Here is a 144,179-nt window from a genome sequence, read left to right on the forward strand (position 1 = left end):
CACAATCATGGTGGAAGGCAAACGGCACATCTTACACGGCAGCAGACAAGAAAGAATGAGAGCCAAGTGAAAGGGGAAATCCCTTATAGAATCATCAGATCTCACAAGACTTACTACCATGAGAACATATGGGGGAAAATGCCCCCATGATTCAGTTACATCCCACCGGTTCCCTCCCACAACAGGTGAGAATTATGGGAGCTACAATTCAAGAGGAGATTTGGGTGGGGACACAGCCCATCCACATCAGATGGAGACCATCAAGGACACCTTGGTTAGTGTGTGTCTGCTCCCTCCTCCTAAAAATAACAGTAATGCCTGCCCTTCCTACCTCCTACTGACGTGTGGCCAGGAATCACTGTGAGACTGAGAAAGTGCAGCCCTTGAAGGTGAGCGCAAAGGGTTAAGCAGGTCCCCTTTGGGCTGGGGCAGCCAGGAAGATGCTTCCTGGTGACCTGAGAACATCATGACATCCCCACAAGGTTGCTATTGCCTAGTAGGGAAATCTGTTTTCAGCTCAGATGTAATCCAACCACAAAGACATTGAAAACAGCCCTCCCTGCTGCAAGTAGACAGCCACAGGGTGCTCACCCTACTGTTGTTTATAATACCAAACATTCAGAAACAACCTATGCTGTCCAACAGCCCTCAGATATATACAGAATGTCCATACAGTGCGATACTCATGTATTTTAAAAATAAGAGAACGGCCTGAAAATATGCTCAAGAAGCCATGTTATGTGGAAAAAGCAGACGGCAGGTTCCTCAGGGTCTCCTGTGATGTGGACCAAAATGTTGATGCTTCTATTTCTGCTGCAAGATTCTCTCTCCTTTCAGCTCATCTGTGTTTTCTAAATTTTCAACTGTGCTTGAATGAGTAAAGAAACTTTGGCTTGTTCTCTTTGTCTTGCTTTGTGTTTAGCCTCTCGTCACCACAGTGCAGCCGAGAATTCCAGGGGCCAAAATGCTGACCAAGCAGCCGGCATGGGTCAGAACACAGAGCTGCAGCACTGGGCAGGTTATTAATAAGTAATTAGTGGCTAGCATTTCTCAGAGCACTTTGGAAGGAAGTAATGCCTCCTAGGCCGCCCCACAAAAAAGACTTCAGATGTGGAACTTTGAGCAAGTTCAAGCACAGACTTAAAAAAGAAACAGCCCAGCCCGTGAGAGCCTGCTGCAACCAGAACAGCATGAAAACAGTGGTAAAGAATCCGCAGAACCAGGGTAAGGGGAAAGACAGGGACCAGCACAAACCCTGCTTCTTTGAAGGGATGTCAGCAGTAATCGGGGAGCAAAAAGCCTTCATTAGGACTCAGTTGTATAGCACATGTGATCTATGGTAGGTGAGCACCAAATGCATTGGAGCATTGCAGATGGGGAGACAGACCTGCCTCATTAGGGCAGACGTGGCTTTCTAACCCAGAGTACATAAAACAGGCAAGAAGGACCTTCACAGACTGTTGCTTCAGCAAGAATTTTTTCTCTCTGGATATACTACAGTTTACAAAAACAATTCTTGTTAAATAAAGTACAGGTTCTACATAAATGCAGTGTTCATCTTACCTTTATTTTCTGTTTGTGGAAAGGCTTGGATTTGGCCATTGATTCTGTGTTCATTGGAACAGCAGTGTGGGAAGTGTAGGGTCAGGGACCAGTCCAGCCTGGGACTTGGACTCTCACTGCCAGGGGTCACTCTTACAGGCTGCCATGACATGGCTGCCAGGGGCCACTCTTACAGGCTGCCGTGACATGGCTGCCAGGGGCCAGTCTTACAGGCTGCCGTGACATGGCAGCAACTGCTGGCTGCTTTGGAAAGGGGACAACACCTCAACTCGGCAGGCAGCCCACCCAAGGCGTTTCCTTTCAGCTCTCTCCCCACTCTCCCAGAGAACGTCATTGGCCCTGCAAAGTGACTGCAATAAAATAAAACCAAGTCGGCCCAGCACGGTGGTTCATGCCTGTAATCCCAGCACTTTGGGAGGCTGAGGCAGGAGGATTGCTTGAGCTCAGGAGTTGGAGACCAGCCTGGGCAACATGGTGAAACCCCTTCTCTACAAAAGATTCAAAAATTAGCCAGGTGTGCTGGCGTGCACCTGTAGTCCCAGCTACTTGGGAGGCTGAGGTGGGAGGATGGCTTGAGCCTGGGAGGTGGAGACTGCAGTGAGCCAGAGATCATGCCACCGCACTCCAACCTGGGCAACAGAGTGAGACCCCGTCATAAATGAATTAATTATTTAAGGTCAAATACCATAAACAGAAGAGGAAGGAAGAGGGGGCATCATTCTGATTAAAACAGTCTTCCTGATTAGGTTACTTCCCCAAAATGGGGAGGGGGTTGCTATGGCCTAAACTTCCACAGAATCCCCCAGATCACAAGGGAAACTGATGTGGTTGAAGCCTCTGCTCAAAGATGCTATGGCCGCCTTGACTCTCCTTGGAAAGGGAGAGGCATTATTATGACTGCTTCACGAACAGGACAACCAGAGGTCCTGGTTCCTTCATTCAGTTAAGAAAGCCCGCCTGAGTGAGGGGCCGTGTTGGAGCCCAGGTCTCTAAGACGCTAACACCTCACTGCCCAAGAGCCACACCCAGATAAACCACAGCTCCAGAAATAGCACCAGGTTCTCCACCCCATTCAATGAACGTTTGACTGAGAACAGTCTCGTGTTTTAGTAAGTGATTTACTTTATGAGTTGCAAATACTAGGCACTTGACCCAAAGCCTCAGAGAGGCTTACAGATCCAAATCGCTTTATCATTCTACTCCTTGGGTTTTGTATGTTACAATCACCTATTAACTGATTCTGTGACCTCTAGTGGGCCACTTAACCTCCTTTTCTGAGTTTTTTTCATCCATAATAGAATCCCTCTCCAACCAATAACACAGAAGCCGTGTGGTATAAAACCCATGAACTCACATGAGGAGCCCGAAAAAAAAAAATGCAGATTCCACCCCCCAGAATTCCAATTCCGTGGGTCTGATTGAGGCCCAGTGAACTGTACTTTTATAACAAGCGTCCCTGAAAATGAAGATGCAGGAGGTCAAACGCATACAAAAAAACACCCAGAACAATAAAACCAACACTCCAGGCATTTTTCTCATCCAACACTCTGTCAATCAATCAATTTTTAACTACAGAAAAGAAGATGTGAAAAGAAAATAACAATGACCCAACTGCATCTGCATAAACGTGTGCTTTCATAGACATGATGAAAATCTAATTCGATAGTAAGTCACGAGCCTGGCAGGCAGAAGGAGTTCAATGACCGCTGTGTAAATAAACAGGTTGTTTTTGTTTTTGTTTTGTTTTCTGTTTTTTCAAGACAGGGTCTTGCTCTGTTACCCAGGCTGCAGTGCAGTGGCATGATCTTGCCTCACTGCAGCCTCAACCACCCGAGCTCAAGCGATCCTCCCACCTCAGCCTCCTGAGTACTAGGACTACAGGTGCATGCCATGACACCGGGCTACTTTGTATTTATTTTTTGTAGAGACAGGTTCTCTCTATGTTGTCCAGACTAGTCTCAAACTCCTGGGTTCAAGCAATCCACCAGCCTCAGCCTCCCAAATTGCTGGGATTACAGGCATGAGCCACCGTGCCCAGCCTAATTTTTTAAATACATCTTTTTTTACATTTTCACATTCCCCTGCTGTCAAATACTAAATTATTTATCATCAGCAAAAGCGAGTTGAAAAAAAAATACCTGGGTCTGAGCAAATTGGAACGGGTTTCATACTCCATTGCTCTCAAAGAGAATCTTGACCCAACTCCAGTGACCTAACCCAAAGCTGCAATTTTCTAGCTCATAGGTGACAAAACTAAAGGAAAACGTACATCTGAGTACATTGCCAGCAGCAAGACCCAAGCTGAAGTTTCATAGATTTTCTATTTCACGAACACTGTCTTTTTTCTGTCATCAATAACATTGGGGTCAGCCACAGGGGAGACCACACAAAACAAGATTTGAAGGCTGGGAATGGATGGGTCTTGGTGTGGGAGGGAGGGGTCTTTGTGCGCCCACATATCTCTGGCTTCTAACCTCCTTACTGGAACCCTCAGGGGCCAAGAGGAAGGTGGGAGTGGATGGAGCCCAGCAGTCTAGTCTCATCCCTACATTACTGCTGGGTGGAAAGAGGCAAAGACCAACCAAATGAGAACAGCAACGGCTATTTATTCAGAGCTTGCCTCAGCAAGGGAGTCAGCCATTGTCACTTGTATGTTGCAGTGACCTAAAGGCAGGCAGCAGAGTGGGAGAGCTTTATTGTGGGATAAAAGGTGGGGGAAAGGCTTTAGATGTACCCTGATTGGAGGCTGTTGGTGTCATAGGGCATCCTATGGGATTGGTTAGGGGTGCATACTGGGCTCTGTCTAATTGGTCCTAAGTTGGAAGTGGGGACAAAAATCAGAGAGGCTATCAGTTATTAAACAAGTCTTGGCCATTTGGGCTGATTGTTATGGAAGCTATTGTTTGACATCCTGGATTGTTACTAGAGATGGCAATCTGACTTCCCGTAAGTCTGGCTTCCAGCAGGCTGGCTTCCCAGGCTGGGTATTGTAGATAAGGGATTGGTTTCCAGGGCAGGTGGCTACAGGTTGTGGGGTCAGTGTTTTGTTTTTATAAATGGACCATCAATTGTTCATTTGTACATCCAAACTCTGCTCTACAGAACAAACCAGTCTGTAGCAAAGACCCCTGGATAAAGTCCTGAGGCCTTAGACTGTGCGCTGGATACCTGTCACCCCAGGCAGGAACTGAGACATGGGGGATGTTAGAGTGGGAGGGAACAGGGGTCTGCTCTCCACTGCCTCCTGTGGTAGATGAGGCTCCTGGTCGCTCAGCTGGGGATGGTCGTGGGGAACTAGAACACCAATCCCCCAACCCCCAGCTCAGTGCTCTCCCCAGATCTCAAGGTGCATCTATGATTCTGATGAGAGATGCCATTATTTATTAGGGGTATGTGTGGGTTGTCCTTGAGTTCACAAAAGCACTTTTATTAACCCAGAACTCCAAATTGGCCATGTTCTGAAGGACAAGTTGGGGAATATTGGGTTACAAACCATGAACCCCTCCAAATCCCCATTTGCTCGTCTGGGAAGGCCAGATGATTCCACTTCTGAAGAGCATTCCAGGCTACCCTACTGTGAGTCTATGATCTTAATGTGTCTATTGTGAGTTTGCCAAAGGAGAGTCCTCTATCAGCAACAACCAAGAAGTTGCTGATGAGTCTAAACATTCTACTCAGAATTCCTCAACTCATCCCAGTAGCTGTCCGCTCCAAAATGAGACTATAAAAAATAAATAAAATAAAAAATAAAGGACATCTCTAAATACCATATAAAACTTTGACTTTATCTCCTCATCTATTGGTTTCCCAAAAGGAGTAAATTTGACCTAGCATCCTGTTCCATCAGTTCAGATAGTCAAGGAAAAGGAGTGTGCGTATAATCCAAGTTTAAGAGGATATCTCTGATATTTTGTCCCATTCTATTTTCCAATTCCAGGACTTGGGAGCAAGGGGTAGTTTGTTTTTCTGTTTTGGTTTTTGTTTTTGTTTTTTTGTTAATGTATCTTTCAAGTTTATAATTTGCTTTCCAAAAATGTTACTTCATATTTGAACTCCATTTATTGTTTTAGGTAAATTATTTGTAGATCCCAGACCTTTATATCTTCTTTTTGACGGAATCTCGTTCTGTCGCCCAGGCTGGAGTGCAGTGGAGCGATCTTGGCTCACTGCAACCTCCAACCTCGGGGTTCAAGTGATTCTCTTGCTTCAGCCTCCCAAGTAGCTGGGATTACAGGCTAGCACCACCCCCCCCAGCTAATTTTTGTATTTTTAGTAGAGACAGGGTTTTGCCATGTTGGCCGGGCTGGTCTCAAACTCCTGACCTCAAGTGATCCTCCCACTTTGGCATCCCAAAGTGCTGGGATTACAGGCATGGGCCACCTCACCTGGCCTCTTCTTTTTTTGTTGTTTTTTTGTTTGTTTGTTTTTGAGATGGAGTCTCGCTCTGTTGCCCAGGCTGGAGTGCAGTGGCGTAATCTTGGCTCACTGCAAGTTCCACCTCCCGGGTTCATGCCATTCTCCTGCCTCAGCCTCCCAAGTAGCTGGGACTGCAGGCGCCCACCACCACGCCCGGCTAATATTTTGTATTTTTTTCTCAATAGAGATGGGGTTTCACCGTTTTAGCCAGGATGGTCTCAATCTCCTGACCTTGTGATCTGCCCCCCTCGGCCTCCCAAAACACTGAGCCACTGCGCCCGGCCCGCCTCCTCTTCTTATTCTTTAGGTTCTTGTTCCTTTTTGCTTTCAGTTTTTACTGCATTCCCATTTGATCCCTTCATTACCTTATCCTTTTCATTCTTTTATCTTTTCATTCTTTCATGCTTTCCAAAAAAAGAATCTTTTTCCAAAGAAGATATCTAGAATGCAGTATATAAACATTAAAATTTTAAATAAGCCCTAAAAAAGAATAGGCAAAATTAAAAGACAAAAGATAAACCTGAAAATATTTTAACATATATAACAAATAGATATTTAATAACTTTTATATACAAACAGTTCTTACAACTCAGTAAAAACAAACATCTCCAATAAACATGAAGAGTTAATTATACACAAAAATGACTACAAACTTCCAATAAATGTATGAAAAAATATCTAATCTCAATAATAATTTTAAATCCAAATTAAAACAAATAAGTTAGAATTTAGCAACTATCAGACTGATGAAAATGTAATAAAATGTGATGCCTAGTATTGGTTAATTGTATTATTCAATTTTATATGTCTTTGTACTTATTTATCTCCTTAATCTATCAGTTTCCAAGAAGACTGTTAAAATTGTTGATTCATTTATTTTCCTTGTACTTCTGCCACATTGTGCTTGAGACTAAATTGTTCCTTTAGATATATAGGTAGGTAGGTAGATAGATAGATAGATAGACTTAATTCAAGGCAAAAATGAAAGAACAAAAGGGAGTAAGATTGCTATTCCAGCTTTCTTTGCTTCATATTTGCTTGGCCTTTTTCTCAATGCTAACTAAGTACTGATTGGTAAGATGATGATGATGGTGGTGGTGGTGGTGGTAGTCGTGATGATGATGATGTGACTGCTAATATAGTGATTTAAAACAATAAGAATTTAAAATCCTAAAAAGCATAAGATAGAAGATGGGAGAAAGGTAAAAGTAATTTAAAACATTCTAAGGTCTTTGTACTCTTCTGGAGAAAGAAGCAATAATTGTTATGTTTAGATTTGTTAAGTAGGCATAGCATAAATTGAAGGGTAGAAAAGAAATAATAAATATAACTTCAAAACAAGTAGATGAGGAAAAAAATTTTAAATACACAGCCTCTGATAGATCACAAAAATATGCTTAAAACAAAGCACAATAAACAGATAACAAAACGAATATAGTAGAAATATATCTAAACATATTCACAAAAAATGTAAATGGATTAAACTCTCCAGTTAAAGACAATACTTCCAGATAAGATTTTTTTAATTCAGCTATTTGTAAAAATGAATCTACTAGGTCTACCTATATAAACATAAATAAAGTTCATAAACATAACGTTCAGTGAAAAAAAAGTTGAATAAAGAATAGAGTATCACTCAACCATGTACAATTTAAAACATATGAAGCAAAACTATAAAAACAAAAAGTGTTGCATATCATTTTTAAGATAGTGGTACTATCTGGGGAATAATGGAGGGAAATTTGATGATGAGGGTTGGGACAGATGTGAATTTCATTTGTACCCGTAAAGTAGTATTTTCCAAAAGAAAATTTAAGGGAAAACATATAGCAGAATTTGAAAAATGAGTTAAATCCAGTTGGGCATCTGTTATGTTTTGTATTTTGGTGTATGTTTAAAATATTTCATGATAAAAAAACTAATTCAATAACTAAATGAAACAAATTCATATGTATAATAAATTCCAAGTTTGTTGGAGTTTTTTCAAATATTTTCATGTTAGGAAAATGTGTAAATACATAAACTATAGTCCTTACACTTTTCTGTAATTTCTAAATTTCCTATCACTATGTCTTTATGAATTTTAAAAATGGTCATTTAAAAATAACAGAACATTTTCAAGACAGAAGAAGAAAAAATAAAAGCATATTTTCTCGGAGAAAGACTCTTTCCACACAAAAATAACCATGAGAAGCCCAATCAGTTACCTCACCCCAAGAAGACCCTTTACTCTAATGGAGCTTTAAGCTAATACCGTTTCTGGCCAGCAGGTGGCGGTGACGTAATAGTCGTTTTAAACCAAGCATTTCAAATCTAGACATCATTCCTAAAGTGAAACAGTTTTCATGGCGCATCTGATTTTTGTACCAAGGTTCTGTCTGGCTTGTATGTGTGTTCACCCTACATTTGTTTCTCCCCATTCACTTAGAATCTATTCCAAAGCTTTGGCTTTTCCCACTCCATTTGCAGAAGCAATCCCCTAGAGATGCAAGAAAGCTACAAAGCCAGAGGCAAGAAACCCTGGAACGCTTTTCCCCCTATTCCTTTACCCAGTGAAATGGTTCATTGCCACTCTGTGTAAACCTGACCCAAAACAATGCTTCAATTCAACATTTACCAGCTTGTTTGAAAAAAATGTGAAACAAAATCCAAAAACTAGCCCTGTCTTTCCAGCGCCCTTTGAAAAAAAGCTAGCTCTGTCTTCACCATCTAAAAGCTGCCTCTGCACAGCCTGAAGTGCTCCAATAGAGATTCTTATAAATAATTAAGTCTGTCTAGTATGTGTTGAACATGGAGACATCTCTTAGCCCACACATGTCTTGTGAGCATCTCTAACTCAGAATTGACGTTAGCAAACTAACTGCAAAAAGAAAGTGTTACATCAACCCAGACACCAGCCACAGACCCTGGTGACTCTCTTCTCTGCTCGCCCTGAGGGCTTTCTGGCCCTGGCCCATGTGAGTGACTTGCTTCCCAGGAGGTTCTCTGTCCCCTCTCCTAGTGTCCACACAGAGACCTCTTTGACTTCCCGTCTCCCTGGACTAGTAGAAGCCACAGAGACCTTTCAGGTGCTGCCTCTCTACACATTAAAACTTGGGAGGCTGAGTCAGAAGAATCGCTTGAACCCGGGAGGCGGAGGTTGCGGTGAGCAGAGATGGCACCGCTGCACTCCAGCCTGGCGACAGAGCAAGACTGTCAAAAAAGAAAGAAAAGAAAGAAAGAAAACGAGACCCAAGGCAGAACTTACCCAGCTCCCTCAAAAGAAGGAACTTTTGTTTTTGTCCTCATCGTTCTTCTGCCTTTTTTATTTGATTTCCCATGAATCGCTTCCAAGTTCCTTGGGTCCTCTCTTTCTAACAATCCTTCATGGGCTGTTCGCTGGAGTCATTCCCCCATGTATGGCATGAGGATAACAGAGGTGAACCTGGTTTGTAGCCCTTCATGCTGCTTTGGCCACAGTTGCACATGGGAAAGGCAGGTCAGAGCAGCAGTTCATGGCTGAAGCCCTACACAGTGGCAAATGGGCTGTTCGTCTCAGAGGCCCTACACTGATGTCAGTGCACACCCCTAAAATGGCCCCTCCCCACTCAACCCCCTGCCCTGGAATTCTATATTCATCCTTGTAACTGCCCTAAGAGGGCATTTGTCTGTGGTCCTAGCCACTCAAGAGGCTGAGGCGAGAGGATCGCGTGAGCCCGGGGGTCGAGGCTACAGTGAGCTGTGATAGAATCACTGCACTCTAGCAGTATTACAGGATGCCTTACTAGTTATTGGAAAGCTTTGCAAAAGGTTTACCCAGAATTCACTCTCTGGTGCTCCTGCACCTACGCAGAGAATGCACGACACTGCTCTGCAGTCCCAGGTTGGGGGTGCCCTCCCCACTGATCTAAGGTAGGCATTGTTTAAAGATGATGTGTCTTACTGCTGTCGTCTGCCCTGCATTAGAAAATTGCCTTCTAAGAAAGTGGAAAATCCTATGAAGAAATCCTGTGGGACTAAGAGGCCTAGGAAAGCACATTAAAAAAAAAAAAAATGCAAATGAGAGAGACACACACGTTAGGACATACCCGTGGTCATAAACAAGTCCACATCTGGAGCACATGTGACTTGATTATTTCTCTAACCATACGAAATTTTTAAAAATCATGTGTGATTGTTGTGGAAAGCTTCACGGTGTTGCTCAGGAAAGCACCACACTTTTTTTTTTAATTTTAAGTTCTGTGATACATGTGCTGAACGTGCAGGTTTGTTACATAGGTATACATGTGCCATGGTGGTTTGCTGCACCTGTCAGCCTGTCATCTAGGTATTAAGCCCCACATGCATTAGGTATTTGTCCTAATGCTCTCCCTCCCCTTTCCCCTCAACCCCCAACAGGCCTCAGTATGTGATGTTCTCCTTGCTGTGTCCATGTGTTCTCATTGTTCAGCTCCCACTTAGGAGTGAGAACATGCAGTGTTTGGTTTTCTGTTCCTGTGTTAGTTTGCTGAGGATGATGGATTCCAGCTTCATCCATGTCCCTGCAAAGGACATGAACTCATTCTTTTTTATGGCTGCCTAGTATTCCATGGTGTGTATGTGCCACATTTTCTTTATCCAGTCTATCATTGATGGGCATTTGGGTTGGTCCCAAGTCTTTGCTATTGTAAATAGTGCTGCAATAAACATACGTGCACATGTGTCTTTATAGTAGCATGATTTATAATCCTTTGGGTATATACCCAGTAATGAAATTTCTGGGTCAAATGGTATTTCTGGTTTTATATCCTTGAGGAATTGCCACACTGTCTTCCACAATGGTGAACTAATTTACACTCCCACCAACAGTGTAAAAGCATTCCTATTTCTCCACATCCTCACCAGCAACACTTTATAAAAACTACAAAAACACCTCCTAATGGGCTTGACAGCCACTGTGGGATGCTGCTGGCACCCTGATGATACAAGGTAGGGATCATCAAAGTTCTGAAAAGGGTTCAGAAGAAGGAAAGAGATAATTCAATGGAGAAGATGAGTTTCAAACCAAGGCCTGGAAGGTCAGGAGATACAAGAAAGAATGAAGGCTTGAGGCTGTGGCCACCTTCTCCGGGGGACAGCAGGCAACTGGAGGAAGGTGCCAACCCCAAAGCAAATTATTTTATGTTGATAAAACTAGGGCCGCTTTACAAAAAAAAAAAAAATGGGGCCAGGTGCAGTGGTTCACGCCTGTTATCCCAGCACTTATGGGAGGCCAAGGCGGGCGGATCGCAAGGTCAGGAGTTCAAGACCAGCCTGACCAACATGCTGAAACCCTGTCTTTACTAAAAATACAAAAATTAGACAGGCATGATGGCATGCACCTGTAATCACAGCTACTTGGGAGGCTGAGGCAGGAGAATTGCTTGAACCCAAGAGGCGGAGGTTGCAGTGAGTTGAGGTCATGCCATTGCACTCCAGCCTGGGTGACAAAGACAGACTCTGCGTCAAAAAAAAAAAAATGGCATTGTATATGTCCATTTCAGAAGACAAGAATATATGCCTGGATAGAAAGCCCCTAAACAAAGGCTAATCCTATTTTTGGAGGCATTTATGAAGAAGGTATTAGGCTAAAACTCTCACTGACGTATTACTCCAAAAACTTCAGTACCCTTTAGAGCCAAGTAGAAGAGAAGGCATTGTCTGTCACCTGGCATTTGAAGCATAAGCCTGTACGAACCATTATCATAAAGCCTGTACGAACCAGCAGCTTCCTGTCACCATCCATTAAAGATTACATGAAGAATGAAAATTTCGCACTCAACACTGTTTAACTGACAGAGCACATTCCTTCTAGTGCTGTTGATTATGAAGATAAAGTTCAAGTTGCTTTTACCAGCAGTGGACCAAGAAGTCGTTGTACCTTAGAGGTTTAGCACAGGCAACAACAGTGACAACAGTTCCACATCCCTTCTCTCACCTCCAAATCTCAATCACCTTCAATCTGTAGGTCTCCAATCTGTAAGGAATCGTTTTTTTGAATTTGCATTGCTTGTTTATTTTGCTTCACAGTGGGCTTTTTTTGTATTTTTGTCTTTTGCTTTGTTTTGTTTGGTTTTTTGAGGCAAGGTCTCACTCTGTCACCCAGGCTGGAGTGCAGTGGTGCTATCATGGCTCACAGCAACCTCGACCTCCTGGGCTCAAGCGATCCTCCCGCCTCAGCCCCTTGAGTGGCTGGGACAACAGACACACGCCACTATGACAAGCTAATTTTTGTAGAGATGAGATTTCATCATGTTGCCCAGGCTGGTCTCAAACTCCTGGGCTCAAGCAATCCATCCACCTTGGCCTCCCAAAGTGCTGGGATTATAGGCGTGAGCCACCATGCCCTGCCTGCTTTTAATGTATTACTTCGTTGCTCACTTATCTTAGAGTATATACTTGATGAAGTGTAGAAAGAAAATCATTTCTAGAGTTACTGTACACACAAGCATACCCATCAATGAGTTAATTATTTTTAAATGAGGTAATGTTTTAAACACTTTGTGTCATGCACACATCTGTAGTGGTTTGTCATGAACCAAACTGTTAGAGTTTTAGGGATTTGGGGGGACGTCAGTTGGGACCTTAGGATGAGCTAGGAACATATTCATTGTTTTTCTCACAAGTGAGATAAGTCAGGCACAGAAAGAGAAATACTGTATGATCTCACTCACTTTTTTGTGCAAACTAAAGAAGTCAAACTCACACAAGTGTAGAGTAGAATAGAAGTTACCAGGGGCTGCGGGGTAGGAGTGATTGGGGTGATGTTGGTCAAAGGATACAAAATTTCAGCTAGACAGCAGGAATAGGCTTAAGAAATCTATTATACAACACAGGGACTATAGTTAGTAATAATATATTATTTTCTTGAAAATTACTAAGAAAGTTGATTTAAGTGTTCTCATTGAAAATAAATGATAAGTATGTGAGGTAATGCATATGTTAATTAGCTTGATTTAGACATTTCACAATGTATACATATTTCAAAACATCATGTTGTACATCATTAATAATATATACAATTCCATGTCAATTTTAAAAATAAATAATAGAAAAATTAATAATACATACATTAAATTAAATAAAGGGACAGGGGCTCCTGCTCTATGGATATTCACCGTCTTACCTGGTTTCGGGAACAAATTTGCTTTGGATTATGAAGGATACTTGCATTTCTTTTCCTCTTTTTTATTTTTTATTTATTTATTTTTTTTTTTTTTTGAGACGGAGTCTTGCTCTGTCCCCCAGGCTGGAGTGCAGTGGCGCCATCTCAGCTCACTGCAAGCTCCGCCTCCCGGGTTCATGCCATTCTCCTGCCTCAGCCTCCCGAGTAGCTGGGACTACAGGTGCCCACCACCACGCCCGGCTAATTTTTTGTATTTTTAGTAGAGACGGGTTTTCACCATGTTAGCCAGGATGGTCTCGATCTCCTGACCTCGTGACACACCCGCCTCAGCCTCCCAAAGTGCTGGGATTACAGGTGTGAGCCAATGCGCCTGGCCTTTTTTCCTCTTTTTATAGTTGAAGAAACAGAAGCATAGAGCATTTCAGTAACTTGCCCAAGAGCAAATGGAAAGGCCAGGAGTTGAACTACACTCAGTCACCTCTCTAGCCTAGACTATTACCCGGGCACCACACTTGCTCTTAGGAGACACTTGTCAGGGTGGAAAAAAATCAGAGATATAGTCCAACCCTTCAGTACTCACCAGGCTAGAAAGAATAGAGATGCATTCAGTTTAAGTGTTTCAATAATTGGAAAAACAACCCAAGTGACAAGCAAATACATTAGGTGGCATTATTTGCTTTACAACAGGCTTCTTTGCATAGAGCTCAGGACATTTTTTTCCTAAGTAGCATATTGATTGTTAAATAACACTATAACTTATCCACTGTAAGTTAAATAACACTATAACTTACCCATAATAAGTTAAATAACACTGTAACTTATCCATAATAACTTTATTTGTAGGTATCACTGTCATCTAAATTTCCAAGTTCTCTGTAGTAAGTACTTAAAGGATACAAAATTTCAGCTAAATAGGAGGAAAAAGCTTAAGAAATCTAAAGTACTAAGTACTTACTACAAACAACTTGGAGTTCGGGTGTGGTGGCTCATGCCTGTAATCCCAGCACTTTGGGAGGCTGAGGCAGGCAGATCATATGAGGTCAGGAATTCAAGACCAGCCTGGCCGGCATGGTGAAAACCTGTTTCTACTGAAAATACAAATATTAGCTGGCTGTGGTAGCACACGCCTGTAATCCGAGCTACTCAGAAGGCTGAGGCACGAGAATCACTTGAACATGGAAGGTGGAGGTTACAGTGAGCTGAGATCGCATCACTGCACTCCAGCCTGGGTAACACAGTGAGACTCTATCTCAAAAAAAAAAAAAAGAACTTGGAAATTTAGATGACAGTCATACCTACAAAAAAAGTTAATACATATCAGGGAGTTATTAAAAAGTTCAAACTTCAGAGTATGTCTTGGAGTCAACAAAGATGGGCTCTAACTTTACCTTACAAATCTAAAGTGCTGTTACAGTAAATTAAAATTTAGACCAGGCTTGAAGATGCCCTGAGCAGGCAAAGCCAGTTAGACTTCATTAATGACCTCAATCTTGCTTGATTTGCAAACATAAACAAAACTCAACATGAGCTATTTCTGTAAATGCCCATATTAGAAAACCAGAACTGAAGCTCAAACAATCAGAAGCAGCCAACAAATTTATAATTATATAACTGGGGACTTCTGAGCAGGATAGACCAAATGAGGCAAGTTTTAACTGTAACCAATCAAATATTTCATTTCTGTTCCTTCTCCATTCACTCTACAAAAGCCTGTCTCTTCCTTTCTTCAGCATGGGCACTGAACCACTTTTAGTCTGGAGCTGCCTGATTCACGAATCTGAAACTGACCCAATAGTCTCATCGACAGTTTTTAGATAAACATAGAAATTGATCCGGCCAGGCGCGGTGGCTCATGCCTGTAATCCCAGCACTTTGGGAGGCTGAGGAGGGCGGATCATGAGATCAGGAGATCGAGACCACCCTGGCTAACATGGTGAAACCCTGTCTCTACCAAAAATACAAAAAATTAGCCAGCGTTGTGGCAGGTGCCTGTAGTCCCAGCTACTCAGGAGGCTGAGGCAGGAAAATGGCATGAGCCTGGGGGGCGGAGCTTCCAGTGAGTCAAGATCGTGGCCATTGCACTCCAGCCTGGGCAACAGAGCGAGACTCCATCTCAAAAAAAAAAAAAGAAAAAGAAAAAAGAAATTGAGCCATCTGATCTTAAAGCTTCAAACTCGCATTTGTTTTATCTGAGTTCCTTCCACAGGATAGGAACCCCAGACCTCTCAAAGAGTATCAGAGAACTGAAACTCACCGGATCATCACATGCAATGAGATGTCAGGCCCCTCATTCTTCATGATTGCTTCCTTGCCCCTCCCTAGTTCCTGTTTTCTTAAATATTGTTGCATTTCTTCCCTGCTATATAAACCCCTAGTTTTAATCAGTCAGGGAGGTGGAGTTGAGACTGATCTCCCATCTCCTGGACAGCAGCACCTGATTCAAGCCTTCTTCTTTGGCAATATTCATCGTCTCAGTGATTGGCTTTCTGCATGGCAAGCAGCAGGACCCAGATGAACCCCTGGTGTTTTGGTAACAAATCACTGTTTGCTCAAATAAACTCTTCAAATTTTATTGTGCCTCAGTTTATCTTTTAACAATACTCAGCATTTATAACTAAAAGACCAGAGCATACATCAAGAAAAAAAATTAAAACACATCTTATGTGTCTTACTTAGTATATCACTGGAAAACAATCATGATATTTTACATTTTCTCCCTGACACTAAAATGTCACTGATGTCTCTTCTCCAGGCCTGATTTATCAGGCACAGCAGGCACAGAGCCCAGGGCCCACAGTGCTTCTATGGGCCTTTGAAAATATTTTAATTTATTTTAAAAACAAGAAGACAATAAAATCACAAACTTTTAGGTAGTGGAAAACATTTTAATATGTACTATGAATAATTTCATCTTTATACCAATATGTCTTCAAATACATTTTTTATGGAAAAGAGGAGGAGGGAGGTCCAAAAGTGCCAAAAGCCCATGGAAGTCACAATACATTTCTTCTTTTCTCCCCACATTAGTTTCTCCATGTTCCAGGAATTTTATTATCAGTTGCAGCCTTGCTGTTCTGGGCAGGAAGAAATGAAAGAAGAAGGAAGGAAGCCATGTCTCCTGAACACTGCCCATGTGCCCAGCACAGTGACTGCTGTTGTGCAGTCAGCCTCTCATCGGGGAGGACAGGTGAGTCTCCAAGAAGACATATGCAAGCAGCCCAGCGGCAATTCAGTCATTGATCTTTAAAATACTAGCCTCCAAAACATAATGTCAAGCAGTGGAAATGGCTATATTGATCGGATACGCCCAAATGCCAAGTGTAGTGCTCAGGGTCCCCCAGTATGACTGGCCTCTGCACAGTCAAACACTTGGATACAAGGCAGGCGGTGTGCACAGAAGAAACCCTGAGCGTTGGCGATGATTTGAGTTGCATCCTCTGTCTCCTCTTTTCATGCACAGTTTTACTTTCTACTTAAAGTAAAACATCCCAAGAAGCTCCCTCACTGCTTTTCCTGCCTCCTGTTATCCACCCTGGCTTGAGACTCCACTTTTGCAATGCCACAGTCTGCCAACTAAACACCAAACCCCGGGTCCCCACGTGCATGTCAACTTCGCAAGAAGCTTCATCCTGACATTGACCCTCCCGACCATCGGTGCATCCGCTGAGTGTGTCACCAGCAGGATCAACCCCACGCTGCTCAGCACTGTTAGAAACCAAGACTAATAAATCATTTGCCCGCTCTCAGCCCACAGATGGTAAGTGTGGTTCGATGCAGGTAATTATTTAAAAAAATGACTTTGGGAGCAAAAAATCAAAACATAGGAGTATGTGTCTAATAGAAAAGGCCTGCAAAGAGATTTGGGAGTTCTAATGACTCCACGGAGCAGGTGAAAGGTCCCAGCGCCTGACAGTAGCTGGGCAGTCTGGTTGACAGAATTGATTCCTTCTCCCTCCAACACCGCCGGGCCTTGTGTCTGCTCGCCTCCAGGTCCCCTGTGCCAGGCGTGGGGAGGTGGGGGCCAGAGTATTCCCTCCTGCCTTAATGTGTTTGCAGAAAAAAAGCCCCCACCAGCCCATCAATTACCAAGACTGTCAGTCCCGGAGAAAGTGTTGTGACAGTGATGGGGTCAGGTAAAGCCTTAGGGGCTACAACGAGACACATTAAACCAGTCTTTATGTCGCCACCTCCTGTCCCCCATTAACACCCCCCCTCAAAGTACACATTTTTCTTTTCCCTTTAACTTTCACAAGGATGTTTCTGGTTTCTGCAAAAAGTAGCATGGATGGCACGTCTTTCTTATTACAGCTGTCATTCATTAGCATGACCTGTGCTCCCCTAAGCTCTGAGCTCCCTCTCTGTCCCCAAGCATGAACGGGCTGGCTGATGCTTCTGTCCTTCCACCATTTCATAAAGAGAACATCTCTTAAGAGACTGCAAGCGTCCTCCTGCTGGAGGTGAGAGATAAAAGACAAACCCTCCTCTCAAATTCCCTCAAAACATTCATCTGCTGCAGAAGGAGAGTTTCTGGATGTCATTCAGAACTGAAAATTTCACATCAGTTACCAAAAAAAAAAAAAGTTCTCATAACTTTGCTGGTGGAAAATGGCCTATGCCCACGCAGAATTCAGCCGTGGTTCCTTGGGCCCCTGCAATCCAATGCCACCTGCAAACACTGTTAACCCAGGTGATTCCACATTCTTCAGAAATGTATAAATATTGCTTGATGCACCAAACAGCCCATGAGTAGGTTAATTCAGTCCATGAGTGAACCAAATGTGTAAAAATAATTCAATCCATTGTCTGACAGAACTGATCCATTACTGTTCACTGATTCAACAACTGTTCACTGAGTACCCATTCTGTGTTAGGGAATGTATGAGCCATTCAGGATACAGAAAAAAATGTTCCAGTTCCAACTAACTTCAAGGAAATCACAACCAAAAGTTTCACACCTATGTAGACAGCTTAGGTGATTTTTTTAATACAGCAAGGAAAAGTGGAATTCATGTAAACAGATGAAAGGTATCCCAGAAAAAAAAAAAATAGCACTAGAAAAAGGTACGTTCTCACCCCAGGTAAAAGAAAAAAAATCTATAAGTTCATGCTGCAGAATTTACCTTGAGCTGTGAAAGATATCAAGTGGTATACTTTAGAAATCTGCTGAAGCCTACAAATTATATTAAAAGGCATGGAAGCAAAGCTAAGTGCCTTAGCTTCAGAAGAAATGCAGTCAGTGCCCTGGAACCAATTCCCAGGAGAATGCCATGGTTCTCACAACCCAGCGAGTTAGTCAACAAGTCCAGGCAGGGACTGAATTCACCTCCCATTCTAGACACTGATGAAATAATAGCACTTCCTGCTACTCCTAAATATGTTAATCCCCATTTCAAATATCTACAGGGCAAGTCTAGAGAGGGAGATGACAACTATTCTTAGAATGTACTTATTTTTCTTTAGATACAGAAAATATTCAAATCCAGCATATATAGACATAAGATCGCCACAAACTCATCAGCAGTTAGTTGATTTGCCAAGCTACCTTTACGTGGCTTTTCGAGTCAGCCTCATATGTAATTTGAAGAATTTTCTGTGTTTATAAGGTCTAAAACAATTATTTTATAAGCTCCAGTAACAATTCCTCAAAATGCTGAAAACCAAACACACACACACACACACACACACGCTCCAGCTTCCTAAAGTCTTTTTGCTTCACTTCCTGGGGCCCACATAGGCAAGAGGGCCAGAAGCTTCAGCTTAATTAGCACCTTTTTATACCAAGGCCTCTCGAGGTGAGGCGCAAAATACGCAGGAATCATTTAACAGCTCAGTCAGCTGTGCCAAGCTAACAGATGATAAGGAACAAAAGGAGACAGACAGAAAGACTCCTTCATTGCAGATGTGCCAAAGGAAAGCTGTGGCATGCGACCAAATAACCTTGAGTGTTCGTCACCTGTGTATTACACAAATGACCCCACAAAAAGAAAAAAATGTTATTAAAAAGCAACAACAAAAACAAAACAGTATCAGGTACAAACCAATGAAAACATTCTCATGAAATGGCTCTCTGGGAATTTTCTAACATTTCTTCTTGGCCACCTTCCGAACCCACCTGGGAGAAAACAGGCCATGAGAACACACTTGAGATTCAGCAAAAAATAATTAAGAGGTTGTATAATTGACCATATTGCACGTCTCACCTCTGGGGTTGGGGGTCCCCTGGTTCAAGACCCCAAGTGGGATACAAGGTCACACCCAGTGAGGGCTGTTCTCTCACCTCCCTGGCCATCCAGGTGGAAATTAAAGATCCCAGGATACTTTTCAAAATAGCGCAGGGGATCACCCAGCTGTCTGGACTAGCAGTCCCCAGTCTCAATAAAATCCAACTTAATGTTCCCGGCTGGGAATGAGCCCTTCTCGAACATAGAGGAAAGTCTGTGCTCATGGACACAATTACGAAACTGTCCTTTGAGCACTGTAATTACTTTATAATTCACAGAGGACTTGAGATACTTGGAGAGTGAAGGATGCTATGAAAAAGTCAATTCGATTGTAATTTATAATTGAATTTATCCACAGAGAAACAAGTGGTCACTAAACGAAAGTATCTTCTAGGGAGCAAATTTACAGGCGTAGCTTTTACAACTACCAGTGGCTTAGCTCCAAGAAAATTCAAATTCCAAAGTGATAACTTTCCACAAAAACGTAATTTCAGAATTGAGTATTTGTATTAAAAAAAATTCTCCCCAAGTAGCATTTTTGTAGCTCAATCCCCCACTAGTTTAATATATACTCAAGTTAGGGGAAATAGACCTAATGTGTAAAGAAGGTGACCCTAAACAGAGTTTCCATCATCTCCGCCTAGTTAATCTTTAAATAACAATGGTTAGATGTTGTGTGTTTTGTATACTAATCAAGAAAGGTAAAACCTACAAACTATATTTGTCAGGCCTCTGAGCCCAAGCCAAGCCATCGCATCCCCTGCGACTTGCACGTATACATCCAGATGGCCTGAAGTAACTGAAGATCCACAAAAGAAGTAAAAATAGCCTTAACTGATGACATTCCACCATTGTGATTTGTTTCTGCCCCACTCTAACTGATCAATGTACTTTGTAATCTCCCCCACCCTTAAGAAGGTTCTTTGGAATTCTCCCCACCCTTGAGAATGTACTTTGTGAGATCCACCCCTGCCCGCAAAACATTGCTCTTAACTTCACCGCCTATCCCAAAACCTACAAGAACTAATGATAATCCACCACCCTTTGCTGACTCTCTTTTCGGACTCAGCCCGCCTGCACCCAGGTGAAATAAACAGCCATGTTGCTCACACAGAGCCTGTTTGGTGGTCTCTTCACATGGACGCGCATGAAATTTGGTGCCGTGACTCGGATCGGGGGACCTCCCTTGGGAGATCAATCCCCCGTCCTCCTGCTCTTTGCTCCATGAGAAAGATCCGCCTACGACCTCAGGTCCTCAGACCCACCAGCCCAAGGAACATCTCACCAATTTCAAATCCGGTAAGTGGCCCCTTTTTACTCTCTTCTCCAACCTCCCTCACTATCCCTCAACCTCTTTCCCCTTTCAATCTTGGTGCCACACTTCAATCTCTCCCTTCTCTTAATTTCAATTCATTTTCTGGTAGAGACAAAGAAGACACGTTTTATCCGTGGACCCAAAACTCCAGCGCCAGTCACAGACTAGGGAAGGCAGCCTTCCCTTGGTGTTTAATCACTGCAGGGACGCCCCTCTGATTATTCACCCAGGTTTCAGAGGTGTCAGACCACGCAGGGACGCCTGCCTTGGTCCTTCACCCTTAGCGGCAAGTCCCGCTTTTCTAGGGAAGGGGAAAGTACCCCAACCCCTTCTCTCCGTGTCTCTACCCCTTCTCCGCCTTTCTGGGGGGCAAGAAACCCCCAACCCCTTCTCCTTCACCCTGAGCAGCAAGTCTCACTTTTCTAGAGGAGGGGCAAGTACCCCAACCTCATATCTCTGTGCCCCAATCCCTTATTTCCATGCCCCAACCTCTTATACCTCTGCACCCCAATCCCTTATTTCCACACCCCAACCTCTTATCTCTGTGTCCCGATCCCTTATTTCCATGCCCATACCTCTTATCTCTGCACCCAAACCCCTTATATCCACGCCCCAATCCCTTTCCCGTTTTTCTGGAAGGTAAGAACTCCCAAACCCCTTCCCTCCATGTCTCTACTCTCTCTTTTCTGTAGGCTTGCTTCCTTCACTATGGGCAACCTTCCACCCTCCATTCCTCCTTCTTCTCCCTTGGCCTGTGTTCTCAAAAACCTAAAACCCTTCAACTCACACCTGACCCAAAACATAAATGCCTTATTTTCTTCTGCAATGCCGCTTGACCCCATACAAACTTGGGAGTAGTTCAAAATAGCCAGAAAACGGCACTTTCAATTTTTCCATCCTGCAAGATCTAAATAATTCTTGTCATAAAATGGGCAAACGGTCTGAGGAGCCTGACGTCCAGGCATTCTTTTTACACATCGGTCCCTTTCTAGTCTCTGTGCCCAATGCAACTCGTCCCAAATCCTCCTTCTTTCCCTCCCGCCTGTCCCCTCAGTCCCAACCCCAGGCATCCCTGAGTCTTTCTAATCTTCCTTTTCTACAGACCCATCTGACCTCTCCCCTCTCCCCAGGCTGCTCCTCACCAGGCCGAGTTAGGTCCCAATTCTTCCTCAGCCTCCACTCCTCCACCCTATAATCCTTTTATCACCTCCCCCTCCTCACACCCGGTCCGGCTTACAGTTTCGTTCCGTGACTAGCCCTCCCCCACCTGCCCAGCAATTTACTCTTAAAAAGGTGGCTGGAGCTAAAGGCATAGTCAAGGTTAATGCTCCTTTTTCTTTATCCCAAATCAGATAGCGTTTAGGCTCTTTTTCATCAAATATAAAAATCCAGCCCAGTTCATGACTCATTTGGCAGCAACCCTGAGGCACTTTACAGCCCTAGACCCTAAAAGGTCAAAAGGCCGTCTTACTCTCAAAATACATTTTATCACCCAATCTGCTCCCAACATTAAATAAAACTCCACAAATTAAATTCCGGCCCTCAAACCCCACAACAGGATTTAATTAACCTCGCCTTCAAGGTGTACAATAATAGAAAAAAGTTGCAATTCCTTGCTTCCACTGTGAGACAAACCCCAGCCACATCTCCAGCACAAAAGAACTTCCAAACACCTGAACCCCAGCGGCCAGGCGTTCCTCCAGAACCTCCTCCCCCAGGAGCTGCCTACAAGTGCCAGAAATCTGACCACCAGGACAAGGAATGCCTGCAGCCCAGGATTCCTCCTAAGCTGTGTCCCATCTCTGTGGGACCCCACTGGAAATCGGACTGTTCAGCTCACCTGGCAGCCACTCCCAGAGCCCCTGGAACTCTGGCCCAAGGCTCTCTGACTGACTCCTTCTCGGCTTAGCAGCTGAAGACTGACGCTGCTTGATCACCTCGGAAGCCCCGTAGACCATCACAGATGCCGAGCTTCGGGTAACTCTCACAGTGGAAGGTAAGTCCGTCCCCTTAGTCAATACGGAGGCTACCCACTCCGCATTACCTTCTTTTCAAGGGCCTGTTTCCCTTGCCTCCGTAACTGTTGTGGGTATTGACGGCCAGGCTTCTAAACCCCTGAAAACTCCCCTACTCGGTGCCAACTTGGAAAACACTCTTTTATGCACTCTTTTTTAGTTATCCCCACTGCCCAGTTCCCTTATTAGGCCGAGATATTTTAACCAAATTATCTGCTTCCCTGACTATTCCTGGACTACAGCTGCATCTCATTGCTGCCCTTCTCCCCAACCCAAAGCCTCCTTTGCGTCTTCCTCCCGTAAGCCCCCACCTTAACCCACAAGTACAGGACATCTCTACTCCTTCCCTGGCAACCGATTACATGCCCATTACCATCCCATTAAAACCCAATCACCCTTACCCTGCTCAACGCCAATATCCCATCCCACAGCACGCTTTAAAAGGATTAAAGCCTGTCATCACTCGCCTGTGACAGCATGGGCTTCTAAAATCTATAACTCTCCTTACAATTCCCCCATTTTACCTGTCCAAAAACCGGACAAGTCTTACAGATTAGTTCAGGATCTGCGCCTTATCAACCAAATTGTTTTGCCTATCCATCCTGTGGTGCCCAACCCGTACACTCTTTTGTCCTCAATACCTTCCTCCACAACTCACTATTCCGCTCTCGATCTTAAAGATGCTTTTTTCACTATTCCCCTGCACCTCTCGTCCCAGCCTCTCTTTTCTTTCACTTAGACTGACCCTGACACCCATTAGACTCAGCAAATTACCTGGGCTGTACTGCAAGGCTTCACAGACAGCTCCCATTACTTCAGTCAAGCCCAAATTTCATCCTCATCTGTTACCTATCTCAGCATAATTCTCATAAAACACAGGTGCTCTCCCTGCTGATCGTGTCTGATTAATCTCCCAAACCTCAATCCCTTACAAAACAACAACTCCTCTCCTTCCTAGGCATGGTTACTGAGGTCAGAATTCTTACACAAGAGCCAGGACCGCACCCTATAGCCTTTCTGTCCAAACAACATGACCTTACTGTTTTAGCCTAGCCCTCATGTCTGTGTGCAGCGGCTGCCACTGCTTTAATACTTTTAGAGGCCCTAAAAATCACAAACTATGCTCAACTCACTCTCTACATTTCTCATAACTTCCAAAATCTATTTTCTTCCTCATACCTGACGCATATGCTTCCTGCTCCCGGCTCCTTCAGCTGCACTCACTCTTTGTTAAGTCCCACAATTACCGTTGTTCCTGGCCGGGACCTCAATCTGGCCTCCCACATTATTCCTGATACCACACCTGACCCCCATGACTGTATCTCTCTGATCCACCTGACATTCACCCCATTTCCCCATATTTCCTTCTTCCCTGTTCCTCACCCTGATCACACTTGGTTTATTGATGGCAGTTCCACCAGGCCTAATCGCCACACACCAGCAAAGGCAGGCTATGCCATAGTACAAGCCACTAGCCTGCCTCTTAGAACCTCTCATTTCCTTTCTATCGTGGAAATATATCCTCAAGGAAGTAACTTCTCAGTGTTCCATCTGCTATTCTACTACTCCTCAGGGATTATTCAGGCCCCCTCCCTTCCCTACACATCAAGCTTGAAGATTTGCCCCCACCCAGGACTGGCAAATTAGCTTTACTCAACATGTCCTGAGTCAGAAAACTAAAATACCTCTTAGTCTAAGTAGACACTTCCACTAGATAAGTAGAGGCCTTTCCTACAGGGTCTGAGAAGGCCACGCAGTCATTTCTTCCCTTCTGTCAGGCATAATTCCTCAGTTTAGCCTTCCCACCTCTACACAGTCTGGTAACAGACCAGCCTTTATTAGTCAAATCAGCCAAGCAGTTTTTCAGGCTCCTAGTATTCAGTGACACCTTTACATCCCTTACAGTCCTCCATCTTCAAGAAAAGTAGAACGGACTAAAGGTCTTTTAAAAACACACCTCACCAAGCTCAGCCACCAACTTAAAAAGGACTGGACAATACTTTTACCACTTTCCCTTCTCAGAAGTCAGACCTGTCCACGGTATGCTACAGGGTACAGCCCATTTGAGCTCCTGTATAGATGCTCCTTTTTACGAGGCCCCAGTCTCATTCCAGACACCAGACCAACTTAGACTGTGCCCCCAAAAAACTTGTCATCCCTACTATTTTCTGTCTAGTCATACTCCTATTCACTGTTCTCAACTACTCATACATGCCCTGCTCTTGTTTACACTGCCGGTTTACACTGTTTCTCCAAGCCAGCACAGCTGATATCTCCTGGTGCTATCCCCAAACTGCCACTCTTAACTCTTGAAGTAAATAAATAATCTTTGCTGGCAGGACTATGCTGAATCTCCTTAGGCACTCTCTAAACAGATGTCCTGAGTCGTCCCAATTCTTAGACCTTCTATACCTGTTTTTCTCCTTCTCTTACTCCATTTAGTTTTTCAATTCATACAAAACCATATCCAGGCCATCACCAATCATTCTATACGACAAATGTTTCTTCTAACATCCCCACAATATCACCCCTTACCAGAAGACCTATCTTCAGCTTAATCTCTCCCACTCTAGGTTTCCACGCCACCCCTAATCCTGCTTGAAACAGCCCTGAGAAACATCGCCCATTCTCTCTCCATACCACCCCCCAAAAATTTTTGCTGCCCCAATACTTCAACACTATTTTGTTTTATTTTTCTTATTAATATAAGAAGGCAGGAATGTCAGGCCTCTGAGCCCAAGCCAAGCCATCGCATCCCCTGTGACTTGCACGTATACATCCAGATGGCCTGAAGTAACTGAAGATCTACAAAAGAAGTAAAAATAGCCTTAACTGATGACATTCCACCATTGTGATTTGTTTCTGCCCCACCCTAACTGAGCAATGTACTTTGTAATCTCCCCCACCCTTAAGAAGGTTCTTTGTAATTCTCCCCACCCTTGAGAATGTACTTTGTGAGATCCACCCCTGCCCACAAAACATTGCTCTTAACTTCACTGCCTATCCCAAAACCTACAAGAACTAATGATAATCCACCACCCTTTGCTGACTCTCTTTTTGGACTCAGCCCGCCTGCACCCAGGTGAAATAAACAGCCTTGTTGCTCACACAAAGCCTGTTTGGTGGTCTCTTCACACGGACGTGCATGAAAATATTCATCTTATATTAATTGATTACAAAGAAAATACTGAGAGGTAAACATTAAGAATGTCTTAAAGGGAAACAAATTAATATCAACATTTTATGCAGCAAAGCTCATATGAACAGTCATAAATGACATTGCTAAATTTAAACATTGCATCCATAATCCACCTTTCAGCCCATGATCTGAAAAATATTTCTGTAATATATGGGCAAGCAGAGTTCCAAGAGAAAAGTGTAAGCAAAAGATAGGGCAATGTGTTATTTTAAAGTATATAAAAAATTATCCTAAAACTTACCAACTTGAAACAACAAACATTTACTATATCATAGTTTCTCTGAGCCAAGACTTCAGCAGTGGCCTAGCTGGGACCACAATCAAGTGTTAGCAGGGCATGGGGTCCCATCTCAAGATTTGACTGAGTATGGATCCGCTTCCAAGCTCACACACAGAGTTGTTTGCAGGATTCAGTTCCACACAGGCTGTTGGACTGAGGGCTTCAGTTCCTCCTGGACTGTTGGCCAGAGGCCTCCCTCACTTCCTTCCACATGGGCCTCTCCACAGAGCAGCTCACAACATAGCAAGAAGCTTCCTCAATGCAAGAAGCTAAAGAAGACGGTGAGTAATACGGAAGGAAGCCTTTCTGTACCCCAATCCCAGAAGTGATATCCATCACATTTTTAGTATTCTATTTGCCAGAAATGAGTCACTTGTTTCAGCATAGGAGGTGGTCATACAAAAGGTATGACCACCAGGAGGTGGGGGTCAGTGGGGACCATCTCAGAGGCTGCCTGCCCCAGGTAGGTGCCTGTGTAGTAAAGAATTAACTCTACCCAAATAGCAGCAACCTAGCCTTTGAATCTCGAAACCCTTGGAATTTCCTCAGTGATAGCAGTACCTTTGTTATTCATGGTGGACCCCTCTTATGCTGACGAGGTGACTCATGGTGGGCCCCTGGAGAGTTTGTGCTCATAGATTACTCAGGGTGAAAGCTGGCCACCTTGAAAGCCCAGTGAGATTAGAAGGTTGGGCATTGAATCAGGTAATATCAGCTGGTCAAGGATTCCATCAATCATGCCTACATAATGAAACCCCAATAAAAACTCTGGACACTGATATTTGGTGACTGCTATGATCTGAATGTCCCCCCAAAATTTATGTGTTGAAGTGTAATCACCAATGTGATAGTATTAAGAGGTGAGGCCTTTCAGAGTTGATTCAGGCATAAGGGCAGAGCCCTCATGGATGGAATTAGGATCCTTATAAAAGGGCTTGAAGGAGTGAGTTTGCTCTCTTCTGGTCTTCTGCCTTCTGAGGTCACTGAGACAGTGTCATCTATGAGGAGTGGGCCCTCACCAGACACCAGCACCTTGAGCTTGGACTTCCCGGCCTCCAGAACTGTGAGAAATAAATATGTGGTCTTTATGTATAGTACATAGTCTATGATATTTTATTGGAGCAGCACAAAGGGACTAAGACAGTGATCTCCATAGGCTGGCAATGCTGCATATTATCACACTTCAACAACAGGAGGGTTACACATCTCTGAGGACACCGAAGCTTTACATTTGAGACCCTCTGAGTCTCAAATTCTGTCCCATGTGTCTCTTCCTTTGGCTGGCTCTAATTTGTGTCCTTTTCCTATAATAAAACTGTAATTGTAAGTATGGTGCTTTCCTGCATTCTGTGACTCATTCTGGCAGTTTATCAAACCTGAGGGAGTCCATGGGAACCCCTAAATTAGTCGTTACCTTGTCTCACGTGAGGATGGCCCTGGGGACTCCCAAACTTGTAAGTGGTGTCAGAAGTCTCGGGCAGACTTGACAGTCTTGGAAGACTGTGCCCATAACCTTGGCTGACTCCAAGTTAATACCTGAGAGACTTTTGCTGTTCCATTTATTCCAAAAGGAATTGACTATTTGGTCTGTTTGTTTTTTTAGGTTTTAGTCTTGCTTCTCTTTTTGGAGACAATTTCCTCAAGAGATATCCTAGACAAGCAAGTGAGGAAACTATTACCACTTTTTAGAGGACACCAGCCTCATCAAGTGATCATCCCCAGCCTAAGAGAGCTCCTTCTAGGGCTATAGTGACCACTGGGTTGGTGCAGGAGAGCTGGAAAGTGAACATGACAATGGCGTGCCCTTTATGAATCCCACCAAACACAATAGCAGCTACATTATTGAAATGTTTGTCAATTTATTGCCACAGTAAATATTTTGAGATTTCTAGCTCAATGTATTCTACTAAGCATATTTTAAACAATATGAATTTTAGATCATTCCTTCATTATACTCCCTCTTTTTAATAAATGTTTACTGAGAGCATTCTATCTGCCAGGCGCTGACATAAGTGCTTCCCAGCATGACCTTATTTAATCTACAAAAATTATTCCTGAGGTAGTTGTCTGTTACTGCAGTAACCTTGTATTACAGATGAAGAAAGTGAGGAGCGAAGAGATTAAGTCCATAAGAAAAATAAAATTCTAAATTCACATTGAAAAGCAAGTGAGCAGATATTCTACCAGTTCTTCTTAGGGTCACTTTTACTTGGAATATAAAATTGACAGACACTAGACTGTTTTTTCATTGCCATGGATTAATCACTGTAAATTTAATTGATTTTAAAGACAACTGAAATCATGCGCAAAAGAAAGGAAAACTATTAATATCTTCTTAGAAAAGGGATTGCAAGCTCAACAGATTCAGGGGCCAGGCAGATAATGTGAGTGAATAAGGGAAGCAGCTGAGTGGGGCCTCAGTGAGCCCAGGAATGCCAGCCCCTCTACAGAATGCAAGAAACACAGGGACCCCATTTCTGCCTGTAGGAATGGGGTCCAGCATTGCCTAACCACTGGCTTTTCAAGAAAAACCCAGGAATCTGAAGTTTAAAAAAAACAAAAAAACTTCCTTCTTATTTTTAAATGTTGGCAACAAGCTCTTTTTTCAAATTCTAAGCTAAACAAAACACACCAGTGGTTCAGAAGTTTGACCTAGAAAAAATAACTAAGAGAACAAATGTTATTTTGGCTCATTTGATCCCTGTCAAGAATCAAACCAGATTATCCTGGCTCCTGGTTGGGGCCAAAATGGCTTGACTCTATGGTGTGGACCACTTCGCAAATAAGCTCTTCACCTTCTAAACTTTGCAGACACAGAGCTGACCAGCTGGAGACAGCTAAGAAAGGAATCATGACATCATGAGCTCTTGAGGTTGGGAGAAATCATAAAAAGACCTGATCCATCGAAGAAATCCCTTCCACGCACGTCTCTAACAAATAATTATCCAGATTATCCCAGAATCTTCTAAGGGATTAATCTAACGGATTCTTGAATCTATGGGGATTAATTTGAAGCTATCTCATCTCCCTTCTAATGAGCTCCAGTCATTACGAAATTCTTCCTCGTACTGGCTTGAAGTGTGCCCTGCACTCTTGCATCCTAGTTCTCTTCCCTGGGTCCAGCTGACTGTACCAGCCTCTTTGCACATGACAACCTTTCCCACATTCATAAACACCCTCTACACTAAGATTTGTCTTACCTTACAGCCCTTCCAAGTAGGAACTCCTCAGTACTCTAGTCACCCTCTTCTGGGCTAGCTTCATAATGTAAGTCTTCCCTTTGAAACATTGCACCTAGAACTAAACATGCAGGAGATGACCTCAAACTGCTTCTCAAAATTTAAGAAAAAAAAAAAAATCCCACCAAACAAGGCCACGCTACAGTTTGCCAATGGGAAAACCCACAACACACTTTTTGGCCAACTTGGTTATAAATTTGAAGAATTAGAATGAAATAGCCAAATGTCTACTTTAAAATTCGAATTTGGTAATTTAGGAATTAAATTACATATTTATTCTGAATCACACATTCTAATAGAATAGATCAATTTAGAAGCATAGTTTTTCTGGCTGGATGCCGTGGCTCATGCCTGTTCATCCCAGCACTTTGGGAGGTGAAGGCAGGAGGATCACCTGAGATCAGGAGGTCAAGACCAGCCTGGGCACCACAGTGAGACCCCATCTCAACAACAACCACAAAATAAAAACATGGCTTTTCTTTTCTACACACGTGCCATCAAAAAAATTGTTCACTCTTCATTTGCATCATTACATCTTCCCTGCCATCACTGGAGCCACCTTCAGAGTCACATAAATAAAACAGATTTCCAGAACATATCATCTTTAGCTCTAAATTGCTCCAGGTGTAGTATTTTTAAAAAGTTTTGGCCGAGAGTGGTGGCTCACACCTATAATCCCAGCACTTTGGGAGGCCGAGGCGGGTGGATCACGAGGTCAGGAGATCAAGACCATCCTGGCTAACATGGTGAAACCCCGTCTCTACTAAAAATACAAGAAATTAGCCAGGCATGGTGGCGGGCGCCTGTAGTCCCAGCTACTCGGGAGGCTGAGGCAGGAGAACGGCGTGAACCCGGAAGGCGGAGCTTGCAGTGAGCCAAGATGGCGCCACTGCACTCCAGCCTGGGAGACAGAGCGAGACTCCATCTCAAAAAAAAAAGAAGAGGCCGGGCGCGGTGGCTCAAGCCTGTAATCCCAGCACTTTGGGAGGCCGAGGCGGGCGGATCACGAGGTCAGGAGATCGAGACCATCCTGGCTAACACAGTGAAACCCCGTCTCTACTAAAAATACAAAAAATTAGCCGGGTGTGTTGGCGGGCGCCTGTAGTCCCAGCTACTGGGGAGGCTGAGGCAGGAGAATGGCGTGAACCCGGGAGGCGGAGCTTGCAGTGAGCCGAGATCGCGCCACTGCACTCCAGCCTGGGGCACAGAGCAAGACTCCGTCTCAAAAAAAAAAAAAAGAAATTTCACTGTAGTAAAACATACATATACAGAAAAAGGCACAAATCATCCTTGTTTGGCTCATTGATTTTGCTCAAAGTGAGCCAACAGAACCACCCTTGCACTCATTACAAACCAGTGCCCCAGAAGCCCCGCCCTTTTCCTCTTCAGAGGGAAACCAGTATCCTGACTCCTACCACAGCAGCTTAAAGGTGCCTGCTTTTGAATTGTATATGTGTTTTTTGTGTCTAGTTTATTTTAGTCAATATTATGCTCATGAGAGTCATCCATACTGTTTCATACTGTAGTTACACTTGTAGTTCAAGGTTTAAGTTTACTTCTGTGTGTGGTGCATTTACTATGTTGTTCCCCCAAGCCACAAGTGCCCATTTGCATAATATTAGGCAGCTGGGCTTTTGAAATTCATCTCATAGGTTTATAGATGTGTGATTTCCACAATATAACCCCTTACTTGTTGGCTTTGTCAAGTGATCTCTAAAAATCAATTAAAAAAACTTGTTTAAATCAACATTTTGCATTTAAAACTGTGAGGTCATACACCCAGGAATAATCACTAAATTGCTGTGAAATTTCTTTGCCTTCTTTTTTTTTTTAACTAATTCTATCAAGGGGCCTCTGTAAGCCTCAAAACTGGCATTGATTGAGGTAATATGTCCTCATAATACAATATATTCTTGTTTCCTGTAATATGAGAGACTTGTTAGACCTTAAATATAAGGTGGCTTTTTTTCCGATGGATAATTTTTGGTGGAAAAGCTCATCATATATTCAGGCATAAATTGTGTCTCATATTAACCTCTTATTACTTGGGTTCTAGTATTTTCTCTTATTGAGCCTATGATTAGCTAAAATATCCAGATCTTTTGCATATGGGTTCCTATAGAACTATTTATCCCCAGAGTATATTTCTATTTATATTTATACTTTTAACTAAGTATAAATTCCATATTAAGATCATCATATACCTCCATGTACATAATGCTTGGGATTTTTCAAAGCACTTTCGAATGCATTATCACAATAATTCAGTGCGATAGCCCAGGGAATGAATTGTTATGCACATTTTATGGATATGAATATAATTATCACTGATGGATTTCAACATGTTTGAAGGGATAATGCTGATGTTTTATAAAAGGCTCCTTCAAACGGAAAAGAACATTATCTAGCAAAATCAAAAATCATGATATTTGAATATTCCCCAAAAATACAAAAAGTAAGCTAGCACACAGCAAACTATGATTGTGATAAATAAAATAAAAGCAAATTCAAATAATAATGAGGACCACTTTAGACTTAGTAAATGAATGAGGCAGAATCCGACAGTGATCAAATTCATTAATTGCTGGTAACACCATACATTTGTATAATTCATTATTCATAAAATTGTTAAATTCATTATTTGCTGGTAACACCATAAATTTGCATAATTCTTCTCGAAAAGTAAGTTGACAATATGTATATTTTAAAAACCAAAAACAAATCCACACCCTTTCGCCAAATATTCCCCTGCATAAAATTTATTCTGGAGGAAATTAGAAGAAAATATATCATTTGAAGGGAGATGTTCATTGAAGCCTTATTTACAATAATAAGAAAAGGAAACAATGGAAATTTATTTCAATTTTTTAAATAAAGCTTTGTTCAAATGAATACCATCCAATCTCTCTCTCTCTCTTTTATACACTCACACATACTATACTTTGCAAATATGGGAGAGAATATTACTGTTTCTGTATTCCTGTTACATCTTGTTCACTCCCAATATTCTCAGTATTGTATTTCACACAATACTCTCTCCTCTGAATTTTCCTATCCAACCATACAGTTAAGTTTGCATTGGCCCAGGAACAGCCTCTGTGGTGAGGAAAACGCTAACAGGTATAACATGGTTTTCAAACTGCAAAACCAGATAGGAACTGTGCCCCTCTGAATGGAGAGGCTGTGGCTGTGTCTGTGCACTTACAAATAAATTTTGTGATGAAAATATATTTGCATGAGTCTCCAGATAACCTGAACAATTGCTTATCCAACAGTGCCGCCTCTAAACATTTTGGCAGATCACAGGATGCCCTCCCCAGCAGGCATCTGTCTTGTAGTGTAGAATGCACAGTGGCTCCCTCAACGTCTCGCTGATAGCGGCAAAAGGAGGTGGAGGAAAGACTTCATCTATGTCCTTAGCAAGCATAATCCAAGCCCTTGCCTCCGTTAGTCAGTAAATATCATTTAGACTTTTTAACATGAAATTTGATTTTCTTAATTTAGAGGGGAAAATATTCGTTTAGTTCATATATTTCCTGAGATGTGCGGAAAATGTCAGGAGGTGGAAAACCGGGTATTTAACAGGGTTTTGCACTTTTTAAAACATCTAGTGCCTTAACTTCTCCTCAAGAGAGACAGGACAAGCCTCTCAGACCATTGAAACAGTGTGCTCAATGTCAATGTTTGCCTTTCCAAATCCACACGTTTCTGGTCACTTCATGACATGTTTATTGGTCTTGACAGACAAGGAATAGAACAGGAAACTGCAACCTTGCACCCATCTGACTGGTCTGTGGGCAGACCAGCCTTGGTTTCTGCTTTGTTGAGTTCCACATGGTGGCTAGAGGCCCTCCTGCCATTAACTCCCCTTACATCCGATTCTCTGTAAAATTTGTACCAGCAAGTCTAGGGCAGTTAAATATATGGCTTGGGTAATTAAGCAGGTTACAGATGAATATTATTTGGTCTGCAAACAATTCTGTAAAAGGTTCCAGAGGGCTGTCTCGAGGATTGTAGCTTATTTGTGGGGTTTTGGCAGGAAATGGCTAATTATGACACCTGCGCACGTTTCCATGCAATTGGAGCCTGGGGATTCTCAACCCTGTGTACACAAGTCAGACTCGCCTTCATGGTGGGGAGCCACACAGCAGAGCACTGAGATCAAGCATAGCCTTGTTAGCAGCACTATGGAGGAAACAGCTCAGCTCGGGCTAGCAGCTTACCTCTATGCCTTTCCCCAGCAACCAATCCTAGGGTTGCTGGCATCAAAATTAGCCCCTTACACGCTCCCTATCCACTGCAGGTCTTCTGAAGGTGCACTAGTTCTTCAGGAAAACATTGCTTCATAGACTGGGCATTATTGGAGAGCAATTTCTCTGTCCCTCAAGGTTAGGAATTCCACTGATGGCATCTGGGAACCCTCTGTAAACCTGCAAGCAGAATTGGCAATGGGAATAAGCACGGAGAGAGATCCATAGCTTTTATCTGTTTCTCAAAGATAACAGATGGTGACTTTGCCTGATATCAATGCTCGAATCTCAGAGCAGTGTGGGATCAGTTGAAGGACTTTAGGAAACGGAATGTGCCAAAACCACAGGCTGCCCAGCTGGAGCTGTCTCCTCTTCTTCCTCCTGGGCATCCAGCTGACCCCAATTTCCAGCAGCTTCTGCTGGTAGGTGTGGCCATGTGGCTGAATCCTAACCAAAGGAATATGAAAAGGAAGATGGCACCTGTTCTGGCCAAGGCTTTTAACAGGTGACTGCCCCTCCTACAAATCCTTTCTCCTTTCACCCATTCATGTAGAGGATGACAAGGGGGTAAGAGATAGTCGAACCGTATGTCAAAAGGAGCTTGAATTTCCGAGTCACCGTATGGAAGAAAGCTTCCCACCAACCAGGAACAGCTGCCTCAGACCGTGGAACACAAAAGTAAACTCCTCTTGTGTTGAACAATTCATTGTACACATGTATACAGAGTAGGCTAGTCTACTGTAAGAGAGGGAGGAGCCTGGTCATATTTGCATTTTAGAATGGGCTTCACGTTTTGAATGGTTTTTGTGATAAAGAGAAACATCAGGATTTCACTGTACTGCAACGCTTTTGTATTATCACTTTTCAAAGTGCCCGACACATCCTGCCATTCCCACAGCGCCCAAATCTTAGACAACAAAAAACGCATTTTATTTATAGATCAGCTGCTGGGTCATCTCCTTCAGACTCATACACAAGGGCACAAAGTCTTCCAATGTTATTTCCCTAAGTATGACATCCAATTTTTCCTTGAATATCTCTAGTTCTAGAGTCTTGACAGCTTCCTGAGTGAAATTATTCTACTGCCTGATTGACCTTCATGGTTCAGAAATTTTTCCCCCCACTTCAGACTTTAGTTTTCTTTCTTCCGGCTTCACCAAGTAATTGGCCAGACCCAGGTGAATACAATCACTCCATAGTGAAAACCGGAAACACGGTAAATGACTGAAATTCGCCTTTATTAAGTACTCCCTAGGTGTGATCTCCTTCAATCTTCATACTAATCCTCCATTTGACAGGCTCTGAGATTTTAAATAACCCACCCACTATCACAACACGAAGGATGGAACTACGGCAGGCCTAGATCCTCATGGGCGCACAGCCCAGCCCGCCCAGCCCATTCTAATTGGCTCTCTAGGACTCAGCTAATAGAAGCATTTCGTCACTCATTCATGCTCAAGTTCCTCGGTCATTTGGGGAAATAAAACCTTGAGTTCACTGAGTATTTTTACTTTGGTGAAGTCCACTTCCCAGAGCCGAAACTATTATGTTTGAGAAAGTATTCTAATTCCCTTGAAAGAGACCCAGCAGAAATTCGTGTAGACAGGAGGTATACAGAGACAGTGGATTTGAGAAAATCACTTTCTCATTGCTCAAAATGAGCTTCCAGAACTGATTAGAAAACATTCACTCTGAAAACGAGCTGGGGAATTTGGGAAATGTTATATTGGTGTTGGTCAGGTTCCTCTGCTCATGCATTGAAGATCTTAGACTAGGGGCCTGGGTGTCTCCTGTCTCTCCTCTTCATTGCCTGCCCTTACATAAATGGGAGAAAGGGTCCCCAGCTCCTCCATCTCATCCTGGTCCTCCCGTAATCTTTATTCAGTTGTATGCAGAGGGACTTTGCAGGGGGAGGAGAGGGATCAGACCTTTCTGAGCCAAGGCAGAGGCATCCCCAGCCACACTGGTCAGGGCAGAGGCATGGGGTCTGCAAGGGCAGGGCAGCCCCAAGCCGGCCGCAGCCGCAGCATGTCCATGCCAAGCTCATCACCAGGACTGGGTAATGAGGTCAATGTGAAAACAACTGGAAGGCACGTTCCCCAGGAAACATAAGCAGAGTGGAAACGGCCTGACCTTATGTTGCAGAATCCAAACCCATTGAGTCAATTGCCGGGAAACATGACATGACCTTTCAGATGCAGTGAACATCGCTGGGAGAGCAGGCTACCCTGCTCTTTTCCATTTGCTACCCCCGAGGCAGCAAGTCACTGGAAATAATAGCCCTGGTTCCAAATCTGTGCTTCTTTGATGAAACACACATGCACAGCATCGAGCTTGACACTGGGGCAGACATGTGCATGTGCTTGTGTGTGCATACAGGCACACACACATATATATATATATGTACTGTGTATATGCTTTTATTTATCTGTTAAGTCCCTTTCAACTTAGTGTTTCATGTTGTGTAATAGAATATGATATCATTGTAGCTTTATATTTTAAATAGAAGTCTTTGGGACCCAGTGCATATTTTTGAGTTTGAAAATAACCTTTACAGCCTTATTCTCAACAGCAGCCTGCAGCTCCCTCTTTGAGATTAATTAACAAAGCTACTTGCCCCTCCAACAATGACCCAGCCCTGAAATAGACCCAATAAATCCTGCTTTTCTGCTTTCTAATGTCCTCCTATCTTTCCCACAGCTTATTAGAATCTGAACACAGAGCATGTTCTTCATGATTAGCAATTGCAAGTTAAAGGAAGGGACACTGCTCTTCCTGCAGAAAAACTGTTAAGTCTGGTTTTTGGGGTTCAAACTTCAAGCCAGGAATGCTTGACTTGGAAGCCAGTTTGACGGAGAAGCAGGAAAAACAGCTCTAAGTTCTCTGATGAGAAAGCTCCTTTGATGAAATGTTAGATGGGGGCCCACTGCATGTCACCATAAGCCCCTCTAAAGACTTCACAATCATCCACAGAGCAAAACATTTTAACAGAAAAAAATTTCTTGCTGAGAAATGGAAAATGCTAGCACTTTACTAAGAGTCTGAAAAATATGATCCTATTTTTTAAAAAAGAAACGGGGTGAGGGTGTGGATCCCAGTGGGTAATTCGTACGTTTCATCCTTGTTGCTGAGGACAAGTTGCAGCATCATGAGTAGGCTGGTTAAACCTGGGTTAATTACATGGATATGGCATATATTGAGTTCCCAAAAGGATAATGTATGCCAAGATTGTTCTTCTCATATTCTGTGCTCTACTTAAACTTGGAATGACAAATAGGGGAGCTGGGAGGGCTCCCGGGAGCTACGAAATATATTCCCTGTAGATTACAGAATACTTTGAGCAATCATTAGAAAATGTAATCACTACTTTATCATATAAAACTGTTTCTCACTGTTGGAGGCTGATTTTTGTAGGTTTAATATAGCTCTAGGTCATGCTTTATGGATCGCTCTGCAGAAATGCTTTGTTGGAAGTTTCCATCAAGGTTAGCTTAGCCATGAGGAGGTTGGGGAGCCTGGGCAGGAGGGTGACCCTCCTTCCCACAGAGCTGGAAGATCATAATTCTTGGGCCCCCTGAGAAGACTGAACTTTGGAGATATTCCCAGTGGAGAAGTCCTACAGGTCCTACTTTCTGTAGGTAAGCCCCATGAAATTTATCACATTAGCAAGTAATGGAATAGCCATGTGGAGTGAAAGTTGCCCTTGAAAATCCCTTAGGTAGCTTGTTAAGCCAAGCAACAATAATCATGATAACACCCAGCACTTAGTAAGAGCTTACTGTGACCTGCACTATTCTAGCCTTGAGATGTCGGTATGATGACTAGTTCCCTTTTATAGATGTGGGAAACTGAGGCACAGAATGAGTTAATGACACCCACCCAAGGTCACAGAGCCACTCAGTGGTGGAGCCAGGATTTGAACACTGGAAGTCTGGCTCCAGAGCCCTTGCTTGTTAGTACATGTGGCTTGGCATACAGTACCCAGTATGTTACTGTGCTTGCATAAAAATTGAATGTCTGATGAACTATGAAGAGTGAAGACTAATCCTGTATGGCTTCCATTGATGCATCTTTCTCTTCCCAATAATACCACTGAACTGTCATTTTCCTCTTGTAGTTGAAACTGATCCAATTGTTCCATAGAGGTGATGTTTACAATTTCTTTGAATAAACATAGAAATTAATGCTTCCAGTCTTAAAACTTAAGAAAGTTACATTTGTCTTATCTGAGTTCCTTTTTCAGGAAACCAACCATCAGGACTCCCAGATAGTATCAAGGAGCTGAAATTCACCAGATCACTGTCACACCACTCACCCATCATGACTGCCTAACTGCCCACCTGCTTCCTGTCAACCAACTTCTCTTCCTTACCCCTCCCTAATTCCTGTTTTCCCACACATAGTTACATTGCTTCCCTGCTATATAAACCCCTAACTTTAGTCAGCCTGGGAGATGGATTTGAGACTGAGTTCCCATTTCCTCAGCTGCAGCACCCAGTCCAAAGCCTTCTTCCTTGGCAATATTTATGGTCTCAGTGATTGGCCTTCTGTGTAGCAAGCGGCGGCACCTAGACCAAACTCTTTGGTGTTTCAGTAACATAGGGAGCTCATACAGTTGAACTTGAGTAAGTGAGGTGTTCATCTGATGTGATTCCACTGTGCATGATGTGATTTTATTCAGTTGGGAATAATAGAATAGAAGTGGAGACTGCCTGGCAAGAGCTACATCCTTTTTCAAATTGAGACAGTGCATGAGTAAAACCTAAACCTGGGTTCAGAGACATAAAACATTTATGCCTGCCAAGAACAACCAAATATACATTTAAGAACTTCTTCCGGCCTGGTGCAGTGGCTCACACCTGAAATCCCAGCACTTTGGGAGGCCAAGGTGAGCAGATCATCTGAGGTCAGTATTACAGAATAAGAAATTACAAAATATAGAGTAAGAAAACTTCCACATTCAACAATGACATGTTTGGTAGTGCCTGCAGCTTGGATCTTTAGAAGTCTAGCATAATTAGACTATAATGCAAGGTGAGACTATCAGGGGGTTTTTTGGAGCCCTTGCCACATGCCAGGTACTAAATGAGGTTATTTGTATCCTTTAATTTAACTCATCAACAACCCTAAAAGGTAGACATTATTATTACCCATTTTATGAATGAGGTGACTGGGAGCTCGCCCAAAATCTTACCTTTTAGAAAGTGGTAGTGCTTTGTGAGCCCGGGTCTGTCTGTGTCTGACCAATGTGCTCTTGCCACCACGTGAAGATGCCTTTTCATGGGATCATCCTCTCTTTCCTTCGAGTTCCCAATAACCAAACAACTAATAAACACATCAAGGCTGACTGCATTTGAACTTCTGACTGTTTTCCAACCAATCTGGCAGAGAACCAATTTAAATACAACATGCCCTGGGCAAATGTTTCAGATCAGCACAGGCAGTCACTGCCTATGCCCTGCACGTCTGTCTCCACTGCTGTGCCAATGGGCTGGGGGCACCCCGCAGGGCTGACTTCCATGAGCTGGAAGGAGGAGAACTCGTGGAGTTATTTGTCATGCTTTCCTTACCGTGCAGTGCACAGAAGCATGATTTACGAAAGCCGGTAATTAACACTTTCATTCTGAAAGAACAAATTCTACACCCTGAGAACACGGAGCTCCCACAACACATCAAGATAATCCAGGGGACACTGGAAAGCTCACCATAAGGAAGAGGAAAATGAATTGGCATTTTCAATGGTCTGAAATGGGGCTGGAGAGTTCTGATTGGCCCCAGGCCAGGGAAACCCTCAGGTTGGAGCAGGTGCCCTCAGAGGCCCAGTTGCAGAGATGACTGCCCAGGATACCAGGCACAATGTGGGACTCGGGGCAGCAAGGGCCAAAACACCTGCAGCAGCCAAGATGGATCCAGACTGGGCAGAGGAACCGGGAAGAATACAGGCAGGGGCAGCAGGAGGTGGGCCTCAGAAAACCACCCTAGGATGGCCTGTGACCTGGAAGCATAGGCAGAAACAGATGCACTAGAGACGGGGATGGAAACACTGGCTCTCCCAGTCAGCCACAGAGCAAGAGAAGCTCTCCATGCCCATTCCCCCTGCCCCATGGCCAGGGTCTCTACCCCTGTCCCAGGATTCAGGGCCTGCAGAGGGATTCTACACTCCCCACATCCAGGACAAAGAAGCCAGAGAACCGGGCCCTGTATCTTCCCAGGACAGCTTTGGGTGACAAGTCTGGGAAAATGCTCCTCATGTCATTCCTAGATCCCTTTAGCCAGCTTGCTTTTACAGAGGACCAGTCCCTGCGTAAGTGAAGAATAGCAGCAGCTCTGTTTTCGCTTCTTGTGGTTGTTATAACAAAGTACCCCAAGCTGGGTGGCTTAAAACAACACATTTATTCTCTTCTAGTTCTGGAAGTCAGTTGTCCAGAAGGAGTCCTGTGGGGCTAAAATCAACATATAAGCAGAGTCATGAGGTTCTAGGGGCGAATCTGTGTCTTTGACTTTTCCAGTGTCCAGAGGCCTTCTGGCTCCCTTGGCTTGTGGCCCCTTCCACTCTCTTCAAAGCCAGCTTCCTGACTCCTGTTTATAAAGACCTTTGTGATTACATTGGACCCACCCATATAATCCAAGATAATCTCCCCATCTCAAGATTCTTAACTTAATCACATCTACAAGGTCCCCTTTTACTCACAGGTTCTGGAAATTAGGATGTGGACATCTTTGGGAGGTGTTATTCATCCTCCCAGATGCTTTTACAATTTCTTTTCCATTATTTTGTTAATTTTTCTTCTATCTGCAAGGTCCCTTTTACCATGTAAGGTAATTATATTCACAGGTTCTGGGAATTAGGATGTGGACATCCTTGGAAGGCATTATTCATCCTACCAGATGCTCTTACAATTTCTTTTCTACTATTTTGTTAATTTTTTCTTCAATACAGCAGGTACAGTCAAATGCCTAAATCTTTATCGTGAAGCTCCATCACTGTCCAGGTTTCCCTGTGGGGAGGAACCTCTGAGACAGAGATTTGCCTTCTGGTGGTTGACAGGGGAGTGCTCTCAGATTGACACCTGGCTGACTTCACAAGAGTACAACCCGTGCCACAGTACCGGGTCGTGCACATAGAAGGGCCCTCACTTCGCCTAGAGCTCTGTTGTCAACATTTTGGAATTCTTCATAATGTATGAATGGAGGCCCACATTTTTATTTTGCATTGAGCTCTACAAAGCAGGTAGCCAACCTTACCTATTAGGCAATAAAGCAGCAACACACGACAGAGAGAAGAGCTGGGCTGCAATGCGGTCATGAGAAAGACATCGACTGATCCTGTAAGAGCTCCAGAACTGGGATGGCCCTGGAGAGGTGCCTTAACTGGCACGGGCTCAGGTCTTTACCTCCCAAGGTAAAGTCTCTGCATGCTGGCTATTCTCGGGAAGGAACACAACCCAGGGCAATTCCTAGAGATGGACTCAGTTGAGAGCCCTGTGATGTCAACGTTCCCAGCGATGGAGGCATGAGTGCCTGGGTTCTGCAGGGGTAGACTGAGTAGCATGCACAGCGTCCAGTATGAGCTCAATGAATACTGACTCACATCTCCATCTATGTAATCACCATCGAGTCCACATATAGAATACTTCTGGCCGGGCGCAGTGGCTCATGCCTGTAATCCCAGCACTTTGGGAGGCCGAGGTGGGCAGATCATGAGGTCAGGAGTTCAAGACCAGCCTGAACAACATGATGAGACCCCGTCTCTACTAAAAATACAAAAATTAGCTGGGCATGGTGGCACGCTCCTATAGTTCCAGCTACTCAGGAGACTGAGGCAGGAGAACCACTTGAACCCGGGAGACGAAGGTTGCAGTGAGCTGAGATCGCACCACTACACTCCAGCCTGGGTGACAGAGCAAGATGCCATCTCAAAAAAAAAAAAAAAAAACAAAAAAAAAAACAAAAAAAAAAAAAAAAAAAAGAATACTTTCAGCACACAACAGGCTCCTTGTGCTCCATCCTGGTCCACAACTGTCCTCACAGAGATAAATACTGATACAGTTTCTATCATCATACATCAGCTGTGCAGTTCTTGAACCTCACATCAATGGATTCTTTTGGATCTTGCTTGTTTTACTCATTCATCCATGCTGTGGTGTATATCAGTAATTCTTGTTGTTTTGCTATATTTGTCCATTCTCCTGAGGATAGACCTTTGGGATATCTCCAATCGTGGCTGAATATCAGAAAAGCAGCTATGAGCACTCTTGTACCTGTCTGTTAGTCATTTCTCTTGGGTGTAGATGCAGGAATGGGAATTGTTGCATTATAGGGTAAGCGTGTGATTAGCTTTACTGGATACAGCAAACCTGTTTTCCAATTCAAAGTCCTACACACTTTTATTTTAAGTGGATTCTGGCTAGATAGAAAAGCATAGAAAAAACATAATTGATTAATGTAGAAGAAAAAGCAACCATCAGTCCACATATATAACCACAATAGATGTGAGTTTAGCTGCAGTTTATAGGCTTATACAAATTTTTTTAGCTGATTGGGACACCTGGGAAGATGGGATGGTCTACCCTAAATATTTCTGAATAGAGTGTGTGTTCAGCACTAGAGGCCTCAGACACTCTCCTGTTGATAGATTTCTATGGAAGGCTCAGGAAAATCCCAGGCAAGGGCAAAGGGCTGGACTTTTGTTCAAGGTACCCTTAATAAACATGCTTGGATTGAACTGATCCACACAATGAGACCTGTGTTAACAAATCAGGAGGGGTCTGGGGGGACCTCTTTGCTCTCTGTAGACAATAGAATGGCTGAGAACTGGGCCTGCGACTGATAACACTCGTCTCTTCACAAGAGGCATGGATGTGACCTAAGTTTACTCTTCTGTAAAATTGGAATAGGAAAAGCCCCTTCACAGGATTTTTGTGAAGATTCGATGAAATATTGTTTATGAAAGGGCTTACAAATGATAAAGTGCAACATAAATCACAAGTTTTTATTATTAGCTATTTTCCTGTGCCACTTTTCCTAACAGAGGTTAGGTGCCAGGTGCACAACAGAAGGTCCTAAGAAAAGCAGGTGGTCCCTGGACTCCAGGAGATGAAAATACAGTGCAAAAGCCATTCTCCACCCCTTGCAATGGTTTTGTTGAGAAAGTTTACTCCAAATAAATTCTTTAAAAGTTTTCTTGCCATGAAAATGCATTCTTCCCGCTGAAACAATCTTATAAATCCCATTTGGGTGCCCAGGGGAGTCACACAATACAACATATCTTTCTCCTGGCTTACAGATTCTCATTTAACATACAATAACAATAGTGTCAATTATGGATTTCTCCAACTCAAAGTTCACATTGTAAGTATAGGGTAAGAGGGGCTGGACGTGGTGGCTCACACCTGTAATCCCAGGACTTTGGGGGAGGTGGGTGGATCATTTGAGGTCAGGAGTTCGAGACCAGCTGGGCCAACATGATGAAACCCTGCCTCTACTAAAAATACGAAAAATAGCTGGGTGTGGTGACGCACACCTGTAATCCCAGCTACTCGGGAGGCTGAGGCAGGAGAATCACTTGAACCCAGGAGGCAGAGGCTGCAGTGAGCCAAGATCGCACCACTGCACTCCAACCTGGTGACAGAGGGAGACTCCGTCTCAAAAAAAAAAAAAAAAAAAAAGTATAGGGTAAGAGGGAAGGGAAGACTGGAGGCAGAAACAGCAGCAGACAGAAAAAAAAATGATAATGCAGGGGCTGACAGAACTGACAAAGACGTTCAGGAAAGCAGCCTGGAGATGTTTCGTGTGAGAACATCTGGATAACGCCCGAAGAAATTGCAATGCCCTACAACTCAGGTTCACGACAACTTTTAGTCATGAAGAAAACATGATGTCATATTCATTTCATGAAGTGGTGGAAAATGTGTCACCCTTATTGGGAAATCTTTTCATCCAAAACACTTTGTAAAATATTTAAAGCAAAAACAAACAAACAAACAAACAAAAAAAAACTGTCCTCAATCATCCCCAAGCGGAGATCTATAAGAGGTTTAAATGCAATATATTTACTGAATATAGGGTGACTTTAAAAGTCCATTGCTGTGGCATAAACATCTCATCACCTAAATACAGCAACACTAAATAAAAACAGTTCTGGGAACACAGCTCAGATTACGTGTGCCTTTAATCACATTTTCTACTATTTCCCAAAGTGATAAGGAAGAAACTGATCAGAAATTCTTCGTGTAAGAAAAATACAGACAAAATGAGTCTAATCACATGCAGAGGTTCTTTCACTTCCTACATTATTTACTGAGGCATAAATATATTATGCATTTTATGCTGTTATCTTAACTCTTGAAATTTAGAAAGAAAAGAATTTGAAGCTTTTCCATATAGAGGAGACAGAAAAACAGACACGGTAATAACCATAAATTTCGAAGCATGTGGATAAATGGAATGCTGATGCATTGAAATAAAAATCTACAATAATGTGGTGTTAAAACAAATACACCCTCCTACATAATAGAAACGGGGTCTCAAGGTTCCATTCATGTGAAAGGATCAGCAGATTTCTACTCCATAATAATAACTGTTATTATTATTTATTAAGCACCCAACACATAGTGGATGCCTGAGGCACCATCCATAAATGAAAGAGAAAAGATTCTTTTTTAAAAAAGTCAGTGCTTGAAGGCCTTATGAAATAAGAGGATTCTATATCCAATATAGGAAAGATTGTAATGGAAGCAATGTGCTTTTCCCATGTGTTTCATTTTATGGCTCCAATCAACACCAAGGAAGCTTTTTGTCCTTCTGGCCTTGAGAAAAAGCATCCATCATGAATGCCTACAGGAAGACAAGACTATAGGGGAGTTATCATCAACCCACTGGAGCTTTGAATGTACATATAAGCTCCACCCTCATTTATAACAAGTACCTATTCACAATAATAAATATTAAGAATGAATCACATATCAAAAACACAGCTGAATACTGGCTGGGCGTGGTGGCTCACACCTGTAATCCACACTTTGGGAGGTCAAGGCAGGCAGATCACTTGAGGTCAGGAGTTCGAGACCAGCCTGACCAACATGGTGAAACCCCGTCTCTACTTAAAAAATACAAAAAATTAACTGGGCATGGTAGCAGGTACCTGTAATCCCAGCTACTCAGGAGCCTGAGGCAGGAGTGAACCTGGGAGGCGGAGGTTGCAGAGAGCCAAGATCATGCCACTGCACTCCAGCCTGGGTGACAGAGCGAGACCCTGTCTCAAAAAAAAAAAAAAAAAAATTACAAATAAAGACTCCACTGATTTTTTAACATCAGAAAAATGTGTTAATATTTTAGCTGGGTCTATATAACTAAAACAGGTAATCAGTTTGATCAATTCAACTGAGTAACCAATCAAGTTAACAAATATATCAATTCTAGCTTGCTTTTTAGATGAAAAAGATCTGGCAGCATGCAAGAAAGATGGATGGATGGTGGATGGATGGATGGATGGATGGTGGATGGATGGATGGAATGATGGATAGAGGATGGATGGGTGATGGATGGATGGATGGATGGATGGATGGATGGATGGATCCCAGGCAAGGGCAAAGGGCTGGACTTTTGTTCACGGTACCCTTAATAAACATGCTTGGATTGAACTGATCCACACAATGAGACCTGTGTTAACAAATCAGAAGGGGATTTTTTAAAATCAGAACAATGTGTTAATATTTTAGCTGGGTCTATGTAACTAAAACAGGTAACCAGTTTGGTCAATTCAACTGAGTAACCAATCAAGTTAACAAATATATCAATTCTAGTTTGCTTTTCAGATGAAAAAGATCTGGCAGCATGCAAGAAAGATGGATGGATGGTGGGTAGATGGATGGATGGATGGATGGTGGCTGGGTGGATGGATGGATGGATGGATGGATGGATTGATGGATAGTGGATGGATGGAGGACGGATGGATGGATGAATCCCAGGCAAGGGCAAAGGGCTGGACTTTTGTTCAAGGTACCCTTAATAAACATGCTTGGATTGAACTGATCCACAAAATGAGACCTGTGTTAACAAATCAGGAGGGGTCTGGGGAGACCCCTGGATGGATGTACAGGTGGATGGTGGATGGATGAATGGATGGATGGTGGATGGATGGATGGATGGATGGATAGTGGATGTAAGGATGGATGGTGGATGGACGAATGGATGGATGGTGGATGGATGGATGGATGGATGGATAGTGGATGTACGGATGGATGGTGGATGGATGAATGGATGGATGATGGATGGATGGATGGATGGATGGATGGGTGGATGGGTGGGAGGTGGGTGGATGGATATACGAATTGAGAACAACAGAGAAAGACAGAGAAGGTGAGAGAGGAATTCTTGCTGATATGATCTGTTTCAAACCCCTTCCTAACTATAGGCTCCAGATTTTAGCTATCTTCAGTAGGACTCATGTCAGCCCCAACTGAGCTCCATTTCTGGGGAATGTCATCCTTCTGGCCTTCTCCCCATGGTCAAAACCACTTAGGATGTTTTGTGATTATCTGCTTGTCTTGAATTCTCCTAAAGGAAAATGATTTTGTTCAATTGCATGAATGCAGAGTGCAGGAACTTTGCCAACTATTTGGAAGTGAAGAACAACATAATGTGGAAATAGTGAGATACCCTAAAATTTGATTAAATGCATGTATACTGGATGAGCTCAGACATCTCTTCAAGCAGCGCATCTAAGGGATACACTGTAAGCTGGTGATGGATGGGTATTTGAGAAGCCCCAGAGTACTAAACAAAAGATGAGTACAAACCTAATGCCGAAGTCCAGCTATGGAAACATGTAGAAGACATGCCATAAAATAATGTGAACATGGCCGGGCACAGTGTCTCATGCTTGTAATTCCAGCACTTTGGGAGGCCAAGGTGGGCAGATCACGAGGTCAAGAGAGCAAAACCATCATGGCCCACATGGTGAAACCCCAACTCTACTAAAAATACAAAAAAAAAAACCTCATCTCTACTAAAAACCCCATCTCTACTAAAAAAACTGAAAAAAAAAAAAAAAAAAAAAAAAAATACAGACATCTGGTGGCAGACGCCTGTAGTCCCAGCTACTCGGAGAGGCTGAGGCAGGAGACTGGCGTGAACCTGGGAGGCGGAGCTTGCAGTGAGCCGAGATCGCGCCACTGCACTCCAGCCTGGGAGACAGAGCGAGACTCCACCTCAAAAAAAAAAAAAAAAAAAAAAAAAAAAAAAAAACAACAACAACAAAAAACAGAATCAGTTTACCACCCATGGGACCACATAAGACCCAGGGAAGGCCCTCCTCATCTCTTGAGAGCCCACTGCAGAAAGTGGGGCAAGGACCTAACACCATGCCCTGTTACTCTGGCCGTGGTTCTCTTCATCTTGTGAATAAATTTCATGTGTGCATCTCACAGTACAGGCTAGTATACAAAAATAGAGTCAGGGCTCCCAAAGGGCATCCTATGCCTGTCTCTTGCACTTAGCGAAGACAGACAGAAAGACCCAGAAGGTAGGAATAATAAAACGTCCTGGCATCTGTAGATAATAGGAAGCAGCATTATCCACAGGGAGCTAATTTACGGTGATGAGAGTGGAGGACAGTTGTCAAGCAGGCTTTGTGCACCTTCAGGCTGGCTCAGCTTAGCCCCTGACAAGAGCAGTCATGAGTCCCACGCTCCTCCTTCACCCCCACCCCATGGCATTGCGCTCCCTTCTTACCTCCGGGGTCTGCATCAAAGTCCATCAAAGGACAGGTGCAAGCTCAAAGTTCAGTGTTTAAAGCTCTTTGTTGCTAATTTAAAATCCCCTGGATATTTTAAGGTTATCCTTAGAGAGAGGCCTGGAGAATCTCTTGGCACTGAGAAAGAGGGATCCAGCTTCCTGGAGTCTTTCTTAGGTGAGAAAGGAAATGTAAATCTCACCCGCCGGATGCTCTACATACAGGTACACAGCAGATTGGCTTCTTCTTTCCATCCTCACCATTTCTCAGAGCCCATTCTCTGGTCTGTTCTGGAGGCCTCAAGAGTAAAGACAGGTTTACAGAGGAAGAACAAATTCTCAAGACTGCAACATGGAAAGTGTGCCTGGGTTTCCAACCTGCTGCCCTGCAGAACTCAGACTCGAGACTGTTGTAAGATCAGTATTTACCGAATTGACAGCATGCTACAGATTTTGTACTTGTCAGACCCCAAAATCATGAGTCAATTTCTTAAAAAAATAAAATGTCATTGTCTTCTTGTCACTGCTGTTATTGCCTTATACAAATCTAGTCAATGACTGAAGATATTCATTCAGTCATTTCAGAATAGATATGTGTATTATGTATGTACACATTACATATGAGACACCTGTGTATATATCATATAAATTATATATATGATATATGCACATTATATACATATAAACATGTAACATTAAGCACCTACTATGTGCCAGGCAGTGTGTTAGGAGCTAGAAGGTGGAATAGAGTGATAAAATAGATGCATATTATATAGAGATCACACAAATAAAAGTAAAGTTGCATTTGCAATAAGTGCAATGAAGGAAGTGTTTGATGTGTTAGAGAATGCAACCAGGGCACCACCTCAGGGGTGGGATACGGAGGAAAGAGGGGAATCAGGGAGCATCATTCTAAGTGAAATCAGGAGGATGAGTCATTTCTCTGGTATTAATTACTAGGCAATTGCCAATTAACTACTAGTCAATTGCCACATGATCAGGCTTCCTATCAGCCCAAGAAAATAGAAGAATGAATTCCTTGAAAAGCCAAAGGGAAGAAAGGGCCAGCATTGTAATGAAGAACTCAGATGAGAGACAGGATCCTAAAGTTGAAGTGGCTCTTTAAGGTCATCTATTCTATCCCTCCAGCAGCTGCTCCCATCCTTTCTACTTCTGGCAAAGTGATCCAAGGCTGTGTTTGAGCCCAATCCAACTTGGGCATCTTTCACTCTTGGAAAGCTCTTTCTTAACTGAGCTGAGCTCTGTCTTCCTGTAACATCCATTCCACTCATCTGTCCTGGTGCAAACATTTGGGGCTACATCAAGACTGTCTCCTTTGCAAACAGTCTCTGGCACACAGTAAAGACTCAAAAAGAAGGTGTTGAATTAATGAATGAGGGAAGGAAGCACTAAATCAATTCAGAATAAGATCAAAGGAAGGTTTTCTGGATGAAATTCTTAACATACAAATTAAACTAATAAAAGCAATAGGGGAAATTCTCTGAATATTTTTTCATCTAAATTGATTTTGGAGTTTACTTGCCTGAAGGCAAGGAGATAAACCAAACCCTTCAAAGTCTTGTCAGCCTCAGAATTCTAGTTCTTTGAATTATAAAACCATTTTCTCAAGTACTCACAGATTTTTTTCGCACATCTCATAAGGATGATAATGCTGGACCTACACCAAAGGTCAGTAGAATAAATATTCACAGAATAGACTCTGTGAGTGGAGAGATCCAAAGTCAGAAAACCATTCAATCATTTAACCTGCCCTGTGTCTACTATAAATCAGGTTTCCAAATGAATCCTTCCTCCTTTGGTCATTTTGCTTGGATAACAAACATTGCTAAGTAGAAATAATATTTATAAGTGAATCATGATTTCGAATTCATATATATATATATATATATATATATATATATAAATCTTTCCCTCTTTCCACCAACAACTTTGACTTAAAGGGTCATTGCTATAGGTACTGTGAGCTAGCCAGTGGCAAATGTACTGCATTCTCAGCATAATAAAGCGGGGGAGAAAACAAGAGATGGGAAGAGATGGACATGGGATGAGAGAGAGAATTCAAGTGAAAAATTAATTTTTCAAGCAGAGTTAGAAGTTAATTGATGCCCTTGAAGGTAATTAGCATCTCATTTGGAGCACTGAGAAAATGCTTAGATGCCAGAGCTGCCTGTCTGAGGTCCAGCCAGGGAAACAGAAAGCACACCAGTTATATCTAACAGAGAGAATTTTATATAGGGAATTGGTTAAGCAGAAAGTACGCAGAATAAATATGTGGGTTTCTCAGAAGACCAGATGAGGAACCCACAAATGTAAGTTTGTCTAGAGTCATCCAAAAATGAATACTGCCCAATAGTACCATTTGGAGGGTCCTGAGGCCCCAGGGAAGCCCAGAGGCTGAAGGGAGTCAAAAGCAGCTGGATTGCAGGGAGAGATCTCAGATGGGAACCACAAAGGGTTAGCTCAATCCAGAGGTCACCAACCTGAGCCAGTTTCAACCTTTCTAGTCTCATTAAACTGTGCCTTGTCACACTCTTGACCTGGAGGTATTAAAGGCAGCAGGCAAGCACTGGGGGCAGATGCAGCAAGGAGAGGTAAGATAAGCCAATCAACCAGCCACATCACCCAGCTGCAGGCTGGTGGCAGATATGGAGGAAGACGGGAGAGGAAGAAGGTTGAAGTGACATTATTATTAGACTGAGTGAACTTCTCATTATCTAAGATGTGCCGGCTCAAGATTCATCCAGGAACAAAAAAATGACAAAATGAACCCAGAAAGGGAGTTGAATTGGGAATACTTATAATTCATAAAGCTGCTCTATAAGTTCCCCCTTCTAAATCAAGCTCATTCAATAATTTAGATACTTAATATTACTCATTCAGTTCAATAGATTATGCTATTTTAAAAAAGCACAACAGAAGCTTAGTAACAAGCACCAACATCAGGGCCTATGATGGAGAGTCATAGGGAGGGGTGGGGACAGTGACAAACTGGCAACCAGATATCTGTGTTATCTGTGGAGTTTGGCTGCATCTACATAAAATAACGTCATGCTATCTGGGGGCCAGATGCTTATGTGGATTATTTTGGGATTACACGGAAGGCCACAGAACACATCCCTACCCTTCTAGAGGATGTAATTTTCACCTAGCTGCAAGGTGTTGTTACCACACAGGCTTTACGGATCTTGCATTAGTCCATTTTCACACTGCTATGAAGAAAAACCCAAGACTGGGTAATTTACAGAGAAAAAAAGTTTAATGGACTCACAGTTCCACATGGCTGGGGAGGTCTCACAATCATGGCAGAAGGCAAAGGAGGAACAAAGGCACGTCTTACGTGGCAGCCGGCTAGAGGGCATGAGCAGGTGAGCTGCCCTTTATAAAACCATCAGATCTTATGAGGCTTATTCACTATCATGAGAACAGCATGGGAAAACCTACCCCCATGGTGTGAGCAACGCAGAAGACGGGTGATTTCTGCATTTCCATCTGAGGTACCGGATTCATCTCACTAGGAAATGCCAAACAGCGGGTGCAGGACAGTCAGTGCAGCGCACTGTGCTTGAGCCGAAGCAGGGCGAGGCATTGCCTCACTCGGGAAGCACAAGGGGTCAGGGAGTTCCCTTTCCTAGTCAAAGAAAAGGGTGACAGATGGCACCTGGAAAATCGGGTCACTCCCACCCTAATACTGCACTTTTCCAACGGGCTTGGAAAATGGCACACCAGGAGATTGTGTCCCACACCTGGCTCGGAGGGTCCTACGCCCACGGAGTCTCGCTGATTGCTAGCACAGCAGTCTGAGATCAAACTGCAAGGCGGCAACGAGGCTGGGGGACAGGCGCCCACCATTGCCCAGGCTTGCTTAGGTAAACAAAGCAGCCTGGCAGCTTGAACTGGGTGGAGCCCACACAGCTCAAGGAGGCCTGCCTGCCTCTGTAGGCTCCACCTCTGGGGGCAGGGCACAGACAAACAAAAAGTCAGCAGTAACCTCTGCAGACTTAAATGTCCCTGTCTGACAGCTTTGAAGAGAGTAGTGGTTCTCCCAGCACGCAGCTGGAGATCTGAGAAAGGGCAGACTGCCTTCTAAAGTGGGTCCCTGACCCCTGAGCAGCCTAACTGGGAGGCACCCCCCCCCGGTAGGGACAGACCGACACCTCACTCGGCTGGGTACTCCTCTGAGACAAAACTTCCAGAGGAACTATCAGACAGCTGAATTTGTGGTTCATGAAAATCCACTGTTCTGCAGCCACCACTGCTGACATCCAGCCAAACAGGGTCTGGAGTGAACCTCTAGCAAACTCCAACAGACCTGCAGCTGAGGGTCCTGTCTGTTAGAAGGAAAACTAACAAACAGAAAGGACACCCACACCAAAAACCCACCTGTACATCACCATCATCAAAGACCAAAAGTAGAAAAAACTACAAAGATGGGGAGAAAACAGAGCAGAAAAACTGGAAACTCTAAAAAGCAGAGCACCTCTCCTCCTCCAAAGGAACACAGCTCCTCACCAGCAATGGAACAAAGCTGGATGGAGAATGACTTTGACGAGTTGAGAGAAGAAGGCTTCAGACGATCAAACTACTCCAAGCTACAGGAGGAAATTCAAACCAATGGTAAAGAAGTTAAAAACTTTGAAAAAAAATTAGATGAATGTATAACTAAAATAACCAATACAGAGAAGTCCTTGAAGGAGCTGATGGAGCTGAAAGCCAAGTTTCGAGAACTACGTGAAGAATGCAGAAGCCTCAGTAGCCGTTGCGATCAACTGGAAGAAAGTGTATCAGTGATGGAAGATGAAATGAATGAAATGAAGTGAGAAGGGAAGTTTAGAGAAAAAAGAATAAAAAGAAATGAACAAAGCCTCCAAGAAATATGGGACTATGTGAAAAGACCAAACCTACATCTGATTGGTGTACCTGAAAGTGATGGGGAGAATGGAACCAAGTTGGAAAACACTCTGCAAGATATTATCCAGGTGAACATCCCCAATCTAGCAAGGCAGGCCAACATTCAGATTCAGGAAATACAGAGAACGCCACAAAGATACTCCTCGAGAAGAGCAACTCCAAGACACATAATTGTCAGATTCACCAAAGTTGAAATGAAGGAAAAAATGTTAAGGGCAGCCAGAGAGAAAGGTCGGGTTACCCACAAAGGGAAGCCCATCAGACTAATAGCTGATCTCTCGGCAGAAACTCTACAAGCCAGAAGAGAGTGGGGGCCAATATTCAACATTCTTAAAGAAAAGAATTTTCAACCCAGAATTTCATATCCAGCCAAACTAAGCTTCATAAGTGAAGGAGAAATAAAATACTATACAGACAAGCAAATGCTGAGAGATTTTGTCACCACCAGGCCTGCCCTAAAAGAGCTCCTGAAGGAAGCACTAAACATGGAAAGGAACAACCGGTACCAGCCACTGCAAAAACAGGCCAAATTGTAAAGACCACCGAGGCTAAGAAGAAACTGCATCAACTAATGAGCAAAATAACCAGCTAACATCATAATGACAGGATCAAATTCACACATAACAATACTAACTTTAAATGTAAATGGGCTAAATCCTCCAATTAAAAGACACGGACTGGCAAATTGGATAAGGAGTCAAGACCCATCAGCGTGCTGTATTCAGGAAACCCATCTCACGTGCAGAGACACACATAGACTCAAAATAAAGGGATGGAGGAAGATCTACCAAGCAAATGGAAAACAAAAAAAGGCAGGGGTTGCAATCCTAGTCTCTGATAAAATAGACTTTAAACCAACAAAGATCAAAAGAGACAAAGAAGGCCATTACGTAATGGGAAAGGGATCAATTCAACAAGAAGAGCTAACTATCCTAAATATATATGCACCCAATACAGGAGCACCCAGATTCAGAAAGCAAGTCCTGAGTGACCTACAAAGAGACTTAGACTCCCACACAATAATAATGGGAGACTTTAACACCCCACTGTCAACATTAGACAGATCAACGAGACAGAAAGTTAACAAGGATACCCAGGAACTGAACTCACCTCTGCACCAAGCGGACCTAATAGACATCTACAGAACTCTCCACCCCAAGTCAACAGAATATAGATTTTTTTCAGCACCACACCACACCTATTCCAAAATTGACCACATAGTTGGAAGTAAAGCTCTCCTCAGCAAATGTAAAAGAACAGAAATTATAACAAACTGTCTCTCAGACCACAGTGCAATCAAACTAGAACTCAGGATTAAGAAACTCACTCAAAACCGCTCAACTACATGGAAACTGAACAACCTGCTCCTGAATGACTACTGGGTACATAATGAAATGAAGGCAGAAATAAAGATGTTCTGTGACACCAATGAGAACAAAGACACAACATACCAGAATCTCTGGGACACATTCAAAGCAGCATGTAGAGGGAAATTTACAGCACTAAATGCCCACAAGAGAAGGCAGGAAAGATCCAAAATTGACACCCTAACATCACAATTAAAAGAACTAGAAAAGCAAGAGCAAACACATTCAAAAGCTAGCAGAAGGCAAGAAATAACTAAAATCAGAGCAGAACTGAAGGAAATACAGACACAAAAAACCCTTCAAAAAATTAATGAATCCAGGAGCTGGTTTTTTGAAAAGATCAACAAAATTGATAGACTGCTAGCAAGACTAATAAAGAAGAAAAGAGAGAAGAATCAAATAGACGCAATAAAAAATGATAAAGGGGATATCACCACTGATCCCACAGAAATACAATCTACCATCAGAGCATACTACAAACATCTCTATGCAAATAAACTAGAAAATCTAGAAGAAATGGATAAATTCCTCGACACACACACCCTCCCAAGACTAAACTAGGAAGAAGTTGAATCTCTGAATAGTCCAATAACAGGTTCTGAAATTATGGCAATAATCAATAGTTTACCAACCAAAAAGAGTCCAGGACCTGATGGATTCACAGCCAAATTCTACCAGAGGTACAAGGAGGAACTGGTACCATTCCTTCTGAAACTATTCCAATCAATAGAAAAACAGGGAATCCTCCCTAACACATTTTATGAGGCCAGCATCATCCTGATACCAAATCCTGGCAGAGACACAAACAAAAAAGAGAATTTCAGACCAATATCCTTGATGAACATTGATGCAAAAATCCTCAATAAAATACTGGCAAACCGAATCCAGCAGCACATCAAAAAGCTTATCCACCGTGACCAAGTGGGCTTCATCCCTGGGATGCGAGGCTGGTTCAACATATGCAAATCAATAAATGTAATCCAGCATATAAACAGAACCAAAGACAAAAACCACATGATTATCTCAATAGATGCAGAAAAGGCCTTTGACAAAATTCAACAGCACTTTATGCTAAAAATTATCAATAAATTAGGTATTGATGGGACGTATCTCAAAATAATAAGAGCTATCTATGACAAACCCACAGCCAATATCATACTGAATGGGCAAAAACTGGAAGCATTCCCTTTGAAAACTGGCACAAGACAGGGATGCCCTCTCTCACCACTCCTATTCAACATAGTGTTGGAAGTTCTGGCCAGGGCAATCAGGCAGGAGAAGGAAATAAAGGGTATTCAATTAGGAAAAGAGGAAGTCAAATTGTCCCTGTTTGCAGATGACATGATTGTATATCTAGAAAACCCCATCGTCTCAGCCCAAAATCTCCTTAAGCTGATAAGCAACTTCAGCAAAATCTCAGGTTACAAAATCAATGTACAAAAATCACAAGCATTCTTGTACACCAATAACAGACAGAGAGCCAAATCATGAGTGAACTCCCATTCACAATTGCTTCAAAGAGAATAAAATACCTAGGAATCCAACTTACAAGGGATGTGAAGGACCTCTTCAAGGAGAACTACAAACCACTGCTCAATGAAATAAAAGAGGATACAAACAAATGGAAGAGCATTCCATGCTCATGCATAGGAAGAATCAGTATCGTGAAAATGGCCATACTGCCCAAGGTAATTTATAGATTCAATGCCATCCCCATCAAGCTATCAATGACTTTCTTCACAGAATTGGAAAAAACTACTTTAAAGTTCATATGGAACCAAAAAAGAGCCTGCATCACCAAGTCAATCCTAAGCCAAAAGAACAAAGCTGGAGGCATCATGCTACCTGACTTCAAACTATACTATAAGGCTACAGTAACCAAAACAGTATGGTACTGGTACCAAAACAGAGACATAGATCAATGGAACAGAACAGAGCCCTCAGAAATAATGCCGCATATCTACAACTATCTGATCTTTGACAAACCTGACAAAAACAAGCAATGGGAAAAGGATTCTCTATTTAATAAATGGTGCGGGAAAACTGGCTAGCCATATGTAGAAAGCTGAAACTGGATCCCTTCCTTACACTTTATACAAAAATTAATTCAAGATGGATTAAAGACTTACATGTTAGACCTAAAACCATAAAAACCCTAGAAGAAAACCTAGGCAGTACCATTCAGGTCATAGGCATGGGCAAGGACCTCATGTCTAAAACACCAGAAGCAATGGCAACAAAAGCCAAAATTGACAAATGGGATCTAATTAAACTAAAGAGCTTCTGCACAGCAAAAGAAACTACCATCAGAGTGAACAGGCAACCTACAAAATGGGAGAAAATTTTTGCAACCTACTCATCTGACAAAGGGCTAATATCCAGAATCTACAATGAACTCAAACAAATTTACAAGAAAAAAACAAACAACCCCATCGAAAAGTAGGCAAAGGATATGAACAGATACTTCTCAAAAGAAGACATTTATGCAGCCAAAAAACACATGAAAAAATGCTCATCATCACTGGCCATCAGAGAAATGCAAATCAAAACCACAATGAGATACCACCTCACACCAGTTAGAATGGCCATCATTAAAAGTCAGGAAACAACAGGTACTGGAGAGGATGTGGAGAAATAGGAACACTTTTACACTGTTGGTGGGACTGTAAGCTAGTTCAACCATTGTGGAAGTCAGTGTGGCGATTCCTCAGGGATCCAGAACTAGAAATACCATTTGACCCAGCCATCCCATTACTGGATATATACCCAAAGGACTATAAATCATGCTGCTATAAAGACACATGCACGTGTATGTTTATTGCAGCACTATTCACAATAGCAAAGACTTGGAACCAACCCAAATGTCCAACAATGATAGACTGGATTAAGAAAATGTGGCACATATACACCATGGAATACTATGTAGCCATAAAAAATGATGAGTTCATGTCCTTTGTAGGCACATGGATGAAACTGGAAACCATCATTCTCAGTAAACTATCGGAAGGACAAAAAACCAAACACCACATGTTCTCACTCATAGGTGGGAATTGAACAATGAGAACACATGGACACAGGAAGGGGAACATCACACTACAGGGACAGTTGTGGGGTGGGGGGAGGGGGGAGGGACAGCATTAGGAGATATATCTGATGCTAAATGATGAGTTAATGGGTGCAGCACACCAACATGGCACATGGATACATATGTAACAAACCTGCACATTGTGCACACGTACCCTAAAACTTAAAGTATAATAATAATAAAAAAAAAAAGAAAAGAAAAGAAAACCTACCCCCATGATTCAATTATCTCCCACGGGGTCCCTCTCACAACACATGGGTATTATGGAGCTACAATTCAAGATGAGACTTGAGTAGGGACACAGCCAAACCACATCAGACCCAATGCTGTGAGGTCTGCTGACTCTTCAAGAAAAGCTGAAATTCCAGGTGATTATGTAAACTCTCCTGATCCCCCAACATTGCCAATTAATTCTAAATATCTTTAGAACATTGTGTGAGCCTCTAGTTTATGGGCCAAGCAAAACATATCTGCACTGACGTGTGGCCCAGGAGTTGTTGATGAGACCAGTGACCTAAATCTACCTCCTGTTTTGGTCAAAGCAGAGGCCAAAGCATCCTGGATTCAGGTTCTGCCTCTGAATTTCTCGATTTCTTGAGCTTCTATTTCCTATTCTGTGAAATGGGGATAGTGAGCCTTATCTTTCATGTTTGCTCTGAAAATTGAATGAGATGATGCCTGTTGTATGTCTAGCATGGTGCTTGACATAGGAAATTAACTCAAAAAAGTTATCGCTCAGCCCTTCTCCTCTTGAAGGGACCAGGGCTCTGAAGCTGATGCACATGATTAAAACTGAAGAAATGCTATAGCACAGGTGTCTTCATGTAAATGCTGCCTACTCCAACAGCCCCAGCCTGTAAATCAGAGGGCTCTCTGGGACCTCAGATTCACCAAGTTCAGATGCAGCAGAAGCCACTTAGGCCCTCTCCTGCCTTGGCCCTCAGCTCCCACGTTCCACCTTCCCAATTTTCCAGCATGTTGAAGAGCTAGAGGCTGGGCAGCAGGACAATTTGTCCCAAGAGGTACATGGGGGTCTAGTATGACTTCACTCTCCCTCAGAGCCAGCCACTTATTTAAGCTTTTTCAGGACCTCACTCCTGCTTTCTCACAGAAGCTCCCTCTAGTTTTCTATGTCTGAAAGTTCTTGAGGATGTGGGGACTTTTCACAGGAAGGGGAACATTAACGGAGGTGACAGAGTGAATTTAATTCAACTACACTGCAAAATGATCTGCTGGTAGAATTACTTTTCTTCCTTTTAAATTTACCCTATTTGAGTTTTTAATTATGAAAAGATGGTAGATGAAGTAAATGTTTGTCTCGTTTCTTCCTATGCCTCACTCATATTATAGCAAAAGAGAGAACTGTGCAGCCCACAAGGTGAGAGAATGGTGGCAAAGACATCAGTGGGCAAAAGAGTTTGACATATTTTTAGGAAACAGAAGGCAGATGTAGCAGTGGTAACTAATTTGACAAACTGGAGCAAGCAGTAGCCCAAAGAGTCTGCAAAGAGGCATCTTGACAGGAAGAGAGTCCAACTGCACCACCCCACTCAAAATATCCAGGAAGCTGGAGTCAGAGGAATGCAGTTGAAGATAGCAGTTAAAAGTAACACACAGAAATGCCTACTGCCACCCTCTCCCCAGCTCCAGTCCCACACGGAAGGCCAGCAGCGGGTGTGCACCCCCATGCAGGAAAATGGAAGTCCTCATCCTGGAGAAACTGAAAGAGAATGGTGCAGGAGTCAGAGACATCCAACACCTGAACTCAAGATGGGGACATGTAACTGAAGGACCAAATATGGAGTGATCATGACTCTTACCTTCAGTCTCACACCCTAGATACCAAATGCCAGCAGCCAAGAATCCATTCCTCCAGGAGAGAGATTAGAGCATTCACCCGGAGAAGTGGAATAAACCAAAGAAAAGACCACCATATGTCCAGGCGCGGTGGCTCACACTCATGCCAGCACTTTGGGAGGCCAAGGCGGGTGGATCATGAGGTCAAGAGATCGATACCATTCTGGTCAACATGGTGAAACCCCATCTCTACTAAAAATACAAAAATTAGCCAGGCGTGGTCACATGTGCCTGTAATCCCAGCTACTCAGGAGGCTGAGACAGGAGAATCGCTTGAACCCAGGATCGTGCCACTGCAGTCCAGCCTGGTGACAGAGCAAGACTCCGTCTCAAAAAAAAAAAAAAAAAAAAGAAAAGACCACCATAGTCTGGCATTTGGAAACCACCCAAATAAAGGTCAGGCCCTCCATGAAATCACCCAGCATTAAGGAAGTACCATCAGACATGGGAGCAAGTCATCCAGTGTGAAAATAGAAAGAAAATAAACAAACAAGAGGGGAAATGAACCCAGAAGAAAAAGATCATGCCGTGAACAGGGAACAAATAAAAGAACTCTACTTTTACTATTCCTCTACACGCGCTTTGTTTCACAAAACAAACACACAATGCTATTTTATAGAAGACTGCTCATAGAAATTTGAAAATCTAATTGTCTAATTGCAAAGATAAAAGAAAAAATTTGTAGATAATTTGTAGATAGTATTGATAAAATGTCCCAAGAAAGAAATAGGACAAAATGACATAAAGCTGAGACGTGTAACAAAAAGAATAAAAAATATCAAAGGTCATTCTATAGAGTCCAAAATCTAACAAATAGAGAATTAAGGAGAGGAAATTTTAAAAACAATACAAGAAAATTTCCTCACAACTGAAAAATATGGCTCTCCACAAAGTGCCTACTAAGATGGGAAGACACATGTGCACTCACATATACTACATCATCATGAAATTATAGAACTTGAAAATTAAAGAGAATATCCTAAAAGCTTCCAGAAACAAAAAGAATAGTTGAAAGCAATAGATCAGAAATCAGAAATACATCAAGTTTCCCAGTACAAGGTCTTAGAAGACAATAGGGTTTACAAAATTCTGAAGGAAAGTAATTTTCAAGTTAGAAGTGTATACCCAGTTGGAATACTCTTCACAAGTAAGGAGAGAATGAAGGCCTTTTTAGGCCTACAGAGACATGGAGCATTTACTTTCAAAGCATTCTTTCTTAGGATACTATTAAAGACATGCCTGGCAGAATTGAAGAGTAAACCAAAAACTGAGGTAGATGGGATGCAGAAAACAAAATCTAACACAAGAGACCTAGTCCCTCGGCTTCCCCCTGTATCTGTTCTCCACAGAAAGGCCAGAAGGATCCTTTGAAAACATATGTCCTTTCTGCAAAACCCTCCTTTCCTGACTCATCTCACAAAGAGTGCAGACCAACGTCCCTCCAGCGGTCTACAATGTCCTGCATGCATGACCTCCTTGCACCTCTGACTCATCTCCTACTGCTCTCTCTTGCATTCGCTCAGCTCCAGCCATGCTGCCTCCTTTTATATTTGAACCTTCCAAATGCATCCCTACTTTAATGCCTTTGTACTCTTCAATTTTGCTAGACCACACCTCATGGTAATATCCTAAGAAACAGTCATTATACTTGAATATTCTGTGTCCTTGCACATCCCAGGTCTTTATTTTATCCTTATATTTCAGTGGTAGTTTGGCTGGGTGTAAAATTCTAAACTAAAAAGATTTTCCTCAATTCATTCTGCCTAGAAACCCTTTTCCCCAGATATCCATGTGATTGTTTTCTTCACTGCCTTTAATCTCTGTTCAAATGCACTTTATCAAGGAGGACTCCACTGATCATCCTAGAAATCACAGTGACCCCTTCTTTACTTCCATCACTCCTTATCATCTTTACCCTATTTTTTCCCTAGCTCTCATTACCAATTGATATTTTACTATTTATTCAGTTGGTTTATTTTATGGCACCAACCTCTGGAATGTGAAAACCATGAAGGCAGGGATTTTTTCTATGTTTACTGCTGTGTCACACCCATAATAATGCCTGGTGTGTGGAGAGGAGGGAGAAAGAAAGGGAGGGAGGGAGGGGGGAGAGAGGGAGGAAGGGATGGAGAGAGGAAGGGAGGGAGGAATTTGAGTAACCAGCAGCATTAGAGAGCAACCATTCATGTTAAAACAGGAAGAGTGATAACTCTGGATGGGGGAGTCCATGGAAAAAGATGAGAACTCTATAGCATAAATCATTTAATGGAATATTTAGAAAAAAATAAGAAGAGATAGTAAATTATTTGAGTAAAAAAAAAAACAAGCAGGAAGAAACATAGGAGAAATTGTAGATTGCCCTGGATATAATTTGACTTTTTAGACACAACATCAAAGACACTATCCATGAAAGAAATAATTGATAAGCTGGACTTAATTAAAATTAAACACTTTCACTCTGTAAAAGGCACTGTCAAGAAAATAAAAAGACAAGCCTCCCAAGACTGGGAGAAAATATTTGCAAAGGACATATCTTATAAAAACTGTTATCTAAAAGATATTTTTTAAACTCTTAAAACTCAACAATAAGAAACTCAATTTTAAAATAGGCAAAAGACTTAAACAGGCACTTCACCAAATGAGATAGACAGATGGCAAATAAGCATAGGGAACAATTCTCAACATCTTGTGTCATTAAGAAATTGCAAATTAAAACAATGAGATACTACTACTCATCAATCAGAAAGGCCAAAATCCAAAACACTGATAACACCAAATGCTGGTGAGGATATGGAGCAACAGAAACTCTCATCATTCATTGCTGGTGGGAATACAAAATGGTACAGCTACTTTGGAAAAGAATTTGGCAGTTTCTTAAAAATTAAACAGACTCAGAGCCAGGTGCAGTGGCTCATGCCCATAATCCCAGCACTTTGGGAGGCCAAGGCAGGTGGATCACGAGGTCAGGAGATCGAGACCATCATGGCTAACACAGTGAAACCCTGTCTCTACTAAAAATACAAAAAATTAGCCGGGCATGGTGGTGGGCACCTGTAGTCCCAGCTACTTGGGAGGCTGAGGTAGGAGAATGGCATGAACCCGGGAGGCAGAGCTTGCAGTGAGCCAAGATCGCACCACTGCACTCCAGCCTGGGCAACAGAGCGAGACTCCATCTCAAAAAAAAAAAAAGAGAGACATACACTTATATACACAACCCGTTTCCCAGGTAAGTTCAACCAACAGTTTAAGAAAATACAAAAATTCTAAGTAAAATATGAGCAAGTAGAATATAGCATCATATAAAAAAATACAGTATGACTAAGTTTTCATATCAGCACTACAAAGATAACACAATAATTGAATATGTATTAAAGTATCTGTTATTACTATATTTATAAAAATCTTGATCATCTTAAATGCTGCAAAGATTTTGATATAATATTGGACATCAATTTTAGAATTTTTTAATTAAAAAAATTGATGGTTTCCTTCCTTCCTTCCCTCCCTCCCTCCCTCCCTCCCTCCCTCCCTCCCTCCCTCCCTCCCTCCCTCCCTCCTTCCTTCCTTCCTTCCTTCCCCTCTGTGGCCCAGGCTGCAATCTATTCAGCTCGCTGCTGCCCACGCCGCGGACTGCCTGGGACTGCCGCCGCACGCCACCGCTGCCTGCTTTTGCTCGTTTGGCTGCAGGCGCGCGGTCGCCATGTTGGCCACGCTGCTCGCCAGCTCCTGACGCCGAGTGCTCTGCCCGCCTCAGCCTCCCGAGCCCCTGCCCGGCCACCGCCCCGTCTGGGACGTGGGGAGGGCCTCTGCCCGGCCGCCCCGTCCGGGAAGAAGTGAGGAGCGCCTCTGCCCGGCCACCCCATCCAGGAAGAAGTGAGGAGCGCCTCTGCCCGGCCGCCCCATCCGGGAAGAAGTGAGGAGCGCCTCTGCCCGGCCGCCCCGTCTGGGAAGAGGTGAGGGGTACCTCTGCCCGGCCGCCCCGTCTGGGAAGTGAGGAGCGCCTCTGCCCGGCCGCCCCGTCTGGGAAGTGAGAAGCGCCTCTGCCCGGCTGCCCCGTCTGGGAAGTGAGGAGCGCCTCTGCCCGGCCGCCCGTCCGGGAAGAAGTGAGGAGGGCCTCTGCCCGGCCGCCCCGTCTGGGAAGTGAGGAGCGCCTCTGCCCGGCCGTCCCGTCTGGGAAGTGAGGAGCGCCTCTGCCCGGCCACCCACCGTCTGGGAAGTGAGGAGCGCCTCTGCCCGGCCACCCACCGTCTGGGAAGTGAGGAGCGCCTCTGCCCGGCCACCCACCGTCTGGGAAGTGAGGAGCGCCTCTGCCCGGCCACCCACCGTCTGGGAAGTGAGGAGCGCCTCTGCCCGGCCACCCACCGTCTGGGAAGTGAGGAGCGCCTCTGCCCGGCCACCCACCGTCTGGGAAGTGAGGAGCGCCTCTGCCCGGCCACCCACCGTCTGGGAAGTGAGGAGCGCCTCTGCCCGGCCACCCCGTCTGGGAAGTGAGGAGCGACTCTGCCCGGCCGCCCCGTCTGGGAAGTCAGGAGAGCCTCTGCCCGGCCACCCATCGTCTGGGAAGTGAGGAGCGCCTCTGCCCGGCCGCCCCGTCTGGGAAGTGAGGAGCGCCTCTGCCCGGCCACCCACCGTCTGGGAAGTGAGGAGCGCCTCTGCCCGGCCACCCACCGTCTGGGAAGTGAGGAGCGCCTCTGCCTGGCCACCCATCGTCTGGGAAGTGAGGAGCGCCTCTGCCCAGCCGCCCCGTCAGGGAAGTGAGGAGCGCCTCTGCCCGGCCACCCCGTCTGGGAAGTGAGGAGTGCCTCTGCCCGGCCACCTCATCTGTGAAATGAGGAGCGCCTCTGCCTGGCCACCTATCGTCTGGGAGGTGAGGAGCACCTCTGCCCGGCCGCCCCGTCCGGGAAGAAGTGAGGAGCGCCTCTGCCCGGCCGCCCCGTCCGGGAAGAAGTGAGGAGCGCCTCTGCCCGGCTGCCCCGTCCGGGAAGAAGTGAGGAGCGCCTCTGCCCGGCCGCCCCGTCCGGGAAGTGAGGAGCGCCTCTGCCCGGCCGCCCCATCCGGGAAGAAGTGAGGAGCGCCTCTGCCCGGCCGCCCCGTCTGGGAAGAGGTGAGGGGTACCTCTGCCCGGCCGCCCCGTCTGGGAAGTGAGGAGCGCCTCTGCCCGGCCGCCCCGTCTGGGAAGTGAGGAGCGCCTCTGCCCGGCCGCCCCGTCTGGGAAGTGAGGAGCGCCTCTGCCCGGCTGTCCCGTCTGGGAAGTGAGGAGCGCCTCTGCCCGGCCACCCACCGTCTGGGAAGTGAGGAGCCCCTCTGCCCGGCCACCCACCGTCTGGGAAGTGAGGAGCGCCTCTGCCCGGCCACCCACCATCTGGGAAGTGAGGAGCGCCTCTGCCCGGCCACCCACCGTCTGGGAAGTGAGGAGCGCCTCTGCCCGGCCACCCACCGTCTGGGAAGTGAGGAGCGCCTCTGCCCGGCCACCCCGTCTGGGAAGTGAGGAGCGCCTCTGCCCGGCCACCCACCGTCTGGGAAGTGAGGAGCACCTCTGCCCGGCCACCCACTGTCTGGGAAGTGAGGAGCGCCTCTGCCCGGCCACCCACCGTCTGGGAAGTGAGGAGCGCCTCTGCCCGGCCACCCACCGTCTGGGAAGTGAGGAGCGCCTCTGCCTGGCCACCCACCGTCTGGGAAGTGAGGAGCGCCTCTGCCCGGCCACCCCGTCTGGGAAGTGAGGAGCGACTCTGCCCGGCCGCCCCATCTGGGAAGTGAGGACCGCCTCTGCCCGGCCGCCCCGTCCGGGAAGAAGTGAGGAGCGCCTCTGCCCGGCCGCCCCGTCTGGGAAGTGAGGAGCGCCTCTGCCCGGCCGTCCCGTCTGGGAAGTGAGGAGCGCCTCTGCCCGGCCACCCACCGTCTGGGAAGTGAGGAGCGCCTCTGCCCGGCCACCCACCGTCTGGGAAGTGAGGAGCGCCTCTGCCCGGCCACCCACCGTCTGGGAAGTGAGGAGCGCCTCTGCCCGGCCACCCACCGTCTGGGAAGTGAGGAGCGCCTCTGCCCGGCCACCCACCGTCTGGGAAGTGAGGAGCGCCTCTGCCCGGCCACCCACCGTCTGGGAAGTGAGGAGCGCCTCTGCCCGGCCACCCCGTCTGGGAAGTGAGGAGCGACTCTGCCCGGCCGCCCCGTCTGGGAAGTCAGGAGAGCCTCTGCCCGGCCACCCATCGTCTGGGAAGTGAGGAGCGCCTCTGCCCGGCCGCCCCGTCTGGGAAGTGAGGAGCGCCTCTGCCCGGCCACCCACCGTCTGGGAAGTGAGGAGCGCCTCTGCCCGGCCACCCACCGTCTGGGAAGTGAGGAGCGCCTCTGCCCGGCCACCCACCGTCTGGGAAGTGAGGAGCGCCTCTGCCTGGCCACCCATCGTCTGGGAAGTGAGGAGCGCCTCTGCCCGGCCGCCCCGTCAGGGAAGTGAGGAGCGCCTCTGCCCGGCCACCCCGTCTGGGAAGTGAGGAGTGCCTCTGCCCGGCCACCTCATCTGTGAAATGAGGAGCGCCTCTGCCCGGCCACCTATCGTCTGGGAGGTGAGGAGCACCTCTGCCCGGCCGCCCCGTCCGGGAAGAAGTGAGGAGCGCCTCTGCCCGGCCGCCCCGTCCGGGAAGAAGTGAGGAGCGCCTCTGCCCGGCTGCCCCGTCCGGGAAGAAGTGAGGAGCGCCTCTGCCCGGCCGCCCCGTCCAGGAAGTGAGGAGCGCCTCTGCCCGGCCGCCCCGGCCGGGAAGAAGTGAGGAGCGCCTCTGCCCGGCCGCCCCGTCCGGGAAGGAGTGAGGAGCGCCTCTGCCCGGCCGCCCCGTCCGGGAAGGAGTGAGGAGCGCCTCTGCCCGGCCGCCCCGTCCGGGAAGGAGTGAGGAGCGCCTCTGCCCGGCCGCCCCGTCCGGGAAGAAGTGAGGAGCGCCTCTGCCCGGCCGCCCCGTCTGGGAAGTGAGGAGCGCCTCTGCCCGGCCACCCACCGTCTGGGAAGTGAGGAGCGCCTCTGCTCGGCCACCCACCGTCTGGGAAGTGAGGAGCGCCTCTGCTCGGCCACCCACCGTCTGGGAAGTGAGGAGCGCCTCTGCCCGGCCGCCCCATCTGTGAAATGAGGAGCGCCTCTGCCCGGCCACCTATCGTCTGGGAGGTGAGGAGCGCCTCTGCCCGGCCGCCCCGTCCGGGAAGAAGTGAGGAGCGCCTCTGCCCGGCCGCCCCGTCCGGGAAGAAGTGAGCGCCTCTGCCCGGCCGCCCCGTCTGGGAAGTGAGGACCGCCTCTGCCCGGCCGCCCCGTCCGGGAAGAAGTGAGGAGCGCCTCTGCCCGGCCACCCCGTCCGGGAAGAAGTGAGGAGCGCCTCTGCCCGGCCGCCCCGTCCGGGGGGAAGTGAGGAGCGCCTCTGCCCGGCCACCCCGTCCGGGAAGAAGTGAGGAGCGCCTCTGCCCGGCCGCCCCGTCCGGGGGGAAGTGAGGAGCGCCTCTGCCCGGCCGCCCCGTCCGGGAAGAAGTGAGGAGCGCCTCTGCCCGGCCACCCCGTCCGGGAAGAAGTGAGGAGCGCCTCTGCCCGGCCGCCCCGTCTGGGAAGTGAGGAGCGCCTCGGCCCGGCTGCCCCATCTGGGAAGTGAGGAGCGCCTCTGCCCGGCCGCCCCGTCTGGGAAGTGAGGAGCGCCTCTGCCCGGCCACCCATCGTCTGGGAAGTGAGGAGCGCCTCTGCCCGGCCACCCATTGTCTGGGAAGTGAGGGGCGCCTCTGCCCGGCCACCTATCGTCTGGGAAGAAGTGAGGAGCGTCTCTGCCTGGCCGCCCCGTCTGGGAAGTGAGGAGCGCCTCTGCCCGGCCGCCCCGTGTCTGGGAAGAAGTGAGGAGCGCCTCTGCCCGGCCGCTCCGTCTGGGAGGTCTACAATGGAGGCCAGAAGCAATGTGGGGGCTGGACGTGGTGGCTCACGCCTGTGGTCCCGGCACTCTGGGGGGCGAGGCGGGTTGATCACTTCGGGCTAGGAGTTCGAGACCAGTCTGGCCAACTTGGCGAAACATGAAAAATACAACAGACAAACCAACCAACCAACCAACTCAGTGACAACAAAACAGGTCTACCCTGGAGTCATACTCTAATTTTTTCTATTTTCCTCCCTTTCTGATCCTTTATCCCACTTTCTTTTTCTTCCTCTTCCTTCTCCCTCTTCTTTGTCAAATAGAGGATTGAATTATTATCACTGATCCACATAAAGTCCCTCTCTACCTTATTTTAACTCCCACCCCCCATTTCTATTCCCTGACTTCCCATGTGTAACCTTCCTAATATGTTTGATACGCATCTTTTTGTTTGTATGTATTTTTAGAAAATGTTTATTGTTTTTGTGTGCAAAAAAAAATTAATAAAAAAAAAAATTGCATATGACAAAAAAAAAAAAAAATTAAAAAAAAAAAAAAAAAAAAAATAAAAAAAAAAAATTGATGGTTTCTTCTTAAATGTGATCTCATGTTGCTGTGGGCTGAATGTTGGTATCACCCCAAAAAGTCATATGTCGGAACCTAATACCCTAAGTGATAATTTTCAGAGGTGAGGCCCTTGGGAAGTGATTAAGTCATGAGGGTTCCACTCTCATGATGGGATTAATTTTCTTATAAAAGAGGCTTGAGAAAACTCCCTTGCTTCTTCTGTCATGTGAGGACACTGCAACAAGCCAACATCTACAAAGCTCTTCCCAGACATCAAATCTGTTGGCGCCTTGATCTTGGACTTCCCAACCTCCAATAATGTGAGCAATAAATTTCTCTTGTTTATAAATAACATAGTGTATTTTGTTATCACAGTACAAATGGACTAACACATACAAAGGTATGCAGTTTACTCTTGAACAACACAGAGATTAAGGACACAAACCCTCTGTGCAGTCGAAAATCCACATATGACTTTTGACTCCCTGATAAGCTAACTACTGATAGCCTGCTGTTGACTGGAAGCCTTATAAACAACATAAACAGGCCAGGCATGGTGGCTTATGCCTGTAATACCAGCAGTTTGGGAGACCAAGGCGGGCAGATCACTTGAGGCCAGGAGTTCTAGACTAGCCTGGTCAACATGGTGAAACCCCATCTCTACTAAAAGTACAAAACATTAGCCAGGCATGGTGGCACGCACCTGTAATCCCAGCTACTTGGGAGGCTGAAGCACAAGAATCACTTGAACTAGGGAGGTGGAGGTTGCAGTGAGCCGAGATCAGGCCACTGCACTCCAGCCTGGACAACAGAGTGAGACTCTGTCTCAAAATAAATAAATGAATAATATAAGCAGTTGATTAACACATGTTTTCTATGTTACATTGTTAGAGTACGTAGTTAGGCAGACATGAGAAGAGCAAGAAAGGGCCCCCCAGGAATGCCAGGTGACTATCAGATGATCATTCGGCAGCTGTTAAACTGCCTTTCTGAAAATATATAGGAAGACAGTCTCCCAATAGATAGAAAACACCCAAAGCTGGTGATCCGTAGCCTCCTGATAAGATCTCAGGAGTTGGGCGAGCAGGCTCAACCATGCACAGGAAGAAGCAAAATGGCAGATGTATGAGCTTCCTCTAGAGGCATTTGACCCACAAAGGAAAATCATCCCCAGAGAGCATGGGCACAACCTCAGTAAACACACCATGCATGCGGTCACGCTCCCGAGTGCTGACCAACACTGCGCATGTGGCAGTTGAGCAACAGCCCTCCCCAAGGGAAGGATTAAAGGAGGAGAAAATAAAACCCCAGAGCCATGCCAATATGTAAAATCCCAGGTCAAAGGCTGAACGGGCCACTTGGTTTGCTCAAGTTGCCTGCTTGGCTCCCTTGCAAGTGTACTTTGCTTTCTTTTGCTCCAGCTCTAAAACTTTTTAATAAACTCTCACTGTTGCTCTAAAATTTGCCTCAGCCTCTCCCTCTGCCTTAAACCTACTTCTGCCTCTTGGCTGATTTACTTTCTCTGAGGAGGCAAGGACTGAGTTTGCTGCCAACCCATATGAATTTGCCGCTGGTAACAATATGCATTATATACTGTATTCTTGCAATAAAGTAAGCCAGAGAAAAGAAAATGTTATTAAGAAATCATAAGAAAATGTATTTATGTACTGTTAAGTGGAAGAGGATCATCATAAAGGCCTTTATCCTCGCCATCTTCATGTTGAATAGGCTGAGGAGAAGGAGGAAGAGGAGAATTTGATCTTGCTGCCTCAGGGGTGACAGAGGCAGAAGAGGTGGAAGAGTTGGAAGGGGAGGTAGGAGAGACAAGCATACTTAGTGTAACTTTTATTGAAAAATATCCACCCATGAAATATTTTCCAACTTTATTGAAAAATATAAGTGGCCCATTCTGTTCAAGTGCATGTTGGTCAAGGGTCAACAGATACACAGGTAGATAGCTACATCCATGTAGCTATCTAGATATATATATGCACAACATACAAACATATATGCCTCATGGCAAATACTAGAGGCTTTCCTACTAGTGTCAGGAATAAGACAAGGATGTTCCCTGTGCTGGTTATCTCCCCCTTTGTGTCTCTAAGTCCACTGTTTCCTTCTCCATCTGCTCTTGCCCAAGAAGCAAGTTCACCTATGTCATTGACAAGATGCTTTATCTCAGGCTGCTCATTGGGTTCAACTAATGGAGAGTACTGGCAGATCAGAGGGAGGGAGAGGGCGGGGCTAGGTATCATTTTCCTGTTTTCTCACTGTCATTGCAGGTTGGCTGTGACCCTCAACTAAAAGCCATTGCTCCTGTCTGACAGCCTCCTCCACACAGCTCTCTCTGGCTCCAAGCTCCAAAGCTTCTCCCTCCCTTTACCCATCAGGCTTAGAGGAAGTAAGGGTTTCCCACGGTCGCTACACAGAGTCCTGCACCATGATGACTCCCGACACCTTGCTCGCTTTGGAAACAGCCTATTCATTAAATTTTTCTCAAATCACCCGATTTAGAAATCAAATCACCCACTTGTTCCAATATCAGAACTTTTACTTCCTCTCCACTATAATTTAACTATCTGATGCAATTAGACTTAAGGAAGAAATTAAAGTACATAAATGATAAAGAATAGAGTAAAAGTATCATTATAGTCAGGCAATATTATTGCATATCTGAAGAAACTAGAAAAAAATCAACTAAAAACATTATTATAAACAATATAAAAATTAAGTTCTACGATTACAAAATTAATTTACAAGATTATTAGAACATATACAAGTTAGGAAATACAATGGAAGAAAATAGCAGAGAAGATTGAATATATGAGCATAAAAATATTAAGAAATGTATAAGATTCACCTAAATAAAACCTTATAATGCTATAGAAGGACATACTTGAATAAATTAAAAGGCATACTCCATTTTCTTGAGATAGGAAGACTCAGGTTTTTTTGTTTGTTTGTTTGTTTTTGTTTTTTTGAGACGGATTCTCGCTCTGTCACCCAGGCTGGAGTGCAGTGGTGTGATCTCGGCTCACTGCAACATCCACCTCCTGGATTCAAGCGATTCTTCTGCCTCAGCCTCCCAAGTAGCTGGGACTACAGGCATGTACCACCATGCGTGGCTAATTTTTGTATTTTTAGTAAAGGTGGGGTTTCACCATATTGTCCAGGCTGGTCTCGAACTCCTGACCTCATGATCCGCCTGCCTCAGCCTCCTAAAGTGCTGGGATTACAGGTGTGAGCCACCGCGCCCGGCCAGGAAGACTTAATATTTAAAGGATATCATTTTTTTCTACATTAATACATAAACTTAATGTGGTCTCAATGAAATATCAATTAAAAATATAGAACACAATCTGATTCTAAAGTTCATATGGAAATGCGCAGAAAGAAAAAATTTTCAAACAGAAAGTTGAGGAGATATTTTTCCTACCAAATATTATTTAATAAAACTAAAGTGAAAATATTGTGGTAATGGCACATGAATAATTAGATCAATGCAACAAGATGGAAAGCACAGAAATAGACCAAAATTGCTATTAAAATCTAAAATACTATTAAAATGGCATTGAATGTCACTAGGGGAAATTCAGCAAATCAGTGATGTTGGCAACTGAGTACGTATTTAGAGAAAAAATTGTTAGGTCTCTATCTCAATCCTTAGAACAAATGAAATTAATTCCAAATAGATGAAAAATTTGTGGCCGGGCGCGGTGGCTCACACTTGTAATCCCAGCACTTTCGGAGGCCGAGGTGGGCAGATCACAAGCTCAGGAGATCGAGACCATCCTGGCTAACACGGTGAAACCCCGTCTCTACTAAAAACACACAAAAAATTAGCCAGGCGTGGTGGCGGACGCCTGTAGTCCCAGCTATTTGGGAGGCTGAGGCAGGAGAATGGCGTGAACCCGGGAGGCGGAGCTTGCAGTGAGCCGAGATTGCGCCACTGCACTCCAGCCTGGGCGACAGAGCGCGACTCCGTCTCAAAAAAAAAAAAAAAAAAAAAAAGAGCAGAGAGTTTTTACATGCCCCCACCCCCATCCTCAGCTTCCATTAATGCTGACATCTTACATAATCATAGTACAATTATCAGAACCAGGAAATTTGTACTGGCATAATACTAAAGACCTTATTCAAATTTCACCAACTTTTCTGCCAATGTCCTTTCTTCAGTTCCAGGATCCTATCTAGGAAACCATGTTGCATTTAGTTATTTCCCCTTCAGCTCCTGTATCTGTAACAATTCCTCAATCTTTCATGACCTTGGCACTTTTGAACGTATTGACAAGTTATTTTGTCAAATGTTCCTCCATTTGAATTTACCTGATGTCATCTCATAATTAGACTAAGGCTATACAATTGCAAAATTTGATTAGATAAAAAAATGAAAATTTCTACATGAAAGAAACACTATAAAAAAGTCAAAAGGTAAACCCCAAACTGAATAAAATAATCTGCAAATCATATTCCAACAAAAAGCCAATTTCCCTAATACATAAATAGTTTCTACAATAAATAGGATGTATAATTCATAGAAAAATTGGCAAAATATGACTAATAAATAGTTCAGATAAAAGGAGTTATATTGACTCTTAAATATACAAAAAATATACTAAAACTCATTCATAGTAAAAGAACTACAAAATAAAACTATAATCACATCTCACTGTAGTATTTTATCAGATTGGCAAAGAGTAAGTCAAGTCACTTACCAAACAAGAAATCATTTTGTCCTTGCAAAACGCTCGAGAAACAAGTTACGTTGATGAAAGTGTGAATTGGTATATTCCCTTTGAAGAACAACTTCACGATATCATTCAAATGTAAAATGCCTGTATTGTCTCACCCAGAAATTCCACATACAGGAATTTTTCTTTTAAATAGATAGCAAACACACATACGAAATGACATGTATACAGTATGCATTCCAGACCTGATAATAACCTGAAATTCCATCAATAGACCAGTAGTTAAATAAATAAATTTTGTCCATTTATGCAATATGCAGCCAATAAAAAGAATAAGGCATGCTTATATGTGTTAATGTAGAATACTATCTACAATGTATTGTTTTTTTTTTAAAAAAAAAGCAAAGAATGGATAATGTGTATCATATGCTACTATTTCAAGGGGAAAAGGAAAATGTATACATATGTGCTTGCATGTGCATAACATTTCTCTAGAAGGATACATAAGAAATGTGGGTTGCTCTGTAGAGGAATCTGCCTGCTGGGAGAGAACAATGGTAGAAAAACTTATTTTTCACTGGAAATGCACAAAATTACCTATGTTATAAAAGAAAACAATCATAGCAAAATATTTGGCTGTTCAGGAAACCATGTTCATAGAGACGTAATGATATGAATGCTTTTTTATTGATTTAACTAACAATTGTAAGACGATGTCATCTTATGGGGGAGACAAGGGAGAGGAGGGTCAGGTGAGGCAGTGCCGAGGAGATAAATGCTCCCCTGTTACCCCAGGAAGACCTGGGCAATGTCTAAAATAGAAAAATCAGGAAAGTGCATTGTGAACATATTATTTAGAAGTATGGAAAAAACAATGGAAACAGACAACTGAAATATTTAAAAAGTGATTGCCTGTAGGATGATGGCCAAGCCAGTGGCGGATATGGGGGTTGGGCCTCTGTTTTCATTACAAATCTTTTTTGTATGCTTAGATTTTTAACAAGGCGCATGTTTTACTTTGATAACATTGCAGTGCACAGATAATTGGTTATAGAAAGTGCACAAAACTGTAAAATTGTGAAAGAAACTATTACTAATTGACATGCACACAAGACTTCCATTTGTTCTCACCCCTAGGATAACCATGTTGTCATCCTGACACCTTTGCATGTATTTCTCTATGTCTATACAAATATAAATGCATGTGTGAACACAAGTCATTATCTGCCACATAGATGCATCTGTGCACGTATGCGTGTATATACAATACAAATACACAAATATATACAAATATATATTAGTATCTTATATATAATATATACATATATGTGTATTATGGATTTTTTTTTTTTTTGGCTGCTGCACAGGCAAAGCAGGACTATCCCATAGACAGAGGGCCCAGAGAAGCCTCACACACCTGTAATCCCAGATACTAGGGAAGGTGAGGCGAGAGGATCACTTGAGCCCAGGAGTTTGAGGCCAGCTCAGGCAACAAAATGAGACAAGAAAGAAGAAGGAAGGAAGGAAGGAAGGAAGGAAGGAAGGAAGGAAGGAAGGAAGGAAGGAAGGAAGGGAGGAAGGAAGGAAAAGGGGAAGGGGAAGGGGAAAGAGAGAGAGAGAGGAAGGGAGGGAAGGAGGGCGGGAAGGGAAGGGAAGGGAAGGGAAGGGAAGGGAAGGGAAGGGAAGGGAAGGGAAGGGGGGAGGTAAGGAAGGAAGGAAAGAGAGAGAGAGAGCTCGTCAACCTGGCTCTCCTCTCTCAAGTTACCAAGTCCCCTCCATAGTCATAGTGTTCTGGCCTCTTACTGGTTGTGTGTAGAGGGTACACAGGTCGGGTTGTTGGGGTCCTTCCAGCGTTTGCTGGGGCCAGTGACGTGATTGGGTCTTACCCCTGTAGCAGCCATGGGGTGCCCTGCTCAGAGCTCCCTTCCTGAGACAATCTTGGGTGAGGAGTGCAATCGGCTGACATTCTTTGGCTGCAGCACCTTTAGGACTTGCTGGAGTGTTTGAGCCAAGGCTGTGGTCTCCTCAGCAGCGGCCAGACAGTGATGGAACCCAGTGCAGTACTAGGCCTGGCCATTTCTGTCCCTTAGGGACACTGTGGGCAGCCTTTTTGCTGAAGCTCCACTGGGGAAGCCTAACTTCCCAGAGCTGCATGGCAAGGCCTTCTTTATGCCTTTTCTTGCACAGACAGCAGACCCACCTCATAGTCTGCAGCTTTCTCTGCCTAGTCCTGTTCCTTCTCCTCTTTATCTTTCACACACATTTACCTCCAGAATAGTTTGCACTTCTGTGTCTCACCAGCTGCTTCCCAAAGTACCCAAGCTGACTCATTTCTCAGCCAAGCAATGCCAGAGGAGCCTCGCTGCTCTTAGGTTTATTCCACTCAACCAGTACGTCAGCTCCCAACCCTGCAGTACACAAATATTCCTGTGCCTCTTCATGGGGACCCTCCAGCTCTCTGGGGTCAGGCATATGGGCAGCCTCCCTTGGAGCAGACGGTGCAGAGGCCTGGAAGTTCTCAAGGGGCACAATTGGAGTCTTCCTCTGGGCTGCTGGGAGAGGCAGGGCTTCTGTGCATGAGTCCCTCGTGTTCACTCTGTGTCCTGGAAAATGCTAGCCTCCGCCTCTTCCTTCGAGAGCTTGGGGGAACTTGCTGCCTCGCTGGCCTTGGTTGTTGCATTACTCCAAAGAGGAAGAGGGCCTTGGAGATGTGCATGCAAGCTGCCATATTCCCAGAATTCCCTAGTAATGATACAGGAAGAAAGCAAGGGGTGGAGGGGTGTCCAGGTACAGGCCAATGAGGAGGGAGAATGGTAGGGGTCAGCCAGCATAGATGTGACCCACTCTCATCTCAGCATTGCCTCCTGGACAGATCTCTAGTTGCCCTGAATTCATCTAAACAGTGGCATAGATGTTGGCCTAATGAGATGAATCTCACTGACTAATTACTTTCATTTTGTGGGTGTACACACACTACCAAACTGTCACAAGAAAATCAAAGCTACACAGGATTTTCAGACTGGTATCCACTCTCCCAGAAGTTCTGAATCCTTCAAGTCAGTTTCTGTCACCAAGTCTTGTCGGATAATGTGGGAGAAAAAAAAGGGACAGGGAATTTAAAAAATCAGAGAAGCAGTAGCCCAATAATAGCATTACGCTCTTGCTACTCAGTATCGATCATATGTCATTAACTGTTGGATTGCTTTCCACGTTTTCACTTCAAACTTATTCCAGGAAGAAATGAATATTTTTCAGCAGGTGACCAAGATCATCAAATGTACTTCTGAACTCTTCTAATGAAAGACAATTACTTTATGTTGCCTTAGGCTCTTTCCAGCCAACAGAATGTCAATGTCAAATTCTCCAATTAAAAGGGACATTTTTGAAAAAGACTGATGAAAACTTAAAAGAATAAAGTTGGTTAAATAACCATGGCAGCAATCAGAACTTCCTATGGGCTAGCATAATAGCTACTGCTGTGTAGTAAAAAACACACAGTCTGGAGGCCTGGGTTCAAGTCCCAAATCTGCCCCATAAGTTGTGCTACTTGGGCAAATCGTCTACCCCACTGGGCCTCAGTTCCCTCATGTTTCAGATGATGGATTTTCAAAATGTTTAGCAGTGAACTTCTTTTCCAACAAATCTTGCCCTATTACAAGAGGGTAGAGGCCAGGCGCAGTGGCTCACACCTGTAATCCTAGCACTTTGGGAGGCCGAGGCAGGAGAATCACTTGAGGTCAGGAGTTTGAGACCAGCCTGGCCAACATGGTGAAACCCTGTCTCTACTAAAAATCTGGAAATTAGCCAGGTGTGATGGCACACGCCCATAGTCCCAACTACTCAGGAGGCTGAGGCAGGAGAATCATTAAACCCAGGAGGCAGAGGTTGCAATGAGCCGAGATCACGCCACTGCACTCCAGCCCGGGTGACAGAGCGAGACTCTGTCTCAAAAAAACACAACGAAAAAAGAGCATAGAGCTCCTACCTTGTAAAAGCACCCTATTATAGGCTGAATTACATCCTCTCCAAGAAAGACATGTTGGCGTCCTAACTCCCAGTATCTCAAAATGTGACCTTATTTGGAAACCAAGTCTTTACAAGAGTAATCAAGTAAAATGAGGTCATTAGGGTGGGCCCTAATCCAATATGACTAGTATCCTTTTTTTTTTTTTTTTTTTTTTTTTTTTTTTTTTTTTTTTTTTTTTTTTTAGACAAAGTCTCCCCCTTCGCCCAGGCTGGAGTGCAATGGTGCGATCTCGGCTCACTGCAACCTCCACCTCCCGGCTTCACACCATTCTCCTGCCTCAGTCTTCCAAGTAGCTGGGACTACAGGTGCCCGCCACCACGCCTGGCTAATTTTTTGTATTTTTAGTGGAGACGGGGTTTCACCATGTTAGCCGGGATGGTCTCGATCTCCTGACCTCGTGATCCACCTGCCTCAGCCTCCCAAAGTGCTGGGATTACAGGCGTGAGCCACTGCACCTGGCCGACTAGTATCCTTTCAAAAGGGGGAAATCTGGACACAGAGACGTGCACTAAGGGAAGAGAATGTGAAGAGACACAGAGAGAAAATGGCCATCTACAAGCCTGAGGCTACCAGAAGCCCAGAGGAAGGTCTGGAACAGATCTCACTCCTACCCACACTCATACACACAGACACACACACACACACACACACACACACACACACACACGCTGATCTCCCAGTGCCTTCAGAGGAAGCACAGCCCTACCAACACCTTGATTTCAAACTTCTGGCATCCAGAATTGTGAGATAACAAATTTCTGTGGTCCTCAGCTATCCAGTTTGTATTACTTTGTTATAGAAGTCCTAGAAAACTAATACAGCCTGAATGCCCAGTTAAAATCCTCCACTGTCTGTAGAGTCTGACAGAGCACAACCCAATGCCCTCTGAACTAAATGATGGCCAAGAGCCCCACTGCCTCTTCTAGCCCATGAGAGCTGGTGTTCTTACACGACCCTGGGGCCCTAAAACTTCTGAGCGCTCATCAAAAGAACATTCCCGCATGTGACATTTCAAGGTGAAGTGTGTGCATGTATTCCATGCCTTTAAAAATTACTAAATTGGCCGGGCGCAGTGACTCACGTCTATAATCCCAACACTTTGGGAGGCTGAGGCGGGTGGATCACCTGAGGTCAGGAGTTTGAGACCAGCCTGGCCAACAGGCTGACAAAACCCCGTCTCTACTAAAAATACAAAATTAGCCAGGCGTGGTGGTGGGTGTCTGTAATCCCAGCTACTCAGGAGGCTGAGGTAGGAGAATCTCTTGAACCCGGGAGGTGGAGGTTGCAGTGAGCAGAGGTTGCACAGCTGCACTCCAGCCTGGCTGAAGTCTCAGCCAGAGTGAGACTTCATCTCAAAAAAAATAAAATAACATAAAAATAAATAAATAAAAATTACTAAATTGCATACAGTTTATCTGCTACACTCTTAATGGTAGAATTTGATTGACTGAATGTGTAATGCCCTAATCCTGAATTTTTTTAAAAAGGAACCTACCTCTTTGGGTCTGTTTTAAAAATAGATAGATGACAGAGAGACACATGGAGAGGGATATTAAGATTACATTTGTAACTTCATAGCTACGTAAGCCACGTCTAAAAGTGCTTGAAGGTCAGCCAGGCACAGTAGCTCACGCCTGTAAACCCAGCACTTTGGGAGGCCAAGATGGGCAGATCACTTGAAGTCAGGAGTTCGAGACCAGCCTAGCCAACATGGCAAAACCCTGTCTCTACTAAAAGTACAAAATTTAGCTGAGTCTGGTGGTGCATGCCTGTAATCCCAACTACTTGGGAGGCTGAGGGAGGAGAATCATTTGAACCTGGGAGACGGAGGTTGCAGTGAGCTGAGATTGTGCCACGGCACTCCAGCCTGGAAGACAGAGTGAGACTCCATCTCAAAAAATAAAAATAAAAGTGCTTGAAGGTACAATCCATTACCAGAAAGAAATCTTACCATTAGACAACAGCAGAAACACACAAAAGTCAGTCCTTTGCTTGTCCCGTTGTCACCTAGAGGAGTGTCCATAAGGCCCCTTGTGCTGCCCTCACCCCACCCCTACTCCTCCTGGATGACTCCCCCCTGCTCCCAGTCCACCAGATTGGAGGGCTCCTGAGGGCTCCTTTAACTGCAGAGTCTAGGTTCTTCCAAATGAAACACAAAACAGACCAGCAATCAGTTCTCCTATCAACCTGGGCTGCCTCTTAGAGCACAGCTTAGATAGACCAGCGTCAGCAGCTGCTTTTTCATGCTTACCCCCCCCCCAAAAAAAAAAAAATCTCTTAGGAGAATATGCAAGACAGAGAAAAGAAACAAGAAAGGTTGAGGGTGGGACAGAAGTGGAAAAAATCCCATTCTGCCATCTATTTTATCCGTGTTCTATCCACATGGATGTACATTCAGATAAATATTTCCGTATTTACATTCAGGTCAGCACCAAGACAGGATCTAAAACCGTAAAGGGGGAGAAAAATTGCTGACTTTGAAACGTGAAGAGAGACTACAAGAAAGAGACTGTTTCCAATGATGATACCTCAATGTTAGAGCCCAAGGCATATACAGTGACACTAAATTTGAGCCATTGGATACCATCACAGAGATGCCGTCATCGTTGCCACATACCCTTTCTGGAAGAGGTCAATAGATTCTCCTGGCCAGGTCTGGTGGCTCATGCCTATCATCCCAGCACTTTGGGAAGCTGAGATGGGAGGATTGCTTGAGGCCAGGAGTTCAGGACCAGCTTGAGCAACATATCAAGACCCCTGTTGCTACAAAAAAAAAAAATTTAATTGTCTGGCATGGTTGCACACACCTGTAGTTCTAGCTACTCGGGAGGCTGAGGCAGGAGGATGGACTAAGCCCAGGAGTTTGAGATTGCAGTGAGCTAGGATTGTGCCACTGCATTAGGCAACAGAGTGAGTCTGGCCAGTAGAGGAAGACCCCGTCTGTTAAAAAAAAAAAAAATGAAGAAAGAAGGTTCTCCTATGAAATAATGAAATGGAGCCTTGGGTGCCACACATCCTTGGCTAAGACAGAGTCACCAAGGGAGCGAATAGAAAGCACAATTGCTGCCCTGTCTCCAGGTCTCTGTGTGTTGCACTCTTTGCATTCATTGTTTCATTTAATCCCACAGCAGAAGCACTATTTATCCTCATTTATGATCAGGAAGGAAACTAAAGCCCAGATGGTTTAGCAAATTTCCCAAGTTGCATGACCAGAAGGACTCTCCAGTTTCTAGAACCTTGGGTTGTCAACACAGGAGACGCTGTTCTCACCTTTCCCATAGGAAGCAGGACACCCTCCCTGTAGTCTCTATATTCCTCAAGTCCACGCCTTGGATCCTTTCTCAGACCTAGAGCCACTGTCCTCAGGGTGCCCACTCTCCTCTCTAGAGATGGTTGAGAGGCAACAGGGCATGAGGACCTGAAGGAACCCACTCAGTCACTTCCTTCCTGGGAGACACTGGGGAATTGTTCTCACCCCTTCCAAGACTTGCTCTCCTCCAATGCAGGGTGGGGGTAAATATGGCTCACCTTTTGGTGTGTTATGTGCATGCAATGGGTTAGCAAACTAAGGGCACAAAAAATAGAGGCTTGTGAACAACAGCAAAGACAACAACCATGCATGATTTTTATTTAGTTGGTGGGAATCTTCACCCAAGTAAAAGATCTGCAGTTCTACAGGTCCGACACAGAGGTAGGACCTCTCCAAGAAACAGGAGGCCTGCAAAATTCTCTGTGCTCATTTTCAGTTCCAAAATTTCAGTTCCTCCAGGTATGCACTGACACCCTGCCTATGAGTAGCATCATCGGTGGAAACAACAGTCCCTCCTATTTAGTCAGTTGCCAAATTAAAAGGTGTCAACCGAGACACTTTTTTGGAGCTTTCTGAACCTAGCTTTTTCTTGGCATCCTGTCTAGTATCTTCCCTGTGAAACAAAATAAAAATCCCATTGGCATATAGTTTAAAACTCAAATGAGCTAGAATCTTATTTTAACCATTAGGAGAAATTATTTGCAGCTCCTTAGAGATGCCCTATAGTGTAAAGCTAGAATAGAAAAAAGAAAAAAACATAATTCTAAACTGTTCTCCTCTATCTCATCTTTCTCAAGAGAGTGTGTGTATGTGTGTGCATTTGTCAGCCTATGGAGCAGGACGTTGTCAGTGCAGAGAGATAAAGAGACAAAAAAGAAATTAAACTTTTCCATTGGGGAAATGTTTATTGGACACATACTTTTAGCCAAGGCTGGGAAGTAGTAAACACTGGTGTATGTCTCTGCTGACTCACAGTCTGGCAACAGAAGTGGACCAGAAAGCTTATAAAGACAAATAGTGTGGCACATACTAAGACGCAGGGAAGCCCTTGGGCCTGTTGAAAGCCAAAGGAACCACATTTACATCCAAGAATGGAGATAGGAAGCTGCTTCCTATCCTTTCTCAGCAGTGGTGGAGCAGTTTTGTATTTGGCAAGCTTATTCCTGCTTTGGGTATGAGGTCAGTCTAATAACTTGAGAGCTCTTTCAGAACCTTTAATTTTTCCACAGGCTTCCTCAAAAAACTAGACCAGAGAGATAATCTTTCTTCTTGCTCATAAAGCATTTCTCACACAGGGCAGTCTCCAACACATCCTCACTGTCATGTGTGTTGGTTGTGGGTAATCCAAATGGTGTGTAACTAACGTGATGTGCAACTATCCCCTGGCTAACTCACAAAAGCTTTGACCAACTGACTAGCAAGTTGAGCCTTCTCTGGCGCTGCTCCGGGTCCATGTGCAGCATGAAATGCAGCCCCAGTGTGCCTGGCTCCAGGGCACACAGCACTGGGATGTCCTTGGAAGAACAGCCTGACCTTGAACCAGAGACTGGAGTTTGGAGGCTTTGCACAAAGGTTTCTGTGCTGAAGCACTGGGTTTTTCACCACCTACATCCTGTGAACTCAGCTGTGTGTCCTGGTCAGTAGTTAGCATGCCTCTCAGTGTATCCTGATTGGTGACTGCCTTTCTCAGTGACATGTCCCCTGGCCCCTAAAGTAAATGTGTATTCTATGACACCTGCCTTTTTGTTAAACCACTTCAAATACACCCTTTAATTCAAATGAAAATCTCTTCAGCCACTTTGTCTTGATAGTGTAACACCACTAAGATAGAAATTTAATTGTATTTATATGAGACATTATGATTTTTCTTTATTTTTAAAAAAACCTTAAATGTGAACTATAACATACTGTATCAGGCAGGTGTCATTTGGCTTTGTCAGGTAAAAGCAAACATCTTCTGATTGTGCTTGCAAATGAGTCTAGTGAAAAGGTATTTATTTGGTCGATAGCTGCATTCCAACATTGGGGTCATGTTGATTTGCTCCAAAACAAAATTCCACATCTGGAATAGCAGCAACAATTGAAGTCACCACTTGATTAAGCAGAAAAGAGCCCATCTTCATTCCCCAGGATCCATCCACAGCCCCAACAGGTGAGTTAACGGGATCATAGTATGTGGTGAGTAGCACCCACATCTATCCATATTCGATGGTGGAACTTACATCCATTCAGAGTCAGGATTGTGGTTAAGCTTTTGGTTTACCATCCTGATAGGGAAGGATGTCCCACAGACTTCCTATCAGAAAGAACTAAAGAATTCTGCCCATTACCAAGTATGTACATTGTAAATTTTATATTCTGGAAATGGAGAGATAATCACAGCATGAGTCCACAGAACTACAGGGACCACTATGATTTCAGCTTGGTTTAATTCTCCATTTATTACCTAAGCACTATAAGCCCTCACTTTGATGGGCAGATCCCAGTGGTATTTTGGGTCCCCAGAAATTAACATCAATTCAGAGTCAGAAAATCCTGAAGGGCCTCAATATTTCCTTTTCCTCTGGGTAGCATCACTCTTGTAAGTGACTCCGTGTTCCTTTGGGTACGGCTTGGAAGAAGATTCACGATCTGCACTTGTGACAGTGCAGCCGCCCTCAAGAGGATTCAATCAAGGGGCTTCCAATCTGAGAACTGGTTAGGCCCAGGACTGGGGTGAGAGGCTGTGACTGTTCCCTGTGGCACCTCTGGCCACCCAGACCTGGTGGAGTTTGTGCCATCAAATAGATAAAGCAACACTTATTAGGCTGCCCATCTACTTCATTCTTAAGGACACCATAATAGCCAGTCAGCCACTGCCAAAGATCCCTGTGGCCAGCAGCAGTCTGCTGGCCCCTCATTCCCACTGCCCATTCTGCATGGCCCACCTATCTCTAGTGTTAAGTGCTGCCACTCAATCTCTGCTACCTGGGGATCCCATCATCCCCGCTGCAGTCAGAATCCAAATGAGTGGCAGCATCATCCATGATGGTACAATGGCCCCCTCACCACTGCCCTTCTCAGATTCTTAACAAAGAGAAGACACTCTGGGTCCTCTTGAGGGATGTAATTGAGAGGTCACGGGGTTGGGAGGTAAAGGTTTCATCTAAAAAATCCATTTCATGCCGGGCGCGGTGGCTCACACCTGTAATCCCAACACTTTTGGAGGCTGAGGCGGGCGGATCACCTGAAGTCGGGAGTTCAAAACCAGCCTGACATCAACATGGAGAAACCCCATCTCTACTAAAAATACAAAATCAGCTGGGCATGATGGTGCACACCTGTAATCCCAGCTACTCAGGAAGCTAAGGCAGGAGAATTGCTTGAACCCGAGAGGCAGAGGTTGCTGTGAGCCGAGATCGCACCATTGCACTCCAGCCTGGGCAAAAGAGCGAAACTCCGTCTCAAAAAAACAAAACAAAACAAAACTAAAACAAACAAACAAAAAAAACATTTCAACATTCCCGTCTCCCTAAACCTTTGGATCCCTTCCCCTCCATTATGGCAAGGAAGTTCTGGCATCTCATCCTCGTTAAGGGTGGATCCCCACTGAGCCCAAGCTTCGGTCATCCAAACCAAATAAACCATTAGACCTAATTCCAGCCACATATTAAATCCCAGGTCTCTGGTAAGTGCAACCACATACAGGAATTTGGTCCTACCCAGTGTAATATCCTGTCTTCTTTGTCTAACACCCTCATAACACATTACTACTCATATCCCTCAAGTTTCTAGTAACATAAATTGGTCAGATCTCACAATTCTTTTGAAACGTAAGCCATTTCCTCTGGTGTCCTGCTTTGTACTTGTTCTTTAGACCTTGTTAAGCAGCAAAAGGTGGTGGTTTGGTCTTGAAAAGGATCAGCCCACCTTTCAAAGGAACTTCCCTCCGTGACAATATTACAATTTCTTCCAGCAATAAAAGCCTGGTCTCCTCAGACACCAATGGCAAGCTGTTTCCACCAGTAAGGAAGGAGGATCAAAGGGACTCAGGCCTCCAAAATTATCAGCTTCATCTGAATGCATCCAAATATCTCCATTATCAGTTCTCAAGGTCCCACTCCTTCCCAAAGAACCCTCTAAATTTCATATAGACGCTTGCCATAGCTTTGAATTCACTTTAGGTTGCAATTCTTCATCCTGTACAATTAAGTATTTTGTCTAGTTTTCAGCAAGGTCGGGCCTGGAGCTATAAAGAAAAAAGAAAGATTTAGAGGGTTCTCTCTGATTGTTTGGTGGAGACTGGAACTGAGAGTTTAATGGCCTGAGTGTGTCCTTTTCCTTTCTCTATGTGCTCCAGTGCACTGAGGAAGAGCCACCTGCCCTACAGTCCTGGTGGTCATCATGACCCCTTCACAGTCAAGCATGGCAGCCACCTGCTCCTCAGGCATTTGCTTCAGGAAGCATTTCGTTCACACACCACTGCAGGTGACACACTAATTGCTCATGATGCCACTGCCCGCCATGACAAGGAGCTCAGCACTGTATTCAAATCCAAAGATCAAATCTTGCCCCAAATCCCATCTTTGAGGACCTGGGGGTCACTCCTGGAACCATTTTCTGTATTACAAGCGTTCAGTCAAGAGACCAGTTATTTTAATAGAAAAAAATGTAATATGAAGAAGTGTTAACTAAATTATTGAGAATGAAAAAGATAATGGTAGGCATGGATTTCCCACAGAGGTAATACCTACAGCATCTACCAAAGGAGATTCTTCAGCAGTTCTTCCAATGCTTGGTAATAAAATGCAAATGACAACAACAGTAAGAGGGCCCAGTGCCATTTATAACCTTAGGTAATAATAAGTTGCAAATGTTTTCTATAGAAAGTGGCTACCTGAAGGAAGCAGCTACTACCCCCAGAGCTGCAGGGATAAAGGAAGGAGGGTGGGAATATTAAAGTTTAGAACCTTCAAGGAAGGACCCTGCAGAGATGGAACTGAGACCTTTGAGAAAAGGCTCCACTGGGACTGGGTGCCTTGCTGGCTGGTGCTGAGCCCTCTGAGAAGATACATCAAGGCTGTTTCAAGTAGCATAAGAAGCTGGACCTGGTGCGGTGGCTCATGCCTGTAATCCTAGCACTTTGGAAGGCCAAGGTGGGTGGATCACCTGAGCTGAGGAGTTCGAGACCAGACTGGCCAACATGGTGAAATCCCATCTCTACTAAAAATACAAAAATAGCTGGGCATGGTGGCAGGTGCCTGTAATCCCAGCTACTCAGGAGGCTGAGGCAGGAGAATTGCATGATTCTGGGAAGCGGAGGTTTCAGTGAGCCCAGATTGTGCCATTGCACTCCAGCCTGGATGACAAGAGCAAAACTCCATCTCAAAAAAAAAAAAAAAAGCTACAAATTGGACTCACCAGCTGCTACTGGAATTGACTGGACCTGCTAGGGTGAAGGAGCGTGGCTGCGGAGACATTGACAAGAGCAGAAAGCCAAGGGAAATAATGAATCCCATCTCCCTCCTCCAGCCTGCCAGCCTTTCTCCAGAGGCCCCTACTGTCAGTGCGGTACAGAGCCAGGTGGCAAAGGAGAATGTGTTTTCCAGAGTCCCAGCCCCAGCATCAAGAAAGGTACATAACAATGTGGGTTTAAAGCTAAAAGTCAAGAGGTTAATAACCAGCACACCCACACAGAGAGAAAGGCATCAGGTCTCGATGTACACAAGTTAGGTACTGCCAGCTCCAGGAAGCTCCTACACACTCTTCCCATGTGCAGCCCTCACCCGACCCCACGAACGCAGTCATGATCCTGACTTTCAACGTACCACCTCTGCGCCTTTCTTTATACTTTTACCACCTAGGTATGCATCCCTAAGCACTATCATTTATTTTTACTAGTTTTTAAACCTACAATGTGGTCCACATGCAGCAGCTCATACCTTCAATTCCAGTGTTCTGGAAGACCAAGGTGGGAAGATCTCTTGAAGCCACGAGAGACCAGCCTGGGCAGCATAGTGAGACCCGTCTCTACAAAATAAAAATTAAAAAATTAAAAAGGGGCCGGGCATGGTGTCTCATGCCTGTAATCCTAGCACTTTGGAAGGCCAAGGCAGGCAGATCACCTGAAGTCAGGAGTTTGAGAGCAGCCTGGCCAACATAGCGAAACCCATCTCTACTAAAAATACAAAAAAACTAGCTGGGCATGGTGGCTCATGCCTGTAGTCCCAGCTACTCGGGAGGCTGAGGCAGGGGAATCATTTGAACCTGAGAGGCGGAGGTTGCAGTGAGCTGAGGTCATGCCACTGCACTCCAGCATGGGCGATAAAGCGAGACTCCATCTCAAAAAAAAAAAAAAAATTTAAAAACTCTACTATATATATTCTTTTGTGCCTGGGAGCTTTTATTCAACATATAATTGTGTGTAGCTATAGTTAATCCATTTTCACTGCTTTAGTATTCCATGTATGAATATATCATCATTTATTATCCATTATAGTTGAAGGACATCTTCCAAACAACTGTTGCTTTTAAGGCGCAGTTATCTGAGATAACTCAGATAGTTATTCTTAAACTTTCTGTTTTCAGGGTCCCTTTATATATTTAAAGTTTATTGAGGATCCCAAAACAATTGTATTATGTTGGTTTTATCTATCAAAATTTGCTTTATTAGAAATGAAAACTGAGAAATTTTAAAATATGTAATAGTTCCTTTTAAAATAACAATAAAAACCCATTACATGTTAATGTAAATATTGTATTAAAACAACTACACTTCCCCAAAAGAGAAAATTTTAATGAGAAGAGAAGCTTTATTTTACATTTTTCAAATCTCTTTTAACATCTGACATCATAGAAGACAGCTGTACTATTGGGTCTGCTTCTGCATCCAATCTGTTGCAATATTTTGTTGGGTTGAATTAGGCAAAGAAAATCCAGGTTCACACAGATATGTCACTGGAAATGGGAGGCCCTTGCAGACCTTCTGAAGGAAACTTTGGGATCCTTGGGGGTCCTTGGGCCATCCTTTACGAACTGCTGATTTAGACGAAGTTCTAGAAAATCAAATGCAATTCCTAAACAAGGTTCCATGGAGGAAGGCCAAGTGGGTTTCTACAGTTCTTATGTTTAAAATGCTGTGACTGGTGTGTCTCTTCTCTCTTTGCAAGCCTCTTACCTTATTCCCTGCAAAAAGAAAACTAATAGTAAACTCATACAAATAAATTGGTCGGGGGAGTGGGAATAAGGTACATCATCCCCCCAACCCCGTTGACCAGTGGATCCTGGTTTAAACTCAACCGAGTGCATTTTGCACAATTTCTACAGGAATCATGCAATACTTTTGTAATAAGAAAATAAAAGTTCTTTTCTAGAGAAGAAATAAATGGAGGAAGAGGAGAGGTAGAACATCCAGAAGCTTTTCCCACTTTTCTGACTTGACAAGGGGAACCCCAGAGACCAAGACGGTGAGTGGAGAGGGAAGAGCTGGATGAGGAAAGAATGATGGAGCAGCCAAGACACCCAGAGTTCTGCTCATGGGCAAGACACACATATGACGTGTCAGAATGCGACTTCCTGTTCCAAAAGGAAGAGAAAGGTATTTTTCTGAGTTCATATTTCTTCATCCATGGGACTGAAATGCAAACCTCAAGAGTCCAGGAGAGAAAAACAACCATGCAAGTAGAACCCCTCAAGACCCTTCCACTGAGACCGCGGTTGTGCCTCTCCTTTATGCAGTTCTCTGTGCCTACACGTTCCTGCTTGAGTGAGTACAGTAATAATCCTCCAGCTCCCAAAGCTGTCCACTAACTCAGATAAAGAAACCATCTGCAAAGTAGAACCACATCAGAGCACAAAAGGTGGGTCCTCACTAATGAACAGGAGCCTGGTTGACAGCCTGGGCTGCCCGCCAAACTCATTTGCTTCTAGACTTTCCATTTGCCAGCTGAAGTTGTTGAGAATTAATAGGCCCCCAAAATATTTCCTTGGATACATGATGCAAGAGCTGCCAACTCTGGCCACTTCCAATGATGTTAGAAAAAGCAAAGTTAAAATGTAATGAAACAGAAGAGCCAAGGTACTGTAAAGCACACTCCAAATAGAAGCCATTCATAAAGGAACATTCTGTTAATTTGCTGCATTCACTGAGAGGAACACTTATTCTAAATTCATATTCTGATCTCAAGTGTCAGCAAGCTACCGCTGAGAGCAGGAGAAGGGAAGTCTTCGTCTACTACCATAGTTAATAAATAAGCATTCAATTGTATACGACTGTTCAATTTAAATAATCCAGATAGTGTATACTAACTTTTCTTGGGAGAGATATTAGAAAGTAAATTTTAACTGAAACAGACAATAAAAGGTAAAGTAAAATGGAAGGAGAATACTGGAATCCTCATAAAATGTTAATTTTTTAATAAACCTAAGAAGACTATTTTTAAAAATAAACTGATTGGCTTCCAGTTTTGGGCCTGGCATGTAAGGAGTTAACAAGTGAAAAGCCAAACAAACTAAAAAATCAAAAGTTCTTGCTAGATCTGTCGGAGAACTGGGGTCACAGGGCAAACCAATGCACCAAAAATCAGAGAAATAAACAGGCAGAGGCAGAAAATCACAACTTTCTGGAAGCAAAACCCACGAGCAGGAAACTCCATGAAGACCAGTGTTGAGGTAGGAAACCTGAACTATAATTGATGGGGCTCAGCATGGACAAGTTTGAGAGTCAAAAACTCCAGAGGGGACCCAGTCATAGGGGAATCCCGAGGCTTTCGTGAGTTTTCCCTCCAAGAGCTCTACCAGGTCCTTATGGTAAATATCAGAGAAAATCCCCCTGTGCTTCCAAAAGGGGAAGGAAGAAAAAGAACCATTTTTGAAATATGCCAGAGCATTCTGGTCTTTTTAACAAGGCCTGCTCTGAGGAGAAACACTTTTATCAGAGCCTAACCTGCTGGCATATTATCAAAGCCTAATTTACCTGGAGGAAGGAAGTTACCCAACCCCAGATTCCTCTACCCATCCTGTCCCACCTAAGTGGGAAACAAAAAAAAAACTGAAATGCACTTGTGAAGTTCACAGTCCAGGGCACAGGCTCACCGAAAGACTGAGACCTAATCACAAGACAATGGAATGCTTCTCCCACCCCACACCTTACCACCACACAGCTAAAGGTCTATTTACCAGAGTTCCTTTCTACCAGTACATCATTTCCAGATTTCAACAAAAAATTTACAAGATACACTAAGAGGCAAACAACACAGTTTGAAGAGACTGAACAAGCACCAAAAGTAGACTCAGCTATGGCAGGGATGTTGGAATTATCAGACCAGGAACTTTCTTAAAACTTAATATGCTAGGGGCCTTAAGGGAAAAAGTAGACAACATGCAAGGACAGGTGGATAATGTGAGAAAAGAAGTTGAGATTCTAAGAGAGATCAGAAAGAAATGCTAGAGATCACTTAAACATGAATAACAAATGCTTTGAATGGACTCAATACCATACTTTATGCAGCTGAAAAAAGAGTATCTGAGCATAAGTAGATAATGATAGAAACCTCCAAAATGGAAAAGCAAAGAGAAAACATATACTGGAAAAAAATCAGAGCAAAGTAATCAAGAGCTGTGGGACAGCCATGAAAGGTATAACATACATAGGAATATCAGGAGGAGAAGGAAGAGAAAAAGGAATAGAAATAATATTTGAAGTAATGATAACTGAGATTTCCCAAAATAAAGTGAGACACTGAACGACAGATCTAAGAACCTCAGAGAATACTAAGCTGAATAAATGCAAAAAAATTAAAAAACTACGTGTAGGCATATTATATTCAAATTGCAGAAAATCAAAAATAAAGAAAAAATGTTGAAAGAATCCAGAGAAGAAAAAAAACCTTAAAGAAAAAGCAAAGCAAAGATAAGAATTACATCTGACTTCTCTTCAGAAACCATGCAAGCAAAAAGAGAGTGGAGTGTAATATTTAGTGTTGAGAGATTAAAAAAAAAAACCACCAACCTAAAATTCTGTAACCTGTGAACTTATCCTTCAAAAGTGAAAGAGAAATAAAGATTTTCTCAGACAAACAAAACTTAGTGGAACTTGTTATCAGTAGACCTACCTTGCAAGAAATATTAAAAGAAGTTCTTCAGAGAGAGGAAAATCATATAGATCAGAAACCCAGATCTACATAAAGAACAGAAGCACATCGGATAATAAATAAGTGAAAGTAAAATTAAAATGTTTTATTTTTCTTATCCTTAATTGATCAAACAAATAACACTTTGTTCAAAATAATAACAATTATGTATACAATTATGCATGTATATATGTATATATGCTTATGTATAATTCAAATAAGTGATAGTAATGATACAAGGGATGGAAGAGAGGAATTCAAACTATTTTGTTATTACAAGGTTACAGGGTACTTGCGTTACCTATGAAGTAGTACAGTGTTGTTTGAAAGTGGACTTGAATTAGTTGTAAAATATATTGAAAATTCTATGGAAACCACTGAAAGAGGGGAAGAAAGTATAACTGATATCTAAGAAAGGAGAAAATCATATAAAATGCCCAATTAAACCACAAAAAACAGAAAACACAACCTGCCAACACTCAAACAACAAGAAACAATCTGGATAGGCCTATATCTATTACTATCACTGAATCAGTAATTAATAACCTTCCAAAATAGAAAGCACCAGGTCCAGATGTTTTCACTGGTGAATTCTACCAAACATTAGGGAAGAAATTATACCAATTCTCAATATTCTCTTCCAGAAGATAAAAAGAGAGGGAGTACTTCCTAAATCATTATGAGGCTGCCATTACCCCAATACCAACCAGACAAAGACATTACAAGAAAAGATAAAAGAATTCTCAACAAAATATTTTCAAATTGAATCCAACAAAGTATATAAAGAACTATGCACCACAACCAAGTGGGATTTATCTCAAGTATGTGAGGGATAAATCAATTAATGTAATACAATTACATCAACAGAATAAAGAAGGAAAATCAAATAATCATGTAAACAGATGCAAAAAAAAAGCATTTGACAAAATCCAACACCCATCTAAGATTTTTTAAAAATCTCTCGGCAAACTAGAAATAAAGGGGAGCTTCTTCAACTTAATGAACAACATCTACCAAAAAAAGAAGAAACAAATTACAGCTAACATAATTCTTAAGGTGAGAAACTTGAAGTTTTCCCATGGAGGTTATGAATGAGGTAGGGATGTGCTCCTTCACCACTGCCTTTTAACAATGTAGTGGAAGTCTTAGACAATGCAATAAGACAAGAAAATGGGCTGGGGGGAAGCTATACAGATTGGAAAGAAATAAATAAAACTTAAAGCTGTCTTTGTTTGCAGGTGACATGATCATCTATATAGGAAATCTGAAAGAACTGACAAAAAAATCCTCTGGAACTAAGGCAATTTTAGCAAGGTTGCAGGATACAAGGCTAATGCATAAAATCAATTGCTTTCCTACATACCAACAATGACCAAGTGGAATGTAAAATTAAAAACACACTGCCATTCACATTAGCATACAGAAATGAAATACTTAGGTATAAACATAGCAAAATATGTACAAGATGTACATGAGGAAAGTCACAAAACTTACAAATCTCTGATGAAAGTCATCAAAGAAGTAAACAAATAGAGAGATAGTCCACATTCATGGATAGGAAGATCTGATATTGTCAATATGTCGGTTTTTCCCAGCTTTATAAACTTAATACAAACCAAATAATAGTCCCAGAAATTTATTTCACGCATATTGACAAACTGATTTTAAAGTCCATATGTATAGGCAACAGAACAGCCAACTCAACACTGAAGAAAAACAAAGTCAGAGGACTGTTACTACATGACTTCAAGACTTAATATAAAGCAACAGTAATTAAGACCATGTGCTACTGTTGAAAAAATGCACCAATGGAATAGAATATAAAGCCCAGAAATAGACCACATTAAATAGCCAACTCATGTTTGTTTGAAAATTGAGCAAAAGGAATTACATGGAGCAAAGATTGTGTTTTCAACAAATGGTGCTGGAACAACTAGACTCCCATAGGCACACACACACAAAATTTACACAGACTTTCCACACTTCACAAAAATTAACTCAAATTCAAAACTATGAAACTCCTAGAAGATAACACAGGAGAAAAATAAGGGCTGGGCAGTGGGGAGGAATGGATAAATACGCAGAGTGCAGACAATTTTAGGCACTGAGACTATTCTGTAAGGTACTATAATGGTGGATGCACGTCATTGTACATTTGTCCAAAAGCATAGATTGTACAACACCAAGAGTGAACCCTAATGTAAATGATGAACGTTGGGCGCTAATGATGTGTCAATATAGCTTCATCAGTTGTAACAGATGTACCACTCTGGTGTGAGATGTTAGTAGTGGGAATGGTTGGGGAGGGTGAGGCAGGGGTTATGTGGGAAGTCTCTGTATCTTCCACCTAATGTTGCTTTGAATCTAAAACTTCTCTAAAAATAAATCGTATTAATTTATTTAAAAGATCGATTTTCTTGCAAATCATTGGCTGCATTTCCTTTCAGATTATGTGTTTTCTCAGAGCACACATACTTATCAAACCACTATCAAGCAACTTAAACTCTGGACTTGCCCCACCCTCTGCTGAATTCTGAACACAAGTCTGTACAGTTAATAAACATCGTATCCCCTGTTGAGAGAACTCACTGAGGTCCCAGCACAGAACTCAGCACTTTTACAGAGGTTATCACGTACATTCCCACTACAACCCAGAGAGAGAGATAAGTATTTTTACCTCCATGTGGAACATGGAGAAACTGAATTTCAGAAATGAAGTAACTTGCTCTCCAATACATACAGTCTCAAACACACTACTACTGGAGATCAAAACAAAACAATATGAAACTAACCTCTGTGAGTGTGTGTGTGTGTGTGTGTGTGCACGCGCATGTGTGTGTGTGTGTGTTGGGAAGTAAGATAGAAGGCGATGAGTGTCTAGAGCTGTCTCGATAACATGAGAATAATTCCTTACAAGTTAGATTTAGGAAGTAGCTGCAAGAGATTCAGTTTTGTGTTCAGGGAAAACCCCACGGAGGAATTTAGACACCACTGGAGAAAAACTCTAAGAGACTAAAGACAGAGAGCACCTAAACTTGGGGGGGCAGTGGCTATTTGCATGCCTTTGTGGCTCCATCCTGAAAAACATAACCATGTCAACAATCTTCAAAGAAATATCATTATAGAAATTTCAAGCTGGAACAGACCATCTTCACCAAAACCTTACACCCATCTCAGAATATCTGGAACATGGTTTCTCCCCACTAAGCAGTCATAACCTTTACAAGATCCAAGACAAACATTTGTGTGTCAGCAACCCAAGAAGGCTGTGTTTGTCAGGATCACTCACACTAGCTGCTGCATCGAAAAAAAAAAACAACCACATTTCTCACTGGCATAATAGACCAATGGAAGCTGGGCAGCTCTCTTCCAAGCATGTGTTAGACCCCTTGTATCTTGTGGCTCAGACCACTGAGTCTTCTTAGTGTCTCCTGGATCCTTCACATTCAAAGAGTCTGCATCACACAAGACATTTTAGGGGCCAGGATGGAAAGTAGCAAAAATCACTTCTTCCCACATCATTGGTTCAAACTCATTGTACCAACCAATTCAAGTGAGGCCTTGGGAAAAGCAGTTTAGCTGTGTACCCAGGAAGCAGTGAAACCCCAGATATATGCATGCAAGCAGCTCGGTGAACAGTCTCTATGATTCCTGGGGTTCCACCAAAGGAGGGAGGGAATGCCTGGAAAGGAGGAGGAGCCAGTGTGGAAGTAGTAAGGAAAGAGGAAAAAGACTCCACGAAATTCAGCCCAGCTCTGACATGGAATGACTTTGTGGTCTTGGCCTAGACATGGAAACTCTTAAAGACTCAGTTTCTTATATGTGACATGAAGCTAAAAATAACTAGCCCATGGGTTGTTATAAGGACTGATGGAAGCAATGCATGGGGGTGTGGGCTTTAAATGATTCAAGACCGGATGCTGGACCCTTCCTCCAAGGAAGGACTTTGGTGACATGACCCAGCAAGTGTGAGGGAGCTCAGGACCTCTGCTGGTAGGGGAGGTGTTTTTCAAGAGGTACCCAGCCTCAAGTCTATTCCCTGCTCAAATCCAGAAGGGCCTGCTCAGCACACGGTCCCCATGCCCCAGCTCCGTAGCCTAGAGTAGCTGAGCAGAGCAAGCCCGTCACAAAGGAGGAAAATAGCCTCTGGTCCAGCTTTGCCTGGATCCAAAGGACGTCCTAAGGACAAGGAGACCTGATGAGGTGGAACTCCAGTCCTAGCTGTCTAGACCTTTGGATATTTGCAGGAAGAGGGAATGCACATATTTTTTTTTCTATTAATCCTAAAGGCATTGATACCAGGATACCGCATGTTCAACTCAGAATCAATCCAGAGCACACAGAATGGACTGGGGCCCTGGAGGCAGACATGTGATAAGCTGAGGGTGACTGAGGAGTCCCAGAGGGGACCAAAATCCACATCCCGCAGCCACACATCATAGAATGTGTCAACGCCTCAATCCTTCCCATGCCCAGGGCATGTGCTACAGATGGCCCAGCCCATTCTCTCAGGGGCCAGGAGAAAGACAAGTGGCTTCTTCCTCCTGGGAGGCCAGGGAAGCCTCACACAAAGCCCTCCCATGTGGCATCCCACTTCTTTGGCTCTCTGCCTGAAATCAGAAAATGGATTTGATTCTAAACCTAAACTTTATGGTTTGAAGCTTGATCATTTAAGATACTTGACAGCCAACCCTTCTCCTTCGCATCTGCCCAAGGAAATCATGAAAGAGCCAGGTTCCCTCCAGCTGCTGACTGTACCATCCTTAGGACAGAAAATTTATCCCCATGATTACAAAATGGCAACCCAACCCCAGGTTCTGCATTGCTGTTCCAGGCAGAGAAAAGGAGACAGGAGAGAGGAGGACTAAAGGAAAATGGAAAAAAGCACATGCTGGCTGACCCTGTCCATTTCCATCAGAAAAAATCAACAACTTTCCACGAAGACCTACCCAGCAGACTTTCACTTAAATGTCTTTGGCTGAAACCATGTCACACAGCCACGCTCACCAGCCAGACAGCCTGGGAAATAACATTCTTTGATCTCTATGTTGTTCCGCTGAAAAAAGTATTTGTCAATAAAGAAAAGTGAGGAATAGCCATTAGGTAGTCAGCCAGCAGTATTGCCCAAAAAGCCAACAAAGCTTTGCTTGGGGGAAAAAATTAAACCTAGAGTTGGGACTAAAGTGGCTACAATGCCCTGCTTAAGTGACCCTTTTTGAAAGTTCATTTCCACCATGCACCCAAATGCCTGGAACACGACCAGAGACAGTGCATCAACTTGACTCACTCAAATAACTCAAAATGTGTGCATTTCCACATAATTACTGATTTCCTCAACAGATTCAATGTCTAAGTTTATCTTCACTTTAATCCAATTTCATTCCTGGAGCAGAGGGATTCCAGCAGAAGGTCTTTCTTAACCTTCTGATATCATTAATTATTGCTACATTGGGAGTTACTGCACAGAACAAGCAGGTTTTTAAATAGAAATCATTTGTCTCTCAGCAGGGAGGCCCAACGGCTTTATTTCCGAACATTCAAACTGCTGCACTTGAGTAATCGGGTTTCATGGTGATCTCCCCGCACTCACCTCCAAGCAGAATAAACCCTTCCTCTCAGTTCCCAGACCAGCCCAATCTGCCACCTGTAGCAGGAGGCGTCCATTTCCTCCTTTAATTGTTGAATAGGTTTTTCTAGAAGGAAAGGCCAGCCTCTCCCTGAGCTCTGGGCATTTGGTCATGCTTCCTGGTGATTTTCTGCTAAAGGAAATCCCCTAACTCATTAAAAAATAATAATAATAGATTAATTGACCAGTTCAGTAACAAGTCGCTCCAGGACCCAATAAACTTTGCAAAGAGTACATTCCAATTACAACTGGGCTCAGCGGGAGCCCAGTGGGTAAGCCAGCATAATCTTTCTCCAGCACACAGGAATTTTTGTGTTTTCTTCTCCATTCATGTCACTCTTCTGCTTCAGTGTGGGCGTGGGGTCCATCTGCAGCCCCTATCCTGTCAATTTCTTGCCACTAAGGCTCTAGAGACTCTTGGGACCCAAGGTTCCAATGAATGACTTTGTGAAACCAACATGGTCTCATAAAGGGTTACTGCAGGCTCGGGTTTGCAGAAGCCTTGCAATGGGGCATTCGGGCCAAGTAGAGACAAACATCTGGGAAGCTGTGAGTGTTTTGGCGGGTAGTGCAGCTGTAACTTGCCCTCCACGGGGCGAGAAGGTCAGCAGGAAGCAGGGACTTCGGTAACTTGCCTGATTGCAAAAGCAGGCAGAGGAATTGTAGCCAAGTCTCAGATAATGAGCCTGCTGAGAGGCACAGGATGCTTCTTGATGGGGCTACTCCCTCCAGGACAAGCTACACCATCATTTGGAAACCTTGACACTATAAAAACAGTCTGCCTGAAAGGGCACCAGAGTGTAAGAGACTTCATGCAATGTCAAGGCCAAAGCAACTCAACAAATGTTTATTAGGCACCTCTCACGTGAGATGGTGGATAGGTTAATGTGTTTAATCATTTATATATATAATGACATCATGTTGTAAACATTTAATTATGCAATACAATTCATTTTAAAAAATAATAAAGAAAGAAGGGAAAGAGAGAAAGATGGAAGGAAGGCAGGGAAGAAGGAAGGACGAGAGGGAGGGAGGGAGAGAGGGAGGGAAGAAAGAGAGAAGGAAGGAAGGAAGGAAGGAAGGGAGGGAGGGAGGGAGGGAGGCAAGAAAGGGAAGGAAGGAAGGAAGGAAGGAAGGAAGGAAGGAAGGAAGGAAGGAAGGAAAGAAAGAAAGAAGGAAGGAAGGAAGGGAGGGAGGGAGGGAAGAAACGGAAGGAAGGAAGGAAGGAAAGAAGGAAGGAAGGAAGGAAAGAGAGAGAGAGAGAAAGAAAGAGAGAGAGAAAGAAAAAGAAACCACCTCTTATGTGTCAGCTCTGACCCAGAACTCATGGGCTGCAAAAATCTAAGCCAAGGGCCAGGCATGGTGGTTCATGCCTGTAATCCCAGCACTTTGGGAGGCCGAGCCAGGCGGATCACCTGAGGTCAGGAGCTCAAGACCAGCCTGGCCAACATGGCAAAACCCCGTCTCTACTAAAAATACAAAAATCAGCGGAGCATGGTGGCGAGCACCTGTAATCTTAGCTACTCGGGAGGCTGAGGCAGGAGAACTGCTTGAACCCAGGAGGCAGAGGTTGATGTGAGCTGAGACCAGGCCACTGCACTCAAGCCTGGGCAACAGAATGAGACCCTGTCTCAAATAAATAAATAAACAAACAAACAAACTAAGCCAAGGTCCTTTGCCTTTCTGAATCCCTCTGAAATGTCTCTGCAAATAAAATGTGATCTAGAAATTAAAAGTACAGCTATCACATTCTAAACTCTGCCTCTCTTTTCTTGGCCCCTTTCCCCTCATCTTTTTTTCTCATTTCAACTTCCCCTTGCCAGTCTCACTTTTTTATGTAGGCTAAAAGAAGAGCCAGCCCCAGCAATGAAGGAAGGACATGGCTTGTTCCTGACATAAGAAAAGGCAAAGCAAACATCCTAGTCCTGGGCAGGGCAACCCTGTGCCCAATCAGTCTATGCACAGACTTGGCGGTGGGGCACTCCTGCTTCTAGAAACCAACAGCTTTGAGACCTTCAGTGACCCCCAGCTATACATCTCCACCCCGTTCCTTGCTGTAGATCACAAGCTTCTCAAGGGCATGAATCAAGTCTCATGGACCTCGATAGTTGTAGTAACTACCAGAAGCTACTAGGTACTGAATCGGGGTTTCTAAACCTCACACTGTTGACATCTGGGACCAGATAATTCTGTCTGGTACGGACTGTCCGGGGCACTGTAGTACGTTCAGTAGCATCGCTGGCCTCGACCCAACAGATGCCAGTAGCACCTCCAATCTCGTTGTGACAACCAAAACTGTCTCCCGACATTTTGTCTGGTTGGAAAGCCACTGAACAAAATACTTGTTTGTTAAATGAAATACATAGATGGCCACTGCCCTGTCCAAGCGTTTAGCTGCACTGATGTTGCTTTTGAATTCTAACTTCCAATATTATTTCTCAGACCTGTTTAACCTCACAATCTTTGTAGAAGTGAGACCTCAGGGTTGAGGGGTACAATGACGGGGAGGGTGATCTACCTCTACGGGGCAGGATCACAGTATATTAAACAGGCTCTTGGGCAGTTAGTGAAATTTCCCCAGTGTCAATGCTACGGCTATGAACTGCTTATCACAGAGGGGTTCAGTAGTCATCAAAGTGCCTCACGACCCTGCTGGAAATCCCTCAGGTCAATCTACAGTGCCTAGCTCAACTTGCAAATTTGGTCATGATCTCAACTCCAAGGTCACAGCGTGCCCCAAACCTGCCGTATCCTTCCTCCTCTGCCCTCTCCTCCTCTGGCTCATGGCTGCTCCTTCTGCCTGGACAGCCTTGGCCCCTTCCTTGCCTCCCTGCAGGACGTTATCTGAGGGTTCTGCTCTGGGCTCCGAATTCACCATCCTCCTCAAGCAGGGTGAATAATTCTCTCCCTCAAACCCCATCTGCCCCATCCCTGCAAATGCCAGGAGGGAAGACATTGCTCTGCCCTGACACTGAGCCAGGAACCCGACAGGCACTCCATGGGTGTTTGAGAAGGACTTCATTCGTGGGTCAAAGCCTGAATCATTATCGCTGTGCCTTCAGCCATCTCGTGTTGTATGCTAAGTGGTCAACTCCCTCTACACTTGGGGAGTAACACAAAGTTAACTCAGGAGCTATACTGATCAAACAGTTGTTTTTTTTTTTTTACATCATTTGGGAAAAGAAAACAAACTTGTTGATGAAACTCGATTTGGGGATTTTTCTACTGATTATCTGAGCACTGTGAGTACATCATCAGGATTCTTGTTTCTTGGAACCTTATAGTAGCATTCTAAGCATGCCACAAATATTCAAAAATTACACACTGCAGTGGGAGGTGTTTTAAAAAAACACATTAGTAAAATTGGATCTACTGCACCAAGTGTTAGCGATGGTTTAAAATATTAATGCATGTTGGATGCCAAGTTATTTTGAAAGCTCAACCAGATTTCTATTTGGCAGGAACAATTTCGCACAGACAATTAGATACACGTGCAAATATTTAACTATAAGTTAATGCCTATACCACTGAAATACAGACGTTCATCTACTAACCACCTGGTTGGCAGAGCCAATTAAGGATTTGTCCATATTACAAATAAATCCTCCCCACCTTTCAACATTTTGGAAATACAAACAATTGGGGAAATTATAGGGGGAGGGCAAGAAAGGATGAAAGACACTTGTGAATTCTAAATTCTCAATGGAGCCCGAAGTACTGGAAATACGCCAGCTGTATACACTTATCTATATACCACATTTGATGTCTCCCAAGAGATCATGAATTGCTAAGTTGGCTAAACACACTCAAACTCATTTTTCAGTTTGGGTGGATTTTTAACAATTGCACATTTCATATAAGACATGAACATTTTCAAAAAATTAATTATCATATCAAAGATCAAGTTCCATCGTATATGCTAAGTAGTGAGTGCTAATATATGCATAAATACACACATACATGTAGACGCATACACTGAAAATATATCTATGGAAATCTGTAAAGCAGCCAGAATTTTCTCATCTTTGACTTTGTCATTTGTCTGGAAGAACCAAATGACAGGAAACTCATCACAGCATACAGGGGTGAGAGCTGGACTTGAAATCCAAAAGCAGGATCAAGCCTGACTATTTTGTTTACTAGTTTGTCACCCTCAACAAGTTAACTCCCCTGAGCTTCAGTTTCCTCAGTGGCAAAGTAGAGAAAACAGTATCTGTCTTACAAGGTTGTAGTGAGAATTGATGTAGAAGAGCCAAATGCCCACTTTCTTTGTTTGCAAAAGAGAGAAAGCCAGCTCTCCAATCTGCCCTTGGCAAGGCTTCCGGTTTGCTGAGAGGCACTGTTTACATGCAGAGAGCTTTCTCCTGTTTTCCTAGGGCACACTGCTGGAGTGCTCTTTGAAAGCCATTCATGTCTCCTGAGCCATTTCTGAATTAATTTAACATTTTATTCCAAATTAGACTGACAATGGATGAATGCTTTGACCCCACATGATATATAGGGACAGTGGACCCAGTAACATGAACTACTGTCGTGTTAAGTTGTAGGCATTCCAGCAATTCCAAGAACCAACATTTTTCAAGAAAGGTAGAGTATATTTTAGCAATGATACCCGGATTTTATACTTTTTGCTTTTAAATATATCCATCCGCCCAAATTCCCTATGCCAAGTCCATCCAAAGAATTTCCAGATACATATATTCTTTCTCATAAAGGCTAACATAGCAAACTTCTGCATTTTGTCTTTTATTTAAATGCTGGGCCAGGTGTGGTGGCTCATGCCTGTAATCCCAGCACTCTGGGAGGCCAAGGTGAGCAGATCGCTTGAGCTCAGGAGTTTGAGACCAGCCTGGGCAACATGGCAAAATCCCGTCTCTATGAAAAATACTAAAAAAACAGCCAGGTATGGTGGTGTATGCCTGTTGTCCCAACTACTCAGGAGGCTGAGGAGGGAGGATTGCTTGAGCCAGGGAAGTGGAGGTTGCAGTGAGCTGAGATTGTGCCACTGCACTTCAGGCTGGGCAACAGAGTGAGACCCTGTCACAAAATAAATAAATAAATAAATAAATAAATAAATAAATAAATAAATAAATGATAAAAATATGCTATATGCCTTGTAAAAACACCAATCCCAATACTAGAATGTACCTGATGTTTTCACTGGTTGCTCAGGCATTTTGTAAATGACAATTTGATCCTCAATAATTTCAACATAGACATCTGTTAGTATCTTCACACTGAGAACCCAGGATTTCACATCATTTTTGTTTCACCGCCAACAATAGACTAGGCAAACACAGAGTTCATGTTCACACCCTCTATTCTTTGTAGTTCAGTTTCCCTTGGAAAGCAGAATGGTGTGGGTGGAAGAACAAAAACTCTGCCATTAAATGAGCCCAGTCTGGCTGGCTACTGACCACATGACTCTGGACAATCACTGACCCCTTCAGAGCCTCCATCTCCTCATACATAAAATGCAGTCATAATTCCTATGACTCAGGATCATTGCGCCCCATCGTGTGCTGGGTTCCCGAGATGTCCAGTGCCTCACGAGAACAAAGCGCTAAGCCCTTCCCTTTGCACAAATAAAATGTCGAACACAATGTTCCAACCTCCTCCCTTGCTGTCATTACAGACATTGGATCATTTTTCTGGTGAACAAAAATTTTCTTTGGAATTTTCTCCTAATGTAGTAATGAGTGGTCCTTGATAATTCAGGAAACCATGAAAGCCTCCTGGTGATATCCTCACCTGCTACCTCATAATATGACAACACTTGGTAGCTGAGCTGATGCAGCAAACCGATTACTAACTTCTCTTTAATGTGTGCAATTCTTTAACTCTTTATTGTGAAATAATTATGTACTCACGGAAAATTGCAAAAATACTGAGCCTGTGCACTCACCTATAGAACAGAACTATTATTAACAGTGGTCTCATATAGAAAAGTGGCACAATATCAAAACCAGGGAACTGACTTTAGTATAATACTTATAATTAGATGACAGACCGTATTCAGTTTTCACCAGTTTTTACATACTTTCAATGTTTGTGTTTGCGTGTGTGTGTATGAGTGTGTGTGTGTGCGTGCATGTCTAAGCAATTTGACCTCATGAATAAATTCCTATAACCACCACCACCATTAGGACACAGAACATTCCATTTCTACATAGGAATTCCCTAATGCAACTCTTGATAATCACACCCCAATCCCAAGTTTTAAAATTGATTGTGGCTCATAGCAGCATTATTCACAATAGACAAAGACAAAAACAAATCAAATGTCCATTGGCAGATGAATGGATAAGCAAAATGTGGTGTGTGCATACAGTGAAATACGAATCCTTAAAAAGGAAGGAAATTCTAACACATGCTATAACATGGAGGTACCTTGAGTAGTTAGATTCATAGAAACAGAAAGTAGAATGGTAGTTGCCAGGGACTGAGGGGGTAGAAAATGAGGAGTTCTTAATGGATATAGAGTTTCAATTTTGCAAGATAAAAAAATTTTGGAGATGGCTGTTGGTGGTGGTGGTTGCACAACAATGTGAATATACTTAATGCCACTGAACTATATATTTACAAGTGATTGAAATAACACATTTTGTGTTATTTTACCACAACTGAAAATAAAAAATAATTCGACTGCGATTATATGGCCTGCAGGCTCTCCCGGTGAACTTTGGTGCGGTAATGAAGAGGAGAAAGTATAGCATGTGGTTAAACACACAGCCCCTGGAATCAGGAAGACCTGGATTCAAATCCCAACCTGGACTGTTTACTACCTGTGTGGCTTCAGCCAGGCACTTAACCATTCTGTGCCTCCATTTCCCCCTCTGAAAATGGAAATAATTATAGAACATACCTCCTGGGGCTTTTATGAAGATTAAATAAGGTGATGCTTTTAAAACGTGCCTGACCTGTGTTTTCCACTCAGTGAAGGAAAGAGCTTGGCTATAAAGGCCACTGCCCTCTTCCTGGGTGTCCCGAGACTTCCTTGCCAGATTGGACCTGCAGGGGTGGGGTGGGGGTTCTGAAAGGGATTGAGATAAGGTTCCCAGGTCAACCTGTTCCCATTGAATGACCTGTGAACCCCATCTCACCCCAAGCGTGCTCCAACTACTCACCCACCCCACTGTGGTTTTATCCTATTTCTACTGATTTGAAGTCAAAACAGTATTGTGGGGCTTTTTTGTTTCAGTCCTAAGCCCCACTTGCCCTGCATTGGTAGCTTTAAAAATGTGAGAGGTCAAAGAAAATATAGGCCAATGAAAATAACATTGCAGCAAGAAATTAATTGCACAGCCTGTTTAATATGACAGGGGATTCCCTAAAATCCTATTATACCGTTCCCTGCTTCCCTCCATCGTGCGCTCTGATTCTGTGCACAAAGGCCAGGGCAGGCTCCCCGGTGCATTGCTGCATTAATTTGACATTTCTGGCTCCAATTAACCTTACATTTCAGCTATTTTCTAAAGATTGTTCTTTTAATTTGTGATAAGGTTATTTTTTTTTCTATTGGTGTTTCACTGCCTTGTGCACAAAGGGCTATTGTAGGAAATCCAGCCCAGTGTCTCCATGTTTCAAAGTAACACATTGTCCTTTATACTTTGCCTATTCGTTAGCAGAAGACTTGGGTAAGAGACAGTTTCCTGTGATGTTAGCACGGGATAGGCTACAATTCCAGGAGAGCTGGGTGGAGCTGCCCTTTGTTGGCACAATGGGTGTTGTGAGCTAGTAGCCTCTACTCCAAGGCAAGAGCAAGGAAATGAAAGTGTAGAAAGGACATGGGATTCTGACTCAGTAGATCTGGATGCAAACCCCACCTGCATCTCTTGTCAGCTGTGCTGACGTGGGTAACTTGACTGATACATGGTGTCTCAGTGTCCTCATCTGCCAAATGGGGCAGGGCCACCTCCCTCCGTGGAGAGTTAAATCTCTTCTCAGAAGAGATTTTCAGGAACCCGTTCCCTGTTTGCCTCTCCTATTGTCACACACAGTTCTAAAGCAGCAGCCAGCAAACAACGGCCCACAGGCCAAATGAGCCCACTGCCTAGTTTTATAAATAAAGTTTTATTGGAACACAGCCATGATCATTCATTTATCGTCTACGGCTGCTCTCAGACTACAAGGGCAAAGTTGAGAAGTTGTGACAGAGACATTATGGCCCTCAAAAATGTAAAATATTTAAAACCTGGCCCTATATAGGCAAAATTTGCCCACGTCTGTTCTACAGGAAAGAAGGGAAATAGGGCGGCCGTGGGTCTTGGTACCATGGTACCCCTTCTTTACCCCTGTGGTCTAGCTTTGGTGGTGGTTGAATCCTAGAAGATTTGAGGACCAGGGAAGATGCCTGTGAGTCTCTGCCATCTCTGCTGTACCTCAGCCTCGAAACAGGGCTTCAGCTGATACTGTGGATAATGCCCCCCCACTCAACTGGAGACACTAGTATATACAATTCTTTGTTTCAATAATTTATTTTCTGAGCTATCCTAACTCTTAAAAATTATCCTCCAAGTGGAAGCCCATTGTGGGACTAGATTTGACTTCTGCAAGTACAGAATTTATTTTCTATAAGATATGTTGAGGCTGGGGACCTTTCTCCAACTCTCCTCTATATAAACTGCTACCTTTTAGCACAAAGGGAAAGGTGCTGTGCTATTAGGACACTTAGGGGGAAACAAACATGAACCAGCCATGAGTCCTTTTCTCCTTCATGCCTACACTCTAGTTGGAAATATACACCCAAAATAAACTTGCGGGACAAAATACCACACGGGTGTCAAATGAGTCTCACTACTCAATGTGGGGTCCAGGGACCAGCAGCATCAAGGGGACTTGGGGGCTGGCTAGAAGTGGAGAATCACAGGCTCACACAGACGTGCTAAATGAGAATCTTCATTTTAACAAGAAGCCCAGGAGACTGATGAGCACGTATATCAGGTGCTTCCTCTGGGAACAAGTGGACAGCTGGAGCCAGAAATGCAGGAGATTTATAAAGCAGAGAGGGAACAGGAGCAGGAAGGGGGCCTTCAGCTCAGGATGCAGATCTGAGATGCAGGAAAGAGAAGGGAAGGAAGGAGAACTGGAAAGGAAAAGCCTCACATTGGGGTACAGCTCTGAGAAAGTCACCGCTGGCCCAGGGAAGGTTCAAACAAATTTGAGTATGCTGGAATGATTTTAGTGAGGGGACCTGCCCATCTTCACCACTGTGTGGCCCTTTCTTCCTTTAGTCCTGATTCCATCAACTGTCCCTTCTATTCTTTTGCTTTATAAGCCTCAAAGCCTATTTGTAGAAATACTTGTTTTCTAATTCAAATAAACCCATTTTTATTAATTGAATTTGAGTAATCCTTTCTCAGAAGATCACCCTTGTCATTGAACACTCAGACCACTTTTCTACCAAACCAACATTTTAATGAAGCTGTCTTTCTGCTGAAATGTCCAGGATCATTTCAAAGTGCTTCCTGCAATGACTGAGAGACACCGGCATCCTGTCAATGCCATATGTTCCCAAGTTAGTTAAGAAAAACTTTGCCGGCATTCGGTACCCACAAAAAGGATAAGAAAGATGTTTTTTTCACACTTCAGGCATCAGATGCTCGGTTTTAAAATACCCTGCCTGGTGTGAACTTAGCTTTCAACATCAAATGCAGCTTTTCCCAGTTTGAAACCAAGTGGCTGAGAAATAAAGATGTTGGGTGGGAAAATGCACATGTGCACAGCGTCATGTTGTGAAATTGGCATACGTGTGGGCAAGTGCAACTGTTCACATCCAAATAAACAGCTGGACAGCCTTCCGTGATTCTGAGCCCCTGCCCCCTAGTGGGTGTGCTCGCACAGAAGCACACACACACACGCACACACACATGCACACACACACACATCAGTTACTAGACATGCCAACTGAAGCACTGTGTGTCTTTTGCATTCATGTGTGGTTCCATCCATGTGTGTTTTAGATATGTGCATCAAACAAAGAATGCTGTGGAAACACGCGATGAAACAAAGTTGCTCTTCTTCCTCCTTTAAAAAGAAATAGCCCAGTACACCTTCGAAATCACTACGATTTTGTAACATTTAAACAACCAAGAATGGTTTCAATCAGAAGTATTAGCTGACCTTCTGCAAGATCTGTGCCTTGTTGGCGGCCTGGAGCAGGACTGGTGGGGACACGTGTGTCCCTGCCCCCATACTCACTCCACCTTTCCAAGATTAGCCTTTGTGATGAGGCCCATCCTTGTGGCTGTTCTGATTGTGCCGCATGCTAAACCTCAAAGGAGGCAGGTGGGCAATGCAGCAGAAAGAAAGCCGGTTTCCTGTTTTAAAATCCGACACTAGTTCTAGCTCTGCCCCTGGCTCCCTCTGTGTCCTGAGCGAGCCTCAACATCTTTATCTGGAAAATGGGTCCATGCCACTGAAGCAGAGTCGTTGTCTGGGGTAAATAGCCAAGAATCATTGTCTCATGGTCGTGGAAAACTAGGACATGGACACACCAGAGTGAGGTTAAGAGCGGAAGTTTAATAGGTGAAAGAAAGAGACAGAAGAAAGCCCGGAGAAGCGGGCCCACCAGTTCCAAGGTGAAATGCAAGTTTTATAGGTGAGCTTGAGGAGGCGGTGTCTGATTTACATAGGGCACGAAAGACGGGTTGGACCAGGTGTGCCATTTGCATAAGGTGCGAAAAACTGGTTTGGACTAGGTGCGTCATTTGCATACTGCATGAAAAAGCTGGCTGCCCCACCCTAATCTTTTATTATGCAGATGGTTTCTCTACCTAGCTGGCATCATGTTGCCTGCTTCTTTACTGTACACGTGGTGACAAAGAAATGGAAAGATAGAGTCTCCATGTTGAACATACCTGGCCCCCAGGTAGCCCTTTTCTATTGGCACAGCTGCCAGCATTCACCCGTGCAAGCTTCCAGCTTTTCTTATCTATGTTTGCAGCTCCAGTTTTTAGGCTGCTCTTTGTTAGAAAAGAAATGATTTGGGGGCTGCTTTTTGTTAAAAGGGAAACCTTTTAGCCTCACTATCTACCTAAATAGTTTCTTTCTATCTCCTCTATCCCCATCTCCCTGAGTGGCTCAATTAGGGATTTAGGAGGTGTAGGTGAGAGAGCGTCATCAACCATGCAGAGGCGTGCAAACCAAGGTATCTATCCTTATAGCAGCTGTTACAGAGTATATGGCTGTCACCAAGAATACGGCAGATCTGGCCAGACTTCAGAAAGCTTGGCGGAATGCTTTGAATGTTTGTCCCCTCCAAAAGTCGTGTTGGAATTTAATCCCCAATGTGGCAGGATTGAGTGGTGGGGCCTTTAAGAAGCGATTGGGTCATGAGAGCTCTGCCCTCATGAATGAATTAATCCATTCATGGGTTAATAAATTCATAGATTAATGAATTATCATGGGAGTGGGAGATATCATAAGGAGAGGAAGAGAAACCTGAGCTAGCACACCAGCCTCCTCACCACGTGATGCCCTGTGCCACCTCGGGACTCTGCAGAGGGTCCCCACCAGCAAGAAGGCTTTCACCTTGGGGACCCTCCACCTTGGACTTCTCAGCCTCTACAAATGTAAAAAATAAATTCCTTCTCCTTATACATCACCCAGTTCAGGGATTCTGTTATAAGTGATAGAAAATGGACTAAGACACACAGGAAGGCAAATGCTTCTCTATGTATTTCTTAGACTCCCCCTTCTAAGTGCTTCTTCCGAAGGAAAAGCAGTTTCATCTTTAATAAAATGTGACAAGACCTTTTCAACTTCAGTACCACCTTCCAACCCAACCAGGCTCCGCAAAGCTCAGTCTTTGGAGAAGTCAGACTCCATCCTGTTGTTTTCAAGCCTGATCAAATTCATCATTTTAAAACGTACAGTAATAATAACAGCTACAGTTACGGAGTGCACACTATGATGATGCAAAGCACTGAATGCTTTATTATGTTCTTTAACCCTCATAACGATCCCTATTTTGCAGATGAGAAAAATCAAGGTACATGAGGTGAAATAACTTGCTGTAAGACACAGAACTACCGTAATAAGGGGTGATGCCGAGATTCCAATCAAGCACTGTGTCATCTCACTTCACGCACCATAGCGAATGAGCTCTCCTGCCTTTCAAGGGCTTCTCTGGAACAATCCCTCCCAGATACTGCAACTTTACATATTTTAAACCCATTGGAATATTTCAGAGAGCACTTGAAGCAATCATCAGGACAACGAAGGTAGAACAAAAGAAAGAAAAGGCTATGATTACGTTGCTATCTCATTTCCAGGAAGACCACTCTCCTGATTCCCAGTTGATCCTGTTGTCCCAAGTTAATTATTAACATTGTAGCTTTGCCTTTTACTCTCAGATGCAGCCAGGCTGGAACCATAAACTACATGGTCATCCCAGGCTTAAAACTTTTGCAATACATTAAGCTGAGTTTTTAAAAAGGAATTCCCAGAAACAACCCTTGTGGAAATTGACTGCTGTTTCTCTGCAAAAAAGTCTCGGCAGATTTTATCTTACGCTTTAATAGTCCTGGGTGTCAAGTCCGTAAGCCTTGCTTGAATTATAAATTGGGGTATTTCTCTATTAATTCAAATATCCAGGCCGGGCGCGGTGGCTCACACCTGTAATCCCAGTACTTTGAGAGGCCGAGGCGGGTGGATCACGAGGTCAGGAGATCGAGACCATCCTGGCTAACACGGTGCAACCCAGTCTTACTAAAAATACAAAAAATATATATGTATTTTTTGTAGTATTGTAGTATGTAGTATTTTGTAGTGTGTAGTATTCGAGAACACTCCTACAAATCCAGGGGTCCTGGGAAAAGGAGACTCACTCCAAAATTCTGTTCTAAATCCTTGTCACTTCCTATTTTAAAGTAAGAGTTTGTGTGTATTATTCTGTTTTGTTTCTTTTTTAAGTTATGTTCTGACTTCAGTTTACCTATTTCTTTCTAATTCAGTCCATGAGTACGGCTACTAAATAAAGGAGACAATTATTTAAATCTTATCCTAATTGCATAGTTCATTTTAACTATGTTGACACTAAAATTGATTCATGTGTATAATTGACTTAATAAAAAATTCCACTTTATAGAGTTATTTCCAGTTACCTCTATATACTATAGCTAGTTGATAAGGAAAGTTGAACATAAAAGTGAACATAATAGTAATTCCCTAAATCTTACCTATTTGCATGTGGTATTTGGGTTAGTAATAATTAAGCCATATTGACTCATCAGCATGATGAAGATTTCTCTCCATGTTTAAGAGTCTACTTTTGTGGGAAGCCCTGCTGGTTAGCTCCTGCAGGACCACCCCTATGGGACCGCTGGACAAGGGGTCACAGTGCCCATCTCTTGCTTTGAGGTACCGGGGAGACAATAAAGAACCTTTTGGGTGTGAACCTCGTAATGCAAACAGCTGGAGGCCCCAAAGACTAGAATTCTCTCCAGGGACCTATGGGTTTGCTTCTCGAGAAGAGGAAGCCAACCAATGCCCACCCATTCCTGGCCATTAGCTCAGGACACATGGAAACAGGGCCGGGCCTCCTCCGAGCAGTTGCTCTGCCCCGTTCCTCCACTGGAATGTCCCCTTGTCCAAGTTGGGGAAATGGCAGGCAGACAAAATTGTTGTGAGAGATTTCCAATTTAATCAACCTTAAATAAGCCATCTATTTTCCTGGAACAAGGATTTTTCTAAGCTGCCTTTTACATAATGAAATTACCCACATTTCAAATTCTTTTCTCAGAGTCCCAGAGCTGAAACATTCGTTTCCTGTAAAATGGGGACCTCTAACCCCTTCCCCATTGCCGCGTATCCCAGGTTGGGGCTACTGATTATCTCCTTTTTATTTGAGCTCGCTTCACTCGAAGGACAAAGCATACAGGCCTTCAGCACTTGACCCTGCTGAAAATATTTAACATCTGAATTAAACCGACAGGCTTTGCCAGAAGTGCTCTTCGTATTTTATGTCTGAGGCTATTTTGCCCCAGCATTTAATCACTAAAACATAAGTAGATAAAGACAACTCCGATGAATTGTGTTCCCTGAACTAAATGCCATCAAGGAAATTCTTTATTTTCCCTTTTTCACAGTAAGTGTTATAAAGTGTTCTATACCCTTTGTTTCCCCCGCTGGATTCAATTATTCTGGAAACAAACATTATTGTTCACAATGAAGATCCAAGGCCTATTAGCGTGATCCAACAGCTGTACTGGGGGTGAACCCAGAAGCAATGAGGCAGAGATGAGGGTGGAGGCGAGGAAGCTGGCTTTGATGGAAGATCAGAGACAATAAAATTATACAGCCATCTTTGTTTACTGCCCTTTCGGGATTAATGCCAAAAGGCCCATTCCACAACAATTGACTGCGAAAAGGAATAATGCGACTTACTGGACATTTCCAGAAGGCATGTCTAGACCAGCTTTTTCCCAGTGAATCATTCAACAATATTTATTAAGCACCTCCATCATATAAAGCATGCTGCATGGTGCTGCCAGCGTATAGAGAAAAAGACGAACACAATGCCTTTCATAAAACTGACCTGTATTCTTCTCACCGGTGAGCACAGTACCTATTTCATGCAAAGTAATGAGCTGGACACCAGAGCCCATAAGGAAATATAAAGTCTCGCCCTAGGCTACAGGAGGCATGTTCTAGAGTGCCTGTCCCACTCCCATCCAGCCTGTGGCTTTGGTGGCTGTGTTTGGTCTGGGTGGTCTTGTGGCCCTGGCCACAGCTGTGGCCACAGCTGGACTCATTAGAGCAAAACATACATCCTAGGGATCCCATTAACCATTCTAAGTCTGGCAGAAACCAGTGGTGGTCTTTCTTGAAAAGCTGGGCCACAAGACACACAGCAGGCAGATGTGGTCAACACAGCAGCTCTAACACCATGTGGACTCAGCTTACAAAAGAGGCCAGACAACAGGAGGAGATGGAAGCAGAGATGAGTAAGATCCTATGCACCCTGTGTGGCCAGGGCTGCGGATGACCTCAGGGCTCCTGAGAAATAGGGAGGATCTCGGGTCCTTCCCTCGAGGTTTCAATTTGCATGTTCTCCCGCAAAAAGGGGCTCTGAAGGGACACTTGGAGGAGCTCAGCAAGGGCCCTTGAGTTGGGGTGCAGTGGGCTGTGTCTGGCCCATGCCTGGGGATCTAAAGAAAGGATCTCCTGGAGCGGAGACAGAAGGTCGGGGACCCAGAGAGGAATCCACAGGCTAGAGCTTGTCTTGGGAACGTTTTAAAAGAGGTCATGCCACCAAGAGGTCTGTGTGAGGTGAGCATCATCCTCTTCCTGAGGGCCTTTGCCTCTGAAGGACCTGCAGGCACATGCGTGTGATGGAGAGGCAGCTCTGGAGATTGGTCAGATGCAGGGAGCTAACAGTACCTCATGGTATCGTAGTGAAGGCTGGGGACTGCACTGTGCCCTCCAGAATTCACATGTTGAGACCTTAACCCCCAATGTAATGGTATTTGGAGATGGGTCGTTTGGTAGATAATTAGGTTTAGATGACATCCTCAGGGTGGAGCCCTCATGATAGGATTAACGCTCCTATAAGAAGAAACACCAGGGAGCTGGCTCTGTCTCCTTCCTCCATGTGAGCACACAGTGAGAAGGCGGCCATCTGTAACCCAGAGAGACAGCTCTCCCCACAACCCAGAACCCAGTCATCCTGGCACCTCCATCTGGTACTGCCCAGCCTCCAGAGCTACAAGAAATCAATGTCTGCGATTTTAGCCACCTGGGCTGTGGTGTTCTTTAAGGCAGCCTGAGCCACCTAAGACATTAAGTGAAGCTATTCTTACCTCTTTTCCCTGTTTCTCTCCCCCAAGCTCTAGTCTTGAAGGAGGCAGAAGCCAGAACTTGAAACCTATGGGAAGAGAAGCAAGCAAATGAGCTGAGCCCATGCCCTCGCCTGGGCCACATGGCTGGCTCTAATTGGGGAGGAGAGATGCTCTGACTTTCATCAGAGTCAGAGTGCTCAGTATTACACTGGAGCGGGCATCTCCATGCCTGCTGAAGACTGTTTGCTGCAGAAGCTGTAGGACCTCCTATAACCTCAGAAGGACTTTCAGGTCATGGAGCCCAGGCACCGTGGGAAAGTCCACACTCAGAAGGAATAGTGGGGAGAAAATCAAGTCACATTGTGATCACATTCCCACGTCATGCTTGTGCACAAAACCAAGATGAGGAAACTGGGAAAGTCACATGGGGAGGTGGCCCTTGATGGAGGTCCTGAGGGTGAACAGAGCCAGGGGAGGGGAAGGGAGGGAGCCAGAGAAGGGAACTGGCATAGTAATTTGTGGCCAAAATGGGAAATGGTTTAAGCAGGGAAATGGCACAAAGTGAGAGCCATGTTCGAGGATCTCTCTGAAAAGAATGAGAGGGTCAAATTGGAAGTAAGCAGCTTTACAAATTCTTTAGCCAAGAAGTGATTAAGGTCCAAGGAACAGAAATACAAGGGAAGGGAGTAGCCACAGCTGGGGCATGCAAAGGTGGACTCAGCCTCTTCTGGGGATGGGTCATCTACCTGCAGCAAGAGACAGAGAGGAGCAGCCCTGAGCTTTCCAAACTTCAAGATACAGAGAGTGAGGCACTATTGAGCTGGAGAGTGGGGAGATGTAGGGAAAAGAGCTGTATCAGTCAGCGTTCTCCAGAGAAACAGAACCAACTGGATGTGTGTGTGTGGAAAGAGATTTCTCATGAGGAACTGGCTCTCGTGACTCTGGAGGCGGGCCAGTCCATACCTGCAGAGTGAGCTGTGGGCTGGCAGACAGAGGCCCAGGAACCAGTGGTGCAGCCTGATGGGGAATTCCCTCTTGCTTGGGAGGCTGGTGGTTTTGGTCTAGTCAGACCAAAGACTGTGTTTGCTGCAGAAGCTGTAGGACCTCCTATAACCTCAGAAGGACTTTCAGGTCATGGAGCCCAGGTACCATGGGAAAGTCCACACTCAGAAGGAACAGTGGAAAGAAAATCAAGTCACACTGTGATCACATTCCCATGTCATGCTTGTGCACAAAACCAATGTGAGGAAACTGGGAAAGTCACATGGTGAGGTGGCCCCTCCCAACATCCAATCGCCTTCAACTGATTGGATGAGGCCCACCCACATTGTGGCCGACCATGTTTTACCCAGAGCTCGTCAATCTAAATGTTCATCTACCCAAAAACACCCTCCAGTTGACACAAAAAATTCACCACCACAAAGATCATCATAACACCCATCTGGCTCAGTTGCCCATGGGCACAGTCAGAGTGGACAGCTCCCCTCAGTGCAAAAGCATCAAAGGTCTCAGCCACTCAGGACTCAGCACACATTTCCTGGAAGAACCATGTGAGGAACTTGTGCAGATACCACCAGAAGCAGCATCCAGAACCTCTGAGGGCCAACCTGTAGCACAAAATCACATCCTTTAGGTGGAGACTTTAGAAACTTTCTGGCTGCATCCAGGAGTCAACCATTGGCTTCATTATCAGCTTAAGAGGGAAGATTCTGGCATTCACTCACACAGTCAACATGGCTTAGGAGGGAGAATGTGGAAGATCGTCAAGACGGGCAGATGCTAGGGCCCTTCCTGATGAAGGAACAATGACTTAACTAGCAAATATGAAATTTATTTCAGGACTCTGAGTTATCTAAATTCCTCTAGCCAGCCTGCAAAGTTCACTTATTGGGTGATCTAAGTGGACAATAACACCTGTCTTATGTCTGCTTGATGTTTTACAAGGGGCAAAATGTGTTCATGTGCCTCCTCTTATGAAATCCTTAAAACCCTTTCTCAAAGTCCTAATTTAGAAATTAGGAAGTGAGATTAGGTGGTTAATCATAAGAGTGAGTGAGGACTTTAGCCTGCAGCCTCTGGCTCCAGGTCTGGCATCCTTTCCAGACCTCTCCCGAGGAGAAGCTGATGAGTGCTCAAACTATGAGACACCCAAGGCCACCACAGCAAGGACTGCTGCTCATCACCATACAGCAACCCCCAAGAGGGAAATCAACCAGAAAGGGGTGATGCAATCAATCAAGGGTAAAGGGGCTGGGATTTTGAAGTGAAGGACATTCTGAACCTCTTCCCAGCAGGTCAGCAGAAGGCACACAAAGTGACCAAAGCAAATGCCTCATTCCTCATGTCACTGCAGCCCTGCTTTGCAGGGGAAATGTCTAAAGCCAAGCAGACCAGAGTGTTTTGACCAAAGTGAGCTCCCCAGACAGAGCTGAAAGGATACACATGTACTAACAAGACTTGCCATGATAAACAGAATGCTGAGAAGACCCCCAAGCTTCCCTCTCCCTAGTATACACACAATTTCCCCCAGGTGTTCAATCCAGCACTAATCCAGATGCTGCCATAAAGGGATTTTTACAGGTGTAATGAAGGTCCCAAATAAGTCGATCTTAAGAACAGGAGGTTATCCTGAGTGAGTCTGACCTAATCAGCTGAGCCCTTAGAAGGGGCAGGGCTCTTCTTAGCAAAAGAGACTCAAAGCATGAGAGGGGTTCCATGCAAGGGAGGTTCTCAGTGGCTGGCTTTGATGATGGAGGGACCATAGGTCAAGGAATGTGGGTGACCTCTAGGAGCTGAGAGCACCCCCAACTAAAAACCAGCAAAGACACAGAGACTGAGCATGGAGGTGGATTTTTCCCCAGGTGCAGTGGCCTGGCCACCTCCCCAAGCACAGAATTCAGTCATGTTGTATCCAGACTTCTGTCTCACAGAACCATGAGCTAGTAAGTGGGTCGCCCGAAGCACCTAAGTACGTGGTCATTTCTTACACAGCAATAGAAAATGAGCACAATTGCAAATGCTTACTCATTGCTCCCTCTTTGCCAGGCAGCTATAAGTTTAGTTAATTCAATTAATTCTCACAACACTATGAGGTGCACACACTTATCATCCCAATTCCACCAATGAGGAAATCAGGGCACCAGAGAATAAGCCAGTTCTTACATATTAATACTTTTTCTAACCTGAAATTCTGGGAGGCTGTCAGCCTCCCCACAGGGCCCTGGTTTGCTTTCCCAACCTTCATCTTTGTATCTGTAACTAGTCTGAGGGGTGCCCGCCTCCCACCCCTGCTATCAGGACTCCAGGCTGACCTTCTAGGCTAACAGAGAGACAGGGAATGAAGGGTGCTGTATTAGTTTGCTACGGCAGTATATTAGTCAGGGTTCTCTAGAGGCACAGAACTAATAGGATAGATGCATATATGAAAGGGAGTTTATTAAGGAGGATTGACAGTGCAGCCTTCAGTCTGTGGCCAAAGGTCTGAGAGTCCCTGGCAAACCACTGGTGTAAGTCCAAGAGTCCAAAAGGTGAAGAACTTGGAGTCCAATGTTCAAAGGCATGAAGCATCCAGCGCTAGAGAAAGATGAAGGCCAGAAGACTCAACAAGTCCACTCTCATTCAACTTCCTTCTGCCTGCTTTATCCTAGCTGTGCTGGCAGCTGATTAGATAGTCCCACCCAGATTGAGGGTGGGTCTGCCTCTCTCAGTCCACTGACTCAAATGTTAATCTCCTTGGGCAACACTCTCACAGACACACCCAGGAAAAATACCTTGCATCTTTCAATCCAATCAGGTTGACACTCAGTATTAACCATCACAGGCAGCCTCAACAAAGTACCATAGACTGGGTGGCTTAAACAACAGAAGTTTATTTCCTCATAGTTTTGGAGGGTGGAAGTCCAAAACCAAGGCATCAGCAGGGTTGGTTCTTCCAGAGACCCCTCTGTCTGTCTTGCAGACGGCCACCGTCCCCCCGTGTCTCCCTCCATAGGATCTCCCTCTGCACATGTGTGTGTGTGTCCAAATTTCCTCTTCTTATTAGCATACCAGTCACATCAGATGACTTCATTTAACCCTAATCACATTTTTAAGGGCCCTGTCTCCAAATACAGTCACATTCTGAGATACTGGAGATTAGAATTTCAACATATGAGTTTTAGAAGCACACCATTCAGCCCAAAAGAGACACCAAGTTCAAACTCAGAGGCTTGAACAAACTTGTCAGAGCCCAAATGAAAGGCCACCTCAGAGCTCCTCCCAGCCATTCGCCAACTAATAGCCAGCAGAGCCAAAGGTTCCCAAATTCCATCACCACTATCTCCCCCAACCTCTTCCCTCACCTGTGCTCCAGACCCTCAGCACTAGGCCATCATTTCCTGCCCTGCACTCCAAGACACGTGGCCCCACAGAGCCCAGGTATCACGCCAGGTAGTGCAGTGTCATCAGCTGGTCTCACTGGAATTTCAAAGGAGAGCAATATTTAGCAGTTCAAGCGGGGCCAAAGGCTGACATTAAGCAAATTTCAAGGGTTATTTGAAGTTAATTGAGTTTAATCATATAATGATTTTATAATTAGTCATAGTGTTCTTGTTTCTAGGAGGGTGGACCTGAGCTCTAAAGAAAAGGGCGGAATTGAACGGGGAAGGGGCCCGGGCAGGAGTGGTGGGAAACAGGTAGGGCCACGGTGGAGGATGTGCTGTGCGGAGGAACCCACAGAAATGCACCAGTATGTTGGGTCATCCCAAACCGCACCAGCGTGAGCTGGGATCCCGAGCTTGCACTCCATCTGCTGGTGCTTCCTGCTTTTTCAAACTCCTTACTTGGGAGTACGTCTCATCTGTGTTGAGATGGAGGCTTGTTGCAAGGGAGTGGCACAATAAAACATCCAAGGTGACCAGGCTCATTTGAACTCCGCAAACACTGCTTTGGATCCAGCCATGAGATCTGCAGGGCTGCTAACCTAATGGACCAGTAGCTTTGAACTTCTGGGCAATTATGAAGGATTTCTGTTTGCCAGGCTTCAATCCCTGTAGGTCTTTGAGGTCAGTGCCATGAGGGCCCCATGGGCCTCTCACCCAAGCAGACTCTGGGCTGTAGGTTTTGCTTCCAATGCCACAACATTTAGCCCCTGGGGCCTCATTGCATCCCTGAATAATGGAATTGGGAATCACTCATGGGAAGTCCTGCAAACGTGTTGTGAGATGGGCTTCTCAGAAACAGCCCAACTGTCCGGGGTGGGGGGAGCCAGACTGACCAGGGTGACAACATCCAGTGCATCACCATGTGTGTGGTTCCCCCAAAATCAGGTAATGTTTTCTCTTAAATTCATAATCACAAAGTGGGAGAGCAGTAGGAAGAAAACTACCATTTATCACAAAAGGACCATTGTTCAGACACTGTGCGCTCTCATTTCTTTCCCACGGCCACTTTTGGGGACCACAAACGAAGAGAGGCTCACAGAAGCAAAGTCACCTGCCTGAGGCCACACACTCAGTTCCAGGCCATCCGACTCCAGCATCAGTGGCAGGGCACTGTCCCATGCCGGCCAGCGCAGATAAAGAAGGCAAGGTGGGGAAGCTGGGTAGGGTCCGGCAGAAACACCCCATCCCTGCACAGACACCTGCGACACCATCAACCCGAGACGTCCACCCACTGTCTGCCACAGGAAAGTCTAAGGGTTACATCAGAAACACATTCATACTTTTCTTTGCCTCCTAGGCCCCTTCCCACAGAAGGATCAAGTTAACCACACGAATATAATTCCAGGGAAATGAATCAATGAGACAACGGTATAGAAAACACTGCGTGTAAACTCCAACCTCTTATTTAATTATTTGATGATGGAAATACTAAAAATGCCCCATGCAACCCAAATTCCTGTCGACAGATGACTGGATGGATCATACATACATACAAGGGGATTGTTATTCAGCCTTAAAAATAAAGGAGATTCTACTATGCCACCATAAAAATGAATGAGACCATGTACTTTGCAGGGACATGGATGAAGCTAGAAGCTATCATTCGCAGCAAACTAACACAGGAACAGAAAACCAAACACTGCATGTTCTGTTTTTGGTTTCAGTTTTGCAAAACAATAAGAGTTCTGGAAATGGATGGTGCTTGTGGTGGCTGCCCAACCATGTGAATGTACTTAATACCCTGAACTGTACACTTAAAACAGTAAGATGATAGATTGCATGTCATGCATAGTTTACCACACATAACCTTAAGCTAAAAAAAAGGCACTGTGCACATCAGAGTTGCACTGTTCCCAGAGCTCCTGGACACCCCCTCGAGGACAGCCACCCTGAATAGAATCTCTGATTCTGGAACAAGCAAGGTGAGGCTGCAGATCCTGAGGCCAGCCTGTCTGAGCCCCTTCCTCACCCTATAGAAGTTTGTCCTGAATGGAGACTGAGCCCTTGACTCAGCCTTTACCGGGACAGCTTATCCTGTAGAAGGTCAGTTCACCATCGGCTACTGGTGCCTCTGGGGCTTCTGGCCAGGCACCTCCTCCCCTGCCCCAGGCTGCTGCTGCTGCCCACTAACTTTTCTCCTTCTTTTCCTAGGCACCCCTAAGTCTGATGAAAACTGGGATGTGCTCAAGCCACACTCTAGGTATTGTAAATGGTGCTGTGACTACACATATGTAGAACACGGTGCAGAGTGATGCAGGCTGTCTCTCTCCCTCTCTCATACACGCACACACACACACTCACACTCACCCACAAAAAAATACTACACAGTTCCCAAGAGGCCATACCTATAACACTGAGGCAAAGGGGTATCTGTTGGCCTCCCCCAGCTCCGGGCTGCGATTAGTGCACTCAGTACCTGTTTAGTAAGGGACCCAGCATAACAGTGGATAAGACACAGCTCTGTCCTCAAGGATCCCAACATCTCCAGAAAAGCCCAGCATTAAAGTTGAGATAGCAATACAAAGACATGGGGCAACGGTGGGGGAAGCCCCCAGTCCTGAACACAGAGAGGGGCTCCAACCTGGGCCTTGGGAAGGAGCAGGAAAATTGATAAGGTAGCCACTGCCTAGAGTCTCGAAAGACAAGAAATTCAGGTAGGCACAGAGGAAGGAGTGGCCCAGGGCGCAGCAACAGCTCGTGGGGAGACAGGCCAGAGAAACACTCTCTCTCCCACCAGACTCTCCCCTCCCTTCCCGAGTCTCGCTCGTGAGCTGAGGGACTTGCTCACTAAAGTCCTGCCTTCCGTGTCCTCAACCACAGAGGGAGGCAGATAATCTCTCTCCTGCAAGGGGAATTGCTAGCAGTCCCGGAAGCTGTGTGTGGGGTTATGAAGCCCCTTCCCTACAAGGGGACCTTCTGCTACCATCTCCCACCCCCAACACCCCCAGCCACCTGTGCTCTTCATTTCCGAGCAGATGGGACTACCCTTGGTGCGTCTCCAAATCTCCAGGCTTCTGCTGTTTCCCCTTCAGCCCTACTTGTCTCCAGTCACCAGACACACGTGCACTCACATGTACAACACACATGCACATAAGAACACTGCACACATGTGTGCACACACAAACATGCACACAAGTATGTGCACATACACACACCTGCACATGCACACTCACACAGTTAATCGCTCAACTGGATTACACGGACAGAATCCTGTCGTCTTCCTGCTGCTCCCACCACTGCTGAGTCCTCAACGCAAGAGTTCAAAGACTTTAGCTTAAAAAAAAAGGTGCTGAGAACACTTGCTCTATCCCAAGAGATTTTACTTTTGGTGGACCTGGGGCTAGAAGTCTAAGGTTTTGACTGATGACTTAGAGGTGGGGGAGTACGTGGAACTGGGTCACTCCTTCCTTCTCCTCCTACCCCAAGTGCATTTTCTCTTGCCCTGTGCTTCCAGGTGTGGAGCTATTCCACACACCTGAAGGTGCCACAGGTTGCTCTCTCACTGTCTACATTTTGCTGGCTTTTACAGAAGAAACCATTTTAAAGCACCGTGAGGGTAACATCCATCAGTCGTGTGTTCATGACAAATCATTAAAGCATGTCACTCAAGTGGAACTGATATTGTTGATCAATTTTGACTATCCAGCAATCTGCCCACGCAGGTTTGTGGCATCCAACATCCACACTCTTTCCCTACCAGACAATGCCCACCAAGACCCCCCAGCAAGATATGTGATGAACCCTACTGGCTTTACCGTGGGCAACATAAGCCATTTCTTTTCAGACATTCTGTGATTCTAACTCCCTTCCCACACCTGATGGCCCAACTTGTGGATTTTATAATGTCCACCAGCTCGGCCTGGCCATATTTCAGGATGGCAGCTTATGCCCAAGGTATCCACCACTGCCTAGTTTGGATGTTTTCAACTACAAGCAACAGACGACCTGGATTCAAACTGGTTTTAAAATATGGACATTGATTATTTGCTGTTATAAACAGGACAGCCAGGTAGGATGTTGATCTGCCAACTCAACAGAGCCTTCAGAAATTGTACTCTGCCATCCGTGGTCTTAACGTCATCTTCACCCTGGTCCCATGGAGATCCACCAGTGGCTCCATCAGCAGCCTTCCATCAAGCAGGTGGACCATGTCACCCAGGTGGGCTGGAAGGTAGACAAGGTAGACCACTCATATCCTGCAGGAGTGAGAAACCCTCCCACCTGAGTGGCCTCCAGCACTTTTCTGATTGGGCCAAGGAAGGTCCAATGATCACCCCTCGACTCAGTGCAGTCACCTGGGGTCAACCACACTTCTGCTTCCCATGGCTGTACCAAGGAGGAGCAGGGGAATTAACAAAATCTGAGTCCCTTAGAAAGAAGGAAGGGAAACTGGATACTGGGTAGGTGGCTGCAAGAGCCACGGCATTCCATATGACATGGACTCATCAAGACGGGCCTCAGACTCGGCCCCCTTGGCAGACAGACAATAAGAAGCTGGCACATGGACCGGGCATGGTGGCTCATGCCTGTAATCCCAGCACTTTGGGATGCCAAGGCAGGTGGATCACCTGAGGTCAGAAGTTCAAGACCAGCTTGACCAACATGGTGAAACCCTGTCTCTATCAAAAATACAAAAATTAGCTGGGCTTGGTGGTGGGCACCTGTAATCCCAGCTACTCGGGAGGCTGAGGCAGGATAATCGCTTGAACTCAGGAGGTTGCAGCGAGCAAAGATGGTGTCATTGCACTCTAGCCTGGGTGACACAGTGAGACTCCGTCTCAAAAAAAATAAAAATAAAAACTGGTGCATGCCCTGCGCAGGGGACCCCCCCAAAAAGAAAGGGGTTCATGGAGAGCTTCACAAGCAGATCCAAGCAAAGCCAGCCTTCCCATCACAGAATGCTTCATTAGTCATAAGGATTTTCAGGACTTTCTGAAAGTACTTTGCTCCAAGCACCTGATTAAACATTAATCAAAGGTCAAGGTTGTGGTGCGAAGGACCTCTGTCTCTATTCCTCAAGAATTCTGCTCAACACCCTTGCCTCCTCACTTCCCTGCCTCCCCATCTGCCCCACTGTCCGAACGCTGAGAGACGGCGCCAACAACCTGCCTCTGCTTCCTTTGGAACAGGGCATTTCCAAAGCCTTGGTTTGTAGGAACAGTTTTAGGATTTGGGTCATTTGTGGCCCAGGTTAGACAGTTTTGCTTCCCTGCGAAGCACTTACAGATGAGAAAAAATGGATGGTCAACACGATGGGATTTCTGCATTCAAGGCCACCTTTCCTGTATGTTAGTATTATTGATCACCCACACCTCAGGACCTGACAGGTAATCAATAGACCCTCTGACCCAGATATGTGACTTGGCCTGTGGGGGCTTTAAAAACAAGAAGTGAACATGGCAACTCTGGTTCACGCTTTTCATACACGAGAATTACATTTTTTTTCCCCAGAGCTGCAAAACCGTTTCTGCTCAAATTACCCCAGCCATCTTAGGAGCACATAATCAGAGGGTCCTTTTCATTTTTTCCTGCCGGATAGTTCTGCAACCAACCTCAAGCCATTAAGAGCAAGTGACAGGCCAAACTTTGGGGGGAAAAAAAATCTATTTATGCCCCCCAAAGAGCTAGGATTCCGTATCACCATTCCTTGGAAGGGGCCATTAACCTTCTAGATGTGGGAAATAATGAAACCACAGTGGGGGCAGGAGAAGAGGAAGGGGAAGGGGGTGGAATATAGAAGCCATGGACACTGTGACCCTCATAAACAGAAGGATCATAGCTGGGGATAATGACATTGACCCTCAGGCTGTGAATTTAGTGGAATGAGGGTCAGGGGGAGCATGAAAAACTCTCAAAGAAAAATAGAAGACAACTCTAAAAGTATCATCTCTTCCAGGAAGCCAGCCCTGACACAGCTTTATATCCTATCTAGACCAGAAGCCACATGCTCAGTGGGCTCATACTTCCCTGGGCATATCTGTACCATTGTGGGTGCGTGTGTACACATATGTATATGTGTACATATATGTATGTATATATGAATACATGTATGTACTTACAGCCTTCAGCCTTGAAGGAACAGCTGTGAGGGTACACATATGTATAGTATACACATATATACATATGTAAACACACACACAGACAGAGCTATTCTTCTAAGGCTGTGAGTCCACTGAGGTTGAAGGCAGAAATCCTAACCAGTCCTTGTCTAAATCCCAATCCCAAACAAAACCCAGCACCTGACAGATTCTCATCAAAGCCTAATGAATGCGTGAATGAGTGAATGAATGAGCAAATGAGTAAATGAATTTATGAAAGAGTGAATGTATGAATTAGTGTGTGGATGAATACATGAATGAATTTATGAATGAATGAATAAAAATGTGGCATCCAACCAAACACAGAATATCAACGGGCTAATACCGTCAAGGATAATTTCCATAACATCCCTAAGGACAGAGGCACATTTCAACCCTCTCCTAGAAATTTACAAAGGAGAGTTGGCTAGGTGCAATAAAAAGGAACATAGACTTTTACATCCAGAGTTGGGACCAAACCTGGGTTCCACTACCAAAGAGAGGTTAGGCAATCTACTGAAATAGGTTTGCCCTGTTTGTCCCTCAGTGTTACCATCTGAGACATGGGAATAAGATACAGCCTCATTTACAGAGTTATAGTAATAATTAGAGATACTCAGTGCCTGGCACATAGTTGGCACCCCATCAGTTGTCACTATCAATATTAACCATGGAGTGGCCTGGCCAAAGCTGGGGCATCTGTTTTTAAGCCAGGAAGGGTTAACCTCACAAAGTACGCCAAGGTCATTCTCAGATATCAGACCACTTGGCACTGGGCTGAGTTGCCAAAGATATTCGTCCACAACACCACTTCCCAACCTTGAAAATAATAATAAATTCTAATGGGCCATTAGTGAAAATTCCCACAAGAATTGTGAATTGACAAAACAGCAAAGGCACACTGCCTTTGTGCAAGCGAAGTTATGGTAAATATTAAGTTGCTGAAAATGCCAAATGCTATAGCTCAGTCAGGATATGCTAGACTGTGCTGCAGTAACAAACAACTCCAAAATCTCAGTGGGCTAAAAATCATGATGCAGGTCAGCAAGGGGACTCTGCTCAGAGATCCAGGCTTACTGAACAATTACCATCTCAAAAGGTTCTGATCAGCAGTGCCAGGAGGAAACAGAGATCTGGAGGGTCTCATAATGACAATTAAATGTCCAGTCTGTGGATATGATCTATGCACAATCATTGATGTGAGCTAATTACTTGACACCATCCAATCATGACAGGGCCAGGATGGGCAACCCTATCATGTGGCCAGAGTGGGAACACAGGAAAATGTTTCGCAAATAACACTAAAGGGCACCACACACCGCAAGAAAAGGAAACATCCAGTAAGCTCCATCCATGCCAGCACTGGACAGTGATGCCCACAAGAATGACTCCCAGACAAAGGAATCAAACCCTTCCCAAGACGCAACAGCTCTGAGTAGAAGGGGAAGGTCATTGCAGAAGACGGCTTTGTTTTGCATTTAGCAAAGTGTGAGGGAGCTCAGAATTCCCTTACTGCTCTCTTTGAAAGTCAACTGTATTCATATTAATTGGGCATCCACATCATATCACAACACTGCCTGTGTTAGGCAAGGACAGGGCGGAACCATTCAGAAATGTGGATTCTTGCACAAAAGTGAGAAAGTGCTTCTTTCCCTCATTTGGAAGTGAGTTTAAAAATGCACAAAGAAGCAGAAATTCCTCTGGGCATATTACTCTGCCAGATATGCTATGAGTTATTAGTAGCGGCTCTGCCAGGCTTACAGGGGCTCGGCAAAGAGCCTCATTTTCCAGGTCAAGATCATTGGGGAGTTTAATCAGCACCTTGGTTGCAGAATCCATATGTACCCTGTCCTCTGGGGCCTACATAGAATTAACTGAGGAGCCCCATTCTTTGCCAGGTGGAAGGCTGAGTGCTCCCCTAGATGTCTTCAGGCTCTTGAGGCTTACATTCATGTGGGTTCCCTCTTGTGCAGCTTTCTTTCCCACTGGCTCTTCATCTCACCTGCCAAAGGGAAACGAGCAAAGGGAAAAGGTGGGCACCACCCAGTGTGTCTGTAACAGCCTGGGGTGCGGTGATGCAAGAACAAGGCGTGGGAGTCTTGAGAGGACCGTCGGCCAGGGGACCTGTCAGAGGGTCTTGGGTTCCACGGGAGGAAGCTGGACTTTATCCAGTCATTGGTGCAAGGCCAGGGAAGGATTTTAAGCAAAGAGTGGATGTGGTCAGATTCACACTTTAGATGGGTCACAGGGCAACTCCAGAAATTGGTGAGGAAGCAGGCAGAGGTGGAGAGAGAACCCAGCGGGGAAGCTTTTGCAGGACTCCTGGTGAGAAGCCAGGGGTCTGACCCTGAGTTGGAAAGAGAGAGAGAGAGGTGGGGAACTATTGTGAATTAATTAAGAAAGTAAAGCCAGCAGGACTTGGTGATTCAAAATGGATGTAGGGGAGAAGCAGGAGTTCAGAGGTCAGTGGGAATTGATGGAGCCACAGGATGCAGAGCACAGGATGTGTCCAGAAGAGAGCGAGTTGCCAGGTAAACTAGAAGGTAGGCTGCCCTTTGCGGAGTAGGAGAGGATATGGCCAGAAATGTCAGTCACCTTGTTAGGGGTGGCAGTGGGGCACGGTGGCTCACACCTGTAATTCCAGCACTTTGGGAGGCCGAGATGGTTGGATCACCTGAGGTCAGGAGTTCGAGACCAGCCTAGTTAACATGGTGAAACCCCGTCTCTAGTAAAAACACAAAAAATTGGCCGGGCATGGTGGCTCACGCCTGTAATCCCAGCATTTTGGGAAGCCAAGGCAGGCAGATCACAAGTCAGGAGATCAGGACCAACCTGGCTAACACAGTGAAACCCCGTCTCTACTAAAAATACAAAAAAAATTAGCCGGGCATGGTGGCATTCGCCTGTAGTCCCAGCTACTTGGGAGGCTGAGGCAGGCGAATTGCTTGAACCTGGGAGGCAGAGGTTGCAGTGAGCCGAGATTGCACCACTGCACTCCAGCCTGGGCAACAGAGCGAGAGTCTGCATCAAAAAAAAAAAAACAAAAAAACCCACAATAAAAACTAGCCAGGTGTGGTGGGGGTGCCTGTATTCCCACCTACTCAGGAGGCTGAGGCAGGAGAATCACTTGAACCCAGGAGGTGGAGGATGCAACGAGCTGAAATCGTACCAGTGCACTCCAGCCTGGGAGGCAGAGTGAAACTCCATCGAAAGACAGAAAGAAAAAGAGAGAGAGAGAGAGAAGAAAGGAAGAGAGAGAGGAAGGAAGGGAGGGAGGGAGGGAGGGAGGGAGGAAGGAAGGAAGGAAGGAAGGAAGGAAGGAAGGAAGGAAGGGAGGGAAGGAAGGAAAGTTAAGGGTGGCAGAGGCTGGGAGGGGCACTTTGTGCTGAGTTCTTTAAACATGGGGCAGTCTGTGATGGTTTTTAAGGAAAGATGCACCAGGACTGGGCTACTTTTCTGGCAGCTTGTCTGTCTAGACTGGGTAAACCAACCATGGAACAGCCTGTGGACTAAATTCCCTGAAAACACAGACAGCAGTGTTTACATAAGGGATGAGATCATTTTAAAGCACGTCCACAAATTCTCCAACACCACTCCCTTCTAAAGGTGGAACCTAATTCCCTTCCTCTAAACTAAAATGTGGGCCAGCTTCTAACAGAATATGAGGAAGACATGGTGTCTGGCATCCAAGACTAGGTTTTAAAAGGCATGGCATTGTCCTCCTTGCTTCCTCTCATGGATCACCTGTTCTGCGGGAAGCCAGCTGCCATGTCATAAGGACACTCAAGCAGCACTGTGGAGAAACTCATGTAATGAGAGACTGACACCTCCTATCAAAAATTAGGGAGGAAAAGAGGCCTCTTACAAATAGCCATATGAGTATGCCATCTTGGAAGTGGATCCTTAAGCCCCAGTCAAGCCTTCGATGACTGCAGCCCCAGCTGACATCTTGACTAAAACCTCATGAGACACCATGAGCCAGAACCACCTGGCTAAGAGGTTTCCAAATTCCTGACCCTCGGCAACTATGTGACATAGCAAATCTTTGTTGTTTTTAGCCAACACATGTTGGGCTAATTTTTACTCAGCAGCAGGTAACTAATACAGTGTAATTCCTGGGAAATGGTTGAAAGGTGAATGATAAAATGGAAGGGAGGAAGGATACAGGTTAGACAGCCCTTGCCAAAGTTTAGGAAAGACATATGAGGAGCTGAACAAAGGTGATGCGATGGAAAGGAGAGAAACAGCAATGTGGGATGAAAGATGGAAATTCTAGGGATCTTGGCAACTAGTTGACCATGGGATGATATGCAGGAAAGGAAGATTATTCCAAGGTTGGGAGCCTGAGTGATGGAAAGGGACCTTTGGGAATGGAAATGATGTGGATCCGTCATTGTTATCACAAACAGCATCACTGTCACCATTGTCAGTATTTAGAACAGTTTTCCTCTTCAAGAATATGTTCTCAAAATTAGCATGATCTCACTTAAGGGGGTTTCCAGTCTCTTGTCGTTTCAACTACTGAAGTGGCCAAAGCATGTTTTCTAACAAAAATTTTCCATTTGGCTGTTTTGTTTTCTGAAAATGCTTGTAATTATCCCCTGAGTATTTCAGGAACTCGAAGCAGGCGTGGCCTTTTTCAACAGCCAAATGAGCCAGAGCAAATCCTTTCCAGCAGCATCTTGTAACACTTTAAACAAGTGTGTGTTGACCAAGGGGCTGGCTAGCATGCACGCAGGCAGACGGCCGCCTCACCGGAAGTCCCAGTGAGACTCAGTGGCAAGGGCCGCATCGATGGACTCATCAGCACTTTGGAGTTGAGCAGAGAGAGAGAAACTCAGTTGGACATGGGGAGGCACAAGTGGCAGGTGCTGACGGCCTCTTCTGTAATGGCTTCTTGAGCCAGATGGTTCCTTCTGCTGGATGCTGACATCCTTACCTTCTCAACAGGTATGTACTAAACACCCTACTGCAGCAGATGCATGTGACTTCACCAAGCGTCAGATGCAACCAAACACTTGGCAAAAGCTGAAGCTGGCTCCCCTGGATCAGACACAAGGAAAACCATTAGGGCCCTCTTCTTTGCCTCCTCTTTAAAAGGCCACGGAAACATTAAGGGAATTCAAGGTTTACTCAAAAGTAGAAAACCTCTCTGGTTGCAGGCCTGCCACCAAACGAACTCATTCTCCTCCACCACACTTATTTCAACGTAAAGGAAAAGCAGCAAGCGATTAGCAAGGAAGGTCATTTTATTCTTTAGCTTATTTACAGATACCTGATTGACGGAACCAATGCAGAGAATCCAGGACAAACGCCCCATGATATTAAGACAGTTGGGTGTGGTGGCTCACCCCTGTAATCCTAGCACTTTGGGAGGCCAAAGTAGAAGGAGCCCTTTAGGCTGGTCAGTCTGAGACCAGCCTGAGCAACACAGCAAGAACCTGTCTCTACAACAACTATTAACTAAAAAATTAGCCAAGTGTGGTAGAACATGACTGTAGTCCCGCTACTCAGAGGCTGAAGCAGGAAGATCACTTGAGCCCAGGAGTTGGAGGCTGCAGTGAGATATGATTGTACCACTGGTACTCCAGCCTGGACAACAGAGTGAGACTCTGTCTAGAAAAAAAAAAGTTCTCCTCCTGGCTGTGGCTTTATTTGGGGGCCTTACCTTCTCAACAGGTATGTACTAAACACCTACTGCAAATCCCACCCACTGCCCCAGACCCTGATCAGGAGAAGATTCCTGAGGAGACCCATCCGGGCACTCTGGCCATGCTATGCAAGCTGTGTCGCTCGGGCTGATGGGTTTGCTGTTTTTCCCACTGGACCTGTGGTTCTCAACCAGGGAGACTGTGACACCTGTGGAACATTGGGAAATGTCTGAAGACATTTGTTGATCGCCAAATACTGGAGCAGAGGGAGGTGCTATTGGCATCCAGTAGGTAGCATCCAGAGACGCAATGCACACCACATAATTCCCAGGACAGCTGCTGGCAGCAGAATTCCCCAGCCCAGAGCACTAAATAATGCTGAGGCTGAAGAACCTTGGTCTAGATTATAAACTCCACACAGGCCAGCATTGGGCCTTTTGTCCCCAGTGCCTAAGACACAGTGACTGATTCACAGTAGGTGTGGAATGGAGGGAAAAAGGGAAAGAAGGAAACAAGAGGAGGAGGGAGGAAGTCACATTGCACATCCTCGGAGAAACTTAAAGGCTGGATGGGCTGGGCACGGTGACTCACACCTGTAATCCCAGTACTTTGGGAGGCCAAGGCAGGCGGATCACGAGGTCAGGAGATGGAGACCATCCTGGCTAACACAGTGAAACCCCATCTCTACTAAAAGTACAAAGTTAGCGGGGTGTGGTGGCGGGCACCTGTAGTCCCAGCTACTCAGGATGCTGAGGCAGGAGAATGGCGTGAACCCGGGAGGTGGAGATTGCAGTGAGCCAAGATCACGTCACTACACTCCAGCCTGGGTGACAGAGTGAGACTCTGTCTCAAAAAAAAAAAAAAAAAAAAAAAAAAAAGAGGCTGGATGAAGGGACGTTGCAATTTTGGCTTGACCAATGCGCTGTAGTCTCTCTGTCAAAGTGTGTCACCATCCTTCCAGATTTTTCCAGTTCAAGCCCAGTTGATGATATCAAGTCAGCTGCTCCTCCCGGAACTCTGACAACGTCAATCCTCATCAGTAGCCCCCAACTCTTCAGTTTCAGAGAGCCATAAAAAATGTGGTCTTCTTCCCTACTCCACCCCAAGTGTGCCCCCACTGTGGCCCACGAGTGGCCTTGCACGACACTGACCTTCACCATCACCACTGGAGCTCACAACAGTTTTGACCGCCCCACAGCCTGCACAAGTGCACACACACACAAACACACACAGGAAGTAATGTGCAGGACCACTTGACTCTACTGCTCCCTGCTGGGGCTGGTCACCCGAGATGGCCTCCTTCTCAGTTGCAAACAAAACCTGGTGAGCTCAGAGCCCTTACATTCCAGAGCGGTCTGTAGGATGTTTTGTTTCCCCTTCGGACTTGCCATCAGAGAGAACGCAAACTCCACTGAGACAGGCTGTCGTGCAAAGCCAGCTTGCCGCTCTCTTCCCAAGGGGTCGATCCTCTTCTTGGGGCCTCCCTAACCCACCTCAGGCAGGCATCTCCTGGTGACTGCCCTGGCTGACCTGTTCAGCAAGAAACAGATCGAAGAGAGGCTTTTGACAAGGCCTCTGCGGGCACTGCTCTGCCTGCCAAGCATCATGGAATGCTGGAAGCATCCCCATTTGAATGAAGAATCTAGCCATTCTGTGCTCGCCCAGGAAGTGTATATTTGTGGCAGTGAAGCATGCATTCTAGAAGACCACAAACAAAGCCAGAGCCTTGGGGACCCAGAGAGCAGCTTCCTGGGGGGCTGTCCAAAGTTAGGACGTACCCCTCACAGGGGATGGAAGTACCCATATCAACCATGTCTTATGATTTATTTCTGTATTCTGATGCTATGACATTTGTGGCTTTGCTGATCCTGAAGGGACTGCCCCTCCAGTGATAGCTAATTCCTAAGAGAGTCAACAAATTGTCCCCCAGCCCCAAGTATGTTTTTCAAATGCAAACAAACAAATCTTGATCTCACATACCCTCTCCAGCATCCTCCTTTATTGGGTCCCACCCTCCTGAGCCACCATCCATCCACCCTGACCACCCCAGGGCCAGGTGCCAGACAACTAGGGACAGCCTGGATGCCCTGGAGCCTGGAAATTCTTGCCCTGCCTCTCTGCTCCATCCCACAGAAGGCACAATAAAGACACGTGACCCGTGTTCCCCAACCCAATCACCCTGACCAACCCGGCGCTTCCTCTTATGAATGTGCCTCCTGTTTGCAGGAAACTGTAATTAGGATAAGGTGTTTCTTGGTGACAATTATTTCCATATCTGGGGCATGGTGACGTAGCCTCCCCACCTCAATGCTGGGGGAGTACAGAGTAGTCAGGAGGCAGGAGGAGGCAGTGCACTGCACTGTGGAAGCTCTCACTCTAAGCAGACACGATGTCTGTTCCCCGTATCACCCCCTCTATCGTCACCACAAACTGTGGACACCGAAGAGGCACAGGAGCAGTTAAAAACCCCTCGTTCATCAGAGGCAGAGTCAAGATCTGAACCCAAGACTCGGTGAACAGTGGTTCTCTTTCCACCTCCTCTGGCTGCTTTCTCAATGGACACTTTAAAGCCTCAACAAGGATATGTCTTTTTTCTTTTCTGGGACCAGTGAGGGCCACGCAGAAAGGGATGTCTACAAGGGTGTCACTGCTGCTATCAGTCCCAGAGACCATGCACCCCCGTGCTCCAGTTCTCCACCATCCTCCCCAGGGACACCCAGTTATTAGGCCATCTTCAGTAGCCAATGGCCAGTAGTAGCTTCTGGTGTCCCCTCTTCTTGGGACATCAGTATTTTAGCAGCACTCCAACTGCAGAGAGGTGGCCCAGCGGGCAAGGGAGCCCGCCAACTGTTTCCCCGGAACCCCCGCTGTGGTACGGCACACTGGAGTGTTTTCAAAACGATGCAGCAAAACCACCGCGGAGGTAAAAGGTCGATTGTTCCCAGCCACAGCTGCTCTGTGGGGACGACTTTATAGCGCAGCCTGGGCAGTACCAACAGGGAAAATGGTATTTGGGAAGCGTGGGAACTGCCAGCATCACTCATGCCTAAAGCCGGCCTTCCTGCTGTAAGCCAGGAGGCTTATTAAGGTCTTTCAACCACAGCTGAGAATAAATGAGTTTTTTTCAGAGTCCACATTGAAAGAGAGCCATCTCCTGACGTTCCAGCATTGCACAGATCCCATGGTAGCAAAGAGAAATGAAAATATTAATAGCTTGTGCTATGAGAAGGCATTTGAAGAAGGTTCTGATTTTAAATCTGCTTTCACATGGGATACCTTGAGAAGAAATAAAATCGTCTGCTCTGTGTTCCTGCATAATTACAGAGACTCATCGGACACACACAAAATAAAGAAGTTTCTTTTTTTAAAAGCAGCAGCACTATATGCTTCAAAAATGCCAGTGTCATAAAAGACAAAGAAATGCTGTGGAAATGGTCCAGATCAAGGTATATAAAGAGACATGACAGCCCAATGTAGTATCTGCCCCTAAACTGGATCCTGTACTATGGAGGACGGGGGATGCTATAAAGGACATTATTAAACCAAGTGGCACAATTAGAATATGGACAGCAGATGAAAGTATTGTATCAATGCAGATTGGTGTCAGTGACTGCACCGTGACGACATAAGAGGTTATCTCCATTCTTAGGAAATACCCACTGGAGTGCTGAAGGGCAAAGGGCCATATATAATTCACCCTCCAATGGCTCCGAAAAAAAATTACACACAAGCGTGTTGAAATAAAAAGTACACAGGAGCGCCTTGTACTATCTGCATTTTTGCATCTCTTGTCAATTTAAAATTAATTCCAAATAAAAGGTCTGTTTTGTTTTTTTTGTTTTTTTTTTTTTTGAGACAGTCTCACTCTGTCACCCAGGCTGGAGTGCAGTGGTGTGATCTCGGATCTCGGCTCACTGCAACCTCTGCCTTCTGGGTTCAAGTGATTCTCCTGCCTCAGCCTCCTGAGTAGCTGGGACTATAGGCGTGCGCCACTACACTCAGCTAATTTTTGTATTTTTGGTAGAGACTGGGTTTCCACATGGTGCCCAGGCTGGTCTCGAACTCCTGGCCTCAAGTGATCTGCCCACCTCAGCCTCCCAAGTGTTGGGATTACATCCATAAGCCACCATGCCCGGCCAAGTAGTCTGCTTGTAAATCTCATCTTTGAGTAACTGCAGGCAGAGGGAGAGAATGTTCTACAACTAGAGCATAAGCTGGCAGCAAAGTGTGACCAGCATGGGTGGGGACCAGCTTGGGGCCCAGGAGAGGGCTGATTCCAATTTTCTCAAGTCCCACTGGATTCCAGGAGCTGCCCCAGGCCCTATCACAGTGGGGAGCAAAACTGACAGTCTCTGGAGGCTTACAGCCTGAAGGAGAAGGAGGAGGAGGAGGAAATGGAGGAGGACAAGGAGGAGGGGAGAGGAGAAGGGGGAGGAGGAAGGGGGGAGGCAGAGAGACAGGCCAAAAATCACACCAATAGATGGGTCATAACAAACTGTTAAAAGCTATAAGGGAGAACTTCAAAAAGATCTAAAACACTAGCCTTAGCAACATGGTGATATCCTAGCTCCTAAAAAAAAAAAAAAAAAAAGTAATTAATTAGCTGAATGTGGTGTCACGCATCTGTGGTCCCAGCTACTAGAGAGGCTGAGGCAGGAGACTCGCTTGAGCCCAGGAATTCAAGGTTACCGCGGGCTTTGATTGCAGCACTGTACTCCAGCCTGGGCAGCAGAGTGAGACCCCATGTCTTAAATTAAAAAAAAAAAAAAATCTAAGACAGTGAACTGGGGGGGCTGATATAATTTGGCTGTTTGTCTCTGCAAATCTCATGTTGAAGTGTAAACCCCAATGTCGCAGGTGGGTCCTGTGGGGGGTGTTTGGGCGGATCCCGCGGGAATGGCTTGCTTGGTGCTGTCCCCACCACAGTGGGTGAGTCTTCGAGACCTGGTTGTTTAACAGTGTGTGACACTCTCCCTCTCTTGCTCCTGCTCTGGCCTGTGAGGCTGGCTTCCCACCCCACCCCCACCCCCCGCCTCCACCATGATTGGAAGCTTCCTGAGGCCCCAGCCAGAGGCAGGTGCTGGTACCATGCACTACAGCCTGAAGAACTGTGAGCCAATTAAACTTATTTTGTTGGTAAATTATCCAGCTGCAGGTATTTCTTTATAACAATACACGAACGCCCTAACACAGGGCCCTATGAGGAAGTAAAACCAGAAACCCGAATTAGAGTGTGTTTCTGGAACACTAAAGCAAGCGCTGAGGGAGGCTTGAGGAGGGGGGCATTTGAGGGGTGGTCTTGAGGGGCTCGTTGAAGCATTTGCCTGAGAACACGCAGCAAGAAAGCGGCGAGGGCAGCTCTCCCAGGCATCCCAGATCGAGCAATTAGGTGAGCGGAGCGCCAGTCACTGAGAGGAGACCCTGCCGGGAGCCTCCCTCAGCTCCAGGGCTGCTGTCTACACAGCAATTTCCTGCACTTGTATTTCATGTTCATCCACCTCCCTCTTTCCATCTGGTCCCTATGGACAGGTCGGCTCTGGCTGGCCGCTTGCCCTGGTGCACAGGTTTCCCACTGCCCTCACCTACTCTTCTGTGCTGCGGCCGTGGTGCCTTTCTCTTCCTCAGAAGATGCCTGATTCCAAAGCTGCAGCCCTCAGCGATGCCTGTCAGCAGTCTCAGGGGTAGGGCATGGGGGACTCAGCACTTTCTCTTAAACCTTTCAGGTGGATTCAAAGCTCTGTCCGTTGGGAGCCCCAGTGCCTGCAAAGCTGCGCTGAGGGAGGAGGTGGGGCCTCGGGTGGAACAGTCGGGAATCCTGGGTCCCGTGGCTCCTCCTTGCCCCTGGAGCCAATCAGGAGAGACACATCCCAAGAAGGCCCCAGGCTGGGGCAGCCCCCTCAGTCGGGACACCACAGCTCCTAGGACCTCCACTGCAGACCTTGGGGCCTCTGGCTTGGAGGCAAGGAGGCCCTGGAATCAGAGGCCTGGTTTGGAATCCCGCCTGCGCCTCCCTGTGCCTCCACTTCCCCACCTGTGTACTGGGACAGTCCCTCCCTCGCAGGGGTGCAGTGAGAGTTCAGTGCGTTTGTTCTCATTGCCGCCCTGTGTTTATTACTGTCACCACTACGGCCTCGTCCTCCAAGGAGACTGCTGCTGGAAAGGCCATGGTTGCTGCCTGTGTCCCCGCAGCCCCCTGCAGCGAGTGTCTCCTCAGTCCTGGCCCGACCGTGCCGTCCCTCCTCTGCTCCCACAGTGCCCACGGACCCCTCAGTCACATGCCCAGCCCTGCAGTCCTCAAGCCCAGGAGATCGCTCCTTCTTTCTCGGGGCCTTCTGCGGGCCCCTTGCCAATCTGTGGCGTTTTTCCTTTTCCTCCTTGTCATGGCTGAATTGATGCTCAGACACAAAAGAATGCGGGATGCAATCAGATTAGAGGCTTCCCGTGAGAAGAAAATCGCCTGTCGCCACTTTTATGAGCGCTCAGCAAGGGAGGGCTTTGATATCAGGGTCCGTGACGGGAACTCTGCCACCCCAAGGGGCCTGGGCTTGGCATGCGGGGCGTGGAGACGGAGACCTGTGAAGTCCTAAAGGCTCTCCAGCCGCAATCCCACAGTCAGCTTTCCCTCTAGGCCAAGCCTCCTGGCTGCATATCATTTCCTGGACATCTTAGTGAGACCGGCCTCAGCTCACGGTGGCACGTTGTTATTACACTTCGGGGACTGTGGTGGGACCCTGGGAAGCCAGGAGGCGGGCGCCGGCGCGCCCCGCGGAGCCGATAGGAAAGTGCAACAGCGCCATCTAGTGGCCGCGCGGGGAGGCTGCGGAGAGCGCGCGCCGCGACCCAAGATCCACCTGTCCCCAGGAAAACGTGGTCCCTCCGATGCGTGGTCACAGCGCAGCAGCGCGGCCTTTGCAGCTTCTTAAATAACAGGTTAGCTATCGCAGCCACCTCAGTAAGAGAAGTAAAGGCCAAAACGCTTAAAGGATTTTGACCTATTCGGCTTGGGTGTTGTGGAGAGCGCTAAAAGGGGACGCTGTAGCGGGATTCTCAGCTCTCCTGGGCTAGTGGGACCCCCGGTGCGCCGCCGATGGGGTCTTAGGGCCTGTCTGCCTGGGCTAGAGCCAGCCCGGGAGCCTGTTTGCGGGGAGTGCGGGTCAGCAAAGCTGTCACAGAAAATCCTCCTCCAAAGGAAGGAAAAAGCTGTGTTCTCAGGGAAGGTAACCTACAGAGCGCAGGTCCCCACCCCTGAGCTTGCATCGGCGACCCCCGGAGGGCTTGTTAAAACAAGGATTCCCGGGCCTCCCTGAGGCTGTGATTCGCAGGTCTGGGGTGAGGGCTGAGGATCTGCATTTCTAGCAAGTCCTCTGTTGATGCTGATGTTGCTGGTCTGGGGCGCACCTTAAGACCCACTCAAGCCTCATAGCTATTTAAGCTGGGCTGCTTCTTCCTGAATATTTGAAAAATTCCCATGATCTACGCTTACCTTGCTCCACCTACGCTGGCAGAGTTCCAGAGCCTCAGTGTGGGACTTTTCAGGAAAAGTCAGAGAGGCGCTGGCGGGGGGGTGGTGGGGGGGCATGGGAAAGGGGATACGATGGAGCTGAACGTGGAGCTCTCTCCCACCCCCTGAGCTCTGGCAGCCCAGATCCACCAGGAGTTAAAGTCGGACCCAGCCCCAGGCCCGCAAAGGCTGTTGGTCCCAAAGGCAGCATCTAGACAGTCAGCGAGGGCAGGATGCTTACACTCTGGAGGCTTACATTCTGTGAAGGACAGGTCTGGGGTCATCTGTGCAACATAAACGCTCGTGGATTTCCACCACCTTTACAGACAGATTTGCACTGGCGACATTTTATGCTAGAGATTTATCAACACAAATGAGAAATTTCTCTTCTGATACAACCACCATGATTTCATGAGAGGGTTGGTTCTTCAGCCTGCAGTCTGTGGGTCTCTGGCTGAAACTTAGGCCAACAAGACCACGTGTGCATTCAGTCAGTCGGGGGTGAGCAGTGCTCTTTAGTGCCATCCTGTTACATTCCAGCCAGTCAACCAGCAAGCGTATTCAGCCAATCAGAAGTAAGCTTTGCTCTGAGCTCCATCCCCATCACATTCAGCCTAATCAGACCACAAATGCATTCAGCCAATCGGAAGTGATCACTAGTCTGAGCCCTCACCCACCGGGATCCATAATATTGTTATACCTGTTCTATTAATTCATAAATGGCCTCCATTGATGTGGCCATTAATATGTGCTGTAGATCAGCTGAAAAGTGATGTGCCTGCACTAGGAACTAACTGTTCATCACAAATGTATGCCCATGACAAAAATGTATACAAGCAGGCTGGGCACAGTGGCTCACGCCTGCAACCCCAACATTTTGGGAGGCCGAGGCTGGAGGATCACCTGAGGTCAGGAGTTCAAGACCAACCTGGCCAACATGGTGAAACCCCATCTCTACTAAAAATTCAAAAATTTAGCCGAGCATGGTGGCACATGCCTGTAATTCCAGCTACTCAGGAGGCTGAGGCAGGAGAATCACTTGAACCCAGGAGGCAGAGGTTGCAATGAGCTGCAATCACGCCCATGCACTCCAACCTGGGAAACAGAGTGAGACTCCATCTCAAAAAAAAAAAAAAAAAGAAAAAGAAACAAGAAAAAAAAAGTATACAAGCAAGAAAAGAAAGTTAACACCCCCGGAGTTGATATCCATTAAGTACACAGGCATCTTGGCCCAAGGCCCAAGGAAATATTTTAATTTATTTTTTTAGAAAAGTAAGTAAATACAATCTGTCTTGGCATATATTTGTCTTTATACCAACACAGTACCAAAATATATTTTTTAATATTTTTATGGAGGAAGGTGCCTATGAAAGCAAAAGTCCCTAAGGCCCAAGGAAGTCATGCTTCAAGCAAATGGGAAGAATTGGATCATCCTGAAGGCCTGTACAGCTCTAACCATCTGCGGTTCCATATAACCAGTCTCTTTTCCCTCCATTATCACAAAAGATAGTGTACTGGGGAGAAGGAATGTGTCAGTCTGGACTGTTGGTTTCAGGGGCAGAAAACCAACTTGAATTAACTTAGGCAAAAGCGGAAGATTTTTAACTCTTGTCACTGAAAACTCTAGGAGTAGTTATGGCTTCAGGGTGGGTTCAGAGACTCAGTAAACCCCAGGTTCCCAGGTCTCCCCATCTCTCAGCTCCCATTCCACTTTCTGGCCCTGCCCTGTAGCCACGAGATGGCAGCAGCTTTTTCACACTCACTTATACCCTTTTCAGGCATCTGAGGCTCATTCTGTCTGGACCAGCTCAAGCCAACTTGCCACCCTGAGTGACTCAGGAGAATCCTATGCTCTGACTGGCTTAGGCCTGGGTCACCTGCCTTATTCTAACCACCAGGTAAGAGGCAGAGAGAGGGACTTCAGGCAAAAATCGGGCTATTCTGGAAGTAGAGAAAATGAATGCAGGAGGCAGATGACACCTGCTGGATGGACTGCCCTCTGATCTGCACCGTGGAACAGCTGCTCCACCTTACAGCTGAGACGCCTCCACCTACATCAGCTTATTGCACCACCCAGCAACACCGGGACCAGAATATCATCATCCCCTTTTCACAGATAAGGAGACTGGGGCTCAGAGAGTTAAACTTCCCACCCAAGATCACCTGCCATTAATACAAAGCCACATCAAGATTCCAAATGTGTTCTGCCACTTAACCAGTCTCCCAGTTCTGTGTTTTCTCTTTATTGTACAGGAAGTGAGGAGAGAGGATGATCCCAAACCTGAGAGAGGAGGAGGAGAAAACACAGCAAGGATGAAAAATCCCTGAGGAAGTTTTCCCAAGGCCCCGGCCCCCGCTCCCTGCGCCGCCCCCCGTGCTGGTCGGTTCATTGCTCTCCACTTAGGAGTCTTCCTCCCAGCCTTTTTCGTTGTTTACCAAACATACTCATTTCCATGTCATCCTCACGATTTTGCCACTTGTATTTTCGTTTACTTATTTTCTTAAGTCAACTCATTATTATACTTGCAAACATGTATGTAAATATCAACTTCATAGGGCAACTGTCAATCAAAAGGAGTGCCACTTGCCTCAAATAAAAATTAACTTCAGGATCAACAGAGAGCTATTAAACTTAATAACAGCCATCCACACATCCCTCAAAATCATCTTACATCCAAAGAGGGGTCCTCAGACTCGCTTTGGGGAATCAGAGCTACCTGGTCACACCGGAACACCAGCAATCACCGTGCTCGTTATTCTGCCACATGCATTCAGCCAGGCATGCCTGCACCTCCCTTGTGCTCTGATATGCAGGGGAGGGAAGGCAGAGGGCCCTAGGAGCAGGAGGCACGTGCAACCCACTCCAAATGCGGCCAGGGTGCTGCTGGATTACAGCCCGGTCCGCATCCCCCACCACAATGCCACTGGTTCTTCCACTATCAAAATAGTTTCACTATCAAACTAGAGTATCAGAAATCCTCCCCTAACCAAAAAGATTTCCCGTATCCTCTTTGGTTTTCTTCCTTTGGGTAAGCGCTCTTGGCTCACTGCAACCTTCACCTCCCAGGTTCAAGCAATTCTGGTGCCTCAGCCTCCCAAGTAGCTGGGACTACAGGTGCATGTCACCACACCTGGCTAATTTTTTTTCGTATTTTAGTAGAGACAGGGTTTCATCATGTTGCCCAGGGTGGTCTCAAACTCCTCAGCTCAGGCAATCCACCTGTCCTGGCCTCCCAAAGTGCTAGGATTACAGGCATGAGCCACCGTATCCAGCCTAGATTGTTCTTTGTAACACCATGAAACACGAGGGACCCTAAACATTCAAGAGGAGCAAAGCGGTGGTGTCCACCATGGTGCAACGATGTGATGAGATCTTATGCAGACTTAAAGTATGACGGGCCAGGTGGGGTGACTCACGCCTCTAATCCCAGCACTTAGGGATGATAAGGTGGGAAGATCACCTGAACCCAGGAGTTCAAGACTGTCTCTATTGAAAAAAAAAAAGTATGATGGTTAAAACATTGGGGTAAAATAACTCAGATAGTTCTCACGTTTTTAAAAAAACAGGAATTAAACTGCATGTGCGGTATGATTTCTAGCATAGAATAAAATGCTGCACTTCTAAAGCAAAGTCTACCTGCATATACTCCAATGATAGCATTGTTAGTGGTGTACTAATTGGGCACTGTGTGGAAATACAGCAAGATATGACTAATTAAAGGCAAGAGTCCCTGTTCCCACTCAGGGCCTCCCAGCTGCCTGGGACACCCAGCTCTGCCACTGCATGCCCTACGCAGTTGTCACCTGGACCTCAGGCTAGGATGCTAACCCAGGTGTGTGCCGAGCCCATTCACCTCAGGGTTTCTTCATGCAGGACACCACAGCAGCAGGAATGTCACCAGATGTGGCAGAGTCCAAGTTCTCCTGCGGATTCTTTCTAGCTCTTCAGACTTTCAGCTGACACTCACACGGCGCTGATTGCATCAATGCTGAGGGCGCTGTGAGCCCTGACCCTGAATTCAGGGAGCTTACGATCCAGCATAAATAGCCACAAGTGGACCCCACCTGCCCCTCCTTAGAAGTCCTCTCCTCTATTCATCTCGCTGGCTGCACCTGCATCTGGTCCTTGGGAGCCAAAGGCTGTGGAAGGACAATTTTCTGCCATACCCACAAGTCTGTACCAGTCCTCAGCACAGCACTTGGCCCATGGAAGCCACCAGTGTGCATGGGAAGGATGACTGCATGAACCAGTGTTTTGTTTTTGTTTGTTTGTTTGTTTGTTGAGACAGGGTCTTGCTCTGTTGCCCAGGCTGGAGTACTAAGGTGGGGTCACAGCTGACTGCAGCCTCAAACTCGCGGCCTCAAGCAATCCTCCCACCTTAGCCTCCCCAGTAGCTGGGGTTACAGGTATATGCCACCATGATCAGCTAATGTTTTCATTTTTTGTAGAGATGGTATCTCACTATGTTGCCCAGGCTGGTATTGAACTCCTGAGCTCAAGCAATCCTCCCACCTCAGCCTCCCAAAGTTCATGAACCAGTTTTAGAACAGTAATTAGAACTTCTATCAGCTGAGAGCCCTATCCTGAAGTCGGCAGTCCCCAGAGGCATGGGGCACCCTGTGGCTGGGAGGATCTTGGGCACCTCTGTTACCAGTCCCAGCTTGGTTTAACTAGGGGGAGGGCTCCTTGGGCCAGAAGGGCATCTTCCATCCCACCCACCCCAATTCAAGTACCAGGTCTGCTCCCCCAGCTCCCCACTATCTCAGTTCAACCTCCCTGGGGGCAGGTGGGGGCGCCCGGCTCCAGCACACTCTGCTGGATGTTCCACCTCCTTGTTCCCTCTCTTCCCTCTTCTTACCCCCAGTTCCATTCTCATCGTTGCAAGCCAGGGCTACTGTGAACTTGGCATCCCTGGGACGCTGCAAATTTACCTTCATCTTCCCAGTGAATCCTGCCAGGGAGACACTGTCCCCATTTTATAAACGAAGCCCACTGGCCCCAGAGTATTTTGGCGGCTGCTGCTGCTAAAAAGAAGCCAAATAACGCATCAAAAAACTACAGATGAAAATGGGGCCAAATTGATGACACAGAACAGAAGGGAGTCCAGATCACAGCTGGGTCGGGGGTGCTTCTAGGCCCATGGCCCCAGTGTTTTCTATAGAATGCTCAAGGGCCGGAGAGGCTAAGAGGGAGGAAGTGGGCTGCCCCCACTGCACCCCTCAGCTTTCATGCCCGGGTGGGGAATCCCAAGGAATAGGTGAGTCTCAAGGCCCCCCCACTTTCAACCTGTGGTGAAGGGAGGCAGTGTGCATTGCAGTGGGTTAGTTGAATTTTTCACATATGTATTTATTCATTTACAAGTCTATGGGGTTAATGAAGTAATTAGGGAAATCTGGGGTCTGCACTCCCGGACTCACAATGAAAGCTAAATATTTTTTTCGTAATCCCAGAACTTTGGGAGGCCGAGGTGAGCGGATCACATGAGGTTGGGAGTTCGAGACCAGCCTGGCCAACATGGTGAAACCCCATGTCTACTAAAAACACAGAAATTAGCTGGGCGTGGTGGCGGACGCCTGTAGTCCCAGCTACTTGGAGGCTGAGGCAGGAGAATCACTTGAACCCGGGAGGCAGAAGTTGCAGTGAGCCAAGATCGCCACTGCACTCCAGCCTGGGCAACAGAGCGAGACTCAGTCAAGAAGAAGAAGAAGGAGGAGGAGGGGGGGGAGGAGGAGGAGATGGGGGGGAGGAGGAGGAGGAGGGGGAAGGAGGGGGAGGAGGGGGCAGGAGGAGGAGGAGAGGGGAGGAGGAGGAGGAGGTGGAGGAGGAGGAGGAGGAGGGGGGAGGAGGAGGGAGGAGGAGGAGGGGGGAGGAGGGGGAGGAGGAGGAGGAGGGAGGAGGAGGAGGAGGAGGGGGAGGAGGGAGGGGAGGAGGGGAGGAGGGGGGAGGGGGGAGGAGGAGGAGGGGGGGGGAGGAGGAGGAGGAGGGGGGAGGAGGAGGAGGGGAGGAGGGGGGAGGAGGAGGGGGGGAGGAGGAGGGGGAGGAGGAGGGGGGAGGAGGAGGAGGGGGGGGGGAGGAGGAGGAGGGGGGAGGGGGGGGGGGGGAGGAGGAGGGGGGGAGGAGGGGGGGAGGAGGAGGGAGGGGAGGGGAGGAGGGGGGGGGGGGGAGGAGGAGGAGGGGAGGAGGAGGGGAGGAGGAGGGGAGGAGGAGGAGGAGGAGGAGGAGGGAGGAGGAGGAGGAGGGGGAGGAGGGAGGAGGGAGGAGGGAGGAGGGGGAGGGAGGAGGGGGGAAGGAGGAGGGGAGGGAGGAGGAGGGGGGAGGAGGGGAGGAGGAGGGAGGAGGAGGAGGGGGAGGAGGAGGGGGAGGAGGAGGAGGGGAGGAGGGGGGAGGAGGAGGAGGGGAGGAGGGGGAGGAGGGGGGGAGGAGGAGGGAGGAGGAGGAGGGGGGAGGAGGAGGGAGGGGGGGAGGAGGGGGGGAGGAGGAGGGAGGAGGGGGGAGGAGGAGGGGGGGAGGAGGAGGAGGAGGGAGGAGGAGGGGGAGGAGGAGGGGAGGAGGAGGAGGGGGGAGGAGGAGGAGGGGAGGAGGAGGAGGAGGGGAGAGGAGGAGGAGGAGGCGGAGGAGGAGGAGGAGAAAGAAGGAGAAGGAGAAGAGAAAGACACTCGAGCCCCTTTTAAGAATAAATCTCAGCTGTGTTATCTGTCTTGTCACATCACTGAAATGTGGGGATGGGGAGAACATACTTCCACATTGACACAGATAAGCTGTTTACATGGAGGCGGACGAGCAGGCAGGAGTGTGCAGTCTGTGCGGCTCTCTGTTTCTTTCACCTGTCAAGCGCAGAGTTTCTAGCTGCAACTGAAGACGCCCACCCAGGCCGAGCGCCCTTGGATTCTGTGGGAGGGCGGCCCCGTGTCCACCGCCTGGGGACACCGACTTGCGGCTGCGGACCTTGGAGCGCGCCCGGCGGGCTTTGGTTTGGGCAAGGCTGCCATCGTGTGGCCGCCGTGGGTATTTCCCTGGGAAAGCGGCCGGGCCGCGAGCAGGCGCGTCTTCTTTTCACGGGGGTCCACGCTCTCCGCAAGTCTGTCCTGAGATCGCCGTTTTCTCCCACCAGCCAGAATGGGGCTCACTGCTGCAGCCCGGGTCTCAGTCTTCTCCAGGGCACCTCCTGGGCCGTGCCTTGACTGCAGCAGGCGGTGATTTCTCCTCTAAAGGAAGAACTTGCCCGTCAGGGCAGTCCACAGTCCAAAACGTGGCGCATACCGGAGCTCAGGCCTGGTGTCAATCTCAGCATAGCATTTCAGGCTGAATAACTCTGTTCTGGGAGCTTTCCTGCCTCTACCCACTGGATGCCAGTACCACCTCTCACCCAACTGTGACAACCAAAAATATCTCCAGACATGGCCAAATGCCCAGGGTTAGGAGGCAAAGTTACCCACCTGAGAACCCAGGAGGGAGTGTACTCGTTTCCCATTGCAACCGTAAGAAATTATCACAGATTTGGCGGCCTAAAACTACCAGGATTTCTTACCACACAGTTCTGGAAGTCAGAAGTCTAAAACAGGTCTTGCTGGGCTAAGGTCAAGCTGGTTCCTTCTGGAGGCTCCAGGGGAGAATCTGTTTCCTGGTCCTTTCCACACAGGCGGCCTGCATTACTTGGCTCATGGCTCCTTCCTTCATCTTCAAACCCAGCAATGGCTGACTGTGTCGTTCTCAGGCTGCGACGCTCTGATGGTTCTCCTGCAGTCAAATCTCTCTGTGTGTCCCTCATTTAAACGACCCTTGTGATCACACTGGGCCCACCCAGAGGATCCAAGATAATCTCTCCCTCTCACAATCTTTAGCTTAATCGCATCTGAGAAGTCCCTTTTACCAGGTAAGGTAACTGATATGGTCTGGATGTGTCCCCATCCAAATCTCATCTTGAATTGTAGCTCCCGTGATTCCGATGTGTGGTGAGAGGGACCCAGTGGAGATCATTGAATCATGGGGCACTTTCCCGGTACTGTTCTCATGAGAGTTAATAGGTCTCAAGAGATCCGGTGGTTTCATAAGCAGAAACCTCTTTCACTTGGTTCTCATTTCTCTCTTGTCTGCTGCCATGTAAGACGTGCCTTTCACCTTCCGCCATAATTGTGAGGATTCCCCAGCCACGTGGAACTGTGAGTCCATCAAACCTCTTTTTCTTTATAAATTACCCAGTCCCAGGTATGTCTTTATCAGCAGCATGAAAACAGACTAATACAGTAACACACTCACAGGTTCCCAGGATTCCCATGTGAGCATCTTTGGGGGCTGCCACAAGAAGATAGAAGTGTAAGCCTTGACCAGGCTACAGCGACAGTGCAGATGAGTGACACAGGCCAGTGAGTGGTGGGGATATGCCCTCCAGGAAGGGACAGCAGCTTCCAGGCCCTAAGATGTCTCATCTGTTGACTAATTTGAACCCTCAAGCTGCCAGTTTACAGACACTGACTCATCTTCTTCCTTTCACCAATGAGAACCCCGGGGACCCAGAAGGAAAGTGATCGTCCCAGCCCCCTCTGGAGTAAGGAGCCAGGCTGAAGCCAAACCCCAAGCTCTTCCCAGTCCTGGGACACAAGTCCACGTTACTCACCCTCAAAGGGAGACATTTCTGCTGTGGGATTTCAAGCTGTGCATGAGGCCAGGGAGGAAGTGGTGGTCCCCGCACCATCTACACTCCACACCCCCCACCAGAGGTTGGAGGCTGGCTGTGAGAATCAGCTCAGGGCCCTGCCTGAGGGGCTGGATGTGAGGACAACATGGGCACCATGACTCTCTGGGGACTGACAGGATGAGCTCAGGGGTCTGTCCCTCACTTGGAGGGTGAGACCCGTGTTTGGCTCTGCATTGAGTATGAGGATACGGAGTGCCAGGGAGGGAAAGAGAAAGAAATGCCTTTGTTATTTTTATTGACTTTGAAGTCTAAAAAGCCAGGCTCTCTTGGGCAGCGGTGGGAAGGGCATCGTAGAAGCCCTCAAATAGACTTGGGGGTCCCAGAGTAGAAGAGAGGTGCGTTCCAATTCCAGCTTGGAGTTCTCAGAGAATGAGTGGCCCCAACCCCAGGGCTCAAAAGAGGACTGCATGAGGGTGCAGGGTCAACCCCACAGCAAAGCCAGGAGTCCCCAGTGGGGACAGACAAATGATGCTTTCCCATGTGGCCAGGGACAGAGACGATGCAGGCTGAGAGCGAGACCTTGCCAGCCACAACGTCACTTCCTGGTTAGGACAGGGGTTTGGGGTAGAAGCGTCAGCAGACGCCAGCAGGACCACACACCAGGTGTCCAGGGAGCCTGAGACCAGAGACCATGACAAGACAATCGTGCATGTTAGCTTGAGCCAGGGTGGGCCAAGAGCAGATGGCATCTCCTCACCAAGGCCCCTGCCCTTGGAGCTGACCCCAGGAAGAAAGAGGTACCAAAGAAGATCCTACTTGGAGTGAGGTTGGTTGGAAGGTATCTGAATCCACTCGACTACTTTTTCAGCCAGAATGGGTGCTCCAGATACAGATAAAACTCAGTTCTAGGAAAATCAAGTCCTAATTTTGCACACCTGAGTGTGAACTGTGTAAAGTGAAAATTAAGTATGACAATAGCAGATGCATGTAATAATGGAGCCTTTTACAGATGGAAGAGTGCTGTCCTGGGTGACATCCATGGCGTCCTCACAGGGACGTGCTGGGGGTGGTGTTTCATGCCTATGGATAGCCAGGACCTGTGGGGCTCAGAGCTGTGCAGTGATCACTCAACAAGACCTGTCCAAATGTGCCAGGCCAAGTCTTCGAAACACTGTGTGTCCCCTCCCAAGCCGGCTTCATAGGAGAGATGGTGGAATGGAGCCCTCTCCCGGTGCCCACTTCCCGATCTGTCACCAAGAGTCCCCACACACCCAGGACCATCTGAAGCACAGGGCTGGGAAGCCGGCAGGGCTCAGCACACACAGA

The sequence above is a fragment of the Nomascus leucogenys genome, chromosome 6 (genome assembly GCF_006542625.1).
Source record: "Nomascus leucogenys isolate Asia chromosome 6, Asia_NLE_v1, whole genome shotgun sequence".
Classification (NCBI taxonomy): domain Eukaryota; kingdom Metazoa; phylum Chordata; class Mammalia; order Primates; family Hylobatidae; genus Nomascus; species Nomascus leucogenys.